At 51.7% G+C, this 140,867-nt stretch overlaps 11 protein-coding genes across 26 annotated transcripts in view; 5 read left to right on the top strand and 6 right to left on the bottom strand.

Annotated features, from left to right (window-relative positions):
- The window catches only part of LOC127566562 (C3a anaphylatoxin chemotactic receptor-like), a 5,792-nt gene extending 2,912 nt beyond the window's left edge, over positions 1 to 2,880 (bottom strand). Inside the window, exon 1 of the mRNA XM_052008978.1 lies at positions 1,959 to 2,880. Coding sequence (XP_051864938.1) covers positions 1,959 to 2,880 — 922 coding nt within the window. The remainder of the gene's footprint in view (positions 1 to 1,958) is intronic.
- A 14,107-nt stretch (positions 2,881 to 16,987) lies between these two features.
- On the top strand, positions 16,988 to 17,947 carry LOC127566561 (C3a anaphylatoxin chemotactic receptor-like). The gene has a single exon (XM_052008977.1). It carries the CDS (start codon positions 16,988 to 16,990, stop codon positions 17,945 to 17,947), a length of 960 nt encoding a protein of 319 aa, XP_051864937.1.
- Positions 17,948 to 30,923: 12,976 nt separating this feature from the next.
- Positions 30,924 to 31,895, top strand: LOC127566560 (C3a anaphylatoxin chemotactic receptor-like). Its single transcript, XM_052008975.1, has one exon. It carries the CDS (start codon positions 30,924 to 30,926, stop codon positions 31,893 to 31,895), a length of 972 nt encoding a protein of 323 aa, XP_051864935.1.
- Positions 31,896 to 42,856: 10,961 nt separating this feature from the next.
- LOC127566614 (C3a anaphylatoxin chemotactic receptor-like) lies at positions 42,857 to 45,890 on the top strand. Its single transcript, XM_052009111.1, has 2 exons — positions 42,857 to 43,116; positions 44,069 to 45,890. Exon 2 carries the CDS (start codon positions 44,076 to 44,078, stop codon positions 45,045 to 45,047), a length of 972 nt encoding a protein of 323 aa, XP_051865071.1. The 5' UTR covers positions 42,857 to 43,116; positions 44,069 to 44,075; the 3' UTR covers positions 45,048 to 45,890.
- A 518-nt stretch (positions 45,891 to 46,408) lies between these two features.
- LOC127566559 (C3a anaphylatoxin chemotactic receptor-like) lies at positions 46,409 to 49,890 on the bottom strand. Its single transcript, XM_052008974.1, has 2 exons — positions 48,871 to 49,890; positions 46,409 to 46,570 (listed from the first exon to the last, which is right to left on the bottom strand). Exons 1-2 carry the CDS (start codon positions 49,888 to 49,890, stop codon positions 46,409 to 46,411), a joined length of 1,182 nt encoding a protein of 393 aa, XP_051864934.1.
- Positions 49,891 to 61,049: 11,159 nt separating this feature from the next.
- Positions 61,050 to 75,148, bottom strand: LOC127566616 (C3a anaphylatoxin chemotactic receptor-like). Its single transcript, XM_052009114.1, has 2 exons — positions 74,893 to 75,148; positions 61,050 to 62,846 (listed from the first exon to the last, which is right to left on the bottom strand). Exon 2 carries the CDS (start codon positions 62,837 to 62,839, stop codon positions 61,904 to 61,906), a length of 936 nt encoding a protein of 311 aa, XP_051865074.1. The 5' UTR covers positions 62,840 to 62,846; positions 74,893 to 75,148; the 3' UTR covers positions 61,050 to 61,903.
- Positions 75,149 to 83,414: 8,266 nt separating this feature from the next.
- On the top strand, positions 83,415 to 85,518 carry LOC127566558 (C3a anaphylatoxin chemotactic receptor-like). The gene is made up of 3 exons (XM_052008973.1): positions 83,415 to 84,335; positions 84,982 to 85,064; positions 85,287 to 85,518. Exons 1-3 carry the CDS (start codon positions 83,415 to 83,417, stop codon positions 85,516 to 85,518), a joined length of 1,236 nt encoding a protein of 411 aa, XP_051864933.1.
- An 11,705-nt stretch (positions 85,519 to 97,223) lies between these two features.
- On the bottom strand, positions 97,224 to 99,339 carry LOC127566557 (C3a anaphylatoxin chemotactic receptor-like). The gene is made up of 2 exons (XM_052008972.1): positions 99,206 to 99,339; positions 97,224 to 98,211 (listed from the first exon to the last, which is right to left on the bottom strand). The coding sequence occupies exon 2, from the start codon at positions 98,202 to 98,204 to the stop codon at positions 97,224 to 97,226; it is 981 nt and encodes a 326-aa protein (XP_051864932.1). The 5' UTR covers positions 98,205 to 98,211; positions 99,206 to 99,339.
- Positions 99,340 to 111,756: 12,417 nt separating this feature from the next.
- Positions 111,757 to 119,664, bottom strand: LOC127566556 (uncharacterized). Its single transcript, XM_052008971.1, has 3 exons — positions 119,609 to 119,664; positions 114,601 to 114,995; positions 111,757 to 112,561 (listed from the first exon to the last, which is right to left on the bottom strand). Exons 1-3 carry the CDS (start codon positions 119,662 to 119,664, stop codon positions 111,990 to 111,992), a joined length of 1,023 nt encoding a protein of 340 aa, XP_051864931.1. The 3' UTR covers positions 111,757 to 111,989.
- Positions 112,643 to 118,616, top strand: LOC127566611 (C3a anaphylatoxin chemotactic receptor-like). Of its 16 annotated transcripts, none has more exons than XR_007955743.1 (4): positions 112,643 to 113,278; positions 114,013 to 115,114; positions 115,254 to 116,010; positions 116,218 to 118,616. XR_007955743.1 is itself a non-coding variant. In XM_052009107.1 (2 exons), exon 2 carries the CDS (start codon positions 114,020 to 114,022, stop codon positions 115,031 to 115,033), a length of 1,014 nt encoding a protein of 337 aa, XP_051865067.1. In that variant the 5' UTR covers positions 112,643 to 113,278; positions 114,013 to 114,019; the 3' UTR covers positions 115,034 to 116,166. The 16 variants fall into 16 exon arrangements, 1 of the variants encoding a protein (XP_051865067.1); XR_007955744.1 differs by having other exon boundaries at positions 115,184 to 116,010; XR_007955749.1 differs by having other exon boundaries at positions 114,013 to 115,391; positions 115,873 to 116,010.
- Positions 119,665 to 121,926: 2,262 nt separating the features above from the next.
- g6pd (glucose-6-phosphate dehydrogenase) lies at positions 121,927 to 136,019 on the bottom strand. Its single transcript, XM_052009103.1, has 11 exons — positions 135,987 to 136,019; positions 135,237 to 135,345; positions 134,772 to 134,989; positions 129,670 to 129,828; positions 127,083 to 127,208; positions 126,400 to 126,490; positions 125,624 to 125,810; positions 124,893 to 125,128; positions 124,384 to 124,460; positions 123,632 to 123,724; positions 121,927 to 123,162 (listed from the first exon to the last, which is right to left on the bottom strand). The coding sequence occupies exons 3-11, from the start codon at positions 134,780 to 134,782 to the stop codon at positions 123,072 to 123,074; spliced, it is 1,071 nt and encodes a 356-aa protein (XP_051865063.1). The 5' UTR covers positions 134,783 to 134,989; positions 135,237 to 135,345; positions 135,987 to 136,019; the 3' UTR covers positions 121,927 to 123,071.
- Positions 136,020 to 140,867: the final 4,848 nt, after the last annotated feature.

Here is a 140,867-nt window from a genome sequence, read left to right as displayed (position 1 = left end):
ACTGTACAGCCTCGGCGATTTCCTCAGAAGCAATAGATTGATCTAGCTGTTTTAGGTTATCGGCAGAAAATATAAGAACGTTTAATAGGTCAAAAAATATTCATTACATTATGATCTTTAGGAAAATCAGAATTATAAAGTTTAGAGTAGAATTCTCTAAAATTATCATTTATTTCCAAATGATCAGTTGTCCTCTCACCATTGGCTTTGCAAATTTCTTTAATTTGCCGTCTAGCAATAGAGGTTTTTAATTGGTTAGCCAGCAATTTACTTGTTTTATCTCCATGAATATAAAATTGATTTTTATCTTTTAAAAGTTGAATTTCAATTCGATATGTTAAAAGAAGGTCATATTTAGTTTTAATTTCAACTCGCCTCTTATATAGAGCAGGATCTGGATCCAGAACATATTTTTGGTCCAATACATCGCATTCAATATGCAATATACATGGGATCCACAGTGACTGGTAGTTTGGATTCAGAATTACTTGCCCATAGAAGTCAGGGGGTCGTGGTGGAGGGGTGTTATTCTGGTTGGAGGTCGGTGACCTGTGGTGGGATCAGTGCTGGTACCTCTGCGATTTCTCTAAAGGATTTGGACGAAAATATAGCTGAGCTGATTGGTAAGTTTGATTCGAGACAGAAATTGGCAGAATTAGGTGGTGAGGAAGCATGTTGAAGGATTCAGCAGGATACAGATCAGTTGGAGATGTGGATAGTGAAATGGGAGATGGACTTTATTCCGGACAAGTGTGAGCTGTTGTACTTTGGGAGGTCACGTGTCAGGGGAATGAGTCCTGTAAATGGCAGGGCCCTGAGGAGCAGTGATGTAGAGAGGGGTCTTAGGGCCAAGTCCACAGCTCCCTGAAAGTGGCCACACAAGTCGATAGGGTGGTGAAACAGGTCTACTCGCCTCCATCGGTCGGGGTGTTGAAAATAAAAGTCGGGAAGTCACGTTGCAGCTGAGTAAAACTTTGGCGACTCCGCACTTGGAGTACGGCGTGCAGTTCTGGTCGCCCCCGTTACAGGAAGGACGTGGAGATTGCAGAAGAGCTTCACCAGGATGTTGGCCGGGAAGACATTTTGAGCTGTTCAGAGAGTCGCACAAACTTAGATTGTGTTCTCTGGAGCATCGAGAGCTGAAGGGAGACCTGATCGGACTTTATTTAATGAGGACAGGCAGAGACAGGAGAGACAGTCAGTGTCCTTTTTCAAGTGTAGAAGTGTCAGTTACGAGAGGACATGCATTTCACTTCTTTAAATTTAACCAGCGTGGTAACTTCTACAGTTAACTTAACTTAACACAGCGACTTGACGTACACAGCTCTTCCGGCCAAACGAGTCTGCACCCCCCCATTTACACCCACGTCAACCTCCTCGCACGTCCTTGCAATGTGGGAGGAAACCGGAGGACCCTGAGGAAACCCACGCGGTCCCGGGGAGAAGGTACAAACTCCTGACAGACAGCGAGGGGGAACTGAACCCCCATCGCTGGTGCTGTGGGAGCGTCGCCCTAACCGCTACACTACCGTGCGTGAGGTGAGGGGATTTATGGAGGACATTCTTTCTTTAAACACAGAGAGTGATGAGAGCTTGGAACGGGTGCCAGGGGAGGGGATGAAAACAGCTAGTGGCGTTTCAGAGGATTTAGACAGACACATAAACAGGGAATGGGGGATCTGGACTGTGTACGGACAACTGGGACTAGTATAAATTAGCATCATGGTCAGCACAGACAGTATAGGCCGAAGGACCTGTTCTTGTGCTATACTGTTCTCTGTTCTGAACGCCCTGTGGAACTCTCTCCGCCCCAGGACCCCAACGGAGAGGTGGAGGACTCCCGCGTGGAGAGACGTCCACTAGGTATTCTGCCTCGGTTGCCGAACGTGCTCCTTCCCCCCCGTCAGGGGAAGTCTCTCGGGCCAGAATCCACGAGGCAGTGTCTGAGGGACGCTCACCAACGCTGACTCCCTCCTCGGCGAAGGTGAGGCGGAGCGAGGCGGGCAGGGAGCGCCTGAAGACCTGGCGGAAGTCGCGGCCGACGAAGACGTAGAGAAGGGGATTGAGGGCGCTGTTGAATGAGGCCACACCGAAGGTGATGAAGGTCCAGTCCCAAGAAACGGGTTGGGAGAAGGCCTGGAGAAGGCGGCAAACAGTGTTGGGGAGCCAGCAGACGATAAAGGCCGCCACCACGGTCACGATGAGGCGGACGGGCTTCCTGGACTGGGCGAACTGGTCCCCGCGCAGCTCCCGGGCAATCAGGAGGTAGCAGGCGGCCATGATCACCACGGGGAGGCTGAAGATTAAGACGGCCCAAGTTACCTCCAACGTGACTCCGGTCTTGTCCCCGAGATACTGGAAAATCTGCTCAATCAGCAGGTGGGGCAGGCAGGTGAGGAAGGCCAGGCCCCAGGCCCCGAAGCAGGCCGCACGCACCCAAGCCAGGGGCAGGCGTTGGCGGAACCAGATGGGCCGAGTGACGGCCAGGCAGCGAGAGATGCTGATCAGAGTCAACAGGAAGATGCTGGCGGACATGTTGAGAGTGACGGCGCATAAGAGGAAGTTCCAGAGGACGTGGATTCGGCGCCAGGACTGAACCAAGACGGCGGCCGGCTGGAAGGGGAGGGTGAGGCAGTAGGTCAGGTCCGCCACAGCCAGGTTCAGGAAACACACGGTGTGGACGCTCCTCTTCATCTTGAAGCCCGTCACCCAGACGACCGCGCCGTTGCCGGGGACGCCCAGCAGGAAGGTGAGGGCGGTGATGATGGTGAACAAGACGGTGGGCGCTGACCACTGGATGCTGAGGTCCCCGGGGGTGGAATGGCTGGAGGAGAAGTTCCCACCGAGGGTGGAGTTGGACCGGTCTCCGGAGAGCGACATGGTGGGTCTGGTGGGGGAGATATTGTGGAGGTGCGAGGGGTGGGGAATGGAGGGAGGTGAAGGGAGTGAGGGAGGGAGAAGAGAGAAGGGGTATCACACAGAGCGGAAACAGGACCTTCGGCCCAACACGTCCAAACCGACTTTTTTTTTTGCCGATTTCCACCAATAACATTTGCCCGCATTAGGACCGCATCCCTCTACACCTTGTCTATTCGAGGGTCTGTCTGAATGCCCCTTAAACGTAGTCACTGCGTCTGATAGCCCTCCCTCCTCTGGCAGCACTTCCCTGATATCAATCACTCCGTGTGTAAGAAAACCTACCCCTCAGATCCCCATTAAACCTCATCCCTCTCTCCTGAAACTCCTGCCTCCCGTTGATACCCCCACCGTGGGGAAAAAGGTTCGGAGTATCTACCCTGTCTCGTGATCTGATATACTCCTATCGGGTCACCGGTCGGCCTCCTTTGCTTCAAGGAAAACAGTCCCAGCCTCTCCGATCTCCCCCCAGCACTAAAGCCCTCCAATCGAGGCAACGTCCTGGAGAATCCCCTCTGCGCTCTCTCCAGCCCAACCACACCCTACCTGTGGTGTGGTGACCAGAACTGCACACACAACTCTGAGTGCCGTCTAACCGGTGTTCTGTAAAGTTGCAACATAACGTCCCAACTCTTGTATTCTCTGCCCGATCTTGTGGGCAAACATGCCGTACGCCTTCCTCACCACAATATCTTTGTTTAATGATTTCGTGAGAACGTCCAAGCATGGTCAGTAAGTTTGCAAATGACACTTAATTAGGTGGTGTCGTTGACAGTGAAGGTGTTTATCAGGATTTAAATAGGGATCTGGATCAGCTGGGTCAGTGGGCCGAGGAATGGCAAATGGAGTTTAATTTGGAGAAATGTGGGGTGTTTCATTTAAGGAAGAGAAAACAGGGTAGGATTTTCACAGTGAACGGTGGGGTCCTGGGGAGTGTTGTAGAACAGAGGGACCTTGCAGTAGAAATACATGCTTCCCTGAAAGTTTATGCTCAGTTTTGTCACCCCGCCAGAGGAAAGATGCCATTAAGCCGGGAAGAGTGCAGAGGGAGATTTACCAGGATGTTGCCGGGACACGAGGGACTGAGTTATGCAGAGAGCTTGAGCAGGTTGGGACTGTTTTCATTGGAGCGTAGGAGAATGATGGGTGATCTTACAGAGGTTTATAAAATCATGAGGAGCGGAGATGGGGTGAAGACGCACGGTCTTTTCACCCCAGGGTTGGGGAATCAAGAAGCAGAGGGCACAGGTTTAAGGAGAGCATTGTATTAATTGAAAGCAGTGGGGCAACTTTTTTCACTGAGAGGGTGGACCGTATATGAAATGAACAGCCAGAGAAAGTGGCTGAGGCAGGTACATTAACAAAATTTGAAAGACTCGTACAAATACATGGATAGGAAAGTGTTTAGAGGGGATACGGGCCAAATGCAGGCAAATGGGACCGTCTTAGATGGGAATGTCGGTCGGCATGGACCAGTTGGGCCGAAGGGCCTGTTTCTGTGCTGCCTGACTGTGACTCTATGGACTTGAACCCCTTGGTCTCTCTGTTCATCAGCGTTCCTCAGCACCCTCCCATTCACTGTATGCGTCCAATCCCGAATTGACTTCCCAAAATGCATCACCTCGCACTGGTCGGGATTAAATTGCATCTGCCGACTCTCCGCCCGACCTTCCAACGGATCTGTCTCCTGCTGTAGCCTTGGACGCCCTTCCTCGCCGTCCACAACACCACCGACTTCCGTCTCCTCCACAGACTCACTAATCGGACCTCCCATATTCACATCCTGGTAGTTCATATGAACCAGAAACAGCAGAGATCCCAACACCGATCCCTGGGGTACACCTCTGGTCACAGACTCCCAAATACAAATCATCCTTCCAACCCCTCCCAACTCTGCCCCCTATCACCAAGCCAATTGTGGGTCCAATTGGCCATCTCCGGGATTCCCTCCCGGGACCCCTCCTCCTCACCTTGTTCTCTGCTCTCCCTCAAGACGCAGCCCACCGTCCCCGGAATATCCGGTAGAGTCCGGGGTCCTGGGCACCTCCGGACAGTCAGACTCGGATCCAAAATAGTTAGGCCACAAGGAACTCACCTTGATGAGGAACTGCGCAGCGACGGACGGTGGGGTTCTCCGCGAATCCCGGTGGATCGGGGGAAGATGACGTGTGGTGGAGTTCGACGCCGGTCTGGGAGAGGACCGGGGTTGGGTCTGGGTCCCGTCTGAGGCTGAGGGACGGGTCAGTCGCTTCAGGAGAGACTCACAACCTGTGAGGTCGAAGCACCAAGCAGTTCAGTTTAGGGAAGTTGGGTTGATGACACCAAGAGATAATACTGAACTGACTCAGCAGAGAACAACAAAATATTTCCTTTATTTCTGAGAAGTAACAGAGGAAATGCTGTGTGTAAACTGTGCCCTGGGCTGTGTGATGGGACGGTGCAGAGGGAGCTTCACCCTGTGTCTGCCCCCGGCAGTGTGTGTGATGGGACGGTGTGGAGGGAGATTCACCCTGTGTCTGACTCTGGGAGTGTGTGTTGGTGTGGTGTAGAGGGAGCTTCATTCTGTCTGACACCAGGAGTGTGTGATTGGACAATGTGAAGGGAGCTTCACCCTGTGTCTGACACCAGGAGTGTGTGATAGGACAGTGTGAAGGGATCTTCATTCTTTTTCCAAAGAAAGTTCCTTACAAAGTTAAATTCCAAAATATTAGAGGACTGCAATTACGTCTGCTTTGCATTCAGTACTTACGATGCACGGGATCCACGATGACCTGTAGTATGGATTCAGAATTATTTGTCCATGGAAGACAGAGGGTTGTGGTGAAGGGTGCTATTCTGGCTGGTGTTCTGTGTCCTGTGGTGTTCCGCAGAGATCAATGCGGGGACCTCTGTTGTTGGTGATATATATATGAAAGATTTGGGTGAAAATGTAGTTGGGTGGGTTGGTAAGTTCACACTGACCCATTACACACTCCGGGGTCAGATACGGAGTGAAGCTCCCTCCACACCGTCCCATCACACTCTCCTGGGCTCAGACACAGAGTGAATCTCCCTCCGCAATATCCCATCACACACTCCCGGTTTCAGACACAGAATGAACCTCCCACCACACCGTCCCATCACACACTCAGGCACAAGGTGAAGCTCCCTCTGCCCCGTTCCATCACACACTCCCAGGGCATGGGTCAGACACAGAGCTCCAACTTTAGAAAAAGAGGAAATGTTTATTTTTCTCTGCTGTTCACTGTTATCTCCTTGTGTCATTGACCCAACTTCCTCAAATTGAGCAAATTCCTCCTTATGCTTATCTAGCAAACTCTTGAATTTGTCCAATTTACCTGCCTCCACCACCACCCCAGGCAGCGCATTCCCCGCCCTAACCACTGGGTAAAAAAAACCTCCCTTTGATATCTCCCTTGTACTTCCCACCCATTACTTTAAAGCCATTCCCTGTTGTATTGAGCATTGGTGCCCTGGGACAGAGGCACTAGCTGTCTGCTCTATCTACGTCTCTTAATATTTTGTCACCTCTGTTGCGACAGCACAGCCGTTACAGACACAGGGCTGGGTGAGGGATGGGACTGGCAGCTAAATGTCCCAGAGCACGGGTGCGATGTGTGGAATATTGTGACACATGTTTTGGTCCTGTCCTCTTTTGGAAAAATATTGGAAAGACATTTTTAATATTATTTCAACTGTATTGAATATTGATCTACAACCCCATCCTATTACTGCAATTTTTGGGTTACCAATGATGGATTCTGTCCATTTATCCGCTTCTGCTTGTCGTATGATTGCTTTACTTACATTAATGGCCAAGAGTTCCATTCTATTCAAATGGAAGGACCCCATACCTCCTAACACTTTTCAACGGTTTTCTCAAACTATAACATGTTTGAACCTAGAAAAAATTAGGAGTGGCACTGTTGATCCTTCGCTTAAACTTGAGGAAGTTTGGACTCCATTTATTCAATATTTCCATAGGATATAAGCAGACTTTATCGAATCTCCTTCAATTGCCTTTGAAAAAAGAGGAGCGGGGCTGACAACATAACAATGTGTTTTTTTTAATCGAGGAAATATCAGTCCAGTTTTTTTTTCTTGGAAGTTTTTGGTTTGCTTTTGTCGATTATAATACATTTTTTTTTATTTGGGGTTTTGCTTTTGATATAATTAAATTTCGTTTCAAGTTCTTTTTTCCATCATGTACACTTAGCAAGAGAGCGGGAGGTCTAGATTACATATTTTACTCCTTGTAGGTGTAAATATTAGTTGTTATTATCGTTATCCCGATCTCTTTGCATCATGGATTATCACTACTCATGTTATGTATATCGAGTTAATTTGAAATTCAATAAAAAGATTGAAAAAGAAAGAAAGAGTGATGTTCCATCCGCACCGTCCCATCACGCACTCGCAGGGCACAGGTTACACACAGAACTTTGTTTTCTGTGTTACTTCTCAGAAATAAAGGAAATCTTTCGTTGTTCTCTGCTGAGTGAGTTCAGTGTTATCCCCTGGTGTCATTGACCCAACTTCCTCAAACTGAGCTGCTTGATGCTTCGTCCTCACAAGGTGCGAGTCTCTCCTGAGGCGACTGACTCGTCTCTCAGCCTCAGATGGGACCCAGCCCCCACTCCGGACCTCTTTTAGACTGGCGTCCAACTGCACCACACGTCACTCTTTCTCGAGCCACCGGTAACCGCGGAGAATCCCACTGTCCGTCGCTGCGAAGTTCCTGATCAAAGTTAGTTCCATGTGGTCGTAACGATTTTGGATTCGAGTCCGACTGTCCGGAGGTGCCCAGGACCACGGACTGAGCCGGAGATTCTGGGGAATGGTGGCTTCATCTCGAGGGAGTGTAGGGTCCAAGGTGAGGAGGAGGGGTCCCAGGAGGGAATCCCGGAGATGGTCAACTGGATCCACAGTTGGCTGGTGATAGGGGGACAGAGTGGAGAAGGGGTGGAAGGATGATTTGTATTTGGCAGCCTGTGATCTGTGGTGAACCCCAGGGATCGGTGCTGGGATCTCTGCTGTTTGAGGTTCATATGCACCACAAGCATGTGAAAGTGGGAGGTCCGATTAGTGAGTCTGTGGAGGAGACGAATGTCGGTGGTGTTGTGGAGGGCGAGGAAGGGCGTCCAAGGCTACAGCAGGAGACAGATCCGTTGGAAAGTCGGGCGGAGAGTCGGCAGATGCAATTTAATCCCGACCAGTGTAAGGTGATGCATTTTGGGAAGTCAAAACTTGGTAGGACGTATACAGTGAACGGGAGGGTGCTGAGGAACGTTGATGAACAGAGAGACCAAGGGGTTCAAGTGCAGAGAGTCATAGGCACTGAAACAGGACCTTCGGTCCAACTGGTCCGTGCCGACCGAGATTCCCATCTGAGACGGTCCCATTTGCCTGAATTTGGCCCATATCCCTCTACACCTTTCCTATCCATGTATCTGTCCGAGTGCCTTTCAAATGTTAATGTACCTGCCTCAGCCACTAACTGTGGCAGCTCGTTCCATATATGGACCGAACTCTGGGTGAAAAAAAGTTTCCCCACAGGATCCAATTAAATCTTTCCCTTCTGTCCAATCCTGTGCCCTCTGCTTCATGTTTACCCAACCCTGAGTATAAAGACCGTGCGCCTTCACCCGATCTCTGCCCCTCATGATTTTCTACACCTCTTTTAGATCACCCCTCATTCTCCTGCGCTCCAGTGAAAACAGCCCCAACCTGCTCGACCTCTCTCCATAACTCAGTCCCTCGTGTCCCGGCAACATCCTCGTAAATCTCCCTCAGCACTCATTCCAGCGTTATGGCATCTTTCCTCTGGCAGGGTGACCAGAACTGAAGATAGTATTCCAAATACGGGATCACCGACGTCCTGTACAACTGCAACGTAACTTCACAACCTCTATACTCAGTGCCCTGACCGATGGAGGCCAGCGGTCCAAACGCCTTCTTCACCGCCCTATCGACCTGTGACGCCACTTTCAGGGAACCATGCATTTGTACTCCAAGGCCCCTATCGTCAGCAACACTCCCCAGGAGGCCACCGTTCACTGTGAAAATCTTACCCTGGTTTGTCTTCACAAAATGAAACACCTCGCATTTATCCTAATTAAACTCCATTTGCCACTGACCGAGCTGATCCAGATCCCTGTGTAAATCCTGATAAACACCTTCACTGTCAACGACACCACCTAATTAAGTGTCATTTGTAAACTTACTGACCATGCCTTGGACATTCTCATCCTAATCACGGACATAGATATTGTGTTCAGGAAGGGATAGGACATGTTTGCCTTCACAGGTCGGGGCAGAGAATACAAGAGTTTGGGACGTTATGTTGCAACTTTACAAAACACCTGTTAGACTGCGCTTGGAGTTGTGTGTGCAGTTCTGGTCATCACACCACAGGAAGGGTGTGGCTGGGCTGGAGAGAGCGCTGAGGAGTTTCATCAGGACATTGCCCGGATTGGAGGGCTTTAGTGCTGGGGGGAGATTGGAGAAGCTTGGACTGTTTTCCTTGGTGCGAAGGAGGCTGAGTGGTGACCCGATTGGGGTATATAAGATCACGAGAGGCACAGACAGGGTAGACAGCCAGAACCTGTTCCCCCACGGTGGGGTATCAACAACGGGGGGCTGGGGTTTCAGGAGAGAGGGAGGAGGTTTAAAGAGGATCTGACGGGTAGGTTTTTTTTAAACACTCTGAGTGGTCGATATCAGGAAGGTGCTGCCAGAGGAGGGGGTGGAATCAGTCGTAGTGACTACGTTTAAGGAGCATGGGAGGGGATTTTAACTTCCCAGATGCAGGCTGGAACTGTCATGGCGCTGAGGGCTGAGACCCGGTAGAGTGTGTGAGGAGTGTTCAGGAAAGCTTCCTCACACAATATATAGAAGGCCTAGCAGGGAGGGGGCAAATCTCAACATACTCTGTGGGGAAATAGGTCAGGACAGGTGACTGATGTGTCAGTGGGGAAGCAGTGACCATCGCTGTATCCGTTTTAAATTAGTTCTGGAAAGGGACCGGTCTGATCCACAAGTTCTAAATCTGGAGGGGCGGGGCAAGGCAGATGTTGATAGTATCAGCCCTGAACTTGCAGAAGTTGTTTGATTGCGAGTGGGAGGCTTTTAAACGTGTGATACCGAGAGTTCCAAGGTCTGCTTGCTCCTGTCGGAGTGCAGGGCAAGGCCGGCAGGAGTAGGGAACCCCGGATGATGAGGGATATCGAGGCTCTGGTCTGCAAAGTGGAGGCTTGGGTCAGGGACAGGCAGCTACAGCTGAATCCCAGGAGGGGGATCGGGAATACAGGTGTGTATTCAAGAGGCAATCAGAAGGGCAGAAAGGAGCCATGAGGCAGCTTTGACAGAAGAGATGAAGGAAAATCTAATGAGATTTTATAAATATATTGAGGGAAAAAATGTCATGAAAGAGAATGCAGGCCTCCAAATGGTAGCCAGATACAAATTACAACAGGAGATAGAAAAGGCATGTAAAAAGTGCAATGTTACAGTGTTCATGGGGGACTTCAATATGCAGGTAGACTGGGAAAATGCAGGTTGGAACTGGATCCCAAGAGAAGGGACTTGTAAAATGCCAACAAGATTGGTTTTTAGAGCAGCTTGTGGTCGAGCTCACTGCGGAAAAGGCAATTCTGGGTTTGGTGTTGTGCAATGAACCAGATTTGACTAGGGAGCTTAAGGTAAAGGAATCCTCTCTGGAGTCAGTATGACTGGAAGTTAAGAACAGTAAAGGAGCAGTTACTCTACTGGGAGTACTCTATGGCCCCCCTGCGAGCAGCAAGGATACTGAGCAGCAGATCGGGAGGCAGAATTTGGGAACGTGCAAAAATAACAGGGATGTTATCATCAGAGACTTCAAATTCCCAAATATTGATTGGCATCTGCTTAGTACCAAAGGTTTAGGCGGGGTAAATTTTATTAAGTGTGTCCAGGACGGCATCCTGTCGCAGTATGTTGACAGGCTGACTAGAGGGTTAAGGAGAATCCCAAGACTTTTTTTCTGGTACGTGAATAGCAGAAGGATGACGAGAGTAAATGTAGGACCGATTAGAGACAAAGGTGCTAAGATGTGCCTGGATGCTGTGGAAGTGGGCGAGGTCCTCAATGAATACTTCTCTCAGTATTCACCAAGGAGAGGGGCCTTGATGACGCTGAGGACACTGTTGGTAAGGTTAATGTTCTAGAGCATGTTGATATCAAGAGAGAGGATGTGTTGAAGCTGTTGGAAAATATTAGGACAGATAAGTCCCCGGGGCCTGACGGAATATTCCCCAGGCTGCTCCGTGAGGGGATGGAGGAGATTGCTGAACCTTTGGCTAGGATCTTTGAGTCCTCGTTGTGCACGGGAATGGTACTGGAGGATTGGAGGGTGGCAAATGTTGTCTCCTTATTCAAAAAAGGTAGTAGGGATAGTTCAGGGAATTACAGACCAGTGAGCCTTACGTCTGTGTGGGCAAGCTGTTGGGAAGGATTCTTAGAGATAGGATCTATAATCATTTAGAGAATCAAGGTCTAGTTAGGGACAGCCAGCATGACCTTGTGAAGGGCAGATCATGGCTCACAAGCCTGATAGATTTTTTTAGGAGGTGACCAGACAGATTGATGAGGGCAGTGCAGTAGATGTGGTCAACATGGATTTTAGTAAAACATTTGACAAGGTTCCACATGGTAGGCTTCTTCAGAAGGTTCGAGGGAATGGGATCCAGGGAAGCTTGGCTGTGTGGATTCAAAATTGGCTTGCATGTAGAAAGCAGAGTGTTGTGGTGGAGGGAGTGCATTCAGATTGGTGGCCCGTGACTAGAAGTGTCCCACAAGGATCAGTTCTGGGACCTCTACATTTCGTGATTTTTATTAATAACTTAGATGAAGGGGTAGATGGGTGGGTTAGCAAGTTTGCAGACGACACAAAGGTCGGTGGTGTTGTGGATAGTGTGGAGGACTGCAGAAGATTGCAGAGGGATATTGATAGGATGCAGATCTGGCTGAGAAGTGGCAGATGGAGTTCAATCCAGAGAAGTGTGAAATGGTACACTTTGGAAGTACAAACTCCAAGGCGGAGTACAAAGTAAATGGCAGGATTCTGGGCAGTGTGGAGGAGCAGAGAGATCTGGGGATCCATGTCCACATATCCCTGAAACTTACCTCGCAGGTGGATAGAGTAGTTAAGAAAGCTTATGGGGTGTTGGCTTTCATAAGTCGTGGGATCGAGTTTAAGAGCCGCGAGGTAATGATGCAGCTTTACAAAACTCTGGTTAGACCACACTTGGAGTACTGTGTCCAGTTCTGGTCACCTCATTATAGGAAGGATGTGGAAGCGTTGGAAAGGGTGCAGAGGAGATTTACCAGGACGCTTCCTGGTTCGGAGAGTATGGACTATGACGAGAGACTTAAGGAGCTAGGGCTTTATTCTTTGGAGAGGAGGAGGATGAGAAGAGACATGATAGAGGTGTAAAAATATTGAGAGGAATAGATAGAGTGAACAGCCAGCGCCTCATTTCCAAGAGGGATTGGCTTTAAAGTAATGGGTGGGAAGTTCAAGGGAGATATCAGAGAGATGTTTATTACATAGAGAGTGGCTGGGGCATGGAATGCCCTGTTGTGGAGGCAGTTACATTGGTCAAATTCAAGAAATTGTTAAGTAAGCAGATGGAGGAATTTAAACTGGGTGATATCAGGGAGGAAGGGGTTAGATAGTCAGGCGAGGGTTAAGGGTCGGCACAACATGGTGGGCCGAATGGCCTATATTGTGCCTTACTGTTCTCTGGTTCTACGGGTGTGCATCACCTTCTTATTTCTCAGCTGCCCCCATGAAGCCTCACGGGACGGTCACTCAGTATCTCGGATAACCTGATGTTCTCCTTCACCAGGAATGCAACTCCCTCACACCCCCACCCCTTCCCTTTATCCCGCGTCTTGTCCCACCCACCACACATGTGCCCTGGGACATTTAGCTGCCAGTCCCATCCCTCACCCAGCCCTGTGTCGGTAACAACAGCGATGTCGCAATCCGTGTCGAGAGGTCAGACAAACTTGGGTTGTTTTCTCGGGAGTGTCGGAGGTTGAGGGGAGACCTGATATAAGTTTGTAAAATTATGAGAGGCAGATACAGGGTAGACAGTGGGGTCCTTTTCCCCAGGGTAGAAATGTCAAATAGCGGAGGGCATGCTTTTGAGGAGAGAGGGGGAAAGTTTCAGGGAGATGTGCGGGGTCACGATTTTACACAGGGGGTTGTGGGTGCCTGGAACGGGCTGCCAGGGGAGGTGGTGGAGGCACCAGATGGATTGGAAAAACATCTGCTGAAGGATGAACTCACACTCTGTAGATCAGAAGCTCCAAGCAGCTCAGTTTGGGGAAGTTGGGTTGATAACACTGAACAGCAGAGAACAACAAAACATTTCTTTTATTTCTGAGAAGTAACAGATAAAAATGTGTCTGACCCATGCCCTGGGAGTGTGTGTTGGGACTGTTCAGAGGTAGCTTCATTCTGTGTCTTACCCCGGGAGTGTGTGTTCGGACGGTGCGGAGGGAGCCTCACTCTGTGTCTGACACCGGGTGTGTGATGGGCAAGTGTGGAGGGAGCACACTGTGTCTGACCCCAGGAGTGTGTGATTAGACGGTGTGGAGGGAGCTTCACTCGGTGTCTCAACCCTGGAGTGTGTGATGGGACGGGATGGAGCGAGCTTCACCATGTATCTGACCCCGGGAGTGTGTGATGGGACATTGTAAACTTACTAACCCACCCCACAACATTCTCACACAAATGCTTCATATATATCACCAACAACAGAGGTCCCAGCACTGACCCCTGCGGAACACCACAGGTCACAGACCACAAGCCAGAATAACACCTTCCACTACGACCCTCTGTATTCTATGGGCAAGTAATTCTGAATCCAGACGAGCAGTCACGGTGAATCCCGTGCATCTTGAGTACTGAATGCGAAGCCAAAATAATTGCAATTCTCTAAGATTTTGGAATTTAACTTTGTAATAAAATTTCTTTGGAAAAAGAATTTAGCTCCCTCCACACCGTCCCATAACACGCTCCCGGGGTCAGACACAGGGCGTAGCTCCCTAAACACTGTCCCATCACACACTCCTGGGCTCAGAAACAGAGTGCAGCTCCCTCCAAACCGTCCCATCACACTCTCCTGGTTTCAGACACAGGGTGAAGCTGGCTCCGCACCGTCCCTTCACAGACTACCGGGCTGACACACAGAGAGAAGCTCCCTCCACACCATCGCATCACACACTCCTAGGGTCAGACACAGGGTGAAGTTCCCTCCGCACTTTCACAACACACACTCCCGGCTTCAGACACAGAGTGAATCTCCCTCCACCCAGTCCATCACACACTCCCAGGGTCAGACACAGAACGAAGCTCCCTCCGCACCGTCCCATCACACACTCCCGGGGTCAGACACAGGGTGTAGCTCCCTCCGCACCGTCCCATCACACACCCCAGGGCACAGGTTACACACAAGACTTCATTTCCTCTTACTTCTCAGAAATAAAGGAAACGTTTTGTTTTTCTCTGCTGTTCAGTGTTATCTCCTGGTGTCATCGACCCAACTTCCTCAAACTGAGCTGCTTGAATCTTCGACCTCACAGAGTGTGAATCTCTCCCAAGGCGACTGACCCGTCTCTCAGCCTCAGACGGGACCCAGTCCCCACTTCGGACCTCTCTCCAGCTCCACCACACGTCACCCTTCCCCGATCCACCTGTATCCTCGGAGAATCCCGCTGTCCTTCACTGTGCATTCCCGATCCAGGTTGGTTCCTTGTGGTCGTAACGATTTTGGATTGGAGTCCGACTGTCCGGAAGTGCCCAGGACCACGGACTCATCCGGAGATTCCGGGAAAGGTGGGCTGAATCTCGAGGGAGAGCAGGGTCCAAGGTGAGGAGGAGGGGTCCCGGGTGTGAATCCCGGATATCGCCAATTGGATACACAGTTGGCTTGGTGATAGGGGGCAGAGTGGCGAGGAGGGTGGAAGGATGATTTGTATTTGGGAGTCTGTGACCAGTGGCGTACCCCAGGGATCGGTGCTGGGATCTCTGCTGTTTGTGGTTCATATGAACCACCAGGATGTGAATGTGGGAGGTACGATTAGTGTGTCCGTGGAAGAGACGAAAGTCGGTGGTGTTGTGGACGGCGAGGAAGGGCGTCCAAGGCTACAGCAGGAGACAGATCCGTTGGAAGGTTGGGCGGAGAGTCGGCAGATGCAATTTAATCCCGACCAGCGCGAGGGGATGCATTTTGGAAAGTCCAATCGGGGTAGGACGTATACAGTGAATTGGGAGGGTGCTAAGGAACGTTTATGAACAGATAGACCAAGGGGCTCAGCACCATAGAGTTACACAGCTCGGAATCACGCCCTTCGGCCCAGCTGCTCCATGCTGACCGAAATTCCCATCTGAGCCGGTCCCACTTGCCTGCAGTTGGCCCATGTGCTCTAAACCTTTCCTATCCATGTATTTGTCCGAGTGACTTTCAAATGCTGTTAACGTACCTGCCTCAGCCACTTCCTCTGGCAGCTCGTTCCACATACGGACCACCCTCTGGGTGAAAAAAGTTGCCCCTCAGGTTCCTCGTAATTCTCTCCCCTCTCTCCTTAAACCTGTGCCCTCTGCTTCTTGATCCCCCAACCCTTATGAAAAATACTGTGCGCATTCACCCTATGCCCCTCATGATTTTATACACATCTATAAGATCACCCCTCATTCCCCTACGCTCCAGTGAAAACAGTCTCAACCTGCTCAACCTCCCTCCATAACTCAGTCTCTCGTGTCCCGGCAACATCCTCGTAAATCTCCCTCTGCGCTCTTTCCAGCTTAATGGCACCTTTCCTCTGGCAGGGTGACCAGAACTGAACACAATATTGCAAATACGGGCTCACCAACGTCTTCTACAACTGCAACGTAACTTCCCAACCTCTATCCTCAGTGCCCTGACCGAAGAAGGCCAGCGTGCCGAACGCCTTCTTCACCGCTCTGTTTTCCTGCAACGCAACTTTCAGGGAACCATGCATTTGTACTCCAAGGTCCCTCTGTTCTACAGCACTCCCCAGGACCCCACCGTTCACTGTGTATGTCCTACCCTGGTTTGTCTTGCAAAAATGAAACACCTCATGTTTATCCGAATTAAACACCATTTGCCATTCCTCGGCCCACTGACCCAACTGATCCAGATCCCTCTGTAAATCCTGATAAACACCTTCACTGTCAACGACACCACCTAATTAAGCGTCACTTGCAAACTTACTAAGCATGCCTTGGACATTCTCATCCAAATCACTGACATAGACATTGTGGTCAGGAAGGGATAGGACATGTTTGCCTTCACAGGTGGGGGCAGAAAACACAAGAGTTAGGACGTTATTGCAACTTTACAAAATACTGGTTGGACTGCACTTGGAGTTGTGTGTGCAGTTCTGGTCATCACACCACAGGAAGGGTGTGGTTGGGCTGGAGAGAGCGGAGAGGAATTTCCCCAGGACGTTGCCCTGATTGGAGGGCTTTAGTGCTGGGGGGAGATCGGAGAGGATGGGACTGTTTACCCTGGAGAGAAGGAGGCAGAGGGGTGACCCGATAGGAGTATATAAGATCAAGAGAGGCAGAGACAAAGTAGACAGCCAGTACCCGTTTCCCCACAGTGGGGTATCAACAACGGGGGGGGGGGGGGGGGCGGGGGTTTCAGGAGAGAGGGAGGAGGTTTAAAGGGGATCTGAGGAGTAGGTTTTTTTTAAAACACTGAGTGGTTGATATCAGGAAGGTGCCGCCAGAGGAGGGGGTGGAATCAGACGCAGTGACTGCGTTTGAAGGGCATTTAGACAGACCCTTGAATAGACAAGGTATAGACGGATACGGTCCTAATGCGGGCAAATTGGATTGGTGGAGATGGGCAAAAAGGTCGGTATGGACGTTTTGGGCAGAAGGGCCTGTTTCCGTACTTTGTGACACCCCTCCTCTCCTCTCCCTCCCTCACTCCCTCCCCCTCCCTCCATTCCCCTCCCCTCTCAGCTCCACAATATTTCCCCCACTAGACTCACCATGTCGCTCTCCGGAGACCGGTCGAACTCCACCTTCGGTGAGAACTTGTCCTCCGGCGATTTAATCCCCTGGGACAGAATGCGGTCGCCAGCGCTCATCAACTTGTTTTTCTTCATCACCGCCCTCACCTTCCTGCTGGGCGTCCCCGGAAACGGCTCGGTCATCTGGGTGACGGGCTTCAAGGTGAAGAGGAGCGTCCACACGGTGTGTTTCCTGAACCTGGCTGTGGTGGACCTGAGCTACTGCCTCATCCTGCCCTTCCCGGTGGCCTCCGCGTACTTTCTAAGATCCTTGACCCAAAATAAACTGTTTGGTATGTTCCGCAGCTGCACCATCAATTTCAACATGTCCGCCAGCACCTTTCTGTTGACCTTGATCAGCATCTCTCGCTGCCTGGCCGTCGCTCGGCCCATCTGGTCCCGCCAATATCTGCGCCTGTCTTGGGTGTGTGCGGCCTGCTTCGTGGCCTGGGTCCTGGCCTTCTTCACCTGTCTGCCCCACATTCTGAATGTCCCGTCTCGCAGGTACAAGACCTGGGCTGCGGTACAGATAATTTGGACCATCGTCACCTTCTGCCTCCCCGTTGTGATCATGGCCGCCTGCTACCTCTTGATTGGCCGGGAGCTGCGCGGGGTCCAGTCCGCCATGTCCAGGAAGCCGGTCCGCCTCATGGTGACAGTGGTGGCGGTCTTCATCGTCTGCTGGCTCCCTTTCAATGTTTGCCTCCTTCTCCAGGTCTTCTCCCAACTCGATACCTTGGGCTGGGTGGAGGTCACCTTCGGCCTGGCTTCCTTCAACAGCGCCCTCAACCCCCTTCTCTACGTCTTTGCCGGCCGCGATTTTCGCCAGGTCTTCGGGCGTTCCCTGGCCGCCTCGCTCCACCTGGCCTTCGCAGAGGAGGGCTCAGAGTTGGGGAGATTCCCTCCCGACTCCACAGTCTCTACAGAGACGAGGGTCTGAGCGATCCCCTGGCGAACCCTCGGCCGACAGACTCCCCCTGACGATGGAGGAGGATGATGTTCGGCAGCAAGGGAGGGTCCCCAGTGATGGTCTAGCCACACGATTTGTCCAACCTCACTTGCACCTAACACTCTCTAATCTGTGAACCTGTTCTGCACCCTTTCCAAAGCCTGCACATCCTTCCTGTAACGGGGCCACCAGAACTGCACACAACACTCCAAGTGCGGGCTAACCAGAGTTGTCTACAGCTGCAACGTGACTTCCTGACTGTCAGATTCAACGCCCCAACCAATGAAGGCAAGCGTGCCGTACGCCTTCTTCACCACCCTGTCTAATTGTGTGGCCACTTTCAGGGAGCTGTGGACTTGGAAACCAAAATCATTTTGTCCATCAGTGCTCCTCAGGACAGTGTCATTTACTGTATATTTTTCTCTGACGTTTGACCTCCCAAAGTGGAACACCTCACACGAATCCGGATTAAACTCCATCTGCCACCTCTCTGCCCACGTCTGTAACTGATCAACATCCTGCTGCATCCTTTGACAACCTCCCACACTGTCCAAAACTCCACCAATTTTTGCGTCGTCTCCAACTTAGCAATCAGCCCAGTTACACTTACAACGTGGAACATAGAACCGTAGAGCACAATACAGGCCCTTCGGCCCACAATGTTGTTCCGACCTTGAAATCTCGCCTAAGACTATCAAAAACCTTCCTCCCACATATCCCTCTATTTTAAATTCCTCCATATGCCTATCTAGCAATCCCTTGAATTTGACAAATGTCCCTGCCTCCACCAACATCCGAGGCAGCGCAAGACTACCAGTATTTTTAATATATGCAAACAAAGAAAACAAGTTATTCCCCCCCCCCCAAAACAATCTACATGTTAAATGTTTAGGCTTACAAACATAAATTCCAGTTGTATTTTAACATATGAAAAATAAAGGAAGAAGATTGATAAGCTCTTAGTGCAATGCTCATGATTCCAGCCAAGAGAATTTTAGCATTACATCTTTTTGACATCAATGACTCCACTTTAACAGAATCAGGATTTATTGGTAAAATGTCCAAGTAGTTCGTGTATTCTCGAGTGGCTAAAGCATGCAATGTTAGGGGGAGAAAGGGAAACAAGAGACTTCACAGAGTTCTCGTCCAAACTGAGCCTCTTACAATGTCATAAATAAAATGTGTTTCTTTGATACAAACTGCTAAAGTCGTCTATTGTTACCAACCAGGTTGCACTTTGGTGAATGTCCCTTTAAGACACCTGGAGAGTAGTGTAGTAGAGACAGGGAGAGAGAGAGTGAGTGAGTGAGTGAGTGTCTTTATCAATTGTAGTCTTTTTCCAGTCGCAATAGTCAGATAAAGCCACACACACACACACACACACACACACACACACACACACACACACACACACACACACACACACACACACACACACACACATTACTACACTACTGGCCAGGTACCTTCAAGGGACGCTCACCAATTAGCAACCTGGATCGTAACGTCTCCCCATAAAAGAAAAAATTTGATCTGCAAGAGCAAAATTTTTAACAGCGTATACAAATGGTAAACGAATGCCTTACAATTATCATATTACATGGTTCTATAAAATTACATTGGTAAAGATACATTTCCCACAACATCTGGAAAGGCAGTCGGCAATTATATTATCTTTGCCTTTAATGTGAGTCATCATGAGATCATACTCTTGTAAAATTATTCCTAAGTCTTCTTTTGATTCCCTTGACTCAATTATATCTTCTTGCATATGGAAAAATAAACATTCTCGATTAAATAAAGTTCACTTTCAGAAAGCTAAAAATAATTGAGGCTTTGCCTTACACAACTTTAGGTTTTATTACTGGGCAGTCAATATACGAAATCTTACTTTTTGGTTACATGATATTAATCATGAGGCCTGTCCAGTATGGGTTTCTTTGGAAGCTAATTCTGTTAAAAAATGTTTCACTTATTTCTTTGCTTGACTCTTCACTTCCTTTATCAATAAATAAACTAACGGATAATTTGTAGTTAAACATGCTTTGAGCATTTGGTTGCAATTTAGAAAATATTATGGTTTCCTGAGCTTCTCTTTGTCTCGTCACATGTGTGCTCATTGCTTTTTTAAACCTTCCATGACTGACATAGTTTGTAAAGAATGGGATAGATTGGGTATTACTTGTTTTCAGGATGTGTTTGTTGGAGGAAATTTCGCAACGTTTGAACAATTGTCAACTCAATATAATTTGCCAAAAACTCACTTTTTTCGATATTTGCAAATTAGAGATTTTCTCCGATCTCAAGTATATACTTTCCCTGTAAGTCCTGATAAGAACTTAATGGATGCAATTTTTAATTTGAAGCCTTTTTATGATGGTTCAATATCCAAGAGTTATGGTAGGTTCTCGGGTACAAATAAGGTTCCTTAAGACAAAATTAAAAATGCTTGCGAACATCATCTGCAGATTTCAATTTCTGAGGAAACTTGGAATCAAATTTTTAAACTGCTTCATACTTCAGCATTATGTGCGAGTCACTCCCTCCTTCAATTTAAAGTGGTCCATAGAGCTCATGTGTAAAGTCAAGTTATCGCGTTTCTATTCGGATATATATCTCGTTGTGACAAATGCAATAATGGAAAGGCTTCTTTAATTCATGTGTTTTGGTCCTGTCCGAGTCTGGAAAAAATACTGGATAGAGGCATTTCAAACCCTCTGGGCTTTTTTTAAAATTAAGCCAAATCCTTTAATTGCATTATTTGGGATTGTTGGAGAAAAAGATACATTTCTGAAGACTTGCGACTTATACATATTGGCCTTTATTTCTCTCCTAGCCAGGAGGGCTATATTGCTTAAATGTAGGAAATTACTCCCCCCACTCATGTTCAATGGTTACGGGATGTTATGTCATATCTAAACCTAGAGAAGATCAGTTGCTCTATTTCTGGATCTATTCTGAACTTGCAAATATTATGGGGACCTCTTTTGAACTACTTTCAAAACCACTGATTAGGGGCTGAAAGTACAGATATTGGCCAATACTATTATGTCTTTACGGTGGATATTTTTGTCTTATTTTAAAAACCAAACAGCTTCGGTAGAGGGGTTAGATTTTTTATCGTAAAATCATTGCAATGTATTAATATTAATTAGTTCTCATTTCTGTTTATTCATGTGAAATATTGTGATTTCAGGTGTGATTCAACACAATCTATTTTGTAACATTTTGTTTTTTCCTTTGTTTCATGTATTTGTGTGTTTTATTTGGAATTAATAAAATATTGAAAAGTAAAGGAAGTAAAATTAAACCAGTTTAACGGTCTTCTGTTCTTGTTCTTTACTCTGCTCAGAAATACCAATGGGTTATGAATTATATGCACATCAGTTTAACAGGGATTAAACAAAACTGCCAGTTTTTATTTCAGATTTCAAATCCTTTGAATGACCGAAGTTCTTATCAACTCCAATGAACAAACTACTGAGCAAAAACACTCAAGACTATCTTTCTCCAAAGCAAATAAATAGCACCAAATAATTCTCTGAGATTTGTAGTTTGATGGCAAAACAGAGGGTTAAATTTTTTTCCTGCTCATGTGAGCAAAATGCACAATATGGTAACAGTAGCAGAAAGTACTCCCAAAATTCAATACCATTGACTTTAAGTGTAAACAAATTTCCAAAATGCAAAAATACAAAGTGGTCTTATTGTGCATTCAGCAATATTCAATGTACAATGTTCTGTCAGAATGTGTTATACCATCCTTGCAATGAATGGCTTGTAATGGAGATAAAATTGAACTTCAAACAGAATCACTTCCAACTGGGGAGAACCCATTTAATTGGACATTCGACATTGTCTCAATGTGGACATTTGTTGTTTCTGAAACACTCAAAAACCAAAAGCCTAAATTCAAATAGAAACAACAAAAGAGTGCAATTAATTGCATATCTACTGTTCGTGAGTAAATTTGAATCACGGCATCGTGGATACAGTTATTTTGTTCATTTACAATCTGTCACTGGTAAGGCCAACATTTCTTGCCCTTCAGTAATTACTTTTGAGGATCATGAGCCACAGACATCCCTGTGGTAATAGAATTCCTCCAATAAAGTGTGATAATGATACAAGGCTTAGATGGGAACGCAAGCTTGTGAGAACTAAACAAAACAAATCTCCGAAAAGCGATATCGATCGGTGGGCGAGTTGATATCAGGAAAAGTATACTCTTACGGCAAGAAATGGCATGATACCATTCCAGTTTGGAAAGCAATTTTAAGTCAACTGAGGTCAATTATTACTAATTAAAGTCAATTAATAAATAAAAACTAATAATAACATTGTTGTGAGAAAGGTTCTTTTGGTATCTTAAAGATAAAGGTCTGGACACACAGTCTTTGTAATTTAAAAATGGTTTATTAACAAAGACAAACGCAGGACAGAATGCATGGGAACAGATGCAAACTCCCACAATCTCAAGCAGGAGATCATGAATGTGGAGGGAAATCACGACAGAGGGTGAGGTACACACACACACACACACACACGCACGCACGCACACACACACAATAACTGGGTACAAATGATCAAGGAATAAACTATACAATGTTTGGACACCCTGATTCTGGACAAACATTGGCTCTTTGGTCTCGGGAGTCCTTAACTAACTGCCCTTGAGTAGTGCACAGCTCACCTCAACATCCTCGGACACAGAAAGAAAGAGAAAGGAAAACCAAACATGCAGCACTTTTATGCTGCTGGGGGACTGGGTAGCCCAACAAAGACAAAGGTGTTTTAAACGGGCCAATAATAGATGTGTCCAGGAACAAAGGTGCTCACACAGACCGATCCGAGTGGTGCAGCAAGACAAAGGTGTTTACCTAATGGGGCGGAGCCGGACCCCTGATTGACAGTGGTATAGCTTCCGACTTGATAGACAATGCTATCGTCTGACCATGGGGGTCAGTAGTGTTGTCACTGTCATCTGACCCCTGGCCTTTCATACTACAAACATTTATTACTAATAAATAAAAGTCAATAAGTACTAACAATTATAAAACATTTCTAAAAATGTTTCACACAAGATAGAAATCAAACATTCAAATCGGAGTGGGTGAGCCAACAGAATAATGCAAATATCTTCAGCTGGAAAGGTTACAACAGCCTTGTGGCTTAAATGCAATCATGAAAAACTGATAAACATTGGCAGCATTTCATTGCAGATGAAATCTAATATTTATAGAAGTTGAAATATCACATCCTGAAGTGTACGTCCCAAACGCTAGCGCAACACAGGTAATTTTACCTTTATCTACACAGACACACACAGGTTCTTCACAGGCAATGGAAAGAATAATGTTCTACGCAAACAGTCCAGTGAGACCAAGAAGCATTATCGTGCTGCTTCATTATATTAAACCATTACATACAGGCCCAGGGTTTCCAATCAATACCTGGTCACTGAAATCACATACTAAATTATTTCAAACCCATTAGTTCCACAGTGATAAATCAGTGACTGCATTATTGAGTCCAAGTGATTTATCTCTAACCAGCACTGATACCTGCGAAACACCACAGGTCACAGACCTCCACCCAGAATGACACCCTCCACCGCGGCCCTCTGTCTTCTCTGGGCAAATAATTCTGAATCCACACGATCAATTCACCGTGTATCCTGTGCATGTTGTATATTGAATGTGAAGTAGAAGAAATTCCATCGGTGTAATATTTGGAATTTGACCTTGCAGTAAACATTCTTTATAAATATAAATACATGGGTTAGACACAGATTGAAAGTCCCTCCACACCGTCCCATTACACACTCAGACACAGTATGAAGCTCCCTCTACACTATCCTATCACACACTCCCGGGGTCAGACACAGAGTGAAGCCCCTCTATACCTCCCATTACACATCCCTGGGCACAGGTTACAAGCAGAACTTCATTTCCTCTATTACTTCTCAGAACTAAAAGAATTGTTTCATTGTTCTCTGCTGAGCCACTTTGTTGTTGGGCGTCATCGACCCAACTTCCTCAAACTGAGCTGCTTGGAGCTTCAACACCACAGGGTGCGAGTCTCTCCCGAGGCAACTGACTCGTCGCTCAGGCTCTGACGGGACGCAGCCCCAGTCCGGACCTCTCTCAGGCAGGCGTCCAACACCATCAAAGGTCACCCTTTCCAGATCCACCAGGATCCCTGGTGAATCCCGCCTTCTGTCGCTGCGCAGTTGCTGATCAAGGTTAGTTCCTTGTGGTTGTAACGAATTTGGATCCGAGTCCGATTGTACGGAGGTGCCCAGGTCCACGGACTGAGCGGGAGATTCCGGGAAAGGTGGGCTGCATCTCGAGGTAGAGCAGGGACCAAGGTGAGGAGGAGAGGTCCTGGGAGGGAATCCCGGAGATGGCCAATTGGATCCACAGCTGGCTTGGTGATAGGGAGAAGAGTTGGGAGGGGTTGGAAGGATGATTTGTATTTGGGAGTCTGTGACCAGCGGTGTACCCCAGGGATCGGTGCTGGGATCTCTGCTGTTTGTGGTTCATATTCACCACCAGGATGTGAATGTGGGAGGTCCGATTAGTTAGTCCGTGGAGGAGACGAAAGTCGGTGGTGTTGTGGACGGCGAGGACGGGCGTCCAAGGCTACAGCGGGAGACAGATCCGTTGGAAAGTCAGGCGGAGATTTGGCAGATAGAATTTAATCTCGACCAGTGCGAGGTGATGCATTTTGGAAAGTCAAATCGGGGTAGGACGTATACAGTGAATGGGAGGGTGCTGAGGAACGTTGATGAACAGAGAGACCAAGGGGTGCAAGTCCATAGAGTCACACGGCACGGAAACAGGCCCTTCGGCCCAATTGATCCATGCCGACCGAGATTCCCATTCGCCCGCATTTGGCCCATATCCCTCTGTCCCTTTCCTATCCATGTATCCGTCCAAGTGCCTTTCAAAATGTTGCTAATGTACCTGCCTTAGCCACTTCCTTCCTTCTTTATCAATCTTTTTATTGAATTTCAAATTAATTCAGTTAATAGATATGACATCGGCGATAATAGATCTGGTGAGAAGAGATCGGGATTTCAATAATAACAGTTAATATTAAAACTCACACGGAGTAACATATATAATCTGGACCTCCCGCTTTCTTGCTAAGTGAACACGATACAAAAGAAAATTGAAAAGAAATTTAATTATATGAAAAGAGAACCCCCAAATTAAAAAAAAACAACAAAAAAAAGAAACTAAAAACTTCAACAAAAAACTGGACGGACACATCTTCGGTTAAAAAAAGACATTACTGTGTCGTCAGCTTAGAGGTTATTGAAGGGGATTCGAAAAAGTCTGCTTATATCATGTGCAAATACTGAATAAATGGACTCCAAACTTCCTGAAATTTAAGGGAAGGATCAACTGTGCCACTCCTCATTTTCTCTCAGTTTAAACATTTTATAGCTGGAGAAAACCATTGAAATGTGGTAGGAGGTTCAGGATCCTTCTATTTAAATAGAATGGATCTTGTGGCCATCAATGTAACAAAAGAAATCGTACGACAAGCAGAAACGGATACATGGCCAGAATCCATCATTGGTAACCCAAAAATTGCAGTAATAGGATGGGGTTGTAGATCAATATTCAATACAGTTGAAATAATATTAAAAGGGTCTTTCCAAAAGAGGGCAGTATCAAAACATATGTGTCAGGGAAGCCACTTCCGAATTACATTTGTCACATGTGGGATTTATATGGTGATAAAAATGGGCTAACTTGTCCTTAGACATATGGGTCCTGTGAACCACCTTAAACTGTATCAAAGAGAGTCGAGCACACTTTGAAGGTGTTTAACTAATTGGAGAATTTTCTTCCATGTCTCTGGAGGTAAAAGTATCTGGAGTTTCCTTTCGTATTCATTCTTCATTTTATCAAGTGTCTCTAGACGTATTTTCATAATCAGATCCTAAATTATTGTTCTCAAGCCTTTCTGATAAGGATTAAAACCTAAGATTTTTGCCGTAATTTCAATTTTATCTGGTATCGGAAAACAAGGTAAAGTGACTTAAGAAGTTTCTAATCTTTAAATATCGAAAAAGTGTGATCGAGGCAAATTGTATTTATTAGACAGTTGTTCAAAAGACAAAAAGCAGTTATCAATGAATAAATCACGAAAGCGTGTTATTCCCCCTCATTTTCCATAAGGAAAGAGCTAAATCAATTCTAGATGGTTGAAATAGAAATTGGATTGGATAGGACTTGATAAAATGAATTTATTCACTCCAAAAATTAAAGAATTAAAGAGATAGTTGTTTCATGAAAGGATTGTGGTAATTTACCCATCGATAGGGCATCTTTAAAAATTTTCCCTAACCAGGGAGAGAGAAGATCAGAAAAGGATTTTAAAAATTCAGCTGTATCCCTATCGGAACCAAGTGTTTTACCCGAATTCCTTGAAGAAATTGCTTTCTTTATTTCTTCCTCCGAAATGGGTGCATCTAATATTAAACGTTCATTAAGTGATAATTTCGGAGTCCTCAAATTCCTTAAAAATTCATGCGTTGATGTAGAATTCTCAGGAAATTCTGATTGATATGATGAAATTTTTGAAAATATTCATTAATTTGATCATGGTCCACCGTGTAATTACCGTCTCATTTACGAACTTTAATAATCTGATGTTCCGTTGAGGCAGCTTTCAGTTGGTTGGCCAACAATTTGCCATATTTATCACCATGCATATAAAATTGACTCCTAGTTTTGAGTAATTGATTTTCAATTTGAAATTTTAATAATAAACTGTTGCAATTGAAGTTCAGATCTCTTTTGGGTGAACGAAATTAAGAGAATCAGAGCATTTTTTCAATCATTTTCTTTAGCCTTATCAGCCAATATACGTAATTCATTATTAGTTCGTTTTTTTTCAATCCAGCAAAGTATGAAGTAATTTGACAGGGATATAAACTTTCAAGGTATCCCATAATATCCCACTGGTAATTTCTTCCATATAATTAGTTGACGAGAGAAAGGAAATCTGTTCATTAATAACATGAAGAAAGTCTAAATCTTGCAATAAAGAAGGATTGAGTCTCCATTGTCTGGCACCAGAGGGTACGTCCGCGAATTGAATTTATAGTTTCAATGGCGCATGATCAGAAACGGCAATTGCATCAGACTTAAAGTCAACAACAAATGGGCCTAATCGGGAGTCAATAAAAAAGTAATCAATCCCAGAGTAGTTGTGATAGACATGAGAAAAGAATGAGAACTCTTTATCATATGGATGTAGAACTCTCCAAACTTCTAAAATGCCGGGATCAACTGAGAAGGAATTAGTAAAGTCAGCGGATTTGTTTGGAAGCCCGTGACTCGACACAGATCTATCCATCGAAGGGTTTAAACAACAATTGTAATCTCCACCCATAATCAACGTATAATTGTTTAAATTAGGAAAAAGAGGAAAATAAATGTTTAATAAACTCGGGATGTTCAACATTAGGCGCATGAACGTTAACCATAACAACATTTCTTTAATGAGGTAAGCTAGTAATTAATAAAACTCTACCATTCGGGTCTGAAATTATTTCATGACGAAGAAATGAAATTGAGGAGTCTATAAAAATAGAAACTCCTTTCACCTTTACTTGTGAGTTAGAATGAAACTTTGACCCTTCCAAAATCTATAAAAGCGCTGATTATCCTCTCCCCTAATACAAGTCTCCTGCGGAAAATAATCTGAGCGTTCAGTATATGATAAACTTTAAAGGTCTTCTTGCGTTTAATTGGATTAAACAGTTCGTATTCCATGAAACAATATTAATCATCTTATCCATTTTAAAGACTAAAAACATATGGTGTGTAAAGGGTTAACCTTACAGCACAGGAGACTCATTAACAGGAAGAGGAAAAAGAATTCAAAGAGGAGCCAGATATGACGACAGTTCAGGCATATTTGTAGTTTATCGGTCAAGAGGGCGAAAACAACTAACCTAAAAACAGCCCCACCCCCGCCCACAAAAGCCCTAAACCTGGCCAATAGACGGCCAGAAGGCTACCCGCTAATTTACTTAACCTCAGCTCTTTTGGTGGCAAATCTCCAAGTTAAAAAGAATGCAAAACACCACCGATAGTCAAAACATAAGGGTGCAAATACCTAAAATAGAATTTCGAAATGTTAGCAGGCTTGCTGAAAAAGTTCCACACAGTCAAAACTACTGACAGTCGACATTTAAAAATACAAACTTACTATTATTTCAAAAGAAAAAGCAACGGTCACTCAGTCAGATTCTTCATTATGACCAAAATAAACCATTACAAATATTAAAGTAAAATAACAAAAAGAAAGAAAGAATTGTTAAATAGAAACATGGTGAGTGTCCATGTTCCAGAACCAAGCACGGAAGTGTTTACAGAGGGCATGAAAATCTCCGTACTTAACAAACGTTCACATCTGCAAGTTAGTTATTACCTAGTAGATCAAATAAGTATAAAAATCAAAGAATTACACGTTTATTAACCATCTGAAGTCAACAGTTAGTCTGAGAAATTCTTCGGCTTCCTTGATGGAATTAAACCATCGGCGTGATTTGTCGGAGAGTACAATCCTCAGGCGAGCTGGCAACAATAATGCAGGTTGCTAGTTACCTTGATAAAGCCGCGACATAATCGGTTTATAAAGCAGTCTCTCTTTCATGACTTCTGGGCTGTAATCTTCAACCAGACGAAAACTTCCGATCTTTATATTGGATCATTCCTCGATGACGAGCGATTCGAATCTAATGCTCTATAGTACTCAGGCAGTGAAATCTCAGGATTACTGGCTGTGGTTTTTGCTCTGCAGGGGATTTTGGTCTTAACGCTCGATGAGCACGATCAAGTATGGGACGGACAGAGAAACCTTCAGAGCCAAACACATCCGTCAGAAGTTTAGAAAAGAAATCGACAGGATTACCAGTTTCAGCGTCTTCTGGAAAGCCAATCGTCCTCAAATTGTTTCTCCCACTACAGCTCTCTAAATCAATAATCCTCTGTCTTTGCTGTTCCAATCTTTGGATGGTCTCAGTTAAATATTTCTCCAGTAAGCTCAGTCTACGATCTCTCTCTTTGCCAGCTTCATCCAGTTCAGCAATTAATTGCCGTTGTTTAGCAATTTCCTGCATGAGTGCAGTTTGTCTGTCTTCAATCTCCATTAACAACGTTTCCAAAGTTGCAAATCTCTGGTGAAGCTTTTTATCCAGTTTAGGAATAGATTCCAATGTAAGCTGAGGGTCTCAATACCCTTGCTATCAGCTGCAGCTTTAGGTCTGGTGTTCATTTCCGGCAATTAAGAATCCAACAGTCTGATTAAAGTATTATAACAGTCTTATTAAGGGGTGGTGTACAAGAAATTAACAGGTAAGTGGAGCAGTGCCAAGATGCGACCTACTCGATTCTAGCGCCACCAAGAGAGTCCAGCCACTTCCTCTGGCAGATCGTACCATACACGGACCACCCTCTGGCTGAGAATAGTTGCCCCACAGGTTCTATTAATACTCTCCTCTATCTCCTTAAACATGTGCCCTCTGCTTCTTGATTCTCCAACCCTGGGGAAAAATACCGTGCGGCTTCACCCGATCTCTGTCCCTCATGATTTATACACCTCTATAACATCACGCCTCATTCTCCTAAGTTCCAATGAAAACAGTTCCAACCTGCTCAACCTCTCTTCATAACGCAGTCCCTTGTGTACCGGCAACACCCCCGTAAATCTCCCTCAGCACTCATTCCAGCTTTATGGCATTTTTCCTCTGACAGGGTGACCAGAACTGAAGATTGTATTACGGGATCACCAACGTCCTGTACAACTGCAACGTAACTTCCCAACCTCTATACTCAGTGCCCTGACCGATGGAGGCCTGCGTGCCAAACGCCTTCTTCACCGCTATGTCTACCTGTGACGCCACTATCAGGGAACCATGCATTTGTACTGCAAGGTCCCGCTGTTCTACAACACTCCCCAGCACCCCACCGTGCACTGTGAATGTCTTACCCTGGTTTGTCTTCCCAAAATGAAACACCGAGCACTTATCCGAATTACACTCCGTTTGCCATTCCTCAGCCCACTGACCCAGCTGATCCAGATCCCTGTGTAAATCCTAATAAACACCTTCACTGTCAATGACACTACCTAATGAAGTGTCATTTGCAAACTTACTGAGCATGCCTTGGACATTCTCATTCATATCATTGACATAGATATTGTGGTGAGGAAGTCGTACGGCATGTTTGCCTTCACAGGTCGGGGCAGAGAACACAAGAGTTGGGATGTTACTTTGCAACTTTACAAAACACTGGTTAGACTGCACTTGGAGTTGTGTGTGCAATTCTGGTCAGCACACCACAGGAAGGGTGTGGTTGGGCTGGAGTTAACGCAGAGGAGTTACCCCAGCACTTTTACCGGATTGGAGGGCTTCAGTGTTGGGGGGAGATCGGAGAGGCTGGGACTGTTTACCCTGGTGCGAAGGAGGCTGAGGGGTGACCCGATTGGAGTATATCAGATCACGAGAGGAAGAGACAGGGTAGACAGCCAGAACCTATTTACCCACGGAGGGGTATCAACAACGGGGTGGGGGCTGGGACTTCAGGAGAGATGGAGGAGGTTTAAAGTGGATCTGAGGGGTAGTTTATTTACACAGGGAGTGGTTGGTATCAGGCAGGTGCTGCCAGAGGAGGGGGTGGAATCAGACGCAGTGACTACGTTTGAGGGGCATTTAGACAGACCCGTGAATAGACAAGGTGTAGAGGGATACGGTCCTAATGTGGGCAAATGGGATTTGTGGAGTGGGGCAAAAAGGTCGGTATGGACGTTTTGGGCAGAAGGGCCTTTTCCGTACTGTGTGACACCCCTCCTCTCCTCTCCTCTCCGTCCGTCACACCCTCTCCCTCCCTCCATTCCCCACCACTCTCACCTCCACAATATCTCCTCCACCAGACCCACCATGTCGCTCTCCGGAGAATGGTACAACTCCACCCTCGGTGACAACTTCTCCTCCACCGATTTCATCCCCTGGGACCTCAGCATCCAGTGGCCGGCGCCCATCATCTTGTTTGTCTTCATCACCGGCCTCACCTTCCTGCTGGGCGTCCCCGGCAACGGCGCGGTCGTCTGGGTGACGGGCTTCAAGATGAAGAGGGGCGTCCACACGGTGTGTTTCCTGAACCTGGCTGTGGTGGACCTGACCTACTGCCTCACCCTCCCCTTGCTGGTGGCCTCCTACTTCGTTACAACACCCTGGTCCCAAGCTAAATTGTTTGGTATGTTCCGCAGTTGCACCATCAATATCAACATGTCCGCCAGCTCCTTCCTGTTGACCCTGATCAGCATCTGCCGCTGTCTGGCCGTCACTCGGCCCATCTGGTTCCGCCAAAAACTGCGCCTGTCTTGGGTGTGTGCGGCCTGCTTCGTGGCCTGGGTCCTGGCCTTCTTCACCTGCCTGCCCCACTTACTGAGTGAGCAGATTGTCCCGTATCGCAGGCACAAGACCTGGGCTGCGTTACTGGTAATTTGGGCCATCGTCACCTTCGGCCTCCCCTTTGCGATCATGGCCACCTGCTACATCGTGATTGCCCGGGAGCTACGCGGGGTCCAGTCCGCCAAGTGCAGGAAGCCCGTCCGCCTCATGGTGACCGTGGTGGCGGCCTTTGTCGTCTGCTGGCTCCCCAACATTGTTTGCGGCCTTCTCCAGGACTACTTCGACCTCGTTACCTGGGACTGGGTGGACGTCACCTTCGGCCTGGCTTCCTTCAACAGCGCACTCAACCCCCTTCTCTACGTCTTCTCCGGCCGCGAATTTCGCCAGGTCTTCAGGCGCTCGCTGGCCGCCTCGCTCCACCTGGCCTTCGCCGAGGAGTGCTCAGAGTTGGGGAGAGTCCCTCCTGACTCCACAGTCTCTACAGTGACGAGGGTCTGAGCGATCCCCTGGCGGACCCTCGGCCGAGCGACATCCCCTGACGACGGAGGAAGAGGACGTTCGGCAGCAAGGATGGTCCCCAATGGTGGTCTATCCACACGATTTGTCCAACCTCACTTGCACCTAACACTCTCTAATCTGTGAACCTGTTCTGCACCCTTTCCAAAGCCTGCACATCCTTCCTGTAACGGGGCCACCAGAACTGCACACAACACTCCAAGTGCGGGCTAACCAGAGTTGTCTACAGCTGCAACGTGACTTCCTGACTGTCAGATTCAACGCCCCAACCAATGAAGGCAAGCGTGCCGTACGCCTTCTTCACCACCCTGTCTAATTGTGTGGCCACTTTCAGGGAGCTGTGGACTTGGAAACCAAAATCATTTTGTCCATCAGTGCTCCTCAGGACAGTCTCATTTACTGTATATTTTCCTGACGTTTGACCTCCCAAAGTGGAACACCTCACACGAATCCGGATTAAACTCCATCTGCCACCTCTCTGCCCACATGTCTTTAACTGATCCATATCCTGCTCCATCTTTTGTTAACCTCCCACACTGTCCAAAATTCCACCAATTTTTGCTTTGTCTTAAACTTAGCAATCAGCCCAGTTACACTTAGAACAGTACAGCACAATACAAGCGCTTCGGCCCACAATGTTGTGCCGACCTTTAAGCCTCGCCTAAGACTATCTAACCTCTTCCTCTCACATATCCTTCTATCTTAAATTCCTCCACATGTCTATCGAGTAATCCCTTGAATTTGACCAATGTCCCTGCCTCCACCAACATCCGAGGCAGCGCAAGACTACCAGTATTTTTAATATATGCAAACAAAGAAAGCAAATTATTTTCTCCCCCAAAACAATCTACATGTAAAATGTTCAGGCTTACAAACAAATTCCTGTTGTATTTTAACATATGAAAAATAAAGGAAGAAGATTGATAAGCTCTTAGTGCAATGCTCATGATTCCAGCCAAGAGAATTTTAACGTTACATCTTTTTTAACATCAATGACTCCACTTTAACAGAATCAGGATTTATTGGTAAAATGTCCAAGTAGTTCGTGTATTTTCGAGTGGCTAAAGCATGCAATGTTAGGGGGAGAAAGGGAAACAAGAGACTTCAGAGTTCTCGTCCAAACTGAGCCTCCTACAATTTCATAAATAAAATGTGTTTGTTTGATACAAACTGCTAAAGTGGTCTATTGTTACCAACCAGGTTGCACCTTGGTGAATGTCCCTCTAAGACACCTGGAGAGTAGTGTAGTAGTGTGTGTGTCTGTGTGTGGCTTTATCAGTTGTAGTCTTTTTTCCAGTCGCAATAGTCAGATAAAGCCACACACACACACACACACACACACACACACACACACACACAACTGGCCAGGTATCTTTAAGGGACGCTCACCACTTAGCAACCTGGATCGTAACATCTCCCCATAACAGAAAAAATTTGATCTGCAAGAGCAAAATTTTTAACAGCGTATACAAATAGTAAACGAATGCCTTACAATTATCATATTACATGGTTCTATAAAATTACATTGGTAAAGATACATTTCCCACAACATCTGGAAAGGCAGTCGGCAATTATATTATCTTTGCCTTTAATGTAAGTCATCATGAGATCATACTCTTGTAAAATTATTCCTAAGTCTTCTTTTGATTCCCTTGACTCAATTATATCTTCTTGTATATGGTAAAATAAACATCCTCGATTAAATAGTTCACTTTCAGAAAGCTAAAAATAATGGAGGTTTTGCTTTATACAACTTTAGGTTTTATTACTGGGCAGTCAATATACTAAATCTTACTTTTTGGTTACATTATATTAATCATGAGGCCTGTCCAGTATGGGTTTCCGTCGAAGCTAATTCTGTTAAAAAAAATTCTATTTTTTTTTTGCTTGACTCTTCACTTCCTTTATCAATAAATAAATTAACGGATAATTTGTAGTTAAACATGCTTTGAGTATTTGGTTACAATTTAGAAAATATTATGGTTTCCTGAGATTCTCTTTGTCTCGTCCCATTGTTACGGACTCAGTGAAAGTCCCTTTAAGATAGAGAGTGTGTGTGTATGTGTGTGTGGGGCGTGCTTACGTCAATAGAAGATAAAGGACGTAATGACGTTGTTGAAGAAGGAAGAAGAAGAAGGAGAGAGAGAGAGAGAAGGGAGAGAGACACCAGCCTGCTTGTTTTCTCTATCGATGGATGAGAAACAATAACTGTGTCTGCCACTGAAATCCTTGTATGGAAGTTGGAAGTAATCCGGTGGAGTTCACTTTGTTGCTGACCTGTAGAGGAAAACGGGTATTTGTGTGTGGACGACCACGATTCGGATGCTTTTCGGGGTGAGGAAGTCACTACCGAGTAAACCCTGAAGTGTCGTTTGGGTCCCATCGTGGAACATTTGGATTTCGTATTTGCTCTCCCTATTTTTCTCTACGTCTCCGTCTTATCTTCAGACAACGGTGGTTGTTGAAGAAGCCCTTGCTCATGTTTCACCTTATGGCTTGCGGAACTGAACTTTAAGAACCATTCCGGAAGTTGGAGTTTGGGACTTTGTCACACACACACACGAAGAGTTTAGTTTTGGGGTTAACGTTCGAGGTTTAACATTTTTGAATTCTAACATACTAACATTTTTACTTTTATTTTTCATATTATCATAAGTAGTGATTAATAAAATTGTTTTTAACACTGAATCATGCTCAGTGTGTTTCTTTTGTTGCTGGTTCGTGACACCATGTTTGCTCATTGTTTTTTTTAAACCTTCCGGACTCGGCTACAAAGAGGCGGTTGGGTGGTCCGTTACCTGGTTCAGGTTGGGTCTGCTGGGCTTGATTGCCTCGATCTCCCAGGTGAGGGCCGCCACCGCACAGGACCGGGGAAGGATGGTCTCGGGGTTAGGATGGTCCTCCTCGGTAGTGTATTGCCCGGAGAGGGCATCGGGCTTCTCGTTCTTGGACCCAGGACGATAGATTAACGTAAACCTGAATCTGACAAAGAATAAGTTCTACCGGGCTTGACGGAATTCAGGCGTTTAGCGTTCGTATATATTCCAGGTTCTTGTGGTCTGTCCAAACGATAAACGGATACTCCGCTCCCTCCAGCCAGTACCTCCACCCCTCCAAAGCAAGCTTGACTGCCAGTAACTCCCGGTTCCCTACGTCGGAATTCCGTTCGGCGGGTACAACTGGCGAGAAAATAGAAAAGCACAGGGGTGCAGTTTCTGATCCGGGCCCGAGCGTTGTGAGAGGACGGCTCCCACCCCGGAGTCGGAGGCGTCGACCTCCACGATGAATTGGCCGGAGGGGTCTGGTTGGACCAGGATGAGGGAGAACGTGAAGCGTCTCTTCAGCTCCGAGAACGCCGAGTCAGCTTCGGGGTTCCACAGAAAAGGCGCTTAGGCGAAGTGAGTTGAGTAAGGGGCGCCGCCACCCGACTATAATTTCTAATGAAACAGCGATAGAAATTCCCCAGAAACCGTCGGAGCTGTTTGCGTGTCGTGGGTCGAGGCTAGTCCGCCACTGCCCGGATTTTCTAGGGATGCGCTCTTAGTCGTCCGCTCTCAATGATGTATCCCGAGAAGCTGATGAAGGGGACATGGAATTCGGGAATCTCAGCCTTGACGAAGGACTTGTTTTCCCAAAGCCTCTGGAGGACCTGACGGACCTGCTGGGTGTGTTCCTGGAGACTGCTGGAGAAGATCAGGATGTCATCCAGATAGCCAAACAGAGCGATTTATGAAGTCTCGTAGGACATCATTGATCAGAGCTTGGAAAACGGCGGGAGCATTGGTGAGGCCCAATGGCATTACTAGGTATTCGAAGTGGTCGAGAGGGGTGTTAAATGCTGTTTTCCACTCGGCTCATAAGGGGGGGAGCCTATGCTGACCAGGTGGTAAGAGCTTCGAGGATGTAGTTTAGAGAATACGGTGGCCCCGTGAAGTAGATCAAAAGCGGAATTGATGATAGGCAGTGGGTACTTGTTTTTGACAGTTATGTTATTTAGGGCCCGGTAGTCGATATTCGGACGCAGTGAGCCAGCCTTCTTCCCCACAAAGAAGAACCCTACACCCACCAGGGAGGATGAGGGGCGAATAATGCCTCCCGAGAGAGATTCATTGATGTACTCCTCCATTGCTTCCTCTGTGGTCGGGATAAGTTATATAACCGACCGGTAGGTCGCGGCGAATGTCGATTTCGTAATCGTATGGCCGGTGTGGGGGCATTGAAAGAGCCCGTTGCTTGCTATATACTTGCCCCAGGTCGCGATACTCCGCTGGGACCCTGGGCAAGTCTGGGGTTTCGGCGGCTGGCGAACTAGCGGTAGCCTTTACCGGGGAATGGGCCGACTGGAGACAAGTGCAGTGGCAGAACTGACCATCCTGCCCGTGGACCAATCGAGGTGGGGATTGTAGCGGCTCAACCAGGGGTACCCAAGAACCATCGGAGTCTGCGGGGAGGCTATCAGGTGAAATTGGACCTGTTCGCGATGGTTTCCAGAGATCAGTAACGACAGCGGAGGTGTACGGTGCGTGACGCGGGTTAACAGTCTGCCATCTAGTGCCCGAACGTCTAGAGGGGTACACAGTGGCTCCATAGGAATCCCGGCCCTGTAAGCTACGTCTTTGTCCAACAGATTTCCCTCGACGCGGGTTAACAGTCTGCCATCTAGTGCCCGAACGTCTAGAGGGGTACACAGTGGCTCCATAGGAATCCCGGCCCTGTAAGCTACGTCTTTGTCCAACAGATTTCCCTTCCCTCCAAGGCGGAAAGGGACGGGGACTGTTGGAGGTGTCTTATGGGAGCTGGGATCAGCATCCGGTTCTGGGAGACAACAAGGGAAAGTTGCCTGGCTCACCAGGAGCCCCCTATCTACTAGTGAGCCCTCTCCCTTTGCTAGAAGGGAGCAAATGGCAAGAAAATGGCCAGGCTGGCCGCAATAGTGGCAACTCCCAGCTCTTAACCTCCAACGTCGTTCGGAGGGAGAAAGGTGGCTCCGTCCCCGCTGCATTGGCTGCTCTGCCGGGGTGGTGCAATCGTCCGGGTGGGAAGCGCCTCTAGGAGCGGAAGGAGCAGAGAGGCTCGGGCTAGGAGGGGCTGGGAAGGTGACCCGTGGGGTGAACGGAGGTGTTGGACGAACCCTCCTCTCTCTCTCTGCCGTTCCCAGAGTCGGTTGTCCAGCCTGGTGGTTAGGGAGATCAACGCATCCAGGCTGGTTGTCTCATCTCTTGCTGCCAACTCTTCCTTTATCCTGTCGCCAAAGCCTTGCCGAAAACCCACCTGGAGAGCCTTATCGTTCCACCCCGAGTCCGGAACTCCACAGAGTACTCCGCGACAATGCGGGAGCCCTGGCGGAGGGTGAGTAGTCACTTGGCTGCCTCTCTACCCCTGACAGGATGGGCGAAGACCCTCCTCATTTCTGCGACAAAGGTCTGAAATGAGGAGCAGGGCTCTGGCTGATTGTCCCAGATGGCGGTGGCCAATTCTAGTGCACTTCCTCGCAACAGGCGCGCTATAAATGTCATCTTGGATCTATCGGTGGTGGACGTGGAGGGCCGCTTCTCAAATGCTCATGAGCATTGTAGCAGGAAGGACCGGCACTTTGCCAGATCCCCAGTGAAGAGTTCTAGGTCAGGTACCTGCGGTTCCTTGGGCAGTCAGGTCGTCAAACCGTAGGGTGATGCTCCTACGGATTGTCCAGGCTGGTCAGACGGAGTTCTTGGAGTGGAGGAGGTCAGAAGAGCGGAGACTCGACTCATCTGTTCACTGACTTGCCCAACATTCACTGCTAGGGTACAGCAGTCCGCCATAACATCCCGTAGCTGCTGGTCATGCCGGCCCAGAAGTGAGCTCTGGCTGGTGAGGGCTTCATGCAAGGGATTCATGTCCGCTGGGTTCATGGTGGCCAGAGTATCCTGTCACATTTCACCCGAGATCGCAGAGAACCCAAATGCGGAAGCCCGGGACGAGACTGGAGTCGCGATGCTTCCCCGGAACCGAACGCAGGCGGTCACCAGAGGGAATCTGGACTCGGGGCTCTGACTGATTCCCGACACGGAAACAGGGTTTTCAAGGAAACACAGCGAAACCAGGACTGCTCTGGAGTTGAAAGCTCCACACAGTCAGGAGACAAAGGATACCCTGAGGTGAACCAATTCTCCGGCAACTAGTGCTAATGAAACCAGGGTTCTTAGCTTAGTCTCCTGATGGGACTCAGGTGTATGATATTATGCGATTAATGTGCACGGAATCCATGTGCAACATGAAAGGGGCCGAATCGAGGGCCAGCACTCAGAACTATGACAGAAATATCCCAACATCTCCCCTGTCGAGCCCCCTTAGGGTCTTCCATGTTTGAATAAGGTCACCCCTCGTCCCAAGGAACACAGACTCAAACTGTCCCGCCTCTCTGGATCGGACAGCCTTCTCCGAGGAATTAGCCTGGTGTCACAGAGTCATGCAGTCATACGTCAGGGAAACAGGACCTTCGGCCCAAATGGTCCATGCTGACCAAGATGCCCGACCAAGGTGGTCGCACTTGCCCGCGTTTGGCACATATCCCTCTAAACCTTTCCCATCCATGGACCCGTCCCAGTGTTATTAGTAGACCTGCCTCACCCATTTCCTCTGGCAGCTCGTTCCATATACGGACCACCCTCTGGGTGAAAAAATTGCCTCTCAGGTTCCCATTAAATCTCTCTCCCTCACCTTGAACCTGTGCCCTCTAGTTCTTGATTCCCCAACCCTGGGGGAAAAGACTGTGAACATTCACCCTCTCTCTGCCCCTCATGGTTTTATACACCTGCGTAAGTCACCCCTCAGTCTCCTCCGTTCCAAGGGACAGAATCCCAGCCTGTTCAACCCCTCCCTAGAACTCAGTCCCTCGACTCCTGGCGACATGCTTGTAAATCCTCGCTGCACTCCTTCCAGTTCAATAACATCGCTCCTCTGGGGAATCTCCTTTGGACTGCCTCCCATGTTATTCCATGTTTTGTTCAGGTCTGGCAAGTGAAACGGTGCACAGCGCTCCAGGTGTGACCTCTCCAACACCCTGTGCAACCGCAACAACCCCTCCCGGTTCTTAAACTCTAACCCTTCCGCAATGAAGGCCGACAGGCTGTTTGGCTTCTTGTTGGACCTGCCTGCCAGCTAAATTGGTAAGTTGGTAAATTGGTTTATTGTTGTCACATGCACCGAGCTATGGTGAAAAACGAAACATCCATAGAGAAAATATCATCACACCAGTGCATCGAGGTAGTACAAGGGAAAAGCAATAACAGAATGCAGAATAACGTGTTACAGTTCCAGAGAAAGTGCAGTGCAGGCAGACAATAAGGTGCAAGGGCCACGACGAGGTGGATTGTGAGGTCAAGAGTCCATCTTATCGTACAAGGGAACTGTTCAAAGTCTTATAACAGCGGGATAGAAGCTGTCCTTGAGTCTGGTGGTAAGTGCTTTCAGTAATTTGTATCTTCAGCCTGGTGGGAGGGGGAAGAAGAGAGAATGTCCGGGGTGGGTTGGGTCTGTGATTCTGTCGGCTGCTTTACCGAAGCAGTGGGGAGTGTAGACAGAGTCCGCGAAGGGGGAACCGGTGTTCCTGAAGGACAGTGATGTGTCCGGGACTCCCTGCAGCTTCTGGCAGTGTTGGGCAGAGCAGTTGGCCTACCAGACAGTGATGCATCCGGACAGGATGTGGTTTTAGTGGTTCCTACACCAGAACACCAACATCCCACTCAACTGCACTCAGATTGTCACCAATTAGATAATAATCTGCCTTTTGATTTCACTTCAGCAAGTGCGTGACCCCACACTTGCCCACATTAACTCCATTTGACCACTCACTCGATCTATTGATATGCTGTTGTAGAACCGCGGTATCCTTATCACAACAGGCCCTTCCATCTGTGTCCTTATTACTTCCCAACAACTGAAAGATTCACCACGTTGTTACAAACAAAACTCATTCACACTTCAGTGACACAACTCTCAGTTCAGTGTCACCACTTCCCACACCCACCAGCTGGATTTAGATATGAGCCGCACTCGATGAACCCGGCCAGGGTCCGACTTGGTGAGATCTTCTCTGTGTCCCCGAACTCCAGCTTCCTTCTCTGCCGGTTCTTCTCCCGATTTGTCCCTGTCCGTTGTCCTGTGAGGCAGCTTTTTGCACATTTCTCTGGATGTCTTCCAGAAATATTCTGACTCTTTGCCACTCTCTTGGCCGATTCCATGGCCATACGCCAACACCATTTCCGTACACAAAGTTGTTTCTTACTTTTCCTCAGAAACCTCCTGTCACCCTTCCATAATCACGTTAACTCCTTCCCCACCAGTTCTGTCACGATCCCGATGTCTGTCCGTAACGGAACATCCTCGTCCTGCGTTCAGGGTCAGCTCACAGAACTGTGTCAGCACAACTCGACTTCCTCACCTTGATGAGCCCAGATGTCCAGGGGTCAATCTCGTCACCGTGTCCCACCGCGTTTCCTCTGACCTGTGGCTCACTACACAACCGGCCTCAACGCAAGCCCCAGGAACCACAGCGGATGCCCCGTCTGGGTGCGTTCGATCCGGCGGGTCTCCACACCGAATTTTCCCACTTCAGATTGCTGACGGAAACGGGAAAAATTGGATAAATTCAACAAGATATTGTATATGTAACCCCTGAAAACCTGAATCCCAGCTTACTCATCAATACTCCCCACCATTTATGGTGTGCGTCCTACCCTTGTACACCGAGGTCGCTCTGTTCCTCAATACTCCCCACCATTCACGGTGTGTGCCTTACCCTTGTACACCGAGGTCCCTCTGTTCTGAGGTGGATGGTTACTGTGTTTCCCCCAGGGTAGGGAAGTCTAAAACCGAATGTGCAATGGTGAGACGCACACCATGGACGGCAGGGAGAACGGATACGGGGAATGGGTTACAGGCTGGGATCTAATCCAGGTTTAAGGTGGGACGGGAAAGATTTAAAGGGGCAGTTTTCTCACCAAGTGGGTCGTGGATCCGAGGAACGAGCTGCCAGAGGAAGTGGGAGGGATGGGTACAACTACAACCTTTGAAAGGTGTTTGGAGAGGTTCATCGTTTGCGAAGGTCTCCAGGGATACGGGCCAAACGCAGGCAAATGGGACTCGCGTAGATCAGCATCACGGCCAGCATGGAGGATTCGGGCCGAAGGGCATGTCTCTGTGCTGTACAACTCCATGACCCTGTGACACTCGTCAGGAGTTGTCCTATCCACAAACATCCGCCCACGATCGCCCTTCCCCAGCTCCTCGCTTCACCAGCTGTTCCCCCAACTTCTCCCACAACCGAAATGCCCTCTCGTTCTCTGAACTCCAAGGAGGACGGAGCCGGTCTGCTGCCCCCCTCCTGAAGGGACCAACCACCACCACTCCGCCCCAGAGACCAAGCCGGTGAACCTGGGCTGCGCTCCCGGCAGGAGTCCGCCCTCCCTCCTGTCCGGAGAATGGACCTGTCCGCGATACAGTAGGTGCTCTCTCCCACGGGGAATTGGAGCTGGACGTCCCTGCTCCCGGACACCGACCCCGCGGCGGGAAAAAACCAGCGCGCCGTCCGCGTTCCCGATCGCCCATCGTCCCGTCCCCCGCACCCTCACCTCCGCCCGCCAACCCCAGGCGTGACAGGGGCAAACACTCAGCTGGTCGCGCAGTGTCCGCGGAGGGGGAGGAACGACTCGTGTTTCGGGTCGGAGAGTCGCAGAGTCGCCCAGCACGGAAACAGGCCCTTCGGCCCAACTGGTCAGTGCCGACCCAGATGCCCGTGAACCTCTGAACTAGTCCCGTCCGTGGGTCCGTCCGAGTGTCTGTGAAATGTCGTCCGTGTCCCGGACTCTGTTCGCGTCCTCCGCCACACATGACCACATCTGCTGAGCTTATCCGGCGTTTCCTGTTTCTGTGCGCGATGTTAAGTCGGGGAAATCCGCATTCTGCACAGACAGGAAATGCTGAACAATGACTGTCAGGTCCCTAGGGGGACCAGCCAATCTGAGTTGCTCACTGAGTGAGGGTGAGGTCTGTGCTTATTGTATCCTGTGGGCTCGACACCGAATTCTCCAACATCACATGCTTCACGGATACCGGGAATGCTGGATATTGTCACAGGTCGAGTCATGATGGGGAGAGAGGCGCACGCCGTGAGTGGTGGGGAGTATTGAGGAACAGAAGGACCACGCTGTACGAAGGTAGGACATACACCGTGAATAGTGGGGAGTACTGAGGAACAGAGGGACCTCGATGTACAAGAATAGGACAGACACTGTGAATGGTGGGGAGTATTGATGAATAACATATACCGGACAGTGGGTTACAGGCTGGGATCCAGGATTTCTGGGGTTACATATAATATCCTGCTGAATTTATCCAACATTTCTCGTTTACATAAACAATCTGAAGTCGGAAAATTCGGTGTGGAGACCCACAGGCTCGAACGCACCCAGATGGGAGGTTCGCTGTGGTTCCTGGAGCTTGCGTTGAGGCCGGTTGTGTAGTGAGCCACAGGTCAGAGGAAACGCGGTGGGACACGGTGACGAGATTGACCCCTGGACACCTGGGCTCATCAAGGTGAGGAAGTCGAGTCGTGCTGACACAGTTCTGTGAGCTGACCCTGAGCGCAGGACAAGCAGCCGAGGATGTTCCGTTACGGACAGACATCGGGATCGTGACAGAACTGGTGGGGAAAGAGTTAACGTGATTATGGAAGGGTGACAGGAGGTTTTTGAGGAAAAGTAAGAAACAACTTTGTGTACGGAAATGGTGTTGGCGTATGGCCATGGAATCGGTGGCAAAGAGTCAGGATATTTCTGGAAGATGTCCAGAGAAATGTGTAGAAAGCTGCCTCAAAGGACAACGGACAGGGAGAACTCGGGAGAAGAACCGTCCTAAAAGGAAGCTGGAGTTCGGTGACACAGAGAAGATCTCACCAAGTCGGACCCTGGTGGGTGTGGGAAGTGTTGAAACTGAACTGAGAGTTGTGTCACGGAAGTGTTAGTGAGTTTTGTTTGCAACGGCGTCATGAATCTTTCAGTCGTTGGGAAGTAATCGCGGTGATTAAACGGTAAGGCCTCCAAGTATCGAGGAACAGAGGGACCTCGTTGTACAAGGGAGGGACACACACCGTGAACGGCAGGGAGTACTGAGAAACAGAGGGACATCAGCGTACGTCCATGGATCCCTGAAGGAGACAGCCCAGGTAGGTAAAGTTGTGAAGAAGGCGTACGGGACACTTGCCTTCATCAGCCGGAACACAGATTATAAGAGCAGGGAGGTTCTGGTCCAAATTTATAAACCATTGGTCAGACCACAGCTGGAGAACTGTGTCCAGTTCTGGTCGTCACACTATAGGCAGGAGGGGAGTGCACTGGAGAGGGTGCGGAGGAGATTCCCCAGGACGGTACCCGGGATAGAGCGTTCCGGTTACCGAGAGCGCAGAGAGGCTGGGTCTGTTCTCCCTGGGGCGGAGGAGGCTGAGGACCTGACAGAGGTGTACAAAATGGTGAGGGGCAGAGCTTGGGAATAAGCAAAGCTTTCCCTGTGGCAGAGGTGTCTAAACCCAGACGGCGTAGGTTTAGGGTGAGGGGTGCAGAGGGGATCTAAGGGGGAATTATTTCCCCCTGGGGGGGTGCTGGAATCTGGAACGCACTGCCTGAGGGTGTGGTGGAGGCAGAGACTCCCACAACATTGAAGAAGTATCCGGACGGCCGGACAAGAGGGGGAGGTGAGGGAGAGCCGCGCTGTGGAAGGGACGGTGAGGGAGCGCAGCGCTGTGGGAGAGGCGGTCAGGAGAGAGCCCCGCACTCTGGGAGGGGTAGTGAGGGAGCGCCGCGCTGTGGGGGGGGGGGGAGGTGAGGGAGCGCTGCACTGTGGGAAGGGCGGTGAGGAGGGAATGCTACAATGTTGGAGGGGTGATGAGGAAGGAATGCCGCGCGGTGGGAGGGGCGGTGAGGAGGGAGAGCCACGATGTGAGAGGTACGGCGAGGAGGGAGCGCCGCACAGCGGGAGGCTGTGAGGAGGTAGCCGCATAGTGGGATGGGCTAACTTTTGTCCACTCCTCTCCCTCCCCCTCCCCCTCCCCCTCCCTCCCCTCCCCCTCCCCCTCCCTCCATTCCCTGCCCCTCTCACCTCCACAATATCTCCCCCACCAGACCCACCATGTCGTTCTCCGGAGACCGGTCCAACTCCACCCTCGGTGGGAACTTCTTCTCACGCGATTCCATCCCAGGGGACCTCAGCAACCAGTGGACAGCGTCCACCGTCTTATTCATCATCATCACCGCCCTCACCTTCCTGCTCGGCGTCCCCGGCAACGGCGCTGTCGTCTGGGTGACGGGCTTCAAGGTAAAGAGGGGCGTCCACACCATGTGTTTCCTGAACCTGGCTGTGGCGGACCTGAGCTACTGCCTCACCCTCCCCTTCCTGGTGTCCTCCTACTTCGTTCTAAGACCCTGGCCCCAAGATAAATTGCCCTGGGTGTTCCTCCTCTCCGCCATCGCTCTCAACATGTCCGCCAGCGCCTTCCTGTTGACCATGATCAGCATCTTCCGCTGCCTGGCCGTCACTCGGCCCATCTGGTTCCACCAACAGCTGGGCCAGGCTTGGGTGCGTACGGCCATCTTCGGGGTCTGGGGCCTGGCCTTCCTCACTTCCTTGCCCTACTTCCTGATCGAGCAGATTGACCTGTATTTCGGGCGCAAGACCTTTGCAGTGTTGGACGCAACTTGGGCCGTCTTCATCTTCGGCCTCCCCGTTGCGATCATGGCCGCCTGCTACCTCGTGATTGGCCGGGTGCTGTGCAGGGACCAGTTCACCAAGTCCAGGAAGCCCGTCCGCCTCATCGTGACCGTGGTGGCGGCCTTTATCGTCTGCTGGCTCCCCAACAATATCTGCAGCCTTCTCCAGGCCTTCTCCCAGCCCGTTCCCACTGAATGGATCTACATCACGTTCGGTGTGGCCTCCTTCAACAGCGCCCTCAACCCCCTTCTCTACGTCTTCGTCGGCCGCGACTTCCGCCGGGTATTCAGGCGCTCGTTGGCCGCCTCACTCCGCCTCGCCTTCACCGAGGAGGGATCAGACTTGCAGAACGACTCGTCCAACCCCACCGACGACACGGACACGAGGGTCTGAGGGACACCACATTCGCGGACCCTCGGCCGAGCGACGTCCCCTGACGACGGGGGAGGAGGACGTTCGCCTGCGGAGGAAGGGTCCCCAGTGGGGGTTTCTCCACGCGGGAGTCCTCCCACTTGACATCGGGGACTTGGGGCGGAGAGTGTTCCACACAGCGTTCAGAACATAGAACAGTACAGCACAGGAACAGGCCCTTCGGCCCACAGAGTCTGTGCTGAACACCATGCCAAATTAAACAATCCCTTCTGCCTTCAGATGATCCACATCCCTCCATTTCCCACCTGTCGATCCGTCCGTCTAAATACCTCTTCAACATTGATATGGTGTCTGCGTCCCGCATCTCCCCCGGCGGCCCCTTCCACGCACCCACCACTCTCTGTCTAAACAAATCGTCCCTCACGTCTCCTTTAAACGATCCCCCTCTCACCTTAAGCGCACGTCTTCCCGTATCTGACAATTCCACCCTGGGGGAAAAGACTCTGTCTGTCTCCCGGGTCTCTGCTTCTCGTGATTTCATGAATTTCTTTCAGATCTCCCCACCGCCTCCAGTGTTCCGGAGAAAGCAACCTAAAATTTTCCGACCTCTACTCATAGCTCATGCTCTCTAATCCAGGCAGCATCCTGCTGAACCTCTTCTGCACTCTCTCCAAGGACGCCACATTCTTCCTGTAACGGGGCGACCAGAACTGCACACAATACTCCCACTGGTACCTCACTCTTACACCCATGGTCTTATCCAATGAAGCCAAGCATGCCGTACGCCTTTTTCACCACCCCACCTACTGCCAGAATAACAGCCCTCCACCTGCACTCTGTCCTCTTTGGGTAGGTAATTCTGAGTCCAAACTGCCAAGTCACCGTGGATCCCATGCATTTTCTACAGTGAATGTGACGTGGAAGAAATTGCAGCAGTGTAATGTTCTGGAATGTAACCTTGGAATAAACTTCCTTTTGGAAAAAAAGGTGCACAATTTTAAACAGAGTTAAAGCTCCTTCCGCACCGTCCCGTCACACTCTCCCGGGGTCAGGCACAGGGTGAAGCTCCCTCCGCACCGTCCCGTCACACACTCCCGGGGTCAGACACACAGGGTGAGGCTCCCTCCGCACCGTCCCGTCACACACTCCCGGGGTCAGGCACAGGGTGAAGCTCCCTCCGCACATTAAATTCCTTGTTTCTGTCTCCACAAACGAGGAGAGGGCAGAAATGCTCAAAATGTTCGGGACGGCGTGGTCGAGATGGAGAGAGAGAGCAGGAGCTGAGTGACGTTGGAGCTATCACTGGGATAAAGAGGCGATCAACCACTCAGGCCTAATCATCTTTAGCCCTTCATGAACTGGTCCCAGAAATAAATAACGCGTTAATATTTTATTTTCGATTCCTCCTGTAGACTCTCCAAACACAAGGACATAGGACGAGGCACTGAGCCCTTTGAACCTCCCTCGTCAGTCAATATGATCTCGGCTGGCCTCAGGACCCCTGAACAGACGTCAGTCCACGAGTGCTGCGTGAACCCACACCACTGTTCCAAAATGTAGTTGAAGGGAAAACCCGTCAGCCCAAGTTTGGAAGTGGGGGAAGGGAAAGAGTCTATTTGTAAAATTTGTAACAGCAGGGCGCTTAAAATATCAGTTTCAGGTCAGATAAAGTCAACCTAATTTCCGAAAGCGGGAAATCGTCGAGTACAAATGCAACTGCAACTTAACACTCTGTGGGATATTTGAGGATGTCATATTCCAGGGAGATCCACGGTTTGTGGTGACTTTGCGAGGGCGGAACTCACAGGAGATTTGCAGAGTGGAATAATATGGGGTTGGTGGTACGTTCCTGAGGTGGTGTAAGGAAAGAGTTAAATTAGCCAAAAGTCATTTCTGATTCCTCCTTAGTATGTGCAGTAGTGCGTCGCACAAAATGCTGTCAGCTCGGACTGTGGCAATGTTTTGAGAACTTGCGGGAGTACAGATGCCCCAGCGTGTCAGCATCCCCACAAACCTCAAGATATCTCTCTCTCTCTCTCTCTCTCTCTCTCTCTGTCTGGTGAGTACTGAATCCTGTATCCTGCACTGAATCCCTGCTCTTTGTGATTTCTTATGAATGATGTGGACGGTGGGTTAGAAAGTCTGCTGATGATACAGATGTTGGTGGTGTTGTGGATAGTGTAGAAGGTTGCTGCAGATTAAAACAGGATGCAGAGCTGGTCTGAGAAGTGGCAGATGGAGTTCAACCCTCAGAAGTGTTAAGTGATACACTTCGGGAGATCCAATTTGAAGGCAGAATACAAGGTTATTGGCAGGACGTCGCAGCATGGAGGAACAGAGAGATCTTGGGGTCCACGTCCATCGATCCCTCAAGGTTGCCTCGCAGGTCGATAGATTTGTTAAGAAGGCGTATGGCGTGTTGGCCTTCATTAGTCGGGGTATTGAGTTCAGGAGCCGCGAGGTGATGTTGCAGCTCTTTCGAACTCTGGTCAGACCACACTTGGAGCATTGTATTCAGTTCTGGTCTCCTCAGTATAGGAAGGATGTGGAAGCTTTAGAGAGGATGCAGAGGAGATTTACCAGGATGCTGCCTGGATTGGAGAGCATGTCATATGAGGACAGGGTGAGTGAGCTGGTCTTTTCTCTTTGGAGAGGAGGAGGATGAGAGGTGAGTTGATAGCTGTGTACAAGATAAGGCACAGATAGGGTGGACAGTCGGAGAGTTTTTCCCAGGGCGTCAATGGCTAGCACGAGGGGGCATATTTTAAGATAAAAAGGGGATGTCAGGGGTAGGTTTTTTACACAGAGTGACGGGTGCGTGGAAGGGACTGCCGGCAGAGTTTATGGCGGCAGATACATGTGGGACATTTCAGAAACTCTTAGATAGACACATGAATGGTAGAGATATGGAAGGCGATGTGGGAGGGAAGGGGTAGATATATGTTAAGTAGATAGATCCATGTCGATGTCTCATCCATCGACAGTCAGCACTTGGAATGTCTAAAGTATCCCAGTCCGATGTAGCTATCCATAGCCTGAGAGCTCGGACACACTTGGGGTGTTTTCTCTGGAGTGTCGGAGGTTGAGGGACAGAGGTCTATAAAGTTGTGAGAGGCAAAGGACGGGTGGACAATCGGAGTCTTTTCCCCAGGGTAGAAACGCCAAATGCTGGAGGGCATGCATTTAAAGTGCGAGGGTAAAAGTTTGAAGGAGACGTGTGGGTTAAGGTTTCGACACAGAGAGCTGTGGGTGCCTGAAACGAGCAGCCAGGGGAGGTGGTGGGGGCACCAGATGGATTGGAACAACATCTGCCGAAGAAGAAACACACACCCTGTGAGGTCAAAGCGCCTAGCAGCACCCACGTCAACATCCCTGCACGTCCTTGCAATGTGGGAGGAAACCGGAGCACCGGGAGAAAACCCAAGCAGTCACAGGGAGAATGTACAGACAGCGAGGGGGAACTGAACGCCCATCGCTGGCGCAGTGGTAGCGTCGTGCTAACCACTACAGTACCGTGCGTGAGTTGAGGAGATTTATAGAGGGCATTCTTTCTTTAAACACAAAGAGTGATGAGAGCTTAGAAAGGGTGCCAGGGGAGGGGATGAAAACAGCTAGTGGCGTTTCAGAGGGATTTAGACAGACACATAAACAGGGAATGGGCATCTGGACTGTGTACGGACAACTGCGACTAATTTAAATTAGCATGATGGTCAGCACAGATAGTGTGGGCCGAAGGGCCTGTTCCAGTGCTGTAGTGTTCGATGTTCTGGACGCTCTGTGGAACACTCTCCGCCCCAGGTCCCCGATGTAAAGGGGGTGGACTCCCGCGTAGAGAGAACCCCACTGGGGACACGCCCGACGCGGCCGAACGTCCTCCTTCACCGTCGTCAGGGGTCGTTTGTCGGCCCAGATTCCACGAGGTGGGGTCTGAGGGACGTTCCCCAACTCTGACTCTCTCCTCAGTGAAGGCCAGGCGGAGCGAGGCGGCCAGGGAGCGCCTGAAGACCTGGCGGAAGTCGCGGCCGACGAAGACGTAGAGAAGGGGGTTGAGGGCGCTGTTGAAGGAGGCTATTGCGAAGGCGATGACTATCAAGTCCAAGGGAACGGGTTGAGAGAAGGCCAGGAAAAGGCGGCAAACAGTGATAGGAAGCCAGCAGACGATAAAGGCCGCCACCACGGTCACGATGAGGCGGACGGGCTTCCTGGACTGGGCGAACCGGTCCCAGCGCAGCTCCCGGCAAATCAGGAGGTAGCAGGCGGCCATGATCACAACGGGGAGGCAGAAGGTGAAGACAACGCGAGTCAGCAGGAACGCGGCCGAGATCTTTATCCCGAGATACGGGAAAATCTGCGGACTCAGCAAGTAAGGCAGGCAGGTGAGGAAGGCCAGGCCCCAGGCCCCATAGCAAGCCGCACGCACCCAAGCCAGGCGCAGGTGTTGGAGGAACCAGATGGGCCGAGTGACGGCCAGGCAGCGAGAGATGCTGATCAGGGTCAACAGGAAGATGCTGGAGGACATGTTAATATTGACGGCACAGAGGAGGAACATCTGGAGGAGGTGGTCTCGGCGCCAGGATTCAACCGAGAAGCCGGCCAGCTGCAAGGGGAGGGTGAGGCAGTAGGTCAGGTCCGCCACAGCCAGGTTCAGGAAACACACCGTGTGGACGTTCCTCTTCATCTTGAAGCCCGTCACCCAGACGACCGCGCCGTTGCCGGGGACGCCCAGCAGGAAGCTGATGGTGTAGAAGATCAAGGACAAGATGACGGAGGCTGGCCGCTGGAAGCCGAGGTTCCCGGGGGTGGAATCGCTGGAGGACAAGTTCCCACCGAGGGTGGGGTTGAACCGGTCTCCGGTGACAGCCATGGTGGGTCTGGTGGGCGAGATATTGCGGAGGTGAGAGGGGTGGGGAATGGAGGGAGGGGGAGGGGGAGTGAGGTAGAGGAGAGAAGGGGTGTCACAAAGGCAGAAACAGGTTCTTCGGCCCAACACGTCCATACCGTTCATTTTGCCCACCTCCACCAATCCCGTTTGCCCGCATTAGGACCGTATACCTCTATACCTTGTCCAGTCAAGTGTCTGCCCAAATGCCCCTTAAAACCTAGTCACTGCGTCTGATTCCACCCCGTCCTCTGGCAGCACCTTCCTAATATCAACCACCTACCCCTCAGATCCCCTTTAAACCGCCTCCCTCTCTCCTGCAACCTCTTCCCTCCTGTTGATACACCACCGTGGGGGAAACAGGTTCTGACTATCTCCCCTGTCTCTGCCCTTATATACTCCTATCGGTCACCGCTCAGCCTCCTTCGCTCCAGGGAAAACAGTCCCAGCCTCTCCGATCTCCCCTCAGCACTAAAGCCCTCCAATTCAGGTAACGTCCTGGGGAATCTCCTCTGCGCTCTCTTCAGCCCAACCACACCCTTCCTGTGGTGTGGCGACCAGAACTGCACACACAACTCCAAGTGCCGTCTAACCGGTGTTTGGTTAAGTTGCAACGTAACATCCCAACTCTTGTGTTCTCTGCCCCGACCTGTGAAGGCAAACATGCCTTACGCCCTCCTCACCACAATATCTTTGTCAATGATTTCGTGAGAATGTCCAAGGCATGGTCAGTAAGTTTGCAAATGATACTTAATTAGATGGTGTCGTTGACAGTGAAGGTGTTTATCAGGATTTACAGAGGGATCTCGATCAGCTGGGTCAGTGGGCCGAGGAATGGCAAATGGAGTTTAATTCGGATAAATATGAGGTGTTTCATTTTTGCAAGACACACGAGGGTAGGACATACACAGTGAACGGTGGCGTCCTGTGGAGAGGTGTAGAAAAGAGGGACCTTGGAGTACAAATGCATGGTTCCCTAAAAGTGGCGTCACAGGTAGACAGGGCGCTAAAGAAGCGATTCAGCACGCTGACCTACGTCGGTCAGTGCACTGAGTACAGAGGTTGGGAAGTTACGTTATTATGTTCAGTTCTGGTCACCGTGCCAGAGGAAAGGTGCCATTAAGCTGGAAAGAGCGCAGAGGGAGATTTACGAGGATGTTGGCGGGCCACGAGTTATGGAGAGAGAGGTTAAGCAGGTTGGGACTATTTTCATGGGAGCGTAGGAGAATGAGGGGTGATCTTATACAGGTGTATAAAATCATGAGGGACAGAGATAGGGTGAAGGCGCACGGTCTTTTTTCCCCAGGGTTGGGGAATCAAGAAGCAGAGGGCACAGGTTTAGGGAGACGGGTGGGGGGGGGGGGAGGGGGAGAGAGTTTTCATAGGAACCTGTTGGGTAATCTTTTTCACCCAGAGGCTGGTTCGTATATGGAAAGAGCTGCCAGAGCAAGTGGCTGAGGCAGGTACATTAACAACATTTTGAAAAGCACTGGCCCAGTTACCTGCATAGGAAAGGTTTCGAGGGATATGGGCCAAATGCAGGCAAATGGGACTGGCTTGGATGGGAATTTCGGTCGGCATGGCCAGTTGGGCCGAAGGGGCTGCTTCTGTGTTGTGTGACTCTATGGACTTGAACTCCTTGGTCTCTCTGTTCATCAACCTTCCCAGCACCCTCCCATTCCCTGCCTAATTCCTACCCCGATTTAACTTCCCAAAATGCATCACTTGGCGCTGGTCGGAATAAATTCCATCTGCAGACTCTCCGCCCGACTTTCCAACGGATCTGTCTCCCGCTGTAGCCTTGGACGCCCTTCCTCGTCGTCCACAACACCACCCACTTTGGTCTCCTCCACAGACTCACTAATCATACCTGCCTCATTCACATCCTAGTGATTAAAATGAACCACAATCAGCAGAGATCCCAGCACCGATCCCTGGGGTACACCGTTGGTCACAGACTCCCAAATACAAATCATCCTTCCACCCCCTCCGCACTCTGTCCCCATCACCAAGCAAACCGTGGATCCAATTGGCTATCTCCGGGATTCCGTCCCGGGACCCCTCCTCCTCACCTGGAACCCTGATCTCCCTCGAGATGCAGCACTCTTTCCCCAGAATCTGCGGCTCAGTTCATTGTCCTAGGCACCTCCGGAAAGTGGTACTCGGTTCCAAAATCGTTACGACCACAAGGAACTGACCTTGATCTGGAACTGCGCAGCGACGGACGGTGGGATTCTCCGCGGATCCAGGCGGATCGGGGAAGGCAGACGTGTGGCGGAGTTGGACGCCGGTCTGGGGGAGCTCCGGAGTGGAGACTGGGTCCCGTCAGAGGCTGAGGGACGGCTTAGTTGCCTCCGGAGAGACTCACACCCCGTGGGGTTGGAAGTCTAAGCAGCTCAGTTTGGGGAAGTTGGGTCGATGGAGATAACACTGAACTGACTCAGCAGAGAACCACAGATTTCCTTTATTTCTGAGAAGTAACCGAGAAAACGAAGTTTCCAATTTAACCTTTGCCCTTTTATGAAATACTTCGTTACAAAATGCAATCTACAATACTACAAAACTACAACAAACACAGAGACTATATCAGTGACTAACACAGTCACTAACACAATCTAAATTTAATTAAAATAACCCCATCTCTACCAATGATGGCGTTTCTTCCCCGCACGTCCCGGAGCACGTCCATGTTACCCGCGAACACGGCATATTCCCTCTCCAGAGTTACCGGGGCACGGACATAACCCCAGTGAATCTCTCGGCAGTCGGCCCTGGCAGCACCTTCCGTTACCCACTTCCAGGACCCACGGAGAGCTACCTTAGCTAGCCCCAGGAGCAAACTCACCAAGATATCCTCAGCCCTCCTTGACCCCCTTGCTTACTGGATGACCACAGATAAACAGGGTGGGGCTAAAGTGCAACCAGAAGGCGAGGAGCAGCCCCCGGAGCTATGCTTTCCGTCTTTCTTTCTTTTGCAACATTTTTATTAAATCCATGAAAAAATACGGAGTACATGCATCAAAAAAGAGAACAAAAATACTACTGAATACATTTTGTTAAATCATGCTTAAAATCACAATATTCTGAATTAATAATCGCATGTAATAGTTATTTCATAAAGAAAAAACTGGAATATTTTTATTCTAAAAAAATATCTACCCCCACTACCGAAACCGAATCTGTTTGATAGAAGAAGACATGGAAAAACCACTGAAAGCTAACAATATCAGCCAATGTCTGTCGTTTAGTCACCAAATCAAAGGGTTTGAAGATAATTCAAGAAAGGTCCCCACAGAGTTTGAAAGCTTAAGTTAGATTCAGGAATTGAGCAACGGATCTTCTCTAGATTCAGGTACGACATAACACCCCGTAACCACCGAGCATGAGTTGACAGAGCAACTTCCTCCATTTAAGCAACGCAGCCCTCCTGGCTATCAGAGCCAGAATGTGCTGATCAGAAGCCTTCAAAGTTGTATCTTTTTCTCCAACAATCCCAAATAATGCAGTCAAAGGATTAAGTTTAGAATTTATTTTACAAAGCACAGAAATAGTTTGAAATACCTCTGTCCAATATTCTTTAAGACTTTGACATGTCCAGAACAGGTGAATTAAAGAAGCCTCTCCGTTATTGCAATTATCACAGTGAGGATTAGAAACGGGAGAGTTTGTCTTTAGAGCTCTATGGACCACTTTAAGTTGAAGGGGAGAATGATGGGCGCATAATGACGAAGTATTCACCAATTTATAAATTTCATTCCAAGTGTCCTCAGAAATTGACATCCGCAAATCTTCCAAAGCATTTTTAACTTTATCGAGTGGAACCGTACTCATCCCTAATAGCCTCTCATAAATATTGGATATTGAGCCATCGTGAAAGGTTTCAAATTCAAAATTACATCGAATAGATTTTTATCAGGACGCATAGGAAAAGAATGTAGTTGAGACCGAAGAAAGCCTCTAATTAATAGATATCGGGAAAAAATGAGTTTTTGGTCAATTATACTCGGAAGACAATTGTTCGAACGAAGAAAGGTTTCCTCCAACAAACAGATACAGAAAACAAGTCATACTCGATTGGTCGCACTCTTTCTAAACTACATCAGTCATAGAAGGTTTAAAAACAATAAAAAATGGGACTGGTCAAAGAAAAACTCAATAAACCAAAATATTTTCTAAATTGTAACCAAATCCTCAAAGCGTGTTTAACTACTAAATTATCTGTTAGCTTATTTTATGATAAAGGCAGTGAAGAACCAAGCAGAGAAATAATAGAAAATTTTTAACAGAGTTAGCTTCCGAAGAAACCCATACTGGACGAGCCTCTTGATGAATCTAATGTAACCAAAAGGTAAGATTTCGTATATTGACTGCCCAGTAATAAAACCTAAAATTAGGTAAGACTAAACCTCCGTTCTTTTTAACCTTCTGAAGGTGAGCTTTATTTAGTCTAAGATGCTTGTTATTCCATACGTAGGAAGATATAATTGAATCAAGAGAGTCAAAGAAAGACTTAGGAATAAAAACAGGTAAAGCCTTAAATAGATACATGAATTTAGGTAAAATATTCAATTTAATGACATTAATTCGGCCGATCAATGATGTAGAGAGGGGTGGCCAACTTGATAAAACCCTTTTCATATAACACAGAGAGGTGAAAATTTTTCTTTAAATAAATGTTTATAATTTTTAGGAATTGACACCCCCAGGTAGGTAAAATGATTTCTTCCAATTTTAAAAGGAATGTTAATATAAAATTGTACCAGGTTATGCAAAGGAAAATGTTCGCTCCTGTCTAATTTCAATTTGTATCCTGAAAAATGACGAAAACAAGAAAGTCAATAAAGCATAGGAGGTAACAAGGCTTCAACGTTCGATATAAAAAGTAATAAGTCATCAGCATATAACGAAACCTTATGGTTAATACCTCTTCTGGAGATACCAACGATATCTCTAGATGCTCGCAGCGAAATAGGCAAAGGTTTTAAGGCCAAATCAAAGGGCAAAGGGCTCGAAGGGCATCCCTATCTGGTTCCACGTTGACTTTCCAAAGATTTAGAGTTTTGAAAGTTAATAAGGACTCGAGCAGAAGAGGATAAAGAAAGTAATTTAATCCATTGGATCAAATCGGGCCCTAAGTTAAATTTCTCGAAAGTTTTAAATAAGTAATTCCATTCAATCCGATCAAAGGCCTTTCCAGCATCCAGAGATATCACACATTCCGATCTTTCCTTAGAGGCAGAATAGATAATATTCAATAAACGATGAATATTAAAATGAAAATATCGATTTTCAATAAAACCAGTCTGATCATCTGATATAATTGATGGTAACATGTTTTCCAATCTGAGAGCCAGAACTTTAGATAAAACTTTAAGATCCACATTAAGTTAAGAAATTTGTCTGTACAAAGAACATTCCCTTGGGTTCTTTATTTTCTTCAGAATAAGTGAAAGAGAGGCTTCATAAAAAGATTGTTGTAACCTAACCAATTTGAAAGAATCCGCAAAAAAAGCGAACACTAATGAGGTCTAAGCAAAGAGGGAAAGGCCTTATAAAATTCTCCAGGAAATGCATCGGGACCCGGAGTCTCTCCAGACTGCAAAGTCCGTACAACCTCGACGATTTCCTCAGGAGCAATAGGTTGATCCAGCTCTTTTCCGTTATCGGCAGAGAGTAGAGGAATGTTTAATTGGTCAAAAGAATTATTCATTAAAGTAGAAACCACGGCCAAGAAAGCTCACCAGCGCCTCTACTTCCTCAGGAGGCTGAAGAAATTTGGTTTGTCCCCTTTGACTCTCACCAACTTTTACCAATGCACCATAGAAAGCATCCTATCCAGATGTATCACGGCTCGGTACGGCAACTGCTCTGCCCAGGACCGCAAGAAAATGCAGAGAGTTGTGGACACAGCCCAGCGCGTCACGGAAACCAGCCTCCCCTCTTTGGACTCTGCCTTTACCTCTCGTTGTCTTCGTGAAGCAGGCAGCATAATCAAAGACCCCACCCACCCGGGACATTCTCTCTTCTCTCCTCTCCCATCGGGTAGAAGATACAGGAGCCTGAGGGCACGTACCACCAGACTTAAGGACAGCTTCTACCTCACTGTGATAAAACTATTGAACAGTTCCCTTATACGATGAGATGGACTCTGACCTCACGATCAACCTTGTTGTGACCTCGCACCTTATTGCACTGCGCTTTCTCTGTAGCTCTGACACTTTACTCTGTACTGTTATTGTTTTTACTCGTACTACATCAATGCACTCTGTACTGACTCAATGTAACTGCACTGTGTAATGAATTGAGCTGTACGATCGGTTTGCAAGACAAGCTTTTCACTGTATCTCGATACAAGTGACAATAATAAACCGATACCAATACCAATCTTGAGGAAAATCATAACTATGAAGTTTAGAATAGAATTCTCCAAAAGTATCATTTATTTCTAAATGATCGGTTGTCCTCTCACCATTGGCTTTGCAGATTTCTTTAATTTGCCGTCTCGGAATAGAGGTTTTTCATTAGTTAGAATTTATCATTTGCGAAGAGGAGTTCCTTTAGAGAATGCGAATGTTTGAAATTCGGTATCCCAGAAGACACTGAATGCAGAATTAATGTGCATTCAAGGCAAAGAAAGATTTCTTTGACAGTCGAAAATCATGGATTATGGGGATTGGGCATGAAAATGAAGCCAAGAATAGATCAAACGTGATCTTGACATCAAACTCTGATCTTTTAACTTTTAATGTTAGAACCTTTCTTAAAAGATATATGTACTCTTCTATATCGTCAACACTTGTTTTGCAGTTTGTCCCTGGAAATGTGGTTGGATATGATCTGTTTCTCTCTGTTCTTTCCCAACCCTTCTTACTCTTAAAACCATAAATGAAGTTGCCCTGTTTCCCTGTTATAGTATTGTTAACTTCCCAGTCAGCTTCCCATTCAACCTGCATTTTATCAATATCCTTTATTAAAATATTTATGGCAGTTTATTAGGAATGAGTAAGGCTCTTTAGATAAAATTAAAAATGCTTGGGAACACGACTTGCAGATTTCTATTTCTGAGGGAAGCTGGGATGTAATTTTTAACTTGGTCAATACTTCATCATTATACGCCCGTCACTCTCACTTGTCCAAAGACCAGCTGTCCCATTTTTATTCGGATGTATCTCTCCTTACTGTGATAAATGCAATAACGGAGAGGCTTTATTAATTCACATGTTTTGGACATGTCAGGGTCTTTAAAAATACTGGATGGAGGTATTTCAAACCTTTTCAATGCTTTTCAAAATAAATCTCAAACCTAATCCTTTGACTGAATTATTTGGGATTGTTGGAGAAAAAGATATGATTTTGGAGACTTCTGATCTACACATTTTGGCCTTTATTTCTCTTATTGTCAGGAGGGCTGTGTTGCTTAAATGGAAGGAAGTTCCTCCGCCGATTCATGCTCAATGGTTACGGGATGTTATGTCATACCCAAATATAGAGAAGATCCGCTGTTCAGTTTCTGAATCTAACTCAGACTCACAAATACTGTGGGGACCTTTTTCAACTATTTTCAAAACATTTGCGTTGGTGTTTAAAGTACAGATATTGGCTGATATCATCACGTGTCAAGGGTTTTTCTTTGTCCCTTTTTTACTAAACACCTTCGGTCTTGGTAGTGGGTTTAGATTTTGTTATATAATAAAATTATTCCAATTTATTCGTCATTAATTAATTATCAGTTTTGATTACTCATAGAGAGTATTGTGATTTCAAGTATGATTTAACACAATGTATTTGGTAGTATGTTATCTTTCTTTGATTCATGTACTCTGTATTTTCTTTGTGGAATTAATAAAAATATTGTAAAGAAAAGACGAGTGCAGAAGCATTCTTCCATCTGTGATCTTCTGAGGTTTCACGGCAACATTTGGACTTCTCTGTTGTTTTCCTGCAAAACCCTATGTCATCGGATTTCTGGCCTTGTCCACTTGCTGTGTGGCTTTTCACACAAACATGAACTCTTCAAGCCCCTTCCAGCTCCATTCCCAAGGATCTCATCGTCATGTGATATCTTTGTTCTCCTCCAAACCAATCAATAGAAGCAGCAGGAGACCAGATGAATATTGAGCCTGCTGCATCATTCAGTGTTACTCCTACCTGGTCGTGCCGAGTCCCCCCAAATTCCCATAATGTTGAACAAAGATATTCCCAGTGTCAGCCTTGTATATACTTGGATGAGCAACCAATGCCATCTGAGGTAGAAAATTCCAAAGCCCTACAACCCTCTAGGGCAGGATGTTACTCATCTCATTTTTAAATCATTGACTCCTTGTGCATGGACTATGCCCGTAAGAAGTACACTCACCAACTAGAGGAGATATCCTCTCGGTACCTTCCCTATTCATTCCCCTCATGGTCTTGAATGATTCAATGATGTATACTCTTGGCCTTAACTCCAGTCAGTGCAGAACGGTCTTATTCAATCTGTCTTTATTGGACATTCTATTCATTCACTGAATCAATCTAATGAATCTCTGCTGTTTTGGTTTCCAAAAAATGTTAGATTTTCTATGTTTTCAGTACTTCATTTGAATTCCAAGTCACAGATTTTCTCACATTATACTTTTCCTGATATCAACTCGCCCACCAATCGATATCCCTTTTTCTCGATTTGTTTTGTGCAGTTCTCACAAGCCTCTTATCATTACCACACTTTATTGGAGGAATTCTATTACCACAGGGATTTCCGTGGCTCATGATCTTCAAAAGTAATTAGTGAAGGGCAAGAAATGTTGGCCTTACCAGTGACAGATTGTAAGTGAACAAAATAACTGTATCCACGATGGCGTTAGTCAAAGTTATTCACGAACAGTAGATAGGGAATTAATTGCAATCTTCTGTAGTTTCTATTTGAATTTAGGCTTTTGCTTTTTGAGTGTTTCAGAAACAACAAATGTTCACATTGAGACAATGTCGAATCTCCAATTAGATGAGTTCTCCCCATTTGGAAGTGATTTTGTTTGAAGTTCAGTTTTATCTCCACTACAAGCCATTTATTGCAAGGATGGTATAAAACATCCCGACGGAACATTGTACATGGTCAGTCTTACTAAATGCACAATAGTGCCATTTTGTATTTCAGCATTTTGGAAATTTGCTTACACTTAAATTCAATGGTATTGAATTTTGGGAGTATTTTCTGCCACCGTTACCATACTGTGCATTTTGCACACATGAGCAGGAAAAAGATTTAACCCTCTTTGTTTTGCCATCAAACTACAAATCTCAGAGAATTATTTGGTGCTATTTATTTGCTTTGGAAAAAGTTAGTCTTGTGAGTGCTCAGTAGTTTGCTCATTGGAGTTGATAAGAACTTCAGTCATTCAACGGATTTCAAGTCTGAAATTTAAACAGGCAGTTTTGTTTAATCCCTGTTAAACTGATGTGCATACAGTTTATAACCCATTGGTATTTCTGAGCAGAGTAAAAACCAAGAACAGAAGACTGTTAAACTGGAGTTTAATTTTACAAGAGTATGATCTCATGTTTACTCACATTCAAGGCAAACATAATATAATTGCCAACGGCCTTTTCAGATGTTGTGGGAAATGTATCTTTACTAATGTAATTTTATATAATCATGTAATATGATAATTGTAAGGCATTGCTTTACTAATTGTATACGCAGTTAAAAATTTTGCTCTTGCAGATCAAAGTTTTTCTTTTAGGGGGAGATGTTACGAGCCAGCTTGCTACTTGGTGAGTGTCCTTTTAAGGCACCTGGAGAGCAGTATAGTAGTGTGTGTGTGTGTGTGTGTGTGTGTGTGTGTGTGTGTGTGTGTGTGTGTGTGTGTGTGTGTGTGTGTGTGTGTGTGCGCGTGTGTGTGCGTGCGTGTGTGTGTGTGTGTCTGTGTGTGTGTGTCTGTGTGTGTCTGTGTCTGTGTCTGTGTGTGGTTTTATCTGACTACTGCGAGTGGGAAAAAAAGACTAGAACTGAAAACGCCACACACGCTACTGCACTACTGACCAGGTGCCTTAAAGGGACACTCACCAAGTAGCAACCTGGTTGGTAACAATGAACTACATCAGCAGTTTGCATCAAAGAAGCACATTTTGTACATGACATTGTAAGAGGATCAGTTTTAAATAGAACTCTGTGAAGTCTCTTGTTTTTCCATTTTCCCCCCGATCATTGCATGTTTTAGCAACTCGAGAATACACTTACTACTTGGATATTTTTCCAATAAATCCCGATTTTCTCAAAGTGGGGTCATTGATGTAAAAAAAAGAAGTAAAGTTAAAAGTTCCTGGGAGGGAACATCACCAACAGGCTGTCCTGGTCAAATCACGTAGATGGCACGGCCAAGAAAACTCACCAGCGCCTCTACTTCCTCGGGAGGCTAAAGAAATTCGGTTTGTCCCCTTTGACTCTCACCAACTTTTGCCGATGCACCATAGAAAGTATCCTATCTGGATGCATCACGGCTTGGTACGGCAACTGCTCTGCCCAGGACCGCAAGAAACTGCAGAGAGTTGTGGACACATTCCAGCGCGTCACGAACACCAGCCTCCCCTCCTTGGACTCTGTCTTTACCTCTTGTTTTGGTGAAGCAGCCGGCATAATCAAAGACCCCACCCACCCGGGACATTCTCTCTTCTCTCCTCTTCCAATCGGTTAGAAGATACAGGAGCCTGAGGGCACATATCACGAGACTTAAGGACAGCTTCTACTCCACTGTGATAAGACTATTGCATGGTTCCCTTATACAATGAGATGGACTCTGATCTCACGATCTGCCTTGTTGTGACCTTGCACCATATTGCGCTGCACTCTGTAGCTGTGACAATTTACTCTATACATTTACTGTTTTTACCTGTACAACATCAATGTACTTTGTACTAATTCAATGTAACTGCACTGTGTAATGAATTGACCTGCACGGTCGGTTTGTAAGACAAGCTTTCACTGTACCTCGGTACAAGTGACAATAATAAACCAATATCAATGCCAAAACTGTCTTGGCTTGAATCATGAATATTGCACAAAGAACTTATCAATCTTCTTCCTTTATTTTTCATATGTTAAAATACAACAGGAATTTATGTTTGTAAGCCTAAGTACTTATCATGTAGCTTGTTTTGTGGGGGGGGGAATAATTTGCTTTCTGATTTTGCATTTATAAAAAAAGTTTTGAAGTCTTGCGCTGCCTGGGGTGGTGGTGGAGGTAGGTACATTGTTCAAATTCAAGGGATTACTAGATAGGCACATGGAGGAAGTTAAAATAGTGGGATATTTGGGAGGAAGGGGTTAGGTCGTCTTAGGCGAAGTATAAAGGTCGGCACAATATTGTGGGCCGAAGGGCCTGTATTGTGCTGTACTGTTCCATGTTCGATGTTCTAAGTGTAACTGGGCTGATTGTTAAGTTTGAGACGACACAAAAAATTGTGGAGTTCTGGACAGTGTGGGAGGTTGTCAAAGGATGAAGCAGGATATCGATCAGCTACAGAAATGTGGGCAGAGAAGTGGCAGATGGAGTTGAATCTTGGCAAGTGTGAGGGTTTGCACTTTTGGAGGTCAAATGGCCGGGGAAAGGGTACAGTTAATGTCAGGGCCCTTAACATCACTGATGTACAGATGGATCCTGTGATCCAAGTCCACAGCTCCCTGAAAGTGGCCACACAATTAGACAGGGTGGTGAGGAAGGCGTACGGCACTCTTGCCTCCATTAGTTGGGGCGTTGAATCTGACAGTCAGGAAGTCACGTTGCAGCTGTAGAAAACTCTAGTTAGCGGGCACTTGGAGTATTGCGTGCAGTTCTGGTCGTCAGGTTACAGGAAGGATGTGGAGGCTTTGGAGAGGGTGCAGAAAAGATTCACAGGTTAGAGAGTGTTAGGTGTAAGGAGAGGTTGGACAAATCGTGTGGACAGACCACCGCTGAGAACCCCCCCGCCCCACCACCACCATCACCACCACCACTTTGCTGGCGAACTTCATCCTTCACCGTCGTTAGGGGATGTCGCTCGGCATGTTGACGGCGGAGTCACAGGGTCGCTCTCCAACTCTGACCTCCTCGTCGGCGAAGGCCAGGCGGAGCGTGGCGGCTGGGGAGCGCCTGAAGACCTGACGGACGTCGCGGCCGACGAAGACGTAGAGAAGGGGGTTGAGGGCGCTGTTGAAGGAGGCCAAGTGAAAGGTAAAGAACATCCACAGCGTGGGAACAAGTTGAAAGGCCCGGAGAAGGCGGCAAACAGTGATGGGAAGCCAGCAGATGATAAAAGCCGCCACCACGGTCACGATGAGGACGACGGGCTTCCTGGACTTGGAGAACTGTTTCCCGCGCAGCTCCCGGGCAATCAGGAGGTAGCAGGAGGCCATGATCACAACGGGGAGGCCGAAGGTGAAGACGGCCCGACCTACCTGCAACGAGACGCAGGCCTTGTCCCCGAGATGCGGGTCAATCAGCCAGGACAGGAAGATGGGCAGGCAGGTGAGGAAGGCCAGGCCCCAGGCCCCGAAGCAGGCCGCACGCACCCAAGCCAGGCGCAGGTGTTGGCAGAACCAGATGGGCCGAGTGACGGCCAGGCAGCGAGAGATGCTGATCAGGGTCAACAGGAAGATGCTGGAGGACATGTTAAGATTGACGGCACAGAGGAGGAACATCTGGAGGAGGTGGTCTCGGCGCCAGGATTCAACCGAGAAGCCGGCCAGCTGCAAGGGGAGGGTGAGGCAGTAGGTCAGGTCCGCCACAGCCAGGTTCAGGAAACACACCGTGTGGACGTTCCTCTTCATCTTGAAGCCCGTCACCCAGACGACCGCGCCGTTGCCGGGGACGCCCAGCAGGATGCTGAGGAAGAATAAGATCTGGGACAAGATGCTTAGCGCTGGCGACAGGTCGTCTTGGAAATCGTGGGTGGAGTTGGACCGGTCTGCGCAGAGTGACATGGTGGGTCTGGTGGGAGAGATATTGTGGAGGTGAGAGGGGTGGGGAATGGAGGGAGGGGTACCGAGGGAGGGAGGGAGAGGACAGAAGGGGTGTCACACTGAATGGAAACAGGCCCTTCGGCTCAACACGGCCATACCGACCTTATTGCCCATCCACACCAATCCCATTTGCCCGCATTAGGACCATATCCCTCTACACCTTGTCTATTCAAGGGTCTCTCTAAATGCACCTTAAACGTAGTCACTGCGTCTGATTCCACCCCCTCCTCTGGCAGCACCTTCCTGATATAAACCAGTCTCTTTGTAAGTAAAAGCCCTACCCCTCATATCCCCTTTAACCCTCCTCCTTCGCTCCTGTAACCCCTGCCCTCCTGTTCATACCCCCACAGTGGGGAAACAGGTTCTGACTATCTCCCCTGTCTCTGTCTCTCGTGATCTGATATACTCCTAGCGGGTAACCGCTCAGCCTGCTTCGCTCCAGGGTAAACAATGCGAGCCTCTCCGATCTCCCCCCAGCACGAAAGCCCTCCAATCCAGGCAACGTCCTGGAGAATCTCTTCAGCGCTCTCTCCAGCCCAACCACACCCTTCCTGTGGTTTGGTGACCAGAACTGCACCCACAACTCCAAGTGCCGTCTAACCGGTGTTTTGGAAAGTTTCAACGTAAAGTCCCAACTCTTGTATTCACTGCCCCGACCTGTGAAGGCAAACATGCCGTACGCCTTCCTCACCACAATATCTATGTCAATGATATGGCTTAGAATGTCCAAGGAATGGACAGTAAGTTTGCAAATGACACTTAATCAGGTGGTATCTTTGACAGTGAAATGAGTTTATCAGGATTTACAGAGGGATCTCGATTATCTGGGTCAGTGGGCTGAGGAATGGCAAATGGAGTTTAATTCGGATAAATGCGAGGTGTTTCATTTTGGGAAGCCAAACCAGGGTCGAACTTTCACAGTGAACGGGCGGGGTCCTGGGGAGTGTTGCTCAACAGAGGGATCTTGGAGTACAAATGCATGGTTCCCTGAATGTGGCGTCACAGGTAGACAGGGCGGTGAAGAAGGCGTTCGAGATGCTGGCCTTCGTCGGTCAGGGCACTGAGTATAGAGATTGGGGTGTTAGGTTGAAGTTGTACAAGACGTTGGTGAGACCGTATTTGGAAAATTATGTTCAGATTGGTCACCCTGCCAGAGGAAACCTGCCATTAAGCAGGTAAGAGTGCAGAGGGAGATTTCGGAGGATGGAGAGAAAAGGTTTAGAGGGATATGGGCCAAATGCAGGCAAATGGGACTGGCTTAAATGGGAATCTCGGTCTGCATGCACCAGTTGGGCCGCAGGGCCTCTTTCAGTGCTCTGTGACTCCATGGACTTGAACCCCTTCGTCTCTCTGTTCATCAACCTTCCTCACACCCTCCCATTCACTATATACGTCCCACCCCGATACGACTTCACAAAATGCATCACCTGGCGCTGGTCGGGATTAAATTCCATCTGCTGACTCTCGGCCCGACTTTCCAAGGGATCTGTCTCCTGCTGTAGCCTTGGACGCCCTTCCTCCCCGTCCACAACACCACCGACTTTCATCTCCTCCACAGACTCATTAATCGTACCTCCCACATTCACATCCCGGTGGTTAATGTGCACCACAAACAGCAGAGATCCCAGCACCGATACCTGGGGTACACCGCTGGTCACAGACTCCCAAATACAAATCATCCTGCCACTCCCTCCCCACTCTGTCCCCTATCACCAAGCCAACTGTGGATCCAAATAGCCATCTCCGGGATTCCCACCCGGAATCCCTCCTCCTAACCTGGGACTCTGCTCTCCCTCGAGATGCTGCCAACCTTCCCCGGAATCTCCGGCTCAGTCCGTGGTCCTGGACACCTCCGGACAGTGGGACTGGGATCCAAAATCGTTACGATCACAAGGAACTAACCTGGATCAGGAACTGCACAGTAAAGGACAGCGGGATACTCCGCGGATCAAGGTGGATCGCGGAAGATTGACGTGTGGTGGAGTTGGGGAGTGGTCCGGAGTGGGGACTGTGTCCAGCCTGAGTCTGAGACACGGGTCTGTCGCCTGGGGAGGGACTCACACTCTGTAGGGTCGAAACTCCACGCAGCTCAGTTTGAGGAATTTGGGTCGATGACACCAGGAGATAACACTGAACAGCAGAGAACAACGAAACATTTCTTTAATTCGGAGAAGCAACAGAGGAAATGAATATCAGTGTGTCAACTGTGTCTTGGGGTGTGTGATGGGACGGTGCGGAGGGAGCTTCACCCTGTGTCTGACCCCGGGAGTGCGTGATGTGACAGTGTGGAGGGAGCTTCATTCGTTTTCCAAAGATATTTTATTACAAAGTTAAATTCCAAAATATTAGAGAACTGCAATTATTTCTGCTTCGGATTCAGTACTCAAGATGCACGAGATCCACAGAGACTGGTAGTTTGGATTCTGAATTACTTGCCCATAGAATACAGAGGGTCGTGGTGGAGGGTGTTATTCTGGCTGGTGGTCTGTGACCTGTGGTGTTCCGCAGAGATCAGTGCTGGGACCTCAGTTGTCGTTGATATATATTAAGGATTTCAGTCAAAATATATCTAGGTGGATTAGAAAGTTTACGCTGTCCAATTCCACACGCCCGCGTTCAGACACAGAGTGAAACTCCCTCCACACCGTCCCATCACACACTCCTGAGGTCAGACACAAGAGTGAAGCTCCCTCCACACCGTCCCATCAAAACATTCCCGGGGTCGGACAGAGAGTGAAGCTCCCTCCACACCGTCCCATCGCACACTCCCAGTGCGCGGGACAGACACAGAGCTCCATTTTTGTCTGTTACTTCTCAAAATTAAAGAAATGTTTTGTTGTTCTCTGCTGTTCAGTGTTATCTCCTGGTGTCATCAACCCAAGTTCCCCAAAATGAGCTGCTTGGAGCTTCAAACCCACATAGTGTGTGTTCGGGATACTGAGTGACGGTCCCGTGAGGCTTCATGGGGGCAGCTGAGAAATACGAAGGGGATGATTACCCGTAGAACCATAGAACAGTAAAGTACAATGCAGGCCTTGCCTCCCACAATGTTCTGCCGACCCTTAAACCTCGCCTGACTATCTAAGCCCTTCCTCCCACATTTGCCCCCATTATAAATTCCTCCATATGCTGATCTACCGAATTTGACCAATGTACCTGCCTCCACCACCAAAACGGGCAGCGAATTCCATGCTCCAACGACTCTTTGGGTCCTGCCTTTAACTTTGTACTCCGCCTTGGAGTTTGTCCTTCTAAACTGTAACACTTCACACTTCTCCGGATTGAACTCCATCTGCCACTTCTCAGCCCAGCTCTGCATCCTATCAATAACCCTCTCCAATTCTGCATCCACACAGCCAAGCCTCCCTGGATCACTTGCCCTCTCACCTTCTGTAGAATCCTACCATGTGGAACCTTGACAAATGCCTTACTAAAATCCATGTAGACCATATCTACTGCACTGCCCTCATCAATCTGTCTGATCACCTCCTCAAAGAAACCTATCAGGCTTGTGAGACATGATATGCCCTTCACAAAGCCAGTCTGGCTGTCCCTAATCAGACCATGATTCTCTACATGCTCATAGATCCTATCTCTAACAAACCTTTCCAACAGCTTGCCCACCACAGACGTCAGCCTTACTGGTCTGTAAATTCCCTGGACTATCCCTACTAACTTTTTGAATAAGGAGACAACGTTTGCCAAGGCCTTTTCATGTCCCCTTCTTGCTCTCCTCACCCCTTTCTTAAGTTCCTTCCTTGCTACCCTATATTCCTCATGAGCCCTATCTGATCCTTGCTGCCGAAAACTTGTGTATGGTGCCTTCTTCCTCATAACTAATAGTTCCACCTCTTGTCACCCGCGGTGCCTTCACCCTGACATTCCTTCTCTGCCTCACCGGGGCACATCTATCCCTCACATCCTGCAAGATATCCCTGAACAACGACCACATCTCCATCGTACATTTCCCTTCAAAATTGTCATCCCAATTCACACTTGCAAGTTCCAGCCTTATAGCCTCATAATTTGCCCTTCCCCAATTCAATATTTCCTGTCCTCTTTGCGCCTAACCTTGTCCACGAAGATGCTAAAGGTTAGGGCGCGGTGGTCACTGTCCCCCAAATGCTCACACACTGGGAGATCAGTCTCCTGACCCGGTTCATGAGCTAACACTGGATCCAATATGGCTGTCCCTCTAGTCAGCCTGTCAACATACTGCGATAGGAATCTATTCTAGACACAGTAGGCAAACTGTGCCCCATTTAAACCTTTGGTACTCCGCAGATGCCAGTCAATATTTGGGAAGTTGAAGTCTCCCGTGAAAACAACCCTGTTATATTTGCACCTTCCCAAATTCTGCCTCCCGATCTGCTGCTCAGTGTCCTTGCTGCGACCGGGGAGCCTAGAATGACCCATGCCCTGGAAGCGTTTGATGGGACGGTGCAGAGGGAGCTTCACTCTCTGTCTGACACCAGGAGTGTGTGATGGGAAAGTGTGGAGGCGGCTTCATTCTTTTTCCAAAGAAATTTTATTACAAAGTTAAATTCCAAAATATTAGAGAATTGCAATTATTTTGGCTTCGCATTCAGTACTCAAGATGCACGGGATCCACGGTGATTACTCGTCTGGATTCAGAATTACTCGCCCATAGAATACAGAGCGTCGTGGTGGAGGGTGTTTTTTCTGGCTTGTGGTCTGTGACCTGTGGTGTTCCGCAGGGATCAGTGCCGGAACCTCTGCTGTTGGTGATATATATGAAGCATTTGGGCGAAAATGTTGTTGGGTGGGTTCGTAAGTTTAAACTGTCCCATCACACACTCCCGGGGTCAGACACAGAGTGAAGCTCCCTCCACACCGTCCCATCACACACTCCCGGGGTCAGACACAGGGTGAAGCTCCCTCCACACCGTCCCATCACACACTCCTGGGGTCAGACACAGAGTGAAGCTCCCTCCACACTGACCCATCACACAATCCCGGCGTCAGACTCAAAGGTTAAGCTCCCTCTGCACTGTCCTATCACATGCTCCCGGGGTCAGACAAAGAGTGAAACACCGTCTGCACCGTTCCATCACACACCCGGGGTCAGACACAGAGTTCAGCTACCTCCGCACCGTCCCATCACACACTCCCGATGTCAGACACAGATGAAGTTACCTCTGAACAGTCCCAACACACACTCCCAGGGTATGGGTCAAACACATTTTTATCTGTTACTTCTCAGAAATAAAATAAATGTTTTGTTCTCTGCTGCTCAGTGTTATCTCCTGGTGTCATCAACCCAATTTCCCCAAACTGAGCTGCTTGGAGCTTCTGACCTACAGAGTCTGTTCCTCTTTCAGCAGATGTTGTTTCAATCAATCTGGTGCCTCCACCACCTCCTCTGGCAGCCCGTTCTAGGCACCCACCATCACCTGTGTAAAAACGTTACCCCGCACAGCTCCCTGAAACTTTCCCCCTCTCTCCTCAAATGCATGCCCTCCGGTATTTGACATTTCTACCCTGGGGAAAAACACCCCCACTGTATCTGCCTCTCATAATTTTTCAAACCTATATCAGGTCTCCCCTCAACCACCGACACTCCAGAGAAGTTTCTCTGACCTCTCAGGACACGGATTGCGACATCGCTGCCGTTGACGACACAGGGCTGGGTGAGGGATGGCACTGGCAGCTAAATGTCCCAGGGCACATGTGCTGTGGGTGAGACAGAGGTGGGTTAAAGGGAAGGGGTGGGGGTGTGAGGGAGTTGCATTCCTGGTGAAGGAGAACATCAGGTATCCCAGATACTGAGTGACCGTCCCGTGAGGCTTCATGGGGGAAGATGAGAAATAAGAAGGTGATGCACACCCGTAGAACCAGAGAACAGTAAAGCACAATATAGGCCCTTCGGCCCACCATGTTGTGCCGACCCTTAAACCTCGCCTGACTACCTAACCCCTTCCTCCCTCAAATCACCCATTTAAAATTCATCCATCTGCTTACCTAACAATTTCTTGAATTTGACCAATGTAACTGCCTCCACAAAAGCCCCAGGCAGCGCATTCCATGCCCCAGCCACTCACTAGATAATAAACTTATCTCTGATATCTCCCTTGAACTTCCCACTTCAACATGCTCTAGAACATTAATCTTAACAACACTGTCCTCAGCGACATCAGTGTCCCTCTCCTTGGAGAATACTGAATAGGTATTCATTGAGGACCTCACCCACTTCCACAGCCTCCAGGCACATCCTCCCGCCTTTATCTCTAATCGGTCCTACATTTACTCTCGTAATCCTTCTGCACTTCACATAAGTGAAAAACGCCTTGGGGTTTTCCTTAACCCTGATCGCCAAGGCCTTTTCATCTCCCCTTCTTACTCTCCTCAGCCTCTTCTTAAGTTCCTTCCTTGCTTCTCCATATTCCTCAAATGATGTATGCTGCCTTCTTCCGCCGAACCAGATCTTCCAACTCTCTTCTCACCCATGGTTCGCTCACCCTGCCACTCCTTCTCTGCCTCACCGGGACAAATTTATCCCGGACATCCTGCAAGAGATCCCTGAACAACGACCACATCTCCATCGTACATTTCCCTTCAAAAATGTCATCCCAATTCACACTCGCATGTTCTAGCCTGATAGCCTCATAATTTCTCCTTTCTCAATTCAATATTGTCCTGTCCTCTTTAAATCTATCCTTGTCCATGACGATGCTAAAGGTTTAGGAGAGGTGGTCACTGTCCTCCAAATGCTGACCCACTGAGAGGTCAGTCACCTGACCCGGTTCATTACCTAACACTAGATCCAATATGGCATTCCGTCTTCTCGGCCTATCAACATACTGCGAAAGAAATCTATCCTGGATACACTTAACAAACTCCTCCCCATCTGAACTTTTGGTCCTAAGCAGATGCCAATCAATATTTGCGAAGTTCAAGTCTCCCGTGATAATAAACCTGTTATCATTGCACCTTCACAAATCCTGCCTCCCGATCTGCTGCTCAATATCCTTGCTGCTACCGGGAGGCCTATAGAATGACACATGCCCTGAAAGTGTTAGACGAGACGATGTCGAGGGAGCTTCACTCTGCTTCTGACCCCGGGAGTCTGTGATGGGACGGTGTGGAGGGAGTTTCACTCTGTTTCTGACCCCGGGACTGTGTGATGGGACGGTGTAGAGGGAGCTCACTCTGTGTCTGACCCTCCGTGTGTCTCCTCACCGCCACTCCCAGGGCATTACATCCTCACCGCCCCTCCCGCCACTCTCCCTCCTCACCGCCTCTCCAGCGGCGCTCCCTCCCAACCGCCCCTTACCGCGGCGCTCTCTCCTCACCGCCCCCCGTGCGGCCCTCTCTCCTCGACGCCCCTTCCCTCGGCTCTCTCTCCTCACTGCCCCTCCCACATCGTCACCCTCTGCCGGGCCTTCAGTCCCCTGGGACCGCAGTTCCGGCATTTCCTCCCGGGACCCCTCCTCCTCACCGTGGACACTGCTCTCCCTCGAGGTTCATCCTACCTTCCCCGGAATCTCCGACTCAGACCGTGGTCCTGGGCACCTCCGGATTGTCGGACTTAGATTCCAGATCGTTGCGACCAGGTCCGGTGTGCGGACTGGGTCCCGTCTGAGGCTGAGGGACGGGTCAGACGCCGTGGACAAGACTCACAACCTGAGGGGTTGAAGCTCCAAACAGCTCAGTTTGGGGAAGTTGGGTCGATGACACCAGGAGATAACACTGAACTGACTCAGCAGAAAACAACAAAATATTTCCTTTATTTCTGAGAAGTAACAAACAAAATGAATTTCTGCATGTAACCTGTGCCCTGGGGTGTGTGATAGGACGGTGCGGAGGGAGCTTCACCCCGTGACTGGCCCAGGGAGTGTGTGATGGGTCGGTGCGGAGGGAGCTTCACCCTGTGTCTGACCCCGGGAGTGTGTTATGGGACGGTGTGGAGGGAGCTTCATTCTTTTCCGAAAGGAATTTTATTACAAAGTAAAACTCCAAAATATTAGACAACTGCAATTATTTCGGCTTCGCATTCAGTACTCAACATGAACGGGATCCACGCTGACTGGTAGTCTGGATTCAGAATTACTTGCCCATAGAATACAGAGAGTCGTGGTGGAGGGTTTTATTCTGGTTGGTGGTCTGTGACCTGTTGTATTCCGCAGGGATCAGTGCTGGGACCTCTGTTGTTGGTGATATATAGGAAGGATTTGGGTGAAAATGTAGTTGGGTGGGTTAGTAAGTTTACACTGTCCCCTTACACACCCCAGGGGTCAAACACAGAGTGAAGCTCCGTCCACACCGTCCCGTCACTCACTCCCGAAGTCAGACACAGGGGCAAACTCCCTCTCCAACGTTCCATCACACACCCGGTGTCGGACACAGTGTGGAGCTCCCTCCACACCGTCCCATCACACACTCCCAGGGCACCCGTTCAGACACAGAGCTTCATTTTTGTCTGTTACTTCTCAAAGTTAAATACATGTCTTCTTGTTCTCTGCTGTTCAGTGTTATCTCCTGGTGTCATCAAGCCAACTTCCCCAAAGTGAGCTGCTTGGAGCTTCCAACCCACACAGTGTGAGTTCCTGCGTCTGCAGACGTTGTTCCAATCCATCTTCTGCCTCCACCACCTCCTCTGGCAGCCCGTTCCAGGCACCCACCACCCCCTGTGTAAAAACGTTCACCCTCACATCTCCTTGTACCTTTCCCCCTCTCTCCTCAAATGCATGCCCTCCAGTATTTGACATACGTACCCTGGGGGAAAAGACTCCCACTGTCTACCCTGTCTCTGCCTCTCATAATTTTATAAACTTCTGTCAGGTCTCCCCTCAGCCTTCGACACTCCAGAGAAAACCCACCACGTCTGTCCGACCTCTCAGGACACGGATCGTGACATCGCAGCCGTTACCGACACAGGACTGAGTGAGGGATGGGACTGGCGGCTAAATGTCCCAGGGCACAGGTGCGATGGGTGGTATAGTGGTGGGATAAAGGGAAGGGGTGGAGGTGGGAGGGAGTAGCATTCCTGATGAAGGAGAACATCAGGTGTCCGGGACGCTGAGTGACCGTCCCGTCAGGCTTCAAGGGGGCAGCTGAGAAATAAGAAGGTGATGATCACCCGTAAAACCGCAGAACCATAGAACAGTACAGCACAATACAGGCCTTCCGTCCCACAATGTTGTGCCGACCCTCAAACCTCGCCTAAGACTATCTAACCCCTTCCTCACACACATACCCCATTATAAATTTCTCCATATGCTGATCTAACAATCTCCTGAATTTGACCAATGTACCTGCCTCCACCACCACACCAGGCAAAGCATTCCATGCCCCAACAACTCCCAGGGTAACAAACTCCCTCTGATATCTCCTTTGAAGTTTCCACCCATTACTTTAATGCGATGCCTTCTTGAGAAAGAGGTGCTGGCTGTCCAATCTATCTATTGCGCTCAATATTTTTTATACATCTAAAATGTCTCCCCTCATCCTCCTCCTCTTCAAAGAATAAAGCCCATCTCCCTGATTCTCTCCTCATAATCCATACTCTCCAAACCAGGCAGCATCCTGGCAAATCTCCTCTGCACCCTTTCTAATGCTTCCACATCCTTCCTATAATGAGGCGACCAGAACTGGCCACAGTACTCCAAGTGTGGTCCAACCAGAGTTTTGTAGAGCTGCATCATTACCTCGCGGCTTATTATCGTGGGATCATTATCTCGATCCCACGACTTATGAAAGCTAACACCACAAAATCTTTCTAAACTATCCTATCCACCTGTGAGTTAACTTTCAGGGATCTCTGGACATGGAACTCCAAGTCCCTCTGCTCCTCCACACTACCCATAATCCTGCCTTTAACTTTGTACTCCGCCATGGAGTTTGTACTTCAAAACTGTACCACCTCACTCTTCTCTGGATTGAACTCCATCTGCCACTTGTCAGCCCAGCTCTGCATCCTATCAATATCCCTCTGCAATCTTCTACAGACATCCAAACTATTCACAACACCACCGACCTTTGTGTCGTCTGCAAACTTGCCAACCCACCCTTATTCCCCCTCATCCAAGTTATTAATAAAAATCCTGAAATATAGAGGTCCCAGAACCGATCCTTGTGGGACACCGCTAGTCACAGCCCTCCAATCTGGATACACTCCCTCCACCACAACCCTCTGCTTTCTACAGGCAAGCCAATTTTGAATCCACACGGCCAAGCCTCTCTGGATCCCATGCCCTCTGACCTTGTGAAGAAGCCTACCATGTGGAACGTTGTCAAATGCATTACTAAAATCCATGTAAACCACATCTATTGCACTGCCCTCATCGATCTGTCTGTTCCCCTCCTCAAAGAATCCTATCAGGCTTGTGAGACATGATCTGCCCTTCACAAAGCCATGCTGGCTGTCCCTAATCAGACAATGATTCTCTAAACGATCATACATCGTATCTATAAGAATCCTTTCCACCAACTTGCCGACACAGACGTCAGGCTCACCGGTCTGTAATTCCCTGGACTATTCCTACTACCTTTTTTGAATAAGGAGACAACATTTGCCACCCTCCAATCCTCCGGTACCATTCCCGTGAACAACGAAGACTCAAAGATCTTAGCCAAAGGCTCAGCAATCTCCTCCCTCGCCTCACGCAGCAACCTGGGTAATACTCCAGAAGGCCCCGGGGACTTATCTGTCCCAATATTGTCTAACAGCTCCAACACATCCTCTCTCTTGATATCTGCATGCTCTAGAACATTAACCTTACCAACACTGTCCTCAGCGTCATCAAGGCCCCTCTCTTTGATGAATACTGAAGAGAAGTATTCATTGAGAACCTCAGCTACTTCCACAGCTTCCAGGCACATCTTCCCACCTTTGTCTCTAATCGGTCCTACCCATACTCTCCTCATCCTGTTCTTCACATGTGAAAACACCCTTACGATTTTCCTTGACTTTACTCGCCAAGGCCTTTTCATGTCCCCTTCTTGCTCTCCTCAGCCCCTTCTTAAGTTCCTTCCTTGCTACCCTATATTCCTCATGAGCCCTATCTGATCCTTGCCCCTGAAAACTTGTGTATGCTGCCTTCTTCCTCATAACTGATTGTCCAGCTCTCTTGTCACCCACGGTGCCTTCACCCTGCCGTTCCTTCTCTGCCTCACCGGGGCACATCTATCCCTCACATCCTGCAAGATATCCCTGAACAACGACCACATCTCCATTGTACATTTCCCTTCAAAATTGTCATCTCATTTCACACTTGCAAGTTCTAGCCTTATAGCCTCATTATTTGCCCTTCCCCAATTCTTTATTTTCCTGTCCTCTTTGCGCCTAACCTTGTCCATGACGATGCTAAAGGTTAGGGCGCAGTTTTCACCGTCCACCAAGTGCTCACCCACTGAGAGCTCAGTCTCCTGACCCGGTTCATTAGCTAACACTGGATCCAATATGGCTTTCCCTCTAGTCGGCCTGTCAACATACAGCGATAGGAATCTATCCTGGACACAATTACCAAAATCTGCCCCATTTAAACCTTTGGTACGAAGCAGATGGCAATCAATATTTGGGAAGTTGCATTCTCCCGTGATAACAACCATCTTATATTTGCACCTTCCCAAATTCTGCCTCCCAATCTGCTGTTCAATATCCTTGCTGCTACCAGGGCACCGATAGAATGACCCAGGCCCCTGAAGCCTGTGATGGGACGGTGTGGCGGGAGCTTCACTCTGTGTATGACACTGTGTCTCTCCTCACCGCCTCTCGTATGGCAGTCCCTCCTCACCGCCTCTCCCGCGACGCTACCTCCTCACTGCCCCTCACGCGGCATTCCTTCCTCTCTCCCCTTCCTCGGCACTCCCTCCTCACCGCCCCTCCTGCGACGCTCCCTCAATGTCTCCGCTTCCCGCGGCGCTCCCTCCTCGCCGTCCCTTCCCGCGGCTCTCTCTCCTCACTGCCCGTCCCTCATCGTCACCCACTGCCATGCCTTGGGACCCATGGGACCCCAGCTCCGGCATTCCCTCCCGGGACCCCTCCTCCTCACCTTGGACCCTGGTCTCCCTCGAGATGCAGCCCACCTTTCCCGGAATCTCCGGCTTAGTCCTTTGTCTTGAGCACCTCCGGACAGTCGGACTCGGGTCCCAAATTGTTACGACCACAAGGAACGAACCATGATCAGGAACTGCGATTCGACGGACGGTGGGATTCTCCGCTGATCCAGGTGGGTCGGGAAGGGCGACATGTGGTGGAGTTGGACGCTGGTCTGGGAGAGGTCCGGAGTGGGGACTGGGTCCCGTCTGAGGCTGACAGACGTGTCAGTCGCCTCGGGAGAGACTCACGCCCTGTGAGGTCGAAGCTCCAAGCAGCTCAGTTTGGGGAAGTTGGGTTGATGACACCAGGAGATAAAACTGAACAGCAGAGAACAACAAAACATTTCTTTTATTTTTGAGAAGTAACAGATAAAATGGAGCTCAGTGTCTGATCCATGTCCTGGGAGTGTGTGACGGGACGGTGCGGAGGGAGCTGCACTCTGTATCTGACCCCGGGAGTGTGTGATAGAACGGGGCAGAGGGAGTTTCACTCTTTGTCTGACCCGGGGAGTGTGTGATGGGACAGTGTAGAGCGAGTTTCACTGAATCTGACACTGGTAGTGTGTGATGGGACTGTGTGGAGGGAGCTTCACTCTGTGTCTGACCCCGGGGGTGTGTATTGGGACAGTGTAAACTTACTAACCCACCCAACTACATTTTCACCCAAATCCTTCATGTATATCACCAACAACAGAGGTCCCATAACTGATCTCTGCGGAACACCACAGGACACAGACCACCAGCCAGAATAACACCATCCACTACGACCCTCTGTATTCTATGGCAAGTAATTCTGAATCCAGACGAGCAGTCACGGTGGATCCCGTGCATCTTGAGTACTGAATGCGAAGCCAAAATAATTGCAGTTGTCTAATACTTTGGAATTTAACTTTGTAATAAAATTTCTTTGGAAAAAGAATGAAGCTCCCTCCACACCGTCCCGTCACACACTCCCGGGGTCGGACACAGGGTGAAGCTCCCTCCGCACCGTCCCGTCACACACTCCCGGGGTCAGACACAGGGTGAGGCTCCCTCCGCACCGTCCCGTCACACACTCCCGGGGTCAGACACAGGGTGAAGCTCCCTCCGCACCGTCCCGTCACACACTCCCGGGGTCAGACACAGGGTGAAGCTCCCCCCACACCGTCCCATAACACATCCCTGGGCATAGGTTACAAAAAGAACGTCATTTCCTCTGTTACTTCTCTGAAATAAAGGAAATGTTTTGTTGTTCGCTGCTGTTCAGTGTTATCTGTTGGTGTCATCGACCCCCAAACTGACCTGCTTGGAGCTTCTACCTCACAGGGTGTGAGTATCTCCCGAGGCGACTGATCCGTCTCTCAGCTTCAGACATGACCCAGTCCCGACTCCGGACCTCTCCCAGACCAGCGTCCAACTCCACCACACGTCGCCCTTCCCCGATCCACCTGGATCCGCGGAGAATCCCACCGTCCGTCGCAGCGCATGTCCTGATCAAGGTTCGTTCCTTGTGGTCGCAACGATTTGGGACCCGAGTCCGACTGTCCGGAGCTGTCCAGGGCCACGGACTGAGCCGCAGATTCCGGGGAAGGTGCACTGCATCTCGAGGGAGAGCACAGTCCAAGGTGAGGAAGAGGGGTCCCGGAAGGGAATCACGGAGCTGGGGTCTTAGGGGACTCAATGTACGGCAGAGGGTGACGATGAGGGATGGGCGGTGAGAATGGGGCGCCGAGGAAGGGGCGGCGAGGAGGGGGCGCAGCGTGAGGGATTGTGTGAAGGGAGGGTCGCGGGAGTGGTTGTGAGGAGAGAGAGCCGCGGGACTGGCGTTGAGGAGGGAGCGCCACTGGAGGGGCTGTGAGGAGAGACACAGAGGGTCAGACACAGAGTGCAGCTCCCTCCACACCGTCCCATCACACACTCCCGGGGTCAGACGCAGAGTGAAGATCCCTCCACACCGTCCCATCACACACACCCGGGGTCAGACGCAGAGTGAAGATCCCTCTACAGCGTCTCATCACACACTGCCAGGGCATGGGTCATTCTATAGGCCTCCCGGTCGCAGCAAGGATACTGAGCAGCAGATCGGGAAGCGGAATTTGGGAAGGTGCAAAAATAACGGGGTTGTTATCACAGGAGACTTCAACATCCCAAATATTCATTGGCATCTACTTAGGACCAAAGGTTTAGATGGAGCAGAGTTTGTTAAGTGCCTCCAGGATAGATTTCTTTCGCAGTATGTTGACAGGCCGACAAGAGGGAATACCATATTGGATCTAGTGTTAGGTAATGAAACGGGTCACGTGACTGGTCTCTCAGTGGGGCAGCATTTGGGGGACAGTGACCACTGCTCCCAAACCTTTAGCATCGACATGGACAGGGACAGGTTTAAAGAGGACAGGACAATATTGTATTGGGGTAGGGCAAATTATGAGGCTATAAGGCTGGAACATGCGAGTGTGAATTGGGATGACATTTTTGAAGGAAATGTACGATGGAGATGTGGTCGTTGTTCAGGGATCTCTTGCAGGATGTCAGGGATAAATTTGTCCCGGTGAGGCAGAGAAGGAGTGGCAGGGTGAAGGAACCATGGGTGAGAAGAGAGGTGGAATATCTGGTTAGGAGGAACAAGGCAGCATACATAAGGTGAGGAATATAGGGTAGCAAGGGAGGAACTTAAGAAGGGGCTGACGAGAGCAAGAAGGGGAGATGAAAAGGCCTTGGCGATTAGGATTTGGAAAACTCCAAGGCATTTTTCACTTACGAGAAGAGCAGAAGGATGACGAGAGTAAATGTAGGACCGATTAGAGCTAACGTCGGAAGATGTGCCTGGAAGCTGTGTAACTGGGTGAGGTCCTCAATGAATACTTCTCTTCAGTATTCACCAAGGAGAAGGGCCTTGATGACGCTGAAGACAGTGTTGAGAAGGTTAATGTTCTCGAGCATGTAGATATCAAGAGAGAGGATGTGTTGGACCTGTCAGAAAATATCAGGCCAGGTAAGTCCCTTGGGCCAGACGAAATGTTCCCCGTCCTGCTCCGTGAGACGAGGGAGATTTCTGAACCTTTGTCGAGGATATTTGAGTCCTCGTTGTCCACGGGAATGGTACAGGATTGGAGGGTGGTAAATGTTGTCTCCTTATTCAAAAGAGGTAGTAGGGATAGTCCAGGGAATTACAGACCAGTGAGCCTTACGTCGGTGTGGGCAAGCTGTTTGAAAGGATTCTTAGAGATAGGATCTATGAGCATTTAGAGAATCATGGTCTGATTAGGGACAGCTAGCATGACTTTGTGAAGGGCAGGTCAAGCTTAAAAGGATTCTTTGAGGAGGTGAACAGACAGATTGATGAGGGCAGTGCATTAGATGTGATCAACATGGATTTCAGTAAAACATTTGCTAGGTTTCCACATGGTAGGCTTCTTCAGAAGGTTCGAGGGAATGGGATCCAGGGAGGCTTGGCTGTGTGGATTCAAAATTGGCTTGCATGTAGAAAGAAGAGGGTTGTGGTGGAGGGGATGCATCCATATTGGAGGTCCGTGACTAGCGGTGTCCCACCGGGATCAATTCTGGCACCTCTACATTTCGTGATTTTTATTAATAACTTGGATGAAGGGGTGGAGGGGTGTGTTGGCAAGTTTGCAGACGACACAAAGTTCGGTGGTGTTGTGGATAGTGTGGATGACTGCAGAAGCTTGCAGAGGGATATTGATAGGATGCAGAGCTGGGCTGAGAAGTGGCAGATGGAGTTCAATCCAGAGAAGTGTCAGATGGTACACTTTGGAAGGACAAACTCCAAGGCGGAGTACAAAGTTAATGGCAGGATTCTGGATAGTGTGGAGGAGCAGAGGGATCTGGGGGTCCATGTCTACAGATCCCTGAAACTTACCTCACAGGGGGATAGGGTAGTTAAGAAAGCTTATGGGGTGTTAGCTTTCATAAGTCGTGGGATCGAGTTTAAGAGCCGCGAGGTAATGATGCAGCTCTACAAAACTCTGGTTAGACCACACTTGGAGTACCGTGTCCAGTTCTGGTCGCCTCATTATAGGGAGGATGTGGAAGCGTTGGAAATGGGACATAGGAGATTTACCAGGACGCTGCCTTTTTGGAGAGTATGGAAAATGAGGAGAGACTAGGGGAGCTAGGGCTTTCTTCTTTGGAGAGGAGGAGGATGAGGGGAGACATGATAGAGGTGTACAAAATATTATGAGGAATAGATAGAGTAGACAGCCAGCGCCTCATTCTCAAGAGGGCATGGCATTAAAGTAACGGGTGGGAAATCAAGGCAGATATCACAGAGAGGTTCATTACCGAGGTAGTTTTGGGGGCATGCAATGCGCTGCCTGGGCCGGTTGTGTAGGCAGGTACATTGGGCAAATTCAAGAGATTGCTCGATAAGCATATGGAGAAAATTAAAATGGGTGATGTGAGGGAGGAAGGGGTTAGATAGTCAGGCGAGGTTTAAAGGTCGGCACAACATGGTGGGCCGAAGGGCCTGTATCGCTGTTATCTGGTTCTACGGGTGAACATCCCCTTCTTATTTCTCAGCTGCCCCCATGAAGCCTGACGGGACGGTCACTCCAGATGTTCTCCTTCATCAGGAATGCAACTCCCACCCCCACCCCTTCCCTTTATCCCACCTCTATCAAACCCATCGCACATGTGCCCTGGGACAGTTAGCTGCCAGTCCCATCCCTCACCCAGCTCCGTGTCGGTAACGGCTGTGATGTCGCAATCCGTGTCCTGAGAGGTCGGACAAACTTGGGTTGTTTTCTCTGGAGTGTCGGAGGTTGAGGCGAGACCTGATAGAGGCTTGTAAAATTATGAGAGGCAGATACAGGGTAGACAGTAGGGGTCTTTTCCCCCCAGAGTAGAAATGTCAAATACCGGAGGGCATACATTTGAGGAGAGAGGGGGAAAGTTTGAAGGAGATGTGCGGGGTAACGATTTTACACAGGGGATGGTGGGTGCCCAGAGCGGGCGGCCAGGGGAGGGGGTGGAGGCACCAGATGGATTAGAACAACATCTGCCGAAGGAGGAACTCACACCCTGTGGGGTCCAAGCTCCAAGCGGCTCAGTTTGGGAATGTTGGGTTGGTGACATCAGGAGATAACACTGAACAGCAAAGAACAACAAAACATTTCTTTTATTTCTGAGAAGTAACAGAAAGAAATGGAGCTCCGTGTCTGACTCATGCCCTGGGAGTGTGCGATGGGAGGGTGTAGAGGAAGCTTCACTCTGTGTTCGACCCCATCAACGTGTGATAGGACGCGGTAGACGGAACTTCACTCTGTCTCTGACCCATGTCCTTGGAGCGTGTGATGGGACAGTGTGGAGGGAGCTTCACTCTGTGTCTGACCCCGGGGGTGTGTAGTGTGACAGTGCAACCTTACGAACCCACCCAACTACATTTTCACCCAAATCCTTCATATATATCACAAACAGAGGTCACAGCCCTGATCCCTGCGGAACACCACAGTTCACAGACCACCAGCCAGAATAACACCCTCCACCACGATCCTCTGCATTCTATGGGCAAGTAATTCTGAATCCAATCGACCAGACACGGTGGATCCCGTGCATCTTGAGTACTGAATGCGAAGCTGAAATAATTGCAGTTCTCTAATATTCTGGAATTTAACTTTGTGATGAAATTTCTTTGGAAAAAGAATGTAGCTCCCTCCACACCGTCCCGTCACACATTCCTGGTGTCAGATACAGAGTGAACTCCCTCCACACCGTCACATCACACACTCCCGGGGTAAGACACAAGGTAAAGCTCCCTCTCCACTGCCCTATCACACACTGCCGGGGTCAGACACAGCGTGAAGCTCCCTCCACACCATCCCATCACACACTGCCGGGGTCAGACACAGCGTGAGCTCCCTCCCCACCATCCCAACGCACACTCCCGGGGTCAGACACAGAGTGCAGCTCCCTCCACACCGTCCCGTCACATACCACAGGTCACAGGTTACATACAAAACGTCATTTCCTCTGTTACTTCTCAGAAATAAAGGAAATGTTTTGTTGTTCTCTGCTGTTCAGTGTTATCTCCTGGTGTCATCGACCCAATTTCCTCAAACTGAGCTGCTTGTAGCTTCGCCGTCACAGGGTGTGAATCTCTCCCGAGGCGACTGACCCGTCTCTCAGCCTCAGACGGGACCTAGTCCCCACTCCAGACCTCTCACCAGCTCCACTACACGCCACCCTTCGCCGATCCACCTGGATCCGCGGAGAATACCGCTGTCCTTCGCTGGGCAGCTCCTGATCCAGGTTAGTTCCTTGTTGTCGTAACGATTTTGGATCCGAGTCCGACTGTCCGCAGGTGCCCAGGACCACGGACTGAGCCGGAGATTCCGTGAAAGTTGGGTTGCATATCGAGGGAGAGCAGGGTCCAAGGTGAGGAGGAGAGGTCCCGGGATGGAATCCCGCAGATGGCCAATTGGATACACGTTTGGCTTGGTGAATTGGGGGCAGAGTGGTGAGGGGGTGGAAGGATGATTTGTATTTGGCATCCTGTAACCAGTGGTGTTCCCCAGCGATTGGTGCTGGGATCTGTTTGAGGTTCATATGCACCACGAGGATGTGAATGTGGGAGGTACGATTAGTGAGTCTGTGGAGGAGACGAAAGTCGGTGGTGTTGTGGACGGCGAGGAAGGGAGACCGAGGCTACAGCGGAGACAGATCCGGTGGAAATTCGGGCGGAGAGTCGGCAGATGGAATTTAATCCCGACCAGCGTAAGGGGATGCATTTTGGGAAGTCAAAACGTGGTAGGACCTATACAGTGAATGGGAGGGTGCTGAGGAACGTTGATGAGCAGAGAGGCCAAGGGGTTCAAGTCCATAGAGTCACACAGCACGGAAACAGGCCCTTCCGCCCAACTGGTCCATGCCGACCGAGATTCCCATCTAAGCCGGTCCCATTTGTCTGCATTTGACCCATATCCCTCTAAACCCTTCCTATCCATGTATCTGTCCCAGTCCCTTTCAAAAGTTGTTAATGTACCTGCCTCAGCCATTGCCTATGGCAGTTCCTTCCATATATGGACCGACCTCTGGGTGAAAAAAGTTTCCCCACAGGATCCAATTAAATCTTTCCCTTCTCTCCAATCCTGTGCCCTCTGCTTCTTGATTCCCCAACCCTGAGTATAAAGGCCGTGCGCCTTCACCCTGTCTCTGCCCCTCATGATCTTATACACCTCTATGAGATCACCCCTCATTCTCCTACGCTCCAGTGAAAACAGTCCCAACCTGCACAATCTCTCTCCATAACTCAGTCCCTCGTGTCCCGGCAACATCCTCATAAATCTCCCTCTGCACTCTTTCAAGCTTAATAGCAACTTTCCTCTGGCAGGGTGACCCAAACTGAACGTAGTATTCCAAATACGCGCTCACCAACGTCTTGTACAACTGCAACGTAACATCTCAACCTTTGTACTTAATGCACTGACTGATGAAGGCCAGCGTGCCGAATGCCATCTTCACCGCCCTGTCTGCCTGTGACGCCACTTTAAGGCAAGCAGATATTTGTACTGCAATGTCCCTCTGTTCTACAACACTCCCCAGGACCCCACCATTCACTGTGAAAGTTCTACCCTGGTTTCTCTTCCCAAAATGAAACACCTCGCACTTATCCGAATTGAACTCATTTTGCCATTCCTCGGCCCACTGACCCAGATCCCTCTGTAAATCCAGATAACCACCTTTATTGTCGACGACACCATCTAATTAAGTGTCATTTGCAAACTTACTGAGCATGCCTTGGACATTCTCATCCAAATCACTGACATAGATATTGTGGTGAGGAAGGCATACGGCATGTTTGCCTTCACAGGTCGGGGCAGAGAACACAAGAGTTGGGACGTTACGTTCTAACTTTACAACACACGGGTTGGGCCGCACTTGGAGTTGTGTGTGCAGTTCTGGTCACCACACCACAGGAAGGATGTGGTTGGGCTGGAGAGAGCGCAGAGGACATTCCCCACGACGTTGCCCGGATTGTAGGGCTTTAGTGCTGGGGGGAGATCGGAGAGGCTGTGACTGCTTTCCCCGGAGAAAAGGAGGCTTAGTGGTGACCCGATTGGAGTATATAAGATCACGAGAGGCAGAGACAGGGTAGATAGTCAGAATCTGTTTCCCCACGGTGGGGGTATAAACAGGAGGGCAGGGGTTTCAGGAGAGGGGGAGGAGGTTTCAGGTGGATCTGAGGGGTGGGTTTTCTTACACAGAGAGTGATTGATATCAGGGAGGTGCTGCCAGAGGCGGGGTGAAATCAGAGCAGTGACTACGTTTAAGGGGCATTTAGACAGACCCTTGAATAGACAAGGTATAGAGAGATATGGTCCTAATGCGGACAAATGGGATTGGTGGAGATGGGCAAAAGGTCGGTATGCACGTATTGGGCCGAAGGGCCTGTTTCGGTTCTGTGTAACCCCCCTTCTTTCCTCCCCCTCCCTCCCACCTCTCTCACCTCCACAATATCTCCCCCACCAGACCCACCATGTCGCTCTCCGGAAACCGGTCCAACTCCACCCTCGGTGGGAACTTCTCGTCCAGCGATTACACCCCCGGGGACCTCAGCATCCCGTGGAGAGCGTCCACCGTCTTATTCATCATCATCACCGCCCTCACCTTACTGCTGGGCGTCCCCGGCAACGGCGCTGTCGTCTGGGTGACGGGCTTCAAGGTAAAGAGGGGCGTCCACACCATGTGTTTCCTGAACCTGGCTGTGGCGGACCTGAGCTACTGCCTCACCCTCCCCTTCCTGGTGTCCTCCTACTTCGTTCTAAGACCCTGGCCCCAAGATAAATTGCCCTGGGTGTTCCTCCTCTCCGCCATCGCTCTCAACACGTCCGCCAGCGCCTTCCTGTTGACCATGATCAGCATCTTCCGCTGCCTGGCCGTCACTCGGCCCATCTGGTTCCACCAACAGCTGGGCCAGGCTTGGGTGCGTCTGGCCTGGTTCGGGGTCTGGGGCCTGGCTTTCCTCGCTTCCTTACCCTACTTGCTGATTGAGCAGGTTGACCTGTATTTCGGGCAGAAGACCTTGGCAGTGTTGGACGTAACTTGGGCCGTCTTAACCTTCGGCCTCCCCGTTGCGATCATGGCCGCCTGCTACCTCGTGATTGGCCGGGTGCTGTGCAGGGACCAGTTCACCAAGTCCAGGAAGCCCGTCCGCCTCATCGTGACCGTGGTGGCGGCCTTTATCGTCTGCTGGCTCCCCAGCACTGTTTGCAGCCTTCTCCAGGCCTTCTCCCAACCCGTTACCACTGAATGGAACTATATTACCTTCGGCTTGGCCTCCTTCAACAGCGCCCTCAACCCCCTTCTCTACGTCCTCTCCGGCCGCGACCTCCGGCAGGTCTTCAGGCGCTCGTTGGCCGCCTCGCTCTACCTGGCCTTCACCGAGGAGGGAGTCCCGGTTGGGGAACGTTCCACCTGACCCCGCGGACCAGGACTGAAGGACACCCCCCACCCACCGTATTGTGGTCATGGCTGTCCTCGCGTGACACCATTGACCACCTGGTCAAAAGTCGCATCACTGTCAATCAAGGTCTGGCTCCACCCACCCATTAGTGCACACCCTTGACCATTGGCCCCTGTAAACACCTTTGTACCTGGCCCTGAGCCATTGGCTTGCTTGAATTACCTGGGCTGGACCACCCAGCCCTCCAGCACTATAAGGCGTGCCGCATGGCCTTGGTATGCTCTCTTTTCATTGCTCCAGGAATCGTGAAACAACGCTGAAGAGAATTTTGGTAAGAGTGTGCACTTCTACGAGGCTTAGGAGCGTCCTAAGTAGTTTCAGGGGAGCACTGAGCCGAGGGGTCAGACATCGTATTGTTGCCTGCTTGACCATTTGTAGCCAGTTTGTTGTGTGTTTGTGTGTGCGTGTGTATCTCACCCTTGTTGCGATATCACCCACGTTCGCGATCACACGTGTGTGTGTGTGTGTGTGTGCATTTATTCCCTCGTTTGTCTCTGTGAATAAATCATTTTTAACTCCAAAGACTGTATCCAGAGTATTTGCCCTTTAAGACCTTACGAACTTGTCTTCCAACATTTAGCGCTGTGAGCAGGGTCTTAAAGGTCTTGGCTGGACACAGACGCGGAGAAGGATGTTTTGGTACGGGGAAGAAGACCAGCGTAGGTACTGAGGATAGGATTCCCGGGTGGACCGATGAGACTGAGGGATTTGGGAGCTCGGCCAGCATGCTGGCAGTCCACGGATCGCCAGTGGACTGGGCTGAGCAGTTAGATCTATGTAGTGAAAAACTGGGCACCACGTGGTCGCCCTCCTCCTGAAGTCGGGGTTCCCCAAGGCCACAGGGCGTCAAAGGGGTGCCTTCTGGCTGTTTGTGTCCCTCCTAAGACACCAGGCTGGGATTACTAGCCAGTTGCAGAATACATGTCTCCAGAAGGAACGGGAGATGGAGATGATCCAGCAGTGGTGCTGGGCGCTGCAGGAGGCAGCTCAGACTGCCCAGACCCGAGCCAACGACCCCGAGGCCAGGGGTACTGAGGTCGCCTGCAGGCTGATTCAGCTGCAGCAGGCTCAGGCAGCCCGCTTGTCTGGCTGGCAACTAGACCCGTTTAAAATCTGAGCCTTGGTCCAGCGAGGCGACAAGCTGGAAGAATGACTTGGGGATGGATGAGGATGAGGAAGGGGTACACGAGGAGCCCGAGCCCTGTCACACCAACTCCACCCCCCCCCCCCCCCCCCCCCCCCGCCCTACGCATCCGAGCTCCTGCAGGCTCGACCCGTCATCAAGCGGTCTCAGGTCCGCCACAGAAGGGAAGCGAGTCAGGATGGGACCCCCCGCTGGAAAGGTGTCCGCTGTGTCACCGAGACCATGGAGACCCGGGATTTCTCCATCAATGAGCTCACCCAGCTGGCGGATCGGTACCGCCAGCGGTCGAGCCAACAGCTGGCCCCGTGGCTGCTCCCCACTGAGATGAGGGGGCTGCCAACGTGAGCCTCTCACCAGGAAGCGAGAGCCCCGGGGAGCTTGTCAGACCAACAGAGCATTAATAACGGTCTGCGAGCGCCACAGGGACGGATGGGGGACACCGCTACCCTGTGGGATCAGGTAGTGGCCGCCGTGAGTGTTCAATACCCTACCCTCCTCGAGTGGGATTTGTACGGGCGACCACAGTGGAGCTCGGTCAGTGAGGGCACGAGGGTCATCCGGGACTGGGCACTAGTGACCGGCATTTACACGGGGACGGGCGACCTCGAGCTATTAGAGAATACCACAGCGACCAGTGAGCTAGCGGGGTACCTGGTCGCCACCGCGCGCCCCGACCTGAGGCTAGTGGTCCTGCCCCTCATGGGAAGGGCTAGCGGGAAGACCGTATGGGGAGCCATCAGTCTGCTGGAGGGGCTAGGGTACATGCAGCGAGGGGCGCTCACCCAGGTCCGCAGAGCGGAGACGAGGGCTGAGGAACACGAGCCCCCGTCCCACGTGTAAACTTTGTACTTGGACCTGTTGCGTGCAGGGGTGGACTGCGCTTGCATGGATGGGATCCTGCGCGATCTCTACGCGCGCTGGAAGGAGCTCTGTGTGGGGGGGGGGATAGTCCGGCCGGGGGAAGATCCACAGCTACCCCGGGTCCAAGCCCGACACTGGGATTCCCCCAACCGCCGGACCATATGGGCTGCCCCCGCAGACACTGATACTGCCTCCGCCCCTTCCCCACTCGAAACAGTCTCTCCTGCCCTCGGGACTCAGCTCCGGGACCTGTTGCAACAGGAAATGTCCCACCTCCGCCAGCAAGCACCCTCACCCACGGGGTGGCAGATCTCCGCCCCCCTCCCATAGGGTGAAGACCGGGGTCCCCAGCGCATTTGCTCCATCACACCTCCCAGGACCAATTTGCATTCACCTGGGACGGGAGACAATATACCTTCCAACCTCTACCACAAGGGTATATTCATAGTCCGACAATATGCCATGGGTTAATCTCCCGAGACTTGCAAGCCATTTAACTTCCCCAAGGGGTGTCAGCCGCCCACTACATTGACGACATCCTCCTGCAAGGGCCGTCTGAAGCCATTGTCTCAGAGGCTCTTTCTATGTTAATATCCTCCCTCAGAGAATGGGGCTGGGCCATTAATAGGTAAAGGGTGCAAGGCCCAGCCCAGAATGTATTGTTTCTCGGAATTCAGTGGCACGCAGGCAAACGAGACCTTCCTGAAACTGCCCGAAACAAGATTTTCAATTTTGCCGTCCCGGAGGTCGGTTGGCCTCCTTGGCTATTGGCTGCAACACGTACCCCAACTCACCATGCTCCTGAGACCCCTATATAGGCCACCTTTTTCCTGGGGAGCTGATCAGCAGGCTGCCTTTGAGGTAGCTAAGCAAGCTATGGAGCAAGCCCTGCACCTCTCCCCCCCGCCAGGAAGGGGTCATCTTCGAGTTACTGGTCTCCGCTAGTGAATCGGTTGCTGACTGGAGCCTCTGACAGAAGGTCCAGTGGCGCAGAGTCCCGCTCGGCTTCTGGACCAAATCATTGCTTGAGGCCTCTACTCACGACAGCCCCTTCGAGAGCCAACTCCTTGCCTGCTACCTGGCGCTCCTCGCAACCGAGCACCAAACCGGTACCGACCCCGTGGTCCTTCGCCCCCACCTGCCTATAATGCGTTGGGTCAAGTTCCCCGACTCCACGCACAAGGACGGCCGAGCCCAGAGGTCCTCGGTAGTGAAGTGGTACAACGCGGACCGGGCTGAACCCGGTCCGGAAGGGGTCAGCTACTTCCACGAACAGGACATGTCCTTCCTCCAGTCCCAGGATCCACCCCGGACATATCTGAGATCCAGCCTTCCAGAATCCAATGGCCCTGGATTACCTGCTCGCTGCGGATGGCGGTACCTGTGCAGTGATTGGTAAGGAGAGCTGTACCTTTATCCCTGATGAGTCCAGCAACATCTCTAACCTGGCTGCTCACATTCGGGATTCGGTGGCCAAAATTCAACAAGCAAGGGACCAGCTCCTCCAGCATGACACCTCATGGGGAAACCGGTGGCCGTTTGGTTCTCTGGGGGGGGGGGGGGGGATGCTGGGCAACAATCATCCACTGGGCCACCGTCCTCGTTCTAATTGTAGTAGCTATCTGTATGTTGTGCTGTGCTTGTCAGATTATTGGTACCACTTCTGCCTTCCATTAGTACTGCACAATGACGCATATTTTTAAGCTTAGTGGTAGTTACTCCCATGATTGGCGGGTGGTGTGACTTTCGAGGGGTGGATTGTATTCTGAAGGGTCATGGCTGTCACGTGACACCATTGACCACTTGCTCGAAAGTTGCATCACTGTCAATCAAGGTCTGGCTCCACCCACCCATTAGTGCACACCCTTGACCATTGGTCTCTGTAAACACCTTTGTACCTGGCCCGGAGCCATTGGCTTGCTTGAGTTACCTGGGCTGGCTCCACACAGCCTCCAGCACTATAATGAGTGCCGCATGTGCTTGCTTCTCTTTTTGATTGGTCCAGGAATCGCGAAACAACGCTGAAGAGACCAGTGGTAACAGTGTGCACTTCCACAAGGGTTAGGGGCATCCGAAGTAGATTCCCGGGAGCGTCGAGCCAATGCTTGCACTGAGTCGAGGGGCCAGGCATCGTATTGTCTTCCTTGATCATTTGTAACCAGTTCGTTGTGTGTATGTGTTCATCTCACCCTTGTCTCGATGTCCCCCACGTTCGCTATCACCTGTGTGTGTGTGTGTGTGTGGACATGCGTGTGTTCATCCTGTCCCGCGTTTGGCTTTGATGAATAAATCATCTTTAACTCCCAAGACTATGTCCAGAGTCCATGCCCTTTGAGACCTTAAGAACGTGTCTTACAACAGAGAGGCAGAGGTCGGGTGGACGGTTGGAGTCTTTTCCCCCAGGGTAGAAATGCAAAATGCTGGGGGGCATGCATTTAAAGTGAGAGGGTGGAAGTTTGATGGAGACGTGTGGGGTAAGATTTCGACACAGAGCTGTGGGTGCCTGGAACGGGCTGCCAGGGGAGGGGGTGGAGGCACCAGATGGATTGGAACAATATCTGCCGAAGGAGGAACTCTCACACTGTGGGGTCGAAGCTCCAAGCAGCTCAGTTTGGGGAAGCTGGTTCGATGACAACAGGAGGTATCACTGAACAGCAGAGAACAACGAAACATTTCTTTTATTTCTGAGAAGTAACAGAGAAAATGAAGCTCTCTGTCTGACCCTTGCCCTGGGGGTGTGTGATGGGACGGTGGGGAGGGAGCTTCACCCTGTGTCTGACCCCGGGAGTGTGTGATGGGACGGTGTGGAGGGATGGGCGGAGAGTGTGATGGGATAGTGTGGAGACATCACTACCTCATTTGTGACAGCGATTGTATCGAGGTCCTCACCTCCCATTGTATCCATGACATCTCTCATTGGCATGTTTACACGTGTCTGTTATGTTTGTTCCTTATCAAGAGACAAAGTCTGCGTGGGTTTAACATCTGAACATTTTATTAACCAACAACAGACAGCTTGCTTTCTCTCTCTTTACAGCCACCCTGTTCCCCCATGTGACCCCTTGCAGTGTCTACTGGGAACTGTACTTCGTTATTATACCTACATAATAACACATAGTAACACCTCTTCCCCCTTTAAAGAAAAACGAACACAATACTTTGTCTTTATAAACCTGGCAAGAATCGTTGTCCACTCAGCAGCTTTCAGTCTCTGAGGTGGTTTAATGGTCCTTTTTGGTCTGGTACTTGTTTCCGCAGGTGTGTTGCTTTTATTTGCTGCATTGGTGTTTCTCTGGGGACTCTGGTCCACATGTTCATTCTCTCCATATGCTTACCCCTTTGGTGTACTGACAGGAGACGGGTCACAGCCATGGGTTGGAGCTTGTGGTTCCTCCTCAGAGGTGTCCCTCGCTCCGTCTGGATCTGGTATGAATGTGGATTTCCTCTTGCACAACTTGCATGGACCATGTGCCAGAATCATGATCTCGGATCCGCACTTCTTTCCCTTCCTCTTTAGCCTGTTTGACCTTGTGTTCTCCTTCAGGTGTCAACAGGTTTTTATGTATTGGAAGGTTAGTGCGTATACGTCGACCCATCAGCATTTAGAACCATAGAACAATAGGACAATACAGGCCCTTCGGCCCAGATTGCTCTGACGACCTTCAAGCCACACCTAAGACTATCTAACCCCTTCTTCCCACATATCCCTCTATTTTAAATTCCTCCATATGCTTATCTAACAATCTCTTGGAATTGACCAACGTGTCAGCCTCCCCCTCCACCCCAAGCAGCGCATTCCATGCACCAACCACTCTCTGGGTGAAAAACCTCCCTCTGCCTTGAACTTCCCACCCGTTACCTTAGCGCCATGCCCTCTTGTATTGAGCATTGGTGCCCTGGGAAGAGGCGCTGGCTGCCCACTCTATCTATTCCTCTTGGTATTTTGTATACCTCTATCATGTCTCCCCTCATCCTCCTCTCCAATGAGTAAAGCCCTAGTTCCTTTAGTCTCTCCTCATAATCCATACTCTCTAATCCAGGCAGCATCCTGGAAAATCTCGTTTGCACCCTCTCCAACGCCTCCACATACTTCCTATAATGAGGCGACCAGAACTGGACACAATACTCTAGGTGTGGTCTAACCAGAGTTTGTAAAGCTGCATCCTTACTTAGTGGCTCTTAAACTCGATCCCACGACTTATGAAAGCTAACATCCCATAAGCTTTCTTAACTACCCTATCCACCTGTGAGGCTACTTTCAGTGATCTGTGGATATGAACCCTCAGATCCCTCTGCTCCTCCACACTGCCCAGAATCCTGCCGTTAACCTTGTACTCCGTCCTGGAGTTTCTTTCCAAAGTGTACCACCTCACACTTCTCCGGATTGAACTCCATCTGCCACTTGTCAGCCCAGCTCTGCATCCTATCAATATCCCTCTGAGCTTCGACAATCCTCCACACTATCCACAACACCACCGATCTTTGTGTCATCTGCAAACTTGCTAACCCAGCCTTCCACCTCCTCATCTGTCATTAATAAATATCACAAGGTCCCAGAACCGATCCCTGTTGGACGCCACTAGTCACAGCCCTCCAATGCGAATGCACTCCGTCAACCACAACCCTCTGCTTGCTACAGGCAAGCTAATTCTGAATCCACACGGCCAAGATTCCCTGGATCCCTTGGCCTCTGACCTTCTGAAGAAGTCTACCATGCCGAACTTGTCAAAGGCCTTACTAAAATCCATGTAGATCACGTCTACTGCACTACCCTCATCAATCTTCCTGGTCACCTCCTCAAAGAACCCTATCAGGCTTGTGAGGAAAGATCATCCCTTCACAAAGCCATGCTGGCTGTCCCTAATCAGACCATGATTCTCTAAATGCTCATAGATCCCATCTCTTAGAATCCTTTCTAACAGCTTACCCACACAGACGTAAGGCTCACCGGTCTGTAATTACCTGGACTATCCCTACTAACTTTTTTGTATAAGGGGACAACATTCGCCATCCTCCAATCCTCCGGTACCATCCCCGTGGACAACGAGGTCTCAAAGATCCTAGCCAACTGTTCAGAAATCTCCTCCCTCGCCTCACGAAGCAGCCTGCGGAATATTCCGTCAGGCCCCGGGGACTTCTCTATCCTACTATTTTCTAACAGCTCCAACACATCCTCTCTCTTGATATCTACATACTCTAGAACATTACCCTCACCAACACTATCCTCAGCATCATCAAGACCCCTCTCCCTGGTGAATACTGAAGAGAACTGGGCTGGTGAAAGGCCGTTCTGCAGTGGCGCATCTCTGTAAAGCATTTGACTTCCGTACAAATCCTCTCGTCCATTTTGCGCTTTCTTCACGAGGCCCTTCACCACCTTAACTGAACTCTCTGCTAGGCCATTAGATTTTGGGTGATGTGGGCTTGAGGATATATGTCGAAACCACCCCCCCCCCCCCACCCCAAACATTGGCAAAGTATTCAAATTCACAGCTAGAAAATTGTGGACCATTGTCTGATACTGCATCACATGGAACACCATGCCTCGCAAACACAGCTTTCAGGAACGTGATAACTGCTTTGCTGGACATTGATTGCAGTGTCGCAACCTCTGGGTAATTGGAAAAGTGGTCTGTTACAACAATATAGCTCTTCCCATTACAGTCAAACAAATCCACTCCAACTCTGAAATACGGCCTGTCTGGTACAGGGTGTGGTGTAAGTGGTTCTGCTTGCTGCTTTGGTCTGTAGGTAAGGCATACTTCACATGACACAGTGGTCCGGCTGATGTCTTGGTTCATTTTTGGCCGGTACATCACTTCACTTGCTCTACGTTTACACTTTTCCTCCCCAAGATGCCCTTCGTGTATCTTCTGGAGCATCTCCTTGCGTAGTGACACTGGAATCACAAACCTGTTCCCTTTGAAAACCATATCTTTCACTAGTGACAGTTCAGCTCTGCATGCCCAATAATCCTGAACACACATTAGACAGTCATCCTTTGCTGCCGGCCATCCTTTCCGTATTGTATCCTTGAGTACTTTCATTGGTTCATCCGCCTCTGCTGCTTTCCTAATCTGCTGTGTTCTATCCGAGATACTGGAAGAGAGGTGACAATCATGTCAGCATAGGCCTGTATATCTGTATTAACCTGTTGGTCACTCTCTCCTGTCTTGTCGACTGCCCGAGACAAAGCATCAGCAGCAGACATGTTTTTCCGGTGTGTAGATCATCTTCACATCACATTTCTGCAGCCTTATCAACATGCGCTGTATCCTCATAGGACAGTCATTCAGTGGTTTGGACATAATTGAGACCAATGGTTTATGGTCTGTCTCCACTTCAATAGCTTGTCAATAGATGTACTGATGGAACCTTTCACATGCATATGTACTGGCGAGAAGTTATTTCTCTAGCTGTGCATAGTTGGCTTCCGCACTTGTTAAAGCCCTTGATGCATAGGCCACAGGTTGCCATGTGCCATCATGCTGCTGCAGTAGTACTGATCCAAGGCCGTGCCGGGACGCATCAGCTGATATCCTGATACACCTTTCAGGATCATAATACTTCAGCACGGTCTCTTCAGTAAGGACCCTTTTCAACATCTGGAAACACTGTTCTTGCTCGTGAGACCAGATCTATTTATTTTGTTGCTCGAGGAGCGACCTAAGTGGTGCTGACACAGTTGACAGTCGAGGGATGAACTTAGCCAGGTAAGTCACCATCCCAAAGAAACGTCTCACCTCCTCTTTGTTTTGGGGCCTCTCCGTGTTTTCAATGGCTGACGTCTTTCTTGGGTCAGGCTTCACTCCCTCTTCAGATATGACATCTCCTATGAAGATCAGTGTTTTAACACCAAACTCTCATTTCTCTTTATTTAATTTCAACTTGACTTTCCCTGTCACGTCAAGCACTTGTCTCAGTAGAGTATCTTGTTCCTCCTTGGTGGACCCCCAGATGATGATATCATCCATGGTCTCGACACCAGGCATGCCCTCAAAAATCATGTAGATGGTTTTATGGTAGATTTCTGGTGCGGACAGGATCTCATACGACAGCCGAAGATAGCGATATCTCCCCTGTGGCGTGTTAAAAGCGCACAGTCTCGAACTTGCTTCATCTGCCAAAACCCAGAGGATGCATCGAGCTTGAAAAAACAATTGGCACCTGAAAACTGGGACATCATCTCCTCCCGTGTTAGCAATTTAAAATGTTCTTTCTTGATGTCTTTCCTGAGATCTCTTGGGTCTAGACATATCCGCAATGCTCCATTTTTCTTTTGCACGATGACCAGTGAACTCACCCAATCTGTTTTCTCTCTAATTTTCTGTATGACATTCATCCGTCCCATGTGTGCTAGTTCTTGTTTAAGTTTATCTCTAAGATGAAACGGAACTTTCCTGCATGTATGGACAACAGGAGCCACTGCCTCATCTATGTGAATTTTGTGTACACCAGGTAAGCATCCGAGCCCCTCAGAGACATCTGCATACTCTTCCATGAGTGTTGTGTGCTCATCTTTGGTATGTGAAGCTAGCATGAAAATTCTTTTCAGGAGGTTGAGCTTTTGACATGCACTCAGACCTAATATTGGCTGTACTCTCTTTTCTACAATCACTAGCTGTGATTTTAAGTGCTGCCCCTTGTCACCATACAGCCCCCTTTTACTAGAACTTTCTCTCCAGTGTAGTCTCACTTTTTTCACAGGGTAAATCTTACTCTTTACTGTGAGAGTCTTATAATCGTCCATGGATAACAGAATCACGTGAGCTCTGGTGTCAAGCTTGAATGGAATTACTGTCTCATTCACAGTTACTGGAACAATCCATTCTGTTTTACCAGCAGCCACAGTCTGTACAGAATCCAGAGAGAATTCCTCCATTTCCTTATCAACTGTGTGCACCTTTCTCTTGTTAGCCCCAGCTTTGCAGCAACTTGCAAAGTGACTCTTCTTCCCACAGCTATTGCAGGACTTCCCATAAGCAGGGCACATCTTTAGAATGTGTCTACCTGCACATCTGCTGCATTTGCTCTTTGAGCCGTCCTCTTTGCTTTGCTATTGCTTTCGGAAATGCCTTGTGTGCTGCTTCTCTCTTTTCACAGCATGCACTGTTGTGTCTGCCCTGTGCAGCTCCTTAGCTTCTGCTCGTGTGGTTTCTGCTGACCTACACATATTCTCCGTCTTTTCCAGGGTCAAAACCTTTTCACGCAAGTCTTTCCTGAGTCCATTATCTGGAATTCCTCAAACTATTCTGTCTTTAACTAGTGAGTTCCTCAAATCTCCAAATTCTCGAGACTTACTCAGTGTGTGAAGCTCAGCTAAGTATTGGTCGAAGAGAACACCTTGTTCCTGGTCACGGGGGAAAAAAATTCTCTCAAATGTGATGTTTTTACTTGGGATAAAATACTCCTCAAATTTATTTCATCAAAGTGCCCAACTCAAAAGCTGTCTCCTCAATTTGAAAGCTGTTATAGATGTCCAAAGCATCTTCGCCATCACATGCAGAAAATAGACGCTTTCAATTTTTGATCGTTCCCTCCCGCTCCACTAGCATCTAAATATATGTTGAATCGCTGTTTCAAGTGTTTCCAATTATCAGTTAAGTTGCCAGTAAACTGCACAGGCGTGGGAGGAGTTAGCTTATCCACAACGGGAACTCTCGGCCTCTCACCTGAACCTCTTTTGGCAAATCCGGTGACTGTCGATCTTCAGGAACAATGTGCTCCCTCGCCACGCCGGCAGGATTTTTCTCCGTCTTGTAACAGCTTTTCTCTCTCACTCAGAGTCTCTTTCTCAATTGCACACAGTATTCATCTACTCTCCCTGCTCGGACCTCAGTCCAACTTCTGACACCATGTTATGTTTGTTCTTCATCAAGAGACACAATTTGCGTGGGTTTAACATCTGAACATCTCCCTCTTTACAGCCACTTTCTGTTCCCCCATGTGACTTCTTGCATTGCCTACTGGGAACTGTAGTTCTTATAACTACAGAAAACACATAATAACACAGTCTCCTCCACCGTGAAGACCGACACAAAATAGTCGTTCAAGGCCTCGGCCATTTCCACTTTACCCAAAATTACTTCCCCCTTCTCATCTTCCAAGGAATCTACGTTCACTTTAGCCACCCTTTTTCGCTTTATAAAATGAGAAAAACTATCACTCTTTCACTGTATTTTGAGCTAGTTTGCTTTCATAATCTATCTTCCTTTTCTTTATTGCTTGCTTTGTGGCTTTTTAAAGTTTCCCCAATCTTTCCGTCTCCCACTACTCTTGGCGACTTTGTAAGCACAAGCTTTTAGCTTGATGCCGCCTTTTAGTTATCCGCGGCTGGTTCTCCCCACCCTTACTGTCCTTGCTTTTAACTGGATTATACTTCTGTTGAGCACCGTGAAAAATCTCTTTCGAAGTCTTCCACTGTTCCTCAACTGTCCCAGCACATAGCCTGTGTTCCCAGTCTCCGCCAGCCAACTCCTCCCTTATCCCGTTGTCGTCTCCTTGTGAACCCCGTCCCTCAGAAGGTTCCCCAATAATTTCCCTGCCCCTGACGGAAAGGACTCCCACCTGTCGGAAGTGGTTTTCCCTGCAAGCATCTGTCCCCAATCTACTTCCCCAGGTCCGCTCTCACACCATTGAAATCAACCTTTCCCCAATTTGTCCTACCCTCAATATCCCTTGGACTGAGAACAGACCCAGGAGAACTTCCTGCACCGGCCGGATGAGAATAAAGTCCGACTTTCCAAGTTGGAGTCTGCCACAGAGTCTGCCTGGTTTCCCAATCCCGTCCCGCCCGACTCTTCTCTGTAGAGGCAGCCTGTGCGGAGAAGAGAGACCCTTCCTATTCCTTGAAAACGGACGTTAGTTCACAGCTGCCCAGCCCCCGTCTCCAGCCCATTACCCTTCCCGTTGCTCCGCAACCTCTACCTTGCCTTCAGTGCCCTGGAACTCCAGCTCCGAGATTCCCTCACGGGACCCCTCCTCCTTACCTTGGACCCTGTTCTCCCTCGAGGTGCAGCCCACCTTCCCCGGAATCTCCGCCTTAGTCCGTGGTCCTGGGCAGCTCCGGACAGTCGGACGAAGATCCCAGATCATTGCGACCAGGTCCGGAGTGGGGACTGGGTCCCGTCTGAGTCTGAGAGACGAGTCAATCGCCTGAGGAGAGACTCATACCCTGTGAGGTCGAAGCTCCAAGCAGCTCAGTTTGAGGAAGTTGGGTCGATGACACCAGGAGATAACACTGAACTGACTCAGCAGAGAACAACAAAACATTTCCTTTATTTCTGAGAAGTAACATACAAAATGAAGTTCTGTGTGTAACCTGTGCCCTGGGGTGTGGAGGGGGCTTCACTCTGTGTCTGACCCTGGCTGTCTGTGATGGGACAGTGTAGTGGGAGCTTCACTCTGTGTCTGACCCCGGGAGTGTGTGACGGGACGGTGCGGAGGGAGCTTCACTCTGTGTCTGACCCCGGGTGTGTGTGATGGGACGGTGTGGATGCCTGATAGGGTGGTGGAGGCAAATTGATTGGGGGCTTTTAAGAGGGGCTCGGATGGGCATATGAATGAGAGGAAAATAGAGGGATATGAGCATTCTGTAGGCAAGAGGGATTAGATATGTCGGCATAACATTGTGGGCCGAAGGGCCTGCTCCAGTGCTGTACTGTTCGATGTTCTGAACGCTCTGTGGAACACACTCTGCCCCAGGTCCCCGATGTAAAGGGGGAGGACTCCCGCGTAGAGAGACCCCCGCTGGGGACACCACCCCACCACCCCGTCTCCCCCCCCCCCCCGCCGCTGCCGAACGTCCTCCCCCGTCGTCAGGGGACGTCGCTCGGTCCAGACTCCTGGTCCGCGGGGTCTGAGGGACTTTCCCCAACTCTGACCTCCTCCTCGGCGAAGGCCAGACGGAGCGAGGCGGCCGGGGAGCGCCTGAAGACCTGGCGGAAGTCGCGGCCGACGAAGACGTAGAGAAGGGGGTTGAGGGCGCTGTTGAAGGAGGCCAAGCCGAAGGCGATGTAGATCCATTCAGTGGGAACGGGTTGGCAGAAGGCCTGGAGAAGGCGGCAAACAGTGTTGGGGAGCCAGCAGACGATAAAGGCCACCACCACGGTCATGATGAGGCGGACGGGCTTCCTGGACTGGGCGAACCGGTCCCCGCGCAGCTCCCGGGCAATCAGGAGGTAGCAGGCGACCATGATCGTCAAGGGGAGAACGAAGGTGAAGAGGGTCCCAGTTACCTCTAACGTGACCACGGTCTTGTCCCCGAGATACAGGAAAATCAGCCCAATCAGCAGGTGGGGCAGGCAGGTGAGGAAGGCCAGGCCCCAGGCCCCGAAGCAGGCCGCACGCACCCAAGCCAGGGGCAGGCGTTGGCGGAACCAGATGGGCCGAGTTACGGCCAGACAGCGAGAGATGCTGATCAGGGTCAACAGAAAGATGCTGGCGGACATGTTGAGATTGATGGCGCAGAATCGGAAAATCCAGAGCAATTTATCTTGGGGCCGGCGACTGTAAACGTAGATGGAGGCAACCAGGAAGGGGAGGGTGAGGCAGTAGGTCAGGTCCGCCACAGCCAGGTTCAGGAAACACACGGTGTGGACGCTCCTCTTCATCTTGAAGCCCGTCACCCAGACGACCGCGCCGTTGCCGATGACGCCCAGCAGGAAGATGAGGGCGGTGATGATGGTGAACAAGACGGTGGGCGCTCTCCACGGGATGCTGAGGTCCCCGGGGGTGGAATCGCTGGAGGAGAGGTTCCCACCGAGGGTGGAGTTGGACCGGTCTTCGCACAACAACATGGTGGGTCTGGTGGAGGAGATATTGTGGAGGTGAGACGGGTGGGGAATGGAGGGAGGGGGAGAGGAGAGGACAAAATGTTGCCCCTCCCACAACGCGGCGCTCCCTCCTCACCGCCCCTCCCACTGGGTCCGTCCCCTTCTCTCCCTCGGCCGTTCCAGTGCCCGTCCGGATACTTCTTCAACGCTGTGAGAGTCTCTGCCTCCACCACCCCCTCAGGCAGTGCGTTCCAGATTCCAACCCCCCCCCCCCCCAGGGGAAATAATTCCCCGTCAGATCCCCTCTGCACCCCTCACCCTAAACCCACGCCCTCTGGGTTTACACACCTCTGCCACGGGGAAAAGTATCCCCCTCCCCACCCGATATCTGCCCCTCATCATTTTTTACACCTTTGTCAAGTCTCCCCTCAGCCTCCTCAGCCCCAGGAAGAACACACCCAGCCTCTCCGCTCTCTCCCGGTAACCGGAACGCCCCATCCCGGGCACCGTCCTGGGGGATCTCCTCTGCACCCTCTCCAGTGCGCTCCCCTCCTGCCTATAGTGTGGTGACCAGAACTGGACACAGTTCTCCAGCTGTGGTCTGACCAATGGTTTATAAAGTTGGACCAGAACCTCCCTGCTCTTATATTCTGTGTCCCGGTTGATGAAAGCAAGTGCCTTGTCACCACCTTATCTACCTGTGCTGCCTCCTTCAGGGAACCTTGGACTTACACACCAAGGTCCCTCTGTCCGTCGACACTCCCCACCGTTCACGATGTGTGTCCTAACCTTTGTACATTGAGATCCCTCTGTTCCTCAGTTCTCGCTACCATACACGGTGTGTGTCCTACCCTTGTACAATGAGGTCCCTCTGTTCCTCACTAATCCCTGAGGCCCCACCATACAGTATATTAAACGCGATTACTTCCCAAAAACTGAAAGATTCAACACGTCATTACAAACAAAACTCATTAACCCTTCCGTGACACAACTCTCAGTTCCGTTTCACCACTTCCCACACCCACCAGCTGGATTTAGATATGAGCCGCTCTCGATGAACCCGGCCAGGGTCCGACTTGGTGAGATCTTCTCTGTGTCCCCGAATTCCAGCTTCCTTCTCTGACGGTTGTTCTCCCGAGTTGTCCCTGTCGGTTGTCCTGTGAGGCAGCTGTTTACACATTTCTCTCCATGTCTCCCAGGAATATTCTGACTCCTTGCCACCCATTTCACAACAATGAGTCAACTCCTTTTCCGTATACGGAGTTGTTCTTAACTTTCCTCAAACGGCCACTGTCACCGTCCCATAATGACATTAACTCTTTACCCACCAGTTCTGTCACGATCCCGATGTCTGTCAGTAACAGAACATCCTCGTCTGCTTGTCCGGCGCTCAGGGTCAGCTCACAGAGCTGTGTCAGCACAACTCGACTTCCTCACCTTGATGGCCCCAAATGTCCAGGGGTCCATCTCGTCACCTTGCCCCATCGCGCTTCCTCGCTGAGCGGATGTCAGGTCTGGGCATGTTGTATCCTGCGGGCTCGATGCCCAATTGTCCAACTTTCAATCACTCGGAGAAACTGCAAAATGCTGGATACCCTCAGCAGGTGGGGTCATGCCTGTGGAGGGAAAGGGGGAGGGAGGCAGAGGGGAGAGAGACGTGTTTATTAACCCGTGTTTATTCCCAGTGTCAACCCGTGGAGCACAGTTTAATCACACACAGAAAACATCATTGATAAAAGATCACTGATCTCCATTTGTCTCTCAGCCCCCCGGAGGGATGGTTCTCTCCATATCTCCTGGGGATTGGACCCAGAGTACGATGATGGGGCTGGGTGGAGACGCCCTCAGCTGAGACACTCACTGTTGTACAACCGGTTTGGGACACCGAATGGAGGCGTTATGGAGGGATATCTGTGGCCAACACCATGCCGAATTGCACAAAATCCCTTCAACCTGCACCTGATACATATCCCTCCATTCCCTGCACATCCATGTGTCTAGCAGCCTCTTACACACCTCTGTCGCATCTGCCTCCGCCCCCACCCCTGGCAGCACATTCCAGGCACCCACCGCTCTGGGTAAAAACCTTGAATGGTAGGGAGCACTGAGGAACAGAGAGACCTGAGAGTACAAGTCCAAAGGTCACTGAAGGAGGCAGCACAGGTGGATAAGATAAGATATCTTTATTAGTCACATGTACATCGAAACACACAGTGAAATGCATCGTTTTGGATAGAGTGCTCTGGGGGCAGCCCGCAAGTGTCGCCATGTTTCTGGCTCCAATATAGCACGCCCACAACTTCCTCACCTGTACGTCTTTGGAATGTGGGAGGAAACCTGAGCACCGGGAGGAAACCCACGCAGACACGGGGAGTGGTGTGAAGGCGTACGGGACACTTGCCTTCATCAGCCGGGACACAGAATATAAGAGCGGGGAAGTTATACTCCAACTGTATAAAACATCCGTCAGAACACAGCTTTTAGATCACTCCTGGGGATCTGTTATTCCAAAAAAAAAAACCCGAATCCCTGAATGAGATCCCAGCCTTTAATCCACTCCCAGGGATCAGTTATTCTATATTTAAATCCCCCAAACTCCAAGATCAGATCCCAGCCTGTAACCCACACCCGGGGTTCTGTTATTCTATATATAACCCCCCCCCCCCCCGAACCCCTGGATCAGACCGCAGCCTGTAACCCACTCCCGGGGATCTGTTATTCTATATATCAACCCCCTGAACCCCTGGATCAGATCCCAGCCTGTAACCCACTCCCGGGGGTCTGTTATTCTATATATAAACCCCCTGAACCCCTGGATCAGATCCCAGCCTGTAGCCCACTCCCGGGATCTGTTATTCTATATATAAACCCCGCAAACCCCTGGATCAGACCCCAGCCTGTAACCCACACCCGGGGTTCTGTTATTCTATATATAACCCCCCACCCCCCGAACCCCTGGATCAGACCGCAGCCTGTAACCCACTCCCGGGGATCTGTTATTCTATATATAAACCCCCTGAACCCCTGGATCAGATCCCAGCCTGTAGCCCACTCCCGGGATCTGTTATTCTATATATAAACCCCGAAAACCCCTGGATCAGACCCCAGCCTGTAACCCACACCCGGGGTTCTGTTATTCTATATATAAACCCCCTGAACCCCTGGATCAGATCCCAGCCTGTAACCCACTCCCGGGGATCTGTTATTCTATATATAAACCCCCCCCCCCCTGAACCCCTGGATCAGATCCCAGCCTGTAACTCACTCCCGGGGATCTGTTATTCTATATATAAACCCCCTGAACCCCTGGATCAGACCCCAGCCTGTAACCCACACCCGGGGTTCTGTTATTCTATATATAACCGCCCACCCCCCGAACCCCTGGATCAGACCCCAGCCTATAACCCACTCCCGGGGATCTGTTATTCTATATATAAACCCCCTGAACCCCTGGATCAGATCCCAGCCTGTAACCCATTCCCGGGGATCTGTTATTCTATATATAACCCCCCCAAACCTCTGGATCAGATCCCAGCCTGTAACCCACTCCCGGGGATCTGTTATTCTATATATAAACCCCCCAAACCCCCGGATTAAATTCCAGCCTGTAGCCCACTCCCGGGGTCTGTTATTCTATATATAAACCCCCCCCCCCCCCCGAACCTCTGGATCAGATCCCAGCCTGTAACCCACTCCCGGGGACTCGTTATTCGAGATATGATGGTGGTATCCCGTACGCCTTCTTTACAATCTTTCCTGGTGGGTAAAATGTTAAATTGATGATGGAATGGTGACGGGTTGTTTGAGTTACTTTAAGAAACAACTCCGTATACGGGAAAGGAGTTGACTAATCGTCATGAAATGGTTGGCAAGGGGTCAGGATATTCCTGGGAGACATGGAGAGAAATGTGTAAAATGTTGCCTCGCAGGACAACTGACAGGGACAACTCGGGAGAAGAACCGTCAGAGAAGGAAGCTGGAGTTCGGGGACACAGAGAAGATCTCACCAAGTCGGACCCTGGCCGGGTTCATCGACAGCGGCTCAGATCTAAATCCAGCTGGTGGGTGTGGGAAGTGGTGAAACGGAACTGAGAGTTGTGTCACTGAAGTGTGAATGAGTTTTGTTTGTAACGACGTGGTGGATCTTTCAGTTGTTGGGAAGTAATAAGGACACAGATGGAAGGGCCTGTTGTGATAAGGATACCGCGGTTCTACAACAGCATATCAATAGATCGAGTGAGTGGTCAAATGGAGTTAATGTGGGCAAGTGTGGGGTCACGCACATAGTGAAGGGACATCAAAGGGCAGATTATTACCTAACTGAGTGCAGTTGAGTGGGATGTTGGTGTTCTAGTGTAGGAACCACTAAAACCACATCCTGTCCGGATACATCACTGTCTGGTAGGTCAACTGCTCTGCCCAACACTGCAAGAAGCTGCAGAGAGTCCCGGACACAGCCCTGTCTTTCAGGAACACCGGTTCCCCCTCCGCGGACTCTGTCTACACTCTCCACTGCTTCGGTAAAGCAGCCGATGGAATCACAGACCCCACCCACCCCGGCCATTCTCTCTTCTCCCCCTTCCCACCAGGAAGAAGATACAAAAGCCTGAAAGCACATACCACCAGGCTTAAGGACAGCTTCTAACCCGCTGTTATAAGACTTGGAACAGTCCCCTGTTAAGATAAGATGTCCTCTTGACCTCACAATCCACCTCTTCGTGGCCCTTGCACCTTATTGTCTGCCTGCACTGCATTTTCTCTGGAACTGTAACACTTTATTCTGCATTCTGTTATTGCTATTCCCTTGTACTACCTCGATGCACTGATGGGATGAAATGATCCGTATGGACGTTTAATTCTTCACCGTACATGTGACAACAATAAACCAATTTACCAATTTAGCTGGCAGGCAGGTCCAACAAGAAGCCAAACAGCCTGTCGGCCTTCATTGCGGAAGGGTTAGAGTTTAAGAACCGGGAGGGGTTGTTGCGGTTGCACAGGGTGTTGGTGAGGTCACACCCGGAGCGCTGTGCACAGTTTCACTCCCCAGACCTGACCCAAACATGGAATAACATGGGAGGCAGTCCAAAGGAGATTCCCCAGAGGAGCGATGTTATTGAACTGGAAGGAGTGCAGCGAGGATTTACAAGCATGTCGCCAGGAGTCGAGGGACTGAGTTCTAGGGAGGGGTTGGACAGGCTGGGACTCTGTCCCTTGGAGCGGAGGAGACTGAGGGGTGACTTACTCAGGTGTATAAAACTATCAGGGGCATCGATAGGGTGAATGCGCACAGTCTTTTTCCCCAGGGTTGGGGAACCAAGAACTAGAGGGTACAGGTTTAAGGTGAGAGGGGAATGAGATTTCATAGGGACCTGAGGGGCAACTTTTTCACCCAGAGGGTGGTCCATGTGTGGAACGAGCTGCCAGAGGAAATGGGTGAGGCAGCTCTACTAATAACACTGGGACAGGTCCATGGATGGGAAAGATTTAGAGGGATATGGGCCAAACGAGGGTAAATGGGACCATCTTGGACGGGCATCTTGGTCGGCATGGATCAGTTGGGCCGAAGGGCCTGTTTTCCTGACGCGCGACTCTCTGACTCTGTGACACCAGGCTAATTCCTCGGAGAAGGCTGTCCGATAAAGAGAGGCGGGACAGTTTGAGTCTGTGTTCCTTGGGACGAGGGGTGACCTTATTCAAACATGGAAGACCCTCAGGGTGCTTGACAAGGGGAGATGTTGTGATGTTTCCACCGGCGGGAGAGCCACGAATAAGAGGACGTGGTCACACGATACGGAGCCGGTCATTTCCATCCGGAGAAATTTCTTCTGGCAGAGTGTGGCGATTCCCTGGAATTCCCTGCCCTCCGAGGGAGGTGGGAGCCGGATCATGGGATGGATTTAAAGTGAACGTGGACAATGATTTGATGGGCGGGGGACGTGAGGGTGAGGAGTAAGTGGCAGGGGCGAGGAGCTGAGGCCGGTGTAGATCAGCCACGATGGTATCGAGGGCTGGGGCAGGCCAGGGGTTGGCGGTGGACTCCTGCTCCTGGTTCCCTGTGGGGCAGTCACAACGGACGCGCTGCCCCTCACCACAACCCAGTGAGACGAGCAGTTCCACCCAGAACTCAGGGGCAAACGTGCTGGTCGGAGACGCCCCCCACCACAGCACAGAGGCTCACCCTCTGGGGGGTGTGGTCCCCCCTGTCTGTCCGCTTCTGGGTTGGAACATCGCTCTCTCTCTCGCTTGCTCCCCTCTCTCTCCCTCTCCCCCACTCTCTCTACCCTCTCTCCCCTTCTCCCTTCCTCCCCTACTATCTCCCTCTCTTGACTTTCTCCCTCTCTCCCACCTTCTCTCTACCCATCTCACCCTTTCCTCCCCTCCCTACCCCCTGCTCACACCCCCTCCCTGTTCCCCATTCTCTACCCCCATCCCACTCTCTCCCCAAACTCCCTTTCTCTCTGCACCCCACACCTTGCCTCACCTCTCCTTCCACTCTGCCTCCCAACTGCCCCCTCCTTCCCCCTCCCTGCTCCCCCTGCATCGCACCCTCCCCACTACCTCTCCTGACCTCCCCGTCCCATCCCCCTCCCTTAATCCTCCCCTCCCTCTTTCCCCTCCCCCTCCCTTCCCCCTCCCCCATGCAGTGATTGAACGGACGTGCTGGCAGGTGACGAGAAGCCGCTAATTGGGAATAGTTCGTGTTTGCTACCACCAGGAGGTCCCGTCCTCCCTGATTGGCTGCCTGTTGAGGGTGGAGGGGGTGGGGGCATTCTCATTGCACAAAGTACAGCCGCTCCCAGTTGACTAGCAGCCCCAAGAATGCTCAGATTGTTGGAGGAGGAGATGGGATCTTGCTGTGCCTGTCAACTTACTCAGCTGATTTACAGCTCTTTTCAGGTGTGGGGATGACTTGCTGGAGGGGCTTGTTCAGCAACCCCTTTGGAATTTGGGACCCCAGCAGAATTTTCTCATTGGCCTTCTGTTGGGGGTCCAGCCCACAGTGCGCTCGACTGGACGAGTGCACAAGCGCCTTCAGCATTGACCGGGATATGGATCAGTTACCGACATGTGGGCAGAGAGGTGGCAGATGGAGTTTAATCCCGAATCGTGTGAGGTGTTCCACTTTGGGAGGTCAAACGTCAGAGAAAAATATACAGTAAATGACACCGTCGTGAGGAGCACTGATGGACAAAATGATTTTGGTTTCCAAGTCCACAGCTCCCTAAAAATGGCCACACAATTAGACAGGGTGGTGAAGAAGGCGTACGGCACGCTTGCCTTCATTGGTTGGGGCATTCAATCGAACAGTCAGGAAGCCACGTTGCAGCTGTAGAAAACTCTGGTTAGCCCGCACTTGGAGTGTTGTGTGCAGTTCTGGTGGCCCCGTTACAGGAAGGATGTGGAGGCTTTGGAGAGGGTGCAGAAGAGGTTCACAGATTAGGGAGTGTTAGGTGTAATGGACAAATCTTGTGGACAGACCTCCACTGGGGACACCCCCGCCTCGCTGCCAAACGTCCTCCGACGTCGCTCGGCTGAGGGTCCGTGAGGGGGGCGGGTTCCGTCAGACCCTCTTCTCCGTGTTGTCGGTGGGGTCGGCAGGGTCGCACCCCAACTCTGACCTCCTCCTCGGCGAAGGCCAGGTGGAGAGAAGCGGCCAAGGGGGAGCCTGAAGACCTGGCAAAAGTCGCGGCCGACGAAGACGGAGAGAAGGGGGTTGAGGGAGCTGTTGAATAAGGCCAGGCCGATGGTGAGGACTACCAAGGTTGGGAGAAGGCCTGGAGAAGGCGGCAAACATTGCTGGGGATCCAGCAGACGATAAAGGCCGCCACCACGGTCACGATGAGGCGGACGGGCTTCCGGGACTGGGCGAGCTGGTCCCCGCGCAGCTGCCGGCCCAGAAGCAGGTCGCAGGCGGCCATGCTCGCAACGGGGAGGGCGAAGGTGAAGACGCCCCTCCCATAGCGCGTCGCTCCCTCACCGCCCAACCCACAGCGTGGCCCTCCCTCACCGCCCCTCCCACCGGGTCCGTCCCCCTCTCTCCCTCAGGCAGTGCGTTCCAGATTCCAAACACCCCTCTGGGGAGATAATCCCCCCTCAGATCCCCTTTGCACCCCTCACCCTAAACCCACGCCCTCTGGGTTTAGACACCTCTGCCACGGGGTAAGGTTTCCCCCTCCCCACCCGATCTCTGCCCCTCATTTTGTACACCACTGTCAGGTACCCCCCTCAGCCTACTCCACCCCAGGGAGAACAGACTCAGCCTCTCCGTTCTATTCCGGTAACCGGAACACCCCATCCCGGGCACCGTCCTGGGGGATCTCCTCTGCACCCTCTCCAGTGCGCTCCCCTCCTGCCTATAGTGTGGTGACCAGAACTGGACACAGTTCTCCAGCTGTGGTCTGACCAATGGTTTATAAAGTTGGACCAGAACCTCCCTGCTCTCATATTCTGTGTCCCGGCTGATGAAGGCAAGTGTCCCGTACACCTTCTCACCACCTTATCTACCTGGGCTGCCTCCTTCACCGAGGTCCCTCTGTCCCTCAACACTCCCCACCATTCACGGTGTGCGTCCTACCTTTGTACACCGAGGTCCCTCTGTTCCTCAGTTCTCGCTACCATACATGGTGTGTGTCCTACCCTTGTACAATGAGGTCCCTCTGTTCCTCAGTTCTCGCTACCATACATGGTGTGTGTCCTACACTTGCACGATGAAGTCCCTCTGTTCCTCAGTACTCCCTGAGGCCCCACCATATTAATATTAATCGCGATTACTTCCCAAAAACTGAAAGAGTCACCACGTGGTTACAAACAAAACTCATTAACACTTCCGTGACACAACTCTCAGTTCCGTTTTACCACTTCCCACACTTATTCCCACACTCATATTTAGATATGAGCCGCTCTCGATGAACCCGGCCAGGGTCCGACTTGGTGAGATTTTCTCTGTGTCTCCGAACTCCAGCTTCCTTCTCTGACGGTTCTTCCCCGGAGTTTTCCCTGTCGGTTGTCCTGTGAGGCAAATTTTGCACATTTCTCTCCATGTCTCCCAGGAATATCCTGACTCCTTGCCACCCATTTCACAACAATGAGTCAACTCCTTTTCCGTATACGGAGTTGTTCTTAACTTTCCTCAAACGGCCACTGTCACCGCCCCACAATGACATTAACTCTTCACCCACCAGTTCTGTCACGATCCCGATGTCTGTCAGCAACAGAACATCCTCGTCTGCTTGTCCTGCGCTCAGGGTCAGCTCACAGAGCTGTGTCAGCACAACTCGACTTCCTCACCTTGATGGCCCCAAATGTCCAGGGGTCCATCTCGTCACCGTGTCCCACCGCACCTCCTCGCTGAGCGGGTGTCAGGTTGTATCCTGCGGGGTCGATGCCCAATTCTCCAACTTTCGATCACTCGGAGAAACCGCGCTGAGGGGCGGTGAGGAGGGAGCGCTGCGCAGTGGGAGGGCCGGTGAGGAGGGAGCGCCGCGTTGTGGGAGGGGCGGTGAGGAGGGAGCGCTGCGCTGTGGGAGGGCCGGTGAGGAGGGAGCGCCGCGCTTTGGGACGGGCGGAGAAGGGAGCGCCGCGCTTTGGGACGGGCGGTGAGGAGAGAGCGCCACGCTGTGGGAGGGGCGGTGAGGAGGGAGCGCTGCGCTGTGGGTGGGCCGGTGAGGAAGGGCCGCGCTTTGGGACGGGCGGTGAGGAGGGAGCGCCACGCTGTGGGAGGGGCGGTGAGGAGGGAGCGCCGCGCTGTGGGAGGGGCGGTGAGGAGGGAGCGCTGCTCTGTGGGAGGGGCGGAGGGAGGGCCGCGCTTTGGGACGGGCGGTGAGGAGGGAGCGCCACGCTGTGGGAGGGGCGGTGAGGAGGGAGCGCCACGCTGTGGGAGGGGCGGTGAGGATGGAGCGCCACGCTGTGGGAGGGCCGGTGAGGGAGGGCCGCGCTTTGGGACGGGCGGTGAGGAGGGAGCGCCGCACTTTGGGACGGGCGGTGAGGAGGGAGCGCCACGCTGTGGGACGGGCGGAGAGGAGGCAGCGTCGCGCTGTGGGAAGGACGGTCAGGAGGAGCGTCGTGCTGTTGGAAGGACGGTGAGGGAGAGCCGCACTGTGCGAGGGGCGGTGAGGGAGCGCCGCGCTGTGGGAGGGGCAGTGAGGGAGCGCCGCATGGAGGGATGCAGGAGGGAGCATTTTTGTCCTCTCCTCTCCCTCCCTCACCCCCTCCCTCCATTCCCCTCCCCTCTCACCTCCACAATATCTCCCCCACCATGTCGCTCTCCGGAGACCGGTCCAACTCCACCCTCGGTGGGAACTTCTCCTCCAGCGATCCCACCCCCGGGGACCTCAACATCCAGTGGACAGCGCCCACCGTCTTGTCCTTGATCATCTTCGCCCTCACCGTCCTGCTGGGCGTCCCCGGCAACGGACCGGTCGTCTGGGTGACGGGCTTCAAGTTGAAGAGGGGCGTCCACACGGTGTGTTTCCTGAACCTGGCTGTGGCGGACCTGACCTACTGCCTCACCCTGCCCTTTCTGGCGGCCTCCTCCATTCTTCAAGGATCCTGGCCCCTAGACCACCTCCGGATATTCCTCTTCTGCGCCGTAACTCAACGCCTCCGCCAGCACCTTCTTGTTGACCCTGATCAGCATCTCTCGCTGCCTGGCTGTCACTCGGCCCATCTGGTTCCTCCAACACCCGCGCCTGGCTTGGGTGGGTGCTGCCTGCTTCGGGGCCTGGGGCCAGACCTTCCTCGCGTCCCTGCCCGTCCACCTTTCTCGGCAGATTGCCCCGTATCTCGGGGACAAGACGTTGGCCGCGTTACAGGTAACTTGGGGCATCTTCACCTCCGGCCTCGCCGTTGCGATCAGGGCCGCCTGCTGCCTCCTGCTGGGCCGGGAGCTGCGCGGGGACCAGTTCTCCAAGTGCCAGGGAGCCCGTCCGCCTCATCGTGACCGCGGTGGCGGCCTTTATCGTCTGCTGGCTCCCCAACACTGTTTGCAGCATCCTCTGGGCCCTCTCCCTGGGACCGGCCCCCTTCTACAGCTCCCCCAACTCCCTTCTCTACGTCTTCGTCGGCCGCGACTTCCGCCAGGTCTTCTGGCTCTCCCTGGCCGCCTGGCCTTCGCCGAGGAGGGGCTCAGAGATGAGGGCCAGCCAACCCCCTCGCGGACCCCCGGCCGAGCCACGTCCCCTAACAGTGCGAAAAGACGACGTCTGGCAGAGAGGGGAGACCCCGGTGGAGGTGTCTCTGCGCAGATTGTCCACCCTCTCCTTACACCCAATCCTCTCTAATCCGGGCAGCATCCTGGTGAACCTCTCCTGCGCCCTCTCCAAAGCCCCCGCACCCTTCCCGTGACGGGGCGACCGGACCTGCGCACAAGGCTGCAGATGCAGGCGAACCAAAGTGGCCCCTCCCTTTCATCCGGATGGCCCCGCCCCCAACCAGTTGGAGGAAGTTGTCAGGCACAGCAAGATCCCATCTCCTCATCCAACAGCCCGTTCACAATCTGTCAGGCAATCCGAGAATTCTTGGGGCTGCTATTCAGCTGGGAGCAGCGGCACTTTGTGTAATGAGAATGCGCCCACCACCCCACCCCCCCTCCCCTCCTCAGGGAGGGAGGGACCTCTTGGTGGTAGTAAACACGAACCATTCCCATTGGCTGCTTTTCGCCACCTAACAGCAAGTCCTTCCAATCACTGCAAGTGGGGAGAGGGGAGGGAGGGGGAGGGTGAAGCGGAGGGAGGAGGGAGGGGGAAGGGGGAAGGCAGGCCGAGGTAGCGGGGAGGGTGCGATGCAGGGGGGAGGCCGGGGAGGGGGATGGATGGGGGAGAGGGAGAGACAGTGGAAGGGGGGCTGAGGGAAGGTGTAGGGGTAGAGGGGGAAAGCGAGTTTAGGGAGAGAGCGGGGTAGAAGCTGTCCTTGAACCTGGTGGGACGTGCTTTCAGATTTTTGTATCTTCTGCCCCATGGGAGGGGGTAGAAGAGAGAATGTCCCGGGGTGGGTTGGGTCTGTGATTCTGTTGGCTGCTTTACCGAGGCAGTGGGCAGTGTAGACAGAGTCCGCGGAGGGGGAACCGGTGTTCCTGAAAGCCAGGGCTGTGTCCGGGACTCCCTGCAGCTTCTGGCAGTGTCGGGCAGAGCAGTTGGGGACCAGGCGGTGATGCATCCGGACAGGATGTGGTTTTAGTGGTTCCTACACCAGAACACCAACATCCCACTCAACTGCACTCAGACTGTCACCAATTAGATAATAATCTGCCTTTTGATGTCACTTCACCAAGTGCGTGACCTCACACTTCGCCAGATTAGCTCCATTTGACCACTCACTCGATCTATTGATATCCTGTTGTAGAACCGTGGTATCCTTATCACAACAGGCCCTTCCATCTGTGTCCTTATTACTTCCCAGCTACCGAAAGATTCACCACGTGGTTACAAACAAAACTCATTAACCCTTCCCTGACACAACTCTCAGTTCAGATTCACCACTTCCCACACCCACCAGCTGGATTTAGATCTATGAGCCGCTCTTGATGAACCTGGCCAGGGTCCGACTTGGTGAGATCTTCTCTGTGTCCCCGAACTCCAGCTTCATTCTTCGACCGTTCTTCTCCGGAGATTTCCCTGTCGGTTGTCCTGTGAGGCAACTTCTTACACATTTCTCTGGATGTCTCCCAGAAACCTCCTGACCCCTTGCCAACCATTTCATGACGATTATTCAACTCCTTTTCCGTGTACGGAATTGTTCTTAAAGTAACTCAAACAACCCGTCACCGTTCCATCATCAATTTAACAATTTAACCATCAGAAAAGGTGGTGTACGGGATACTTACCTTCATATCTCGAATAACAGGTCCCCGGGAGTGGGTCACAGGCTGCGATCTGATCCAGGGGCTTGGGGGTTTATATACAGAATAACAGATCCCTGGGAGTGGGTTACAGGCTGGGGTCTGATCCAGGGGTTCGGGGGGTTTATATATAGAATAACAGATCCCCGGGAGTGGGTTACAGGCTGGGGTCTGATCCAGGGGTTCGGGGGGTTTATATATAGAATAACAGGTCCCCGGGAGTGGGTTACAGGCTGGGCTCTGATCCGGGGATTCGGATGGTTTGTATATGGAATAACAGATCCCCGGGAGTGGGTGACAGACTGTGTTCTGACCGATGTTTTAAAAACTTGGACTATAACTTCCCCGCTCTTATATTCTGTGTCCCGGCTGATGAAGGCAAGTGTCCCGTGAGCTTCTTCACCACCTTATCCGCCTGTGCTGCCTCCTTCAGGGATCCTTGGACGTAAACCAAGGTCTCTCTGCTCCACAGTGCTCCGTACCATTCAAGGTTTTTACACAGAGTGGTGGGTGCCTGGAACGGGCTTCCAGGGGTGGTCGTGGAGGAGGATGCGATAGAACTGTTTAAGAGGCTGTTAGATGGACACATGGATGTGCAGGGAATGGAAGGAGACGGATTCTGTGCAGACAGAAGGGATTCAGTGTAATTCGACATGATGTTGGCCACAGATCTCCCTCTACAACACCCCCACCTGGTGTCCGAAACCCGTTCTGCAACAGTTTGGTATTAGTATTGGGATTGGTTTATTATTGTCGCTTGTACCGAGGTCCAGTGAAAAACTTGTCTTGCAAACCGGTCGTACAGGTCAATTCATTACACAGTGCACTTACATTGAGTTAGTACAGAGTCCATTGATGTAGTACAGGTAAAAACAATAACAGTACAGAGTAAAGTGTCACAGCTACAGAGAAAGTGCAGTGCAATAAGGTGCAAGGTCACAACAAGGTAGATCGTGAGGTCAGAGTCCATCTCATCGTATAAGGGAACCGTTCAATAATCTTATCACGGTGGGGTAGAAGCTGTCCTTGAGCCTGGTGGTACGTGTCCTCAGGATCCTGTATCTTCTACCCGATGGGAGAGGAGAGAAGAGAGGATGACCCGGGTGGGTGGGGTCTTTGATTATGCTGGCTGCTTCACCAAGGCAGCGAGAGGTAAAGACAGAGTCCAAAGAGGGGAGGCTGGTGTCCGTGATGCGCTGGGCTGTGTCCACAACTCTCTGCAGTTTCTTGAGGTCCTGGGCAGAGCAGTTGCCGTACCAAGCTGTGATGCATCCAGATAGGATGCTTTCTATGGTGCATTGGTAAAAGTTGGTGAGAGTCAAAGGGGACAAACCAAATTTCTTCAGCCTCCTGAGGAAGTAGAGGCGCTGGTGAGCTTTCTTGACCGTGGCATCAACGTGATTTGACCAGGACAGGCTGTTGGTGATGTTCACTCCTGGGAACTTGAAGCTCTTTAACCTGAGGGCGTCTCCACACAGTCCCATCATCGGATACCTGGGTCCAATCCCGCAGGAGGGGTGGAGGGAACCATCCCTCCGTGGGGCTGAGAGACAAATGGAGATCAGTGATCTTTTATCAATGATGTTTTCTGTGTGCGATTAAACTGTACTCCACGGTTTGACACTGGGAATAAACACGGGTTAATAAACACGTCTCCCTCCCCTCTGCCTCCTTCCCCCTTTCCCTCCCCAGGCATGACCCGACTTGCTGAGGATATCCAGCATTTCCAGTTTTTCCGAGCGGTAGAAAGTTGGAGAATAGGGCTTCGAGCCCGCAGGATACAACGTGCCCAGACCTGACACCCGCTCAGCGAGGAGGTGCGGTGGGACACGGTGACGAGATGGACCCCTGGACATCTGGGGCCATCAAGGTGAGGAAGTCGAGTTGTGCTGACACAGCTCTGTGAGCTGACCCTGAGCACAGGACAAGCAGACGAGGTTGTTCCATTACCGACAGACATCAGGATCGTGTCAGAACGGGTGGGTAAAGAGTTAATGTGATTCTGGAACGGTGACAGTGGATGTTTGAGGATAATTAAGAAACAACTACCTATACGGAAAAAGGGTGGCAAGGAGTCCGAATATTTCTGGAAGACATCCAGAGAAATGTGTAAAAAGTTGCCTAACAGGACAATCGACAGACACAACTCTCGAGAAGAACCGTCAGAGAATGAAGCTGGAGTTCGGGGACACAGAGAAGATCTCACCAAGTCGGACCCTGGCCGGGTTCATCGAGAGCGGCTCATATCTAAATCCAGCTGGTGGGTGTGGGAAGTGGTGAAACTGAACTGAGAGTTGTGTCAGGGAAGGGTTAATGAGTTTTGTTTGTGAATCTTTTAGTTGTTGGGAAGTAATCGCGATTAATATACTGTATGGTGGGGCCTCAGGGAGTGTTGAGGAACAGAGGGACCTCGTTGTAAAATGGTAGGACACACACCATGTATGGGAAGGAGTACTGAGGAACAGAGGGACTTTAGTGTACAAGTCCAAGGATCCCTGAAGGAGGCAGCACAGGTGGATAAGGTGGTGAGGCATACGGGACACTTGCCTTCATCAGCCGGGACACAGAATATAAGAGCAGGGAGGTTCTGGTCCAACTTTATAAACCATTGGACAGACCACAGCTGGAGAACTGTGTCCTGTTCTGGTCAGAGATGTGTAAACCCAGAGGGCGTGGGTTCAAGGTGAAGGGTGTAGAGGGCATCTGAGAGGGGGAGTTTATTTCCCCCGGGGGGGGGGGGGGGTTGGAATCTGGAACGCACTGCCTGAGGGGGTGGTGGAGGACAGCGTTGAACAAGTATCCGGACGGGCGCCGCAACGGCCGAGGGAGTGCTAGGGGACGGACCCGGTGGGAGGGGCGGTGAGGGAGCGCCGCGCCGTGGCAGGGGCGGTGAGGGAGCGCCGCGCTGTGGGAGGGGCCAACTTTTGTCCTCTCCCTCCCTCCCCCTCCCTCCATTCCCCGCCCCTCTCACCCCCGCAATATCTCCCCCACCAGACCCACCATGTCGCTCTCCGGAGACCGGTCCAACTCCACCCCCGGTGGGAACCTCTCCTCCAGCGATCCCACCCCCGGGGACCTCAGCATCCCGTGGACAGCGCCCACCGTCTTGTCCGTGATCATCTGCACCCTCATCTTCCTGCTGGGCGTCCCCGGCAACGGAGCGGTCGTCTGGGTGACGGGCTTCAAGTTGAAGAGGGGCGTCCACACGGTGTGTTTCCCGAACCTGGCTGTGGCGGACCTGACCTACTGCCTCATCCTGCCCTTCCTGGTGGCCTTACTCTTTCTGCAAGGACTCTGGCACCTAGACCACCTCCTCTGGATGGTCCTCCTCTCCGCCGTCACACTCAACATGACGGCCAGCATCTTCCTCTTGACCCTGATCAGCATCTCTCGCTGCCTGGCCGTCACTCGGCCCATCTGGTTCCGCCAACACCTGCCCCTGGCTTGGGTGCGTACAGCCTGCTTCGGGATCTGGAGCCTGGCCTTCCTCACCTGCCTGCCCGACTTGCTGATTGAGCAGATTGTCTCGTATCTCGGGGACGACACCGGGGTCACGTTGAAGGTAACTTGGACCGTCCTCACCTTCGGCCTCCCCGTGGCGATCATGGTCGCCTGCTACCTCCTGGTTTGCCGGGAGCTGCGGAGGGACCGCTTCGCCAAGTCCAGGAAGCCCGTCCGCCTCATCGTGACCGTGGTGGCGGCCTTTATCGTCTGCTGGCTCCCCAACAATATCTGCAGCCTTCTCCAGGCCTTCGCCCAGCCCGTTCCCTGGGACTGGATGTTCTTCAGCTTCGGCTTGGCCTCGTTCAACAGCGCCCTCAACCCCCTTCTCTACGCCTTCGTCGGCCGCGACTTCCGCCAGGTCTTCAGGCGCTCCCTGGCCGCCTCCATCCGCCTGGCCTTCGATGAGGAGGAGGTCGGAGTTGGGAGCATCCCTCCCGACCCCACCGTCACCACAGCGATGAATGTAAGAGGATCTGATCCGGGGCGGTCCAGGGATTTATATAAAGAGTAACAGACCCCCGGGGATGGATTACAGGCTGGAATCTGATCCAGGGGTTCGGGGGGAGGTGGGTGGTTATGTATCGAATAACAGGTCCCCAGGAGTGGGTTACAGGCTGGGGTCTGATCCAGGGGTTCGGAGGGTTTATATATAGAATAACAGACCCCCGGGAGTGGGTTACAGGCTGGGGTCTGATCCAGGGGTTCGGGGGGGTTTATATATAGAATAACAGACCCCCGGGAGTGGGTTACAGGCTGGGGTCTGATCCAGGGGTTCGGAGGGTTTATATATAGAATAACAGACCCCCGGGTGTGGGTTACAGGCTGGGGTCTGATCCAGGGGTTCGGGGGGTTTATATATAGAATAACAGGTCCCCGGGAGTGGGTTACAGGCTGGGATCTGATCCAGGGGTTCGGGGGGTTATATATAGAATAACAGATCCCCGGGAGTGGGTTACAGGCTGGGATCTGATCCAGGGGTTCGGGGGGTTATATATAGAATAACAGGTCCCCGGGAGTGGGTTACAGGCTGTGGTCTGATCCAGGGGTTCGGAGGGTTTATATATAGAATAACAGATCCCCGGGAGTGGGTTACAGGCTGTGGTCTGATCCAGGGGTTCGGGGGGTTTATATATAGAATAACAGACCCCCGGGTGTGGGTTACAGGCTGGGGTCTGATCCAGGGGTTCGGGGGGTTTATATATAGAATAACAGACCCCCGGGAGTGGGTTACAGGCTGGGGTCTGATCCAGGGGTTCCGAGGGTTTATATATAGAATAACAGACCCCCGGGAGTGGGTTACAGGCTGGGATCTGATCCAGGGGTTCGGGGGGTTTATATATAGAATAACAGACCCCCGGGAGTGGGTTACAGGCTGGGATCTGATCCAGGGGTTCGGAGGGTTTATATATAGAATAACAGATCCCCGGGAGTGGGTTACAGGCTGTGGTCTGATCCAGGGGTTCGGAGGGTTTATATATAGAATAACAGGTCCCCGGGAGGGGGTTACAGGCTGGGATCTGATCCAGGGGTTCGGGGGGTTATATATAGAATAACAGATCCCCGGGAGTGGGTTACAGGCTGGGGTCTGATCCAGGGGTTCGGAGGGTTTATATATAGAATAACAGATCCCCGGGAGTGGGTTACAGGCTGTGGATCTGATCCAGGGGTTCGGAGGGGTTATATATAGAATAACAGGTCCCCGGGAGTGGGTTACAGGCTGGGATCTGATCCAGGGGTTCGGGGGGTTTATATATAGAATAACAGATCCCCGGGAGTGGGTTACAGGCTGGGGTCTGATCCAGGGGCTTGGGGGGTTTATATATAGAATAACAGATCCCCGGGAGTGGGTTACAGACAACATGAGGATCTAAGGATCTTCTGAGGGTACATCCGTGCCCTGGAGAGGGAGCACACTTTGTCTACGGGGTACATTGGGAGCTTTCCTGGATCGGTGGGCGACTCAGGGGCTCGACTGCATCCTCGACAGCGAGGATCATATTTTGACCTCAAGTTATTGCCAGACTGTAAATAAAGATCCTGTTTTAACGAAACCGTGGGGGACACTGGGGAAGGTGCAGAGCTTGGGGATTCTCTGCCATTGAACACAACTTTCATTTGTGTTAAAACTCATGATCGACTTATTTTAAGTTTGTAAATCTGTTATTGTTAATCATAGATTGGAGTAACATTACTTGTTAGGAAAACGTAGACTTAAATATTGTCTATTTATAGATTTTGTAATTGTTATCAATTAAATATATTTGATATAAAAGAACATGTTAGACACAGGGTGAAGCTCCCTCCGCACCGTCCCGTCACACACTCCCGGGGTCAGACACAGGGTGAGGCTCCCAATGCACCGTCCCGTCACACACTCCCGGGGTCAGGCACAGGGTGAGGCTCCCTCCGCACCGTCCCGTCACACACTCCCGGGGTCAGGCACAGGGTGAGGCTCCCTCCGCACCGTCCCGTCACACACTCCCGGGGTCAGGCACAGGGTGAGGCTCCCTCCGCACCGTCCCGTCACACACTCCCGGGGTCAGGCACAGGGTGAGGCTCCCTCCGCACCGTCCCGTCACACACTCCCGGGGTCAGGCACAGGGTGAGGCTCCCTCCGCACCGTCCCGTCACACACTCCCGGGGTCAGGCACAGGGTGAGGCTCCCTCCGCACCGTCCCGTCACACACTCCCGGGGTCAGGCACAGGGTGAGGCTCCCCCCGCACCGTCCCGTCACACACTCCCGGGGTCAGGCACAGGGTGAGGCTCCCTCCGCACCGTCCCGTCACACACTCCCGGGGTCAGGCACAGGGTGAGGCTCCCTCCGCACCGTCCCGTCACACACTCCCGGGGTCAGGCACAGGGTGAGGCTCCCTCCGCACCGTCCCGTCACACACTCCCGGGGTCAGGCACAGGGTGAGGCTCCCTCCGCACCGTCCCGTCACACACTCCCGGGGTCAGGCACAGGGTGAGGCTCCCTCCGCACCGTCCCGTCACACACTCCCGGGGTCAGGCACAGGGTGAGGCTCCCTCCGCACCGTCCCGTCACACACTCCCGGGTTCAGACACAGGGTGAAGCTCCCAGGACACTGTTGGAATTGGGAGACAACCAATTAAAGCTCTGGCCTACAACTGTCAATCATGAGGCCGTGCCCCCTGTCACCTTGGTAACCTCTTGTATTTGCCCAACATCCCTTTACGACACGCCCACTGACGTCATCTTAGCTCCTCCTGTGATAGGATACCGCGCCCACCCCAGGACTCTCTGCAATGGAGAAGCTCTCGTCAATCAATGGATGGTCTGCCCCCAATATAAGCCCCACCCCTGACAGTAGGCCACGCCCATTATCCTTCCTGCCCCCAACAGTGGATCACTCCGCCAAGTCACTTGACATGGGAGATCTTAGTGACATGGTGTCACGACAACAACCTTTCCCTCAATGTCAGCAAAACAAAAGAGCTGGTCATTGACTTCAGGAAAGGGGGTGGTGTACATGCTCCTGTCTACATCAATGGTGCTGAGGTCGAGAGGGTTAAGAGCTTCAAGTTCCCGGGAGTGAACATCACCAACAGCCTGTCCTGGTCAAATCACGTAGACCCCATGGCCAAGAAAGCTCACCAGCGCCTCTACTTCCTCAGGAGGCTAAAGAAATTCGGTTTGTCCCCTTTGACCCTCACCAACTTTACCGATGCCACCATAGAAAGCATCCTATCCGGATGCATCACGGCTCGGTACGGCAACTGCTCTGCCCTGGACCGCAAGGAACTGCAGAGAGTTGTGGACACAGCCCAGCATGTCACGGACACCAGCCTCCCCTCCTTGGACTCTGTCTTTGCCTCTCGTTGTCTTGGTGAAGCAGCCGGCATAATCAAAGACCCCACCCACCCGGGTCATTCTCTCTTCTCTCCTCTTCCATCAGGGTAGAAGATACAGGAGCCTGAGGGCACGTACCACTAGGCTCAAGGACAGCTTCTACCCCACTGTGATAAGACTACTGAACGGTTCCCTTATACAATGAGATGGACTCTGACCTCACGATCTACCTAGTTGTGACCTTGCATCTTATTGCACTGCACTTTCTCTGTAGCTGTGACACTTTACTCTGTACTGTTATTGTTTTTACCTGTACTACCTCAATGGACTCTGTACTAACCCAATGTACTGCACTGTGTAATGAATTGACCTGTACCATCGGTTTGCAAGACAAGTTTTTCACTGGACCTCGGTACAAGTGACAATCATAAACCAGTACCACTACCAACAGCTGTCCGTCATTAGTGGCCCCACCCCTTTATCTGGGTGGCCCCTCCCCCTCAGATCTGAGGGTACAGCCCCCCCTTCCCCACTGCAGCCAGAGGAGGCGGAGCCCTCCCCTTGGCTCCTCTCCGTCGCTGTGGTGTTTGGGGGTGGAGCCTGGACTGTTCGGTTCGGCCCCTCGTTGCCATGGTCCCCAGCAGAGGTCAGGCCTCTCCCTCCTCCTGACCCCACCCACTGTTGCCACCTCATCCACAGTAGGCGAGGCCACCCTGGTTGCCATGGTAGCCGGAGCACACTTGACTCCTCATCCATCGCCGAGGGATATGGTTGCCATGACGGTGAAGGCCCGTTGCCATGGTATTTGTAGGGGGGTCCCACTCGCCAACCCTCCCTCCCCGTTGCCATGGTGTCCATAGAATTTACCCCATTCTTTGCCCCTCGCTCCGTTCCCAAGACAGTAGGGTTGCCATGGCAGTGATGGCCCGTTGCCATGGTATTCACTGTTGGGGCCCACGCGTGGACCCTCCCCTGTTGCCATGGTGTCCAGAGGAGGCGGGGCCCACTCATGAACCCTCCCCCGTTGCCATGGTGTCCAGGGGAGGCGGGGCCCACTCATGAACCCTCCCCCGTTGCCATGGTGTCCAGAGGAGGTGGGGCCCACTCATGAACCCTCCACCGTTGCCATGGTGTCCAGGGGAGGCGGGGCCCACTCATGAACCCTCCCCCGTTGCCATGGTGTCCAAAGGAGGCGGGGCCCACTTATGAACCCTCCCCCGTTGCCATGGTATCTGGAAGGGCCAGCATCCCTCCCACCCTGGCCCCTCCCTCACAGCTGAGGAGGCAGAGCTTCCACCCTGCTGGCCCCGCCCTCCTGGGCACTCACCATGGCTACGGCCGGTGATTGATTGACCAGTGATATCCCACAGTCCTTGTCGGCCTGGCAGATCTCTCCCTCCCCTTCGACGCCGACGGCGCTTGTGCACTCGTCCAGTAGAGCGCATAGTGGCCGGGACCCCAGCAGAAGGCCAGAGAAAGTTGTGGTGGGGTCCCCAATCCCAAAGGGGTTCCTAGCCAAACACCCCTCCCCCAAACCACCCCCCAGGGTGAGCCACCTGCACAGTGCCGTAAATCAAGGAAGGTGGCAGGCACAGCAAGATCCCACCTCTTCCTACAACAGCCCACTCACAATCTGTCTGGAATTCTGAGGATACTGTTATTCAACTGGGAGTGGAGGCACTTTGAGTGATGAGGATTTGTCCCCCCCACCCCACCCCACCCCACAGGCAGCCAATCAGGAAGGGGGACCTCCCGGGGGAGAACATACCAGCCAATCCCATTGGCGGCTTCTCACCACGTGACAGCATGTCCTTCCAAACCTGGCGAGCGTCCCAACATGTTGGGGAGAGAGGGATGTCCCTGAAGGTAGAAGGGGGGGGGGTAGGGGAGGGAGACATGGTGGGACTAGGGGAGAGAGTGGTGGAGGGGTAGTGAGGGGGAAGGGGAGAGGAAAGACAAGAGGAGGGGGGAAGAGCACACCGTACACCCCCATTGCTGAGGCCCGTTGCCATGGAAAACAGAAAAGCTGGGGCACACTTAGCCCTTCCAACCATTCCCGGGGACGGTTGCCATGACAGTGAAGACCCAATGCCATGGTATCCAGAGGAGGCGGAACGTGCTTAGCTTCTGGGTCAGACCAACACCAGGCGCACCGTGCACACTTCTCATCTCCGTATCCCCCTGGGTCAGACCCACACGGGGAGCACCGCGCACGGTTCCCGTCTCCGTATCCCCCTGGGTCAGACCCACACCGGGAGCACCGCGCACGGTTCCCGTCTCCGTATCCCCCTGGGTCAGACCCACACCGGGAGCACCGCGCACGGTTCCCGTCTCTGTATCCCTGGAGCAGACGCACACCGGCAGCACCGCACACGGTTCCCGTCTCCGTATCCCCCTGGGTCAGACCCACACCGGCAGCACTGTGCACGGTTCCCGTCTCCGCATCCCCCTGGGTCAGACCCACACCGGGAGCACTGTGCACGGTTCCCGTCTCCGTATCCCCCTGGGTCGGACCCACACCGGCAGCACCGTGCACGGTTCCCGTCTCTCTGACCGCTGGCTCTGTAGATGGCACAATACCTCCCTCTGCTCGTCGCGTCAGGAAATGGCTGCAGAAGCTCCACATCATCTGGGACAAAGCTGCCCAGTCAATCAGCACCTCATCCATCCCCCACCCTGCTCTCTCCTCATTCCCCCTCCCACAGGGATCCCTCTGCACCACTGGAGCAGGTAACTGCAGCGCACTGTTCCCATCTCCGTTCCGCTGGGACAGACCCTCACCGGGAGCACTACACACGGTTCCCGTCTCCATATCACCAGATCAGACCCACACCAGGAGCACCGTGCACGGTTCCCGTCTCCGTATCCCCTGGGTCAGGAGGAATTCCGTGATAGGGAACTCAAATGACGGAAGGATTCCTCAGCACCCAAAGAGGCCCTTCAGCCCAACTCGTCCATGCCGACCAAGGCGTCTCCCTGGGCTCAGCCAGAGTGTCTCACGGGGCCTCCACGCAGGGGCGACCAGGCACCGCACATCGTACATGCCAGACACACACTGGAAAATCCGGTTGGAATTTCGGGGGGAAATCCATCCCCCTCCGGGCATTGTGGGGGTCTCGTGGGCTGCTCCCACTGGGTAAGACCGGGGTGAAACATCAGGGGTAAGAGAGGGAGGGCTGGGGAAGGAGTGGTGGGTGAAATGCCCTGCGATCGCCTCTGTTCAGTGATGGGACGAGGACTGTCTGTCACACACACACACACACACACACACACACACACAGACACAGAGAGAGACACACACACACACACACGCACACATAGAGACACAGGCGCGCACAGACAGACACACACACACACATACCAAGACAGACAGACAAACACACACACACACACACACACAAACACAGACAGACACAGAGAGAGAGACACACACACACGCACACATAGAGACACAGGCGCGCACAGACAGACACACACATACCAAGACAGACAGACACACACACACAGACCACGTCATCCGCACACACAGAGACACACCATGTCACCGGCACACAGATTGTATAAAATCACTCCTTACACAGGACAGCGTCACTTTGAGAAAGAATACATATTGTTAGTTTTTACTAAATAAATTGAAGCATACAACTGCAGTTATTGAAGTGGTCACAGACCAAACTCTGTCCTCTCCCCATCCCCTCTGCCACTCGTTGACAGCCGTCACACCTGTGACATCAGAGCCATCGGCACAGACGGGAGGTTTGAGAAATTGGGGTGTCTCTCTGGAGTGTGAACTGGCTGGGGGAGAGGGGTTGGGGAAACATTCAGGAGGTCAAAGCAACATTCCCGGCGCATGGGTTCGACACAGGGTGAAGCTCCCTCCGCACCGTCCCGTCACACACTCCCGGGGTCAGACACAGGGTGAAGCTCCCTCCGCACCGTCCCGTCACACACTCCCGGGGTCAGACACAGGGTGAAGCTCCCTCCGCACTGTCCCGTCACACACTCCCGGGGTCAGACACAGGGTGAGGCTCCCTCCGCACCGTCCCGTCACACACTCCCGGGGTCAGACACAGGGTGAAGCTCCCTCCACATCATCCCATCACATTCACAGACACAGGGTGAATCTCCCTCCACACCGTCCCGTCACACACTCAGACACAGGGTGAAGCTCCCTTCACAGTGTCCCACCACACACTCCCAGGACTTGTGCCCCCCCACCGGAACCCCAAACACATTCCTTGCCAGATTGTTACACGGGACAGTGATCCTGGGGCCAAGAGTGTTGGACAAGAGGGCGCAGAAAGAACTTACCCACGGATATTTTCTCGCAGACAAACCATATCTATTTCGTGAGACAGAAAACAAGGAAGATCTTCTCCCCCACTCCCTCCCCACCCACCAGCTCACCCCCTCCATGACATTTCACCTCCCCCCCCCCAACAATAAATGACAGGACAACGACAATTTAAGCTCTCATACGATCTGTGGCAGCAAACATGAAGCAGGCATGGTCGGACAGTTGGAAGGGGAAGACGTTAGGATCGAGCCTCAGCCCGAGGTTCCCGATCCCGATGGGAATGAATCCGAGAGGGAAGGAGTCCTCTGCATTGGTCCCGGGAGGTGCGGTGGAGCAGGAGGGAGGTGCGATGGAGCAGGAGGGAGGGGGCGGCGGGAGCGGGAGGAGGGCTGTCTCTGTCCGCGCACCCCTCCCTCTCCGTCTCTGTCCGCCCGCCGGGCTCACAGTCTGTGGGGGCTGACCCACTTGTAGGTCCCTTCGTAACGGAAACCCACTTTCTTCATCAGCTCGTCGGCTTCTGGGGGTCCGCGGCTGCTCGGTGGGGAGAGGGGAGAGGGGAGAGGGGAGAGGGGAGAGGGGAGAGGGGAGAGGGGAGAGGGGAGAGGGGAGAGGGGAGAGGGGAGAGGGGTTAGTGCTGCAAACTGTGTCCCCATAGACCCTTCCCAATCCCCTCCCTCTCTCCCACCACTCTCCTTCGCTCCTCCCCACTCCCCTCCCCCCTCCCTACCTCCCCCCACAACCCCGGGGGTCATAGGGCAGTGACGGGGGCAGGAACCCCGGCTGATTTCCCACCCCCCAACCCCGGGGTCACTGGGCAGGGATGAGGAGCAGGAACCCCAGCTGATTCCACCCCCCACAACCCAGGGGTCACTGGGCAGTGACGGTGGGGGGGGGGGGCGGGGGGGGCAGGAACCCCAGCGGATTTCCCCCTCTCTCTCTAACCCCGGGGTCGGTGGGCAGTGACGGGGGCAGGAGTAGCGGGACCCGTTGTGACACTTACCTCCCGTACACATAAGGTACAGGCAGGACTTTGGAAGACTCCAACTTGTGAAGGAGTGGGGTGAATATTCTCCAGGCTTCCTGAAGCTCGTCACTGGGATGGGAATCGAAAGCAGGGCCTTGGTTAGTCAAATACTGCACCAGAGTACGGAGAGGGTTGGGAGGTAAACCAGTGAGCTCAGTTACTGCGTGTGCACAGCTGTGTGCGTGTGTGTGTGTGCGCATGCCTGCGTCTGCCTGTAGGACCCGTCCGCCAGTGAGGGTCTGTGTGTGAGTGAGAGGGAGAGGGGGAGAGGGGGAGAGAGAGAGAGAGAGAGAGACCCGTCCCCCAATGAGGATCAGAGTGTGTGTGTGTGGGGGAGTGGAGGGGCCCGACCCCCAGTGTGTGTGTGTGTGTGTGTGTGTGAGAGAGAGAGCGAGAGAGAGAGAGAGCGAAAGCGAGAGAGACAGACAGACATCCCCCAGTGAGGGTCAGTGTGTGTGTGTGTGTGTGTGTGTGTGTGTGTGTGTGTGTGTGTCCCATCCCCCAGTGAGGGTCAGTGTGTGCGTGTGTGGGGGGGGGGGGAAGTGGGGGGCCTGTCCCCCAGTGTGTGTGTGTGTGTGTGTGTGTGTGTGTGTGTGTGTGTGTGTGTGTGTGTGTGAGTGAGAGAAACTCGCCCCCATTCCCCTGGGCACACGATGTGGGTACAATCAGAGTCGACATTAACGTCGGGAGTTCTGTCCCAATCGGACACCTCTGTCCTCAGTACACACCTTCGGACGAAGTGCATTTGACTGCCACAGAACACATCCAGAATCAGCCGCTCGTAAGCATCTGGTAACTTCACGTCCTGGGAGAGAAAAACTGCCATTAAAGGCAATTCTGGGCCAAAAACTGACGTTAATCCCCCTCCCTCACACCATCTCAGTGACCCCTCTCCCCCAGCGCCCAGTCACTGACTGTATCCCCACTGACGTTAATCCCCCTCCCTCACACCATCTCTCAGTGACCCCTCTCCCCCAGCGCCCAGTCACTGACTGTATCCCCACTGACGTTAATCCCCCTCCCTCACACCGTCCCTCAGTGACCCCTCTCCCCCAGCGCCCCGTGTCACTGACTGTATCCCCACTGACGTTAATCCCCCTCCCTCACACCGTCCCTCAGTGACCCCTCTCCTCCAGCGCCCCATGTCACTGACTGTATCCCCACTGACGTTAATCCCCTCCCTCACACCGTCCCTCAGTGACTCCTGACCCCCGGGGTTCACCCGGCACCCTCTGACCTTGTAACGGCTGCCGTAGGTGAGGTCGAGCTCGGTCTCCTCGGGGTTGAAGAACATTCCGGGCTTCTTGGTCATCAGCTTGGTGTAGATGGCCTCGTTGGGCTGGACGCGGATCACCAGCTCGTTACGCTTGCTCTGGCTGTGGAAGATGTCGCCCGGCACGTCCTTGAACTGCAGCCGGACCTCCGCCTTGCGCTCGTTCAGCGCCTTCCCGCAGCGCATGACGAAGGGAACACCTGCAGCGGGGTGGGGGGTAAACGCGAGGGCCAAGCAGAGACATTCCCCGCGGCGCTCCCTCCACACCGGACCCTCCAGCAGCGCTGTGTTCCTTCCTCGCCGACCCCCTCCCCAGGAGGGGTGGGGGATATAGAGAGGGAGAGGGTACTAGAGGGTTGGGGGGTGGAAAGAGAGAGAGGGAGGGAGTGTGGAGGGAGGGGGAGGGGGAGGGGGAGGGAGGGAGGGTCCCACTGGGGTCCCAATGATGTCATGTGTCAGAACAGGTGAGTCCCAGGGCTTGCGGTGGGGGCCGGGACCCCACGGTGATGGCCAATCAGGGGTCCTGTCAGGCAGGACTGCCCCAGGGTGTGGGGGACAAGAGAGCCTCTCCACCCCTCCCCCCACCACACCGGCTGGGCTGGGGGGGTGGGGGGGGAAGGGGGGCAGTGTCCAGAGGTGAGGCTGGGATGCGGGCAGAGATTGAGGGAACTGGATCCGCCGGGAGTGAAACTCACCGTCCCACCGCTCGTTCTGGATGTACAGCACCACGGCGGCATAGGTGGGCGTGGTCGACCCCTTGGGGACAGTCGGGTCGTCCAGGTATCCCTTCTGCGCCTCGCCCTGCCCCTCGGGATTCCCCACGTACTGCCCCACCACCACGTTCTCCATCCGGATCTCCGGGACGCTCTTCAGCACCTTCACCTGGAACACAAGGGGTTAACGGTCCCAGAGTGAGGCTCCCCCTGCACCATCCCGTCACACACTCCCGGGGTCAGACACAGGGTGAAGCTCCCTCCACACCGTCCCGTCACACACTCCCGGGGTCAGACACAGGGTGAAGCTCCCTCCGCACCGTCCCGTCACACACTCCCGGGGTCAGACAGGGTGAAGCTCCCTCCGCACCGTCCCGTCACACACTCCCGGGGTCAGACACGGGGTGAAGCTCCCTCCGCACCGTCCCGTCACACACTCCCGGGGTCAGACACGGGGTGAAGCTCCCTCCGCACCTTCCCGTCACACACTCCCGGGGTCAGACACAGGGTGAAGCTCCCTCCGCACCGTCCCGTCACACACTCCCGGGGTCAGACACAGGGTGAAGCTCCCTCCGCACCGTCCCGTCACACACTCCCGGGGTCAGACACAGGGTGAAGCTCCCTCCGCACCGTCCCGTCACACACTCCCGGGGTCAGACACAGGGTGAAGCTCCCTCCGCACCGTCCCGTCACACACTCCTGGGGTCAGACACAGGGGGAGGCTCCCAGTGAGGGAGAGGCTGGGGCCGAGGACTCACCTTCTCATCCCGAACATCATCAGAGCTGGTGGAGGCCGGCTTCTCCATGGCGACCAGGCAGAGCATCTGCATCATGTTCTGCATCACGTCCCTGAGCCGGGGGGAGAGAGGGGACGGCGGTGAGCTGGGGGGAGGGGGGGACATGGACCCACAACATCTCCTCCCTGATCCACACCAGGGCCCACCCATCACACGGGAATCAGGGTCACCTCGCAGACAGGGGGCACTGGAGTGCTGGGGAGAGGGATGGACGGGGGGGGGGGGGGGAAGACGGAGAGGGGGGGACCAGAGTGAGGGGGGGCACGGGGGGGGACAGGGGGGTACGGGGAGAGAGAGAGGGGGTACGGGGAGAGAGAGAGGGGACGGGGGAAGAGAGACAGAGAGAGAGAGAGAAACGGGAGAGAGAGAGAGGGAGTGAGAGGATGAAGAGAGAGAGAAAAGAGGCATTGAAACGGTGGGATTCGGACCCAAGCGGGAACACGGGCCGGGTCCAGCCTGTCGGCCATGCCTCGGGTGAGAGAAACCAGCTGATTATTCCTGGACGGATTCTCTCTCCACGGACACTGCCCGACCAGCTGAATCCTCCCCGCGTTCCAGGCTGCGTCACCCGGGAGTTTCTCTGTCCCTCCCCACCACCCCCCCCACCCTGACAGCAGGGGGGGTTACCCACGGTCGGCCCTTACCGGATTATCCCAAACTCGTCGAAGTAACCCCCTCGCCCCTCCGTCCCGAACGGCTCCTTGAAGGTCAGCACGACGGAAGCTATGTTATCTCTGTTCCACACGGGGCCGAAGATCCGGTTGGCGAACCTGGGGGAAGCAGCGGGGGCAGTCACACTCCGGGAACGTGGGCGCCGGGTCTAGCTCGATGCTCTCCACCCCCCCCCACCCGCCAAGATATTCGACTGCAGTAGGAATCACCCTCAGATACACACTGAGCGTGGCGGAGAATTTGCTCCTCCCTCACCCTGGACTTCCAAAGCCCCACCCTGAAAAACAACAACACCCTCCCTCCCATCACTGGGACGGCGTAGAGGGAGGATTGTATCTCCTTCCAACGGTGCTGAGGTCAAAAGGGTTGAGAGCTTCAAGTTCCAAGGTTTAAAACATCACCCATAGCCTGCCCTGGTCCAACCACGTAGACGCCACGGCCAAAAAAGCTCACCAGCGCCTCTACTTCCTCAGGAGGCTAAAGAAATTCGGCATGTCCCCTTTGACTCTCACCAACTTTTACCGATGCCCCATAGAAAGCATCCTATCTGGATACATCCCGGCTCGGGACGGCAACTGCTCTCGCAAGAAACCGCAGAGAGTTGCGGACACAGCCCAGCGCGTCATGGAAACCAGCCTCCCCTCCGCGGACTCCGTCTACACTTCCCACTGCCTCGGGAAAGCAGCCGACATAATCAGAGACCCCCCCACACCCACCCCGGACATTCTCTCTTCTCCCCCCCTCCCATCGGGCAGAAGATAGAGGAGCCTGAAAGCACGTAACACCAGGCTCAAGGACGGCTTCTACCCCGCTGTTAAAAGACTATCGAACGATAAGATGGACTCGTGACCTCACAGTCTACCTCGTTATGGCCTTGCACCTTATTGTCTGCCTGCACTGAACTTTCTCTGTAGCTGTTACACTTTATTCTGCATTCTGTTAATGCTTTTCCCTTGTACTACCTCAATGCACGGCTGCGATGAAATGATCTGTATGGATGGCATGCAGAACGTTTTTCACTGTGTGTCAGTACTTGTGCTGGACTTGAAGGTAGTGCCCTGGGAGTGTAATGGACCTAGGAGTAAAAGCTCACAGTTCATCAAAAGTGGCATCACAGGTAGACAGGGGCGGTGAAGAAGGCGTTCGGCACGCTGGCCTTCAGCGGTCAGGGTACTAAGTACAGGAGTTGGGACTTTACGTTGCAGTTGTACAAGGCATTGGTGAGGCCGCACTTGGAGTACCGCATACAGTTTGGTCTCCCTGCTATAGGAAACAACAACATTGAACACTACAACAGTACAGGCCCTTCGGCCCACAATGTTGTGCCGACATTTTATCCTGCTGTAAGATCTATCTGACCCTTCCCTCCCACATAGCCCTCCATTTCTCTATCATTCATGTGGCTATCTAAGAGTCTCTTAAATGTCCTTAATGTATCTGCCCCACAACCTCTGCCAGCAGTGTGTTCCACACACCCACCACTCTGTGTAAAAGAAACTTACCCCTGACACCTTCCTCCGATCACCTTAAAATTACATCCCCCTCGTTAGCCATTGTCGCCCTGGGAAAAAGTCTCTCGATCTATGCCTCTTGTACACCTCAATCAAGTCACCTCTCATCCTCCTCCTCTCCAAAGAGAAAAGCCCCAGCTCACTCAATCTGTCCTCATAAGACGTGCTCTCCAATCCAGGCAGCATCCTGGTAAATCTCCTCTGCACCCTCTCTAAAGCTTCCACATCCTTCCTATAATGAGGCGACCAGAACTGAACACAATACTCCAAGTGTGGTCTGACCAGAGCTGCAACATCACCTCGCGGCTCTTGAACTCAATACCCCGATAAATGAAGGTCAACACTCCGTACACCTTCTTCACAACCCTATCGACCTGCACGGCAACCGAGGGATACACGGACATGGACCCCAAGATCCCTCTGTTCCTCCACACTGCTAAGAGTCCTGCACTGAACCTTGTATTCTGCCTTCGAATTCGATCTCCCGAAGTGTATCACTTCACACTTATCCGGGTTGAACTGCATCTGCCGCTTCTCAGCCCAGGTCTGCATCCTGTTGTAATCTGCGGCAACCTTCTACACTATCCACACCACCACCAACCTTTGTATCATCGGCAAATATGAGGTTAAACTGCAGTGCAGGGAAGATTTACGAGGACGTTGCCGGGACTCGAGGGCCTGAGTTATAGGGAGAGGTTGGCCAGGCTAGGTCTTCATGCCTTGGAGAATAAGGAGGCGACCTTATAGAAGTGTTTAAAGAGGCAGAGATAAGGTGGACGGTAACGTCTTTTCCCCAGGGTGGGGGAGTCCAAAACTAGAGGGGGCAGAGGTTTAAGGTGAGAGGGGAAAGATTTAGAAAGGACCCAAGGGGCAAATTTTTCCACGCTGAGGGTAGAACGAGCTGCCAGAGGAAGTGGGTGAGGCAGGTACAACGGTCCTCACCCCAAGCCGTGACCGCGCCCAGCGGGGGGCGCTTTCCACGGTGCACGGCGACTCCTCGTTCCCGCTGGGGGTGATGCCTGCCATAGTCGCAAAGCCCGCCCCTCACCTGATAATCATGAGGTTCTGCACCATCTCCTTGCCCAGGTAGTGATCGATGCGGTAGATTTGGTCCTCCCTGAAGAGCGAAGCGAGGTGTTCGGCCAGTTTGTTTGAGGTCTCCAGGTCCTTCCCAAAGGGTTTCTCCACTATGACACGGTTCCAACCCCTCATGGAAGAGAAAATAATCATTAAAAATTGGTAAATTGGTTGTTACATGTACCGAGGTACGGTGAAAAACCTTGTTTGGCATGCCGTCCAAACAGATTATTTCATCCCATCAATCCATTGAGGTTAAACAATAACAGAACACAGAATAAAGTGTCACAGTTACAGAGAAAGTGCAGTGCAGGCAGACAATAAGGTGCGAGGGTTACGACGAGGTAGAGTGTGAGGTCAAGAGTCCGTGTTATCATTCAAGAGGATGATTCCCGGAATGAAAGGGCTGACATACGAGGAATGTTTGTCGGCTCTTGGACTGCACTCACTGGAGTACAGGAGAATGAGAGGGGACCTCATAGAGACATTGAAAGGACTGGACAGAGTAGATGTGGCCGAGCTGTTTCCCTTGGTGGGTGAGTCCAGGACTAGAGGGCACAGTCTTAGAATTAGAGGGTACCCATTTAGAACAGAGATGAGGAGAAATTTCTTTATAGCCAGAGGGTTGTGGATTTATGGAATTCATTGCCACGTACAGCTGTGGAGGCCCGATCGTTGGGGGTGTTTAAGGAGGTATCTAATTAGTCAGGGTATCAAGGGATGTGGGGAAAAGGCCGGGAATTGGGGCTAGATGGGAGTGTCTTATGATCTTGTCTTATAACAGCGGGATAGAACCTGCCCTTGAGCCTGGTGGTACGTGCTTTCAGGCTTTTGTACCTTCCGCCCGACGGGAGGGGGGAGCTATGATTGTCACTTGTACCGAGGTCCAGTGAAAAACTTGTCTTGCATACCGATCGTACAGGTCAGTTCATTGCACAGTGCATTGAGGTAGTACAGGGTAAAACAATGACAGAATGCAGAGTAAAGTGTCACAGTTTCAGAGAATGTGCAGTGCAGGCAGACAATGAGGTGCAAGGTCACAACAAGGTAGATTGTGGTATTGGTATTGCAATTGCAATGGACTCTTGACCTCACAAATACAGCCCTTGCACCTTCTGGTCTGCCTGCACTGTCTCTGTAGCTGTGACACTTTATTGATGCACTGATGTGGTGAAATGATGATGTCAGGGCACAGGAAGGAGATAGAGAGCTTAGTGGAAGGGTGTCATGACAACAACCTTTCCCTCAACGTCAGCAAAACAAAAGAGCTGGTCATTGACTTCAGGAAAGGGGGCGGTCTACATGCACCTGTCTACATCAATGGTGCTGAGGTCGGGAGGGTTGAGAGCTTCAAGTTCCTGGGAGCGAACATCACCAACAGCCTGTCCTGGTCAAATCATGTAGACGCCACGGCCAAGAAAGCTCACCAGCGCCTCTGCTTCCTCAGGAGGCTAAAGAAATTCGGTTTGTCCCCTTTGACTCTCACCAACTGTTATTGATGCACCGCAGAAAGCATCCTATCTGGATGCATCACGGCTTGGTACGGTAACTGCTCTGCCCAGGACCGCAAGAAACCGCAGAGAGTTGTGGACACAGCCCAGCGCATCACGGAAACCAGCCTCCCCTCCGTGGACTCTGTCTTTACCTCTCGTTGTCTTGGTGAAGCAGTCGGCATAATCAAAGACTCCACCCACCTAGGACATTCTCTCTTCCCTCCTCTCCCATCAGGCAGAAGATACAGGAGCCTGAGGGCACGTACCACCAGGCTCAAGGACAGCTTCTACCCCACTGTGATAAGACTATTGAACGGTTCCCTTATACAATGAGATGGACTCTGACCTCACCATCTACCTTGTTGTGACCTTGCACCTTATTGCACTGCACTTTCTCTGTAGCTGTGACACTTTACTCTGTACTGTTACTGTTTTTACCTGTACTACCTCAATGCACTCTGTACTAACCCAATGTAACTGCACTGTGTAATGAATTGACCTGTACGATCGGTATGCAAGACAAGTTTTTCACTGGACCTCGGTACAAGTGACAATAATAAACTAATACCAACACCTGTAAATACTGACACGCTCCCTGGGGCCCCAAGCACACACCGACGCGCCCCCCCGGGGCCCCCTGTAAATACTGACACACTTTAATGTACTACCCCAATGCACTGTGTAATGAATTGATCTGTACGATCAGTTTGCAAGACAAGTTTTTCACTGGACCTCGGTACAAGTGACAGTAATAAGTCAGAGCTCCGAATCACAGGGAGAATGGGGGAATCTGCTGTTTGGCAAAGTATGTCTCAAGTCCCATTTGTCAGGAAGTTAAAGGCAACCCCTTGCAGAGGTAAAAGAACGATCCAACGCCGCAAAGAAACAGTTAAAATCATGTCTCACAGAGAAACAAAGGGACTGCAGATGCCGGAAACCAGAGGTAAAACCCAGCGATGCTGGAGGAACTCAGCAAGGCCCAGGCAGCATCCGCGGAGAAAAGCAGGCGGTCGACGTTTCGGGTCAGGACTGGAGATAGGGAAACGGGGAAGCCCGACATATAGGAGGGAAAAGCAGAGCAGTGAAAGGTCGACAAAAGAGGGGAGACGGGGTGGACACAGGGTGGTGACGGGTAGATGCTTTTCTCCACGGATGCTGCCTGGCCTTATACAAACATATCTCTGCATTGATGAAATTGTGAAATCTGCATTGTAACTGTGGTGACGTGGATACTATGAATTGCTGGCAGCCTTTTGGGTCAGTGGAGTGACCTTGAGCTCTCGCTCCAAGTACTCCTCCAGTGGACACGCTTACAGGCCTGAATAATCCGACCTGTTCGAGAAACTCGCTGCTGCTGTACGGGAGATTTTCCCAATGCTCCCACCCCCCGACCATCCTCACACCCTGCTCCCCCACCCTCCCAACCCCCCCACGCCCAGCTCGCCCCCACCCTCCCTCCCCAGCTCACCCCACCCTCCCTCCCCCACTCCTCAGCTCACCCCAATCCACTCCCCAAGCTCACCCCACCCTCCCTCCCCCCGCACTCCCCAGCTCACCCCCACCCTCCCTCCCCCCGCACTCCCCAGCTCACCCCCACCCTCTCCTCCCACTCCCCAGCTCACCCCCACTCCCCAGCCCCCCCACCCTTCTCCTCCCCACCCCCAGCCCCCCACTCCCAACACCCCACTCCCCAGCTCCCCCAACACTCCCTCCCCCACAACTCCCCAGCTCACCCCCACCCTCCCTCCCCCACTCCCCAGCTCACCCCCACCCTCCCTCCCCCACTCCCCAGCTCACCCCCACTCCCCAGCTCAACCCCACCCTCCCTCCCCACCCCCAGCCCCCCAACACCCCACTCCCCAGCTCACCCCCACTCGTCCCCTCATCCCCAGCCACCCCACCACTCCCCCACCCAGCTCCCGCACCCCACCACTCCCCCCCCCCCACCCCTGACCTCTCCTCCCGACTCTCCCCAACACCCACCCCCAGGTTAACCACACAAACTCGTCCTGCAGGCAGGGAGGCCGTTTCCACTGGTCGGTGAGACTGGAACCGGGGGACGCAGCCTCACGATTCAGGGGAGGGAGTAGATTTCAGACGGAGATGAGAGAGAAACTGCTTTTCCCAGAGCGTGTGTGAATCCGTGGAATTCTCTGCCCAGGGACGCAGTGAGGCGACCTCATTAAATATATTTAAGACACAGTTAGATAGATTTTTGCATCATTGGGGAATTACGGGTGGTGGGGAAAAGGCAGGGAGGTGGATCCAAGTCCACGGACAGATCAGCCACGATCTTATTGAATGGCGGAGCAGATGACGGAGTCCTGCTCCTGTTTCTTGTGTTATAGAATATTACAGCACAGTGCAGGCCCTTCGGCCCACAATGTTGTGCCGACATTTTATCCTGCTGTAAGATCTATCTAACCCTCCCCTCCCACATAGCCCCCTCATTCCTTGAACATTCGTGTTTCTATCTAAGAGTCTCTTAAATGTCCCTAATGTATCTGCCCCCACAACCTCTGCCGGCAGTGCCTTCCACGCACCCACCACTGTGTAAAAAACTTACCCCTGACACCTTCCTCCAATCACCTTAAAATTATGTCCCCTCGTGTTAGCCATTGTCGCCCTGGGAAAAAGTCTCTGGCCGTCCACTCGATCTGTGCCTCTTGTACACCTCGATCAAGTCACCTCTCATCCTCCTCCTCTCCAAAGAGAAAAGCCCCAGCTCGCTCAACCTATCCTCATAAGACGTGCTCTCCAATCCAGGCAGCATCCTGGTAAATCTCCTCTGCACCCTCTCTAAAGCTCCCACATCCTTCCTATAGTGAGGCGACCAGAACTGAACACAATACCCCAGGTGTGGTCTGACCAGAGCTGCAACATCACCTCGCGGCTCTTGAACTAAATCCCCCGACTAATGAAGGCCAACACTCCATACACCTTCTTAACAGCCCTATCGACCTGCGCGGCAACCTTGAGGGATCCACGGACGTGGACCCCAAGATCCCTCTGTTCCTCCACACTGCTGAGAGTCCTGCCATTAACCTTGTATTCTGCCTTCGAATTCGATCTCCCGAAGTGCATCACTTCACACTTATCCAGGTTGAACTGCATCTGCCGCTTCTCAGCCCAGGTCTGCATCCTGTTGCAATCTGCAGCAACCTTCTACACTATCCACACCACCACCAACCTTTGCATCATCGGCAAATATGAGGTTAAACTGGAGTGCAGGGAAGATTTACGAGGACATTGCCGGGACTCGAGGGCCTGAGTTATAGGGAGAGGTCGGCTGGGCCAGGTCTTTATTCCTTGTAGAATGAAAGGGCAACCTTACAAAAGTGCGTAAAATTATGAGAGGCAGAGATCAGGTGGACGGTAAGTCTTTTCCCCAGGGTAGGGGAAATACCCTGGTAAATCTCCTGGATGGCTGACTCCTGATCCTGCTTCGTGTTCTTATGCACCAGGGATAAACCTTCCATTGCAGGGAGCCATTGCAACGTCAACCACTGCCTCAACCCTCTCCCCCCTCCCCTTCCCTCCTTCCTCCTCTCCCCTCCTCCCCACCCCTTGGCGGACTCACCCCTTGCCCATGCAAGCCTCCTTGATGTTCCGGGTGACGTCCACGTACACGCTGGGCGGGAGAGCTAGGTAGAAGAGGCGGTTGGCTCTGTCGCCCTGGGGAAGGGAGGCGATGTGGCCATCCAGCCGCTCGAAGCTGGCTCGCTCGTCGTACTTGCCCTGCAGGTAGGTGTTTCGGCGGAAGAAGGAGTCCAGTTTGTCCAGCTCGCCTTCCGTGGCCTGTGTGGGGGGGGGAGAGACGGGGGTTCACTGGCTGCGGGGAGGATGTCGAGCACCACACATCTCCCGCACTGGGCGGGGACATGGAGATCAGTAGCAGGCACAGAGGGGAGGAGTGGGGGGGGGGGAGGGAGGGGATGGCGGGAGGGGAGAGGAGGAAGGAGGGAAGAGGGGGAAGGGGAGGGAGGGAAGGGGAGGGGGGAGAAGGGAGAGGGGACGTGCAGAGCCTCAGCCCGTCAGGCCTTACCTTCAGGTACGGCTGCACCTTCGCCCGGACGGCGTCCACCGTCAGCGCAGAGCGGGCAAACCCCACAACGTGCGTGTCCTCCGGGAGCAACCCATCCCTGAACAGCCACCTGTGGGGCGTGGGGATGTGGGTGTGGGGGAGAAATAACAGAGAGAAAAGAAAAAAAATTTTTTAAAAACTCTCCCCACCGTTCAGACACGCCACGGCGGTCCCATTTTACGTCTGGTCGCGAGGTGGGGGTGTTGCTCCCAGTGGAGGTGACCTCGAGGTGGGGGTCCTCCCCTCGTACGTGGGGCTCCTGGGGTGGAGGGCGCTGCCGAGGGTTGGGGGGGGGGGGGGGGGGGGGGTGACCTGGTGGACGAGGCAGGGGACTTTATTCTTTGGGGCGCAGGAGTCCAAGGGGTGACCTTATGGAGTCATACGGAGAGAGGGGAATGATTTCAAGGGGACCCAAGGGGGGCGGCAGATTTCAAGGGGACCGAGGGGCAACTTCTTCACCCAGATGGTGGTCCGTACGTGGAACGAGCTGCCAGAGGGAGTGGGTGAGGCAGGTACATTGGCGGCACTCGGACAGGGACACGGATGGGAAAGGTTTAGAGGGCGATGGAGCCAAACACGGGCAATGGGGCATCTGGGTCAGCACGGACCCAGTTGGGCCAAAGGGCCTGTTTCCGTGCTCTTGTTGGGAGGCGGGGTAGCCGGCGGAGACTTCCAGACGGGCGAGGCACGTGACCGAGGAGGGAATCTCACCAGAGCGTCGGATAGATCTTCTTCTTGGCCAGGTTCGCCCTGCGGACACAAGGGGAGGGAGCGGGGGGTCCAGTGCCGGGGGACATGGAGGGGACGCCGACCGGGTATCCCCCTACCCATAACCCTCACCCTGGACTCTAAAACCCCAGTCCCAGCAGTGGGGTCCTGGGCTCCGGGACTGGGGACAGGGATCTCCTTCCCCACCCTGCCCCATTGTACCCAGGGCTGGAGAGCACCACAGCAATGGGGTGAGGGGGGGGGGGGGGTGAGGGGGAGGGGGGGGTGAGGGGAGGGGAGGGGAGGGGGGAGGGGGAAACAAGGCTCCCTCATACCTCCTTCCAGCACCCCTCAGACTGCCCTCCTCCCTGAGGAGACCCCTCTCTCTGCCTTCTGAAACCCAACTCCGCTGGGACCTAAGGCCCCTCCCTGTGAAACTCACTCCCACGTCTCCCACCACCATTCCAGGCTGTCCACCATCCTCTCACCCCGCCCCCCCCCGCACTCCTTCAGCCCAACCCCCTCCCCTCTTCCCCCTCCTTCCCAACCCGCCCTCTTCCCTTCCCTCCCTCCTCCTCCCCCCTCCCTCTCTGCCAACTGCAACCTCGCTTCCCCTATTCCCCACCTCCCCCTCTCCACCCCATGACAGGACACACCCCCTCACCTCACCCCAGGACACGACCCGGACGCCGCCCCCCACACCCCCCACCCCCAAAGCCATTCCAACGCCCCAGACCGTAATCCAAGCCAATCCCGGATTCCCACCACCCTCCGATCCGGAACTCTGCCCACTTCCTCCTCGAACCCTTCCGGCGACTCAGCCTCTGGGGAAGAGAACTCCTGGGGATTCACCACCCACACCACCCCCCCCCCACCCCATCTCCATCCCAGATGGGCTGACCCCCTTATTCTAAGATGGGACCCCTGCTCCTCGGCTCCCCAGCCGGAGGGAAACACCATACCACACCAAGGGCACTCAGGCCCGTCCAAGTACAACATCACTCGGGAGTCATCGAGCACAAAGAAAGTCCCTTCAGCCCATCTACTCTGTGCCGACCAGGAGGCCTTCCTGAGCTAATCCCATCCCCCTGCATTGTCCCTCGAAAACCTTTCCAGTCCAATCGCAGTAACACCTGTACTACCTCAATGCACTCTGTACTAACCCAATGTAACTGCACTGTGTAATGAAATTAACCTGTACAATCGGTTTGTAAGACAAGTTTTTCACTGGACCTCAGTACAAGTGACAATAATAACCAACACCTATAAAAGCCAACGGACGTTTATCTGGTTGGCGACTGTACACCGACCTTCAGTGACTGGTATACAAGAGCACCCAAGGCCTTTGATGTATCACTGTTCAATCTCTCCTCTCACGTCGGAGCAGGATTCTGTCCCTTGAACATGCCCTATCAAATGAGGCTCAAATGCTCTGCCACATTATCCCCCCCCAGTCTCTCCTCCTTATCAACCTCAATCAGCGGGGACAGGCAGTAATACCTCCAGCACGATTATTCTCAACACTGGTGCCCTACAAGGCTGCGTCCTCAACCCTGTACTCTACTCCCTATACATTCATGACTGTGTGGCCAAATTCTGCTCTAGCTCCACCTACAAGTTTGCAGATAATACCACCGTAGTGGGCCGTATCTCAGAGAGTGATGAGTCGGACTACAGGAAGGAGATAGAGAGCTTAGTAGAATGGTGTCATGACAACAACCTTTCCCTCAATGCCAGCAAAACAGCTGGTCATTGACTTCAGGAAAGGGGGCAGTGTACGTGCCCATCTACATCAATGGTGCCGAGGTCGAGAGGGTTGAGAGCTTCATGTTCCTGGGAGTGAACATCACCAACAGCCTGTCCTGGTCAAATCACGTAGACGCCACAGCCAAGGAAGCTCACCAGCGCCTCTGCTTACTCAAGAAGCTGAAGAAATTTGGCACGTCCCCTTTGACACTCACCAATTGTTATCAATGCACCACAGAAAGCATCCTATCTGGATGCATCAGGGTTCCAGCAACTGCTCTGCCCGGAACCGCAAGAAACTGCAGAGAGTTGTGGACACAGCCCAGCGCGTCACGGACACCAGCCTTCCCTCCTTGGACTCTGTCTTTACCTCTCGCTGTCTTGGTGAAGCAGCCGGCATATTCAAAGACCCCACCCACCCGGGACATTCTCTCTTCTCTCCAGAGAGCATGCATTTAAGGCGAGAGGGGGCAAGTTCAGAGGAGATGTGCGGGGCAAGCTTTTTCTTTTACACGGAGAGCAGTGGGTGCCTGGAATGTGCTGCCAGTGGTGGGGGTGGAGGCAGATACGATCGAGGCGTTTCGACAGGCACATGGATGAGCAGGGAATGGAGGGAGACGGACTTGGTGCAGGCAGAAGGGATGAGGTGTCACTCTCTTAATTAGTTCAGCCAAGGTTGTGGGCCAAAGGGCCTGTTCCTGTGTTGTTCTGTGTTCCAAACAACAAGTCTCTCGGCTTGTAACTGCACCCCCCTCACACTGGGTGGGATCATCTGCTCTTCTACCCCGTCACAGCACCTTGGGGGTGCTGTTTTATATCTCCCTCCCCCTCCTCCGCCTCTCCCCCCCTCCCTAAACACCCCCTTTCACCTCTCCCCCTCCCTCCCCCCTCCACCTCTGCCCCCTCGCTAAACCTCCCCCCTCCACCTCTGCCCCTCGCTAAACCTCCCCCCTCCACCACCCCTCTCTACTCAACCCCCCTTTCACCTCTCCCTCCTCCCCTCCCTCCGCTCCCCCTCCTCCACCTCTGCCCCCTCCCTACTCAACCAACCCCCCCTCCACCTCCCCCTCCCTCCCCACACCACTCCCCCTCCTCTCCCCTCTAAACCCCCCCTTTCACCTCTCCCCCTCCCTCCCTCCCCCCTCGACTCAACCTCCCTCCTTTCACCTCCCCTCCCTCCTCCACCACCACCCCCTTCCACCTCTCCCCCTCCCTACTCAACCTCCCCCTCCCTCCTCCACCACCCCCTCTCCCTCTTCTACCCCTCCCTGCTCAACCTCCGCCCCCCTCCCTCCTCCACCACCCCATCCCAGTCCTCCCTGCTCCCCAACCTCCCCCCTCCACCTCTCCCCTTCCCTCCTCAACCCCTCCCTGCTCCTCCCTCCCCCATTCCCTCATTCTCCTCCCTTCCTCCTCCATCTCTCCACTCCCTCTTCCTCCATTCCTCCCCTCCATCCCTCCCCCTCCATCCCCATCCCTCCCCATCATCCCTCCCTCCCCTTCCCCATCCCTCTCTATCATCCCTCCCTCCCCTCCATCCCCTTCCCTCCCCTTCCCTCCCTATCATCCCTCCCTCCCCTTCCCCATCCCTCTCTATCATCCCTCCCTTCCCTCCCTCCCCTTCCCCATCCCTATCATCCCTCCCTCCCCTCCATCCCTCCCTCCCCTTCCCCATCCCTCCCTACCCTCCCCCATCCCTCCCTACCCTCCGTCCCTCCCCTCCCCCATCCCTCCCTACCCTCCCTCCCCTTCCCCATCCCTCCCTCCCCATCATCCCTCCCTCCCCTTCCCCATCCCTCTCTATCATCCCTCCCTTCCCTCCCTCCCCTTCCCCATCCCTATCATCCCTCCCTCCCCTCCGTCCCTCCCTCCCCTTCCCCATCCCTCCCTACCCTCCGTCCCTCCCCTCCCCCATCCCTCCCTACCCTCCCTCCCCCTTCCCCATCCCTCCCTCCCCATCATCCCTCCCTCCCCTTCCCCATCCCTCCCTATCATCCCTCCCTCCCCTCCGTCCCTCCCTCCGCTTCCCCATCCCTCCCTATCATCCCTCCCTCCCCTCCGTCCCTCCCTCCCCTTCCCCATCCCTCCCTATCATCCCTCCCTCCCCTCCCTCCCTCCCCTTCCCCATCCCTCCCTCCCCTCCCTCCCTCCCCTTCCCCATCCCTCCCTATCATCCCTCCCTCCCCTCCGTCCCTCCCTCCCCTTCCCTCCCTCCCCTCCCCTCCCTCCCCTCCATCCCTCCCTCCGCTTCCCCATCCCTCCCTATCATCCCTCCCTCCCCTCCGTCCCTCCCTCCCCTCCCCTCCCTCCCCTCCATCCCTCCCTCCGCTTCCCCATCCCTCGCTATCATCCCTCCCTCCGCGCTCCCTCACCCCCCTCCGCGCTCCCTCACCGAGGCTCCCACCAGCACCACGAAGCTCGGCCCGCGTTGCATCTTCCGCAGCCCCAGGCTCCGCCCCCTGACCTGGCTCCGCCCCCACCAGAGCCCCGCCCCCGTCCTGGCCCCGCCCCCCCCCCTCGTCCCGCGACCCGGCCCCGACTTCCCCCTTCGGCCCTTTCTTCAACCCACCACCCACACCCCCCCCCGCCATCGAATGGTTTGATCCGCCCCTCCCGTTCTTCTCAACCGGATTCCGGATGCAACCACCTCAAAAGCGGGGTGCCCCATTATGTGGGGAATTTACCGAGTGGTACAACCAACTCTTCCCCGAAACGGCGGCTCCAGCTCGATTATTTGTGATTAATCGCACCGTTGGTATTTATATTTCGCTGCTCGTCCTCCTTGAAGCTCAATTTGTGTCACAAAGCAGGCTGAATTATTCCACCCCCGATTGCCACTCACCCCTCCTGCGGGTGGAATGGGCCGTTCCTCCGGCAACGGCGAGGCCCGGAGGGGGCGGGGCCGACCCGGCGCGTCACCGAGTCCCCGCCTTCCAGAAGGGGGCGGGCGGGCCCCGGCGAAACAATGGGGCGAGGAAATAAATATTGTGGTTCACGGCCCGCCGGCGCTCGCAATGCATGCGGCCGGGTACCCTCAAAACATAACCTGTGATTATAACATTTGACAGAAGAGGAGGTGATTCTTCTGATTTCTCACTCAGCAGGATCACGACTGGTCGATCTCAGCGACACCTTCCT

This window comes from Pristis pectinata, chromosome 43 (genome assembly GCF_009764475.1).
Source record: "Pristis pectinata isolate sPriPec2 chromosome 43, sPriPec2.1.pri, whole genome shotgun sequence".
Taxonomy (NCBI): Eukaryota; Metazoa; Chordata; class Chondrichthyes; order Rhinopristiformes; family Pristidae; genus Pristis; species Pristis pectinata.
The sequence above is the reverse complement of the archived record's forward strand: the minus strand, read 5'-3'. Positions and strand labels throughout refer to the sequence as shown.

Bases quoted from the DNA above. Each gene is read 5' to 3' on its own strand.
- LOC127566558 (XM_052008973.1), top strand. From the start codon at position 83,415: ATGTCGCTCTCCGGAAACCGGTCCAACTCCACCCTCGGTGGGAACTTC. The intron at 84,336-84,981 runs GTTGGGGAACGT...TCCAACATTTAG, and splicing joins TCACCGAGGAGGGAGTCCCG to CGCTGTGAGCAGGGTCTTAA. The intron at 85,065-85,286 runs GTACTGAGGATA...GTCCCTCCTAAG, and splicing joins GGGGAAGAAGACCAGCGTAG to ACACCAGGCTGGGATTACTA.
- LOC127566560 (XM_052008975.1), top strand. From the start codon at position 30,924: ATGTCGCTCTCCGGAGAATGGTACAACTCCACCCTCGGTGACAACTTC.
- g6pd (XM_052009103.1), bottom strand. The intron at 127,209-129,669 runs GTGAGGGGCGGG...TGCTTCCCCCAG, and splicing joins CAGAACCTCATGATTATCAG to GTTCGCCAACCGGATCTTCG. The intron at 125,129-125,623 runs GTGAGTTTCACT...ACCCCGCTGCAG, and splicing joins CCAGAACGAGCGGTGGGACG to GTGTTCCCTTCGTCATGCGC.
- LOC127566611 (XM_052009107.1), top strand. From the start codon at position 114,020: ATGTCGCTCTCCGGAGACCGGTCCAACTCCACCCCCGGTGGGAACCTC.
- LOC127566559 (XM_052008974.1), bottom strand. From the start codon at position 49,890: ATGGCTGTCACCGGAGACCGGTTCAACCCCACCCTCGGTGGGAACTTG. The intron at 46,571-48,870 runs GTGGGGTTCTCT...ATTTTGGAACAG, and splicing joins CCGCGTCGGGCGTGTCCCCA to TGGTGTGGGTTCACGCAGCA.
- LOC127566557 (XM_052008972.1), bottom strand. From the start codon at position 98,204: ATGTTGTTGTGCGAAGACCGGTCCAACTCCACCCTCGGTGGGAACCTC.
- LOC127566614 (XM_052009111.1), top strand. From the start codon at position 44,076: ATGTCGTTCTCCGGAGACCGGTCCAACTCCACCCTCGGTGGGAACTTC.
- LOC127566556 (XM_052008971.1), bottom strand. From the start codon at position 119,664: ATGGTGAGTGCCCAGGAGGGCGGGGCCAGCAGGGTGGAAGCTCTGCCT. The intron at 114,996-119,608 runs GTGAGGGAGGGG...GCCCCGGATCAG, and splicing joins GAAGCTCTGCCTCCTCAGCT to ATCCTCTTACATTCATCGCT. The intron at 112,562-114,600 runs GTGAGGACGGTC...TTTGTCTCTCAG, and splicing joins TCGCCACGGGGAGGCCGAAG to CCCCACGGAGGGATGGTTCC.
- LOC127566616 (XM_052009114.1), bottom strand. From the start codon at position 62,839: ATGTCACTCTGCGCAGACCGGTCCAACTCCACCCACGATTTCCAAGAC.
- LOC127566561 (XM_052008977.1), top strand. From the start codon at position 16,988: ATGTCGCTCTCCGGAGACCGGTCGAACTCCACCTTCGGTGAGAACTTG.